The 106,158-nt window shown below is 39.4% G+C and overlaps 7 protein-coding genes, 1 long non-coding RNA gene and 1 other non-coding gene across 26 annotated transcripts; 4 read left to right on the plus strand and 5 right to left on the minus strand.

Moving 5' to 3' along the window:
- Positions 1-9,861: 9,861 nt before the first annotated feature.
- On the plus strand, positions 9,862-12,255 carry LOC120106663 (probable indole-3-acetic acid-amido synthetase GH3.1). Its single transcript, XM_039119688.1, has 3 exons — positions 9,862-10,310; positions 10,411-11,312; positions 11,402-12,255. The coding sequence occupies exons 1-3, from the start codon at positions 9,982-9,984 to the stop codon at positions 11,992-11,994; spliced, it is 1,824 nt and encodes a 607-aa protein (XP_038975616.1). The 5' UTR covers positions 9,862-9,981; the 3' UTR covers positions 11,995-12,255.
- Positions 12,256-29,633: 17,378 nt separating this feature from the next.
- On the minus strand, positions 29,634-30,588 carry LOC120106665. Of its 2 annotated transcripts, XR_005508748.1 has the most exons (4): positions 30,517-30,588; positions 30,300-30,408; positions 30,146-30,207; positions 29,634-29,681 (listed from the first exon to the last, which is right to left on the minus strand). It is a non-coding gene; the product is annotated as an uncharacterized LOC120106665 (long non-coding RNA). The 2 variants fall into 2 exon arrangements; XR_005508749.1 differs by lacking the exon at positions 29,634-29,681 and having other exon boundaries at positions 30,071-30,207.
- A 620-nt stretch (positions 30,589-31,208) lies between these two features.
- On the minus strand, positions 31,209-32,734 carry LOC120106664. Its single transcript, XM_039119690.1, has one exon. The coding sequence runs from the start codon at positions 32,641-32,643 to the stop codon at positions 32,068-32,070; it is 576 nt and encodes a 191-aa protein (XP_038975618.1). The 5' UTR covers positions 32,644-32,734; the 3' UTR covers positions 31,209-32,067.
- A 2,647-nt stretch (positions 32,735-35,381) lies between these two features.
- LOC103712622 (DAG protein, chloroplastic-like) lies at positions 35,382-44,437 on the plus strand. 2 transcript variants are annotated; one of them, XM_008799190.3, is made up of 5 exons: positions 35,382-35,823; positions 43,519-43,616; positions 43,691-43,777; positions 43,865-44,041; positions 44,132-44,437. In XM_008799190.3, exons 1-4 carry the CDS (start codon positions 35,465-35,467, stop codon positions 44,035-44,037), a joined length of 717 nt encoding a protein of 238 aa, XP_008797412.1. In that variant the 5' UTR covers positions 35,382-35,464; the 3' UTR covers positions 44,038-44,041; positions 44,132-44,437. The 2 variants fall into 2 exon arrangements, with proteins under 2 accessions (XP_008797412.1, XP_008797413.1); XM_008799191.3 differs by having other exon boundaries at positions 43,712-43,777.
- A 4,519-nt stretch (positions 44,438-48,956) lies between these two features.
- Positions 48,957-51,138, minus strand: LOC103712623 (unconventional myosin-VI-like). Of its 6 annotated transcripts, none has more exons than XR_604959.3 (6): positions 50,761-51,138; positions 50,492-50,670; positions 50,266-50,351; positions 49,932-49,999; positions 49,419-49,838; positions 48,957-49,274 (listed from the first exon to the last, which is right to left on the minus strand). XR_604959.3 is itself a non-coding variant. In XM_039119691.1 (3 exons), exons 2-3 carry the CDS (start codon positions 49,773-49,775, stop codon positions 49,248-49,250), a joined length of 384 nt encoding a protein of 127 aa, XP_038975619.1. In that variant the 5' UTR covers positions 49,776-49,838; positions 49,932-50,235; the 3' UTR covers positions 48,957-49,247. The 6 variants fall into 6 exon arrangements, 1 of the variants encoding a protein (XP_038975619.1); XR_604958.3 differs by having other exon boundaries at positions 49,932-50,036; XR_005508752.1 differs by having other exon boundaries at positions 49,928-49,999; positions 50,266-50,670.
- Positions 51,139-57,449: 6,311 nt separating this feature from the next.
- LOC120106666 lies at positions 57,450-59,643 on the plus strand. Its single transcript, XM_039119692.1, has 2 exons — positions 57,450-58,057; positions 59,218-59,643. The coding sequence occupies exons 1-2, from the start codon at positions 57,589-57,591 to the stop codon at positions 59,262-59,264; spliced, it is 516 nt and encodes a 171-aa protein (XP_038975620.1). The 5' UTR covers positions 57,450-57,588; the 3' UTR covers positions 59,265-59,643.
- A 7,414-nt stretch (positions 59,644-67,057) lies between these two features.
- Positions 67,058-70,545, minus strand: LOC103712626 (F-box/LRR-repeat protein At3g48880-like). Of its 7 annotated transcripts, XR_604963.4 has the most exons (4): positions 70,118-70,545; positions 68,955-69,527; positions 68,788-68,858; positions 67,058-67,256 (listed from the first exon to the last, which is right to left on the minus strand). XR_604963.4 is itself a non-coding variant. In XM_008799195.4 (3 exons), exons 1-2 carry the CDS (start codon positions 70,489-70,491, stop codon positions 68,999-69,001), a joined length of 903 nt encoding a protein of 300 aa, XP_008797417.1. In that variant the 5' UTR covers positions 70,492-70,545; the 3' UTR covers positions 67,058-67,249; positions 68,955-68,998. The 7 variants fall into 7 exon arrangements, 4 of the variants coding, with proteins under 4 accessions (XP_008797417.1, XP_008797416.1, XP_026662546.1 ...); XR_604962.4 differs by having other exon boundaries at positions 67,058-67,249; positions 68,788-69,527; XR_604961.4 differs by having other exon boundaries at positions 68,788-69,527.
- A 12,816-nt stretch (positions 70,546-83,361) lies between these two features.
- Positions 83,362-83,443, minus strand: TRNAS-AGA. The gene has a single exon. It is a non-coding gene; the product is annotated as a tRNA-Ser (tRNA).
- A 2,015-nt stretch (positions 83,444-85,458) lies between these two features.
- Positions 85,459-89,885, plus strand: LOC103712627 (pentatricopeptide repeat-containing protein At1g55890, mitochondrial-like). 5 transcript variants are annotated; one of them, XM_008799197.3, is made up of 2 exons: positions 85,459-86,688; positions 88,994-89,885. In XM_008799197.3, exon 1 carries the CDS (start codon positions 85,510-85,512, stop codon positions 86,677-86,679), a length of 1,170 nt encoding a protein of 389 aa, XP_008797419.2. In that variant the 5' UTR covers positions 85,459-85,509; the 3' UTR covers positions 86,680-86,688; positions 88,994-89,885. The 5 variants fall into 5 exon arrangements, with proteins under 5 accessions (XP_008797419.2, XP_008797418.2, XP_038975621.1 ...); XM_008799196.4 differs by having other exon boundaries at positions 88,909-89,883; XM_039119693.1 differs by lacking the exon at positions 88,994-89,885 and adding an exon at positions 88,829-88,920.
- Positions 89,886-106,158: the final 16,273 nt, after the last annotated feature.

Here is a 106,158-nt window from a genome sequence, read left to right on the forward strand (position 1 = left end):
ATCCTAAAAGATAGGAAGAAGGGCTAGACCAAGATGACCACAATCAACACCACACAATAATTTGACCCTATAAATTTTAGAGCCAAGTGAGGTTTAGTAGCTTCTTAAATCTAGTTGCATAGAGACTTATCAGGTTAAAAAAGTTCCTGAAATTCTCTCTAGATTAGACAGCTCCTAATCTCCCTTTCAGATTAAGCTTGAGCTTACCAGTTAAGTGATCCAGTAACCAGTGACCAGAAAAGTCCCGGGGTGTGCAGTGGTGCCAGAAGGGATACACCGATACCACAATACCCGTAACAGTTCTCACTGTTGTAAAACTTTCCTAGACATCACCAATTACTAAATTCTCACTGGAGTGGCTTTCAGCCGCTTCTTTCCAAGAGCCTAATTGAGCTCGAAAACCCTAAGGCCAACGTCTAATTTGATTTTAATTTAATTTGGCTTAGGATAAGTATGCAAGGTGGTGATTTTTGGGCTAAGGACAGGTAATGACTTCCCGACCTTATCTTTTTAGTGGGTTTTGCCCTTAATTACTTTATGCAAATGCTTAATACTAAATGCAGCAAATAATCAATATATTTTTTAAAGTTTATGCAATGTCATTAGGTTGTATTGATTAAATGAGCAAGCAATTTTTTTATTTTTCTTATTTTTTTTAAATTTTATGTTGTTTTTTTTTTTAATTTTTAATATAGGAATAACTTGAATGTAAACTAAAACTAATCCTTATGCGTCAGTCAATCTCCGAATGCCCGTTGAATAAGCTCTGGAGATTACTCCGTAAGGAGTCCCAATAGAGGTATGATCACCTCGGGGGATTGCACCCTATCAATTACTAGCAAAAATAATATTTTTTTTTTGAATTTAATTAATTTTTTTTTTACTTTTTTTTTAAAAATTTAAATTTCAAATTTCGAATCACAGAATTCAAATTTTGAATTTAAATTTTTGAATTCTTGAAATTTTTTTTAAAAAAATTTTTTTTTTAAATTTTTTTTTACTTTCTTTTTTAGAAAACTTTAATTACGAATTTCAAATTTCAGAATTTAATAACTACGAAATTACTAACTAAAATAATCAAAATAAGGAAAATTAATAAAAATAAAAACTTACTACCGGAGTGCGTTCACTCCGGGCATCCAAAATCCAATTTGATCTTCGTGATCGTTCTTGCTTCTCGATTTGCCTCTCCGGCAACGGCGCCAAAATTCTGTTCGTCCTTTTTCTGTCTACCTAAAAATATGCTAGACAGATCGTTGTTAGAACCGACGAACAAAAGTTAAATTTAATTCTACTCTTACCTTCCTTACTCGAAGAATAGTGGTTGTAAGAGGTCGATCCACAGGGAGGCGATTGGAGTTGCTTAAAAATTAGAACGTTCACTCGGATTTGAAATCGATTTTTGAATGATAGAAGAAAAACATTATTTTGGGGATGTTGAATAATTCTCTAGTTGAAACTAACTAAAAGACAGGTGCTTAGATTCGAAAAGCATTTATTTAATTAATCAAAGAAGAATTTTGGCATAAATTAAAATAGACAACACTAGGAAGATTGAAGCTTAGAATATAAATTTTATATATAAAAAAAAAGTTAAATATATTGCATCAAAGAAAAATTAAAAGATTGCATAATTTGAAGAACGTAGATTGAAAACAACAGAAATTACAACTTTAGCATGAATAAAACTAAAAATCCCAAAACACTTGCTCTCAAAATAAAACTCTTAATAAAACAAAAAAGAAAACTAAAAAAAAAAAAAAAAAAAAACAAACAGAACATGCTCTGTTTTCAAAAGAGAAAACAGAGCATTTCTCTTCTTCTTCCCCAAACCGAACTCTCCTCCCGAGCCGACTCCTTCTTCTCCCCCTGGCTCTGTTTCTTGGCCTCCACCGAGCACACCACATTACTTCTCCTCCCCTCTTCTTATAGCCCCTTGGAGATGCGGTGGAGGCTGGATCAGTCGGGCAGATCGCGGAAGGGAGGCTGGAACTTGCTTCTTTGGGCCACGGATGCGGGATCACCGGAAGGGGCGGGCTTCCTTCTTCGGGCGCTGCTGGGAGCTGAAGAGGAAGGTGGGGACGCGGGCTTCCTTCTTCGGTTGCTGGGAAGGATGCGGAATCACGGAAGAGCTGGGATCTTCCGTGATCGATGGGAGGAACGCACGGAGGGGCTGTGAGTCGGGCGTTGCTGGGATCACGGGCGAGCTGGCACGGACGCTTGGATGCGAGGGAATCGCCGCGGGATCGTCGAGATTGGAAGCGGAAGAGGGGGCTGGGGCTTCCTTCTTCGGGTGCTGATGTGGGATCACGGAAGAGGGAAGTCGTCCGGGATCTTTGCTGGGATTTGGACGCTGCTGGCACGGTGGCTGGCACGCGGTGGGAGAAGCGCGGACGGCTGGAGCGGAAATGGTGCTGGGATTTCGGGAGGTGGATCCATGGGTGCAGAGGCGGAGGCTGCCGTGGGACCACCGCTAGCATCACGGGATGGAAGTTGATGCTTGGATCTGGGAGGGAAAATGTTGGCGGCTTGATTTGGGAAGGAGCTGGGAGATACCAAGTTCCATTCAATTAGTCATATAGATAAAAAAAATGGGGTGATATGAAATTTGGCTTGTGGACGGACAGACTGAGTTCGTCACGGTTCATCTGTTCTGACTGGAGGTCTAGTGCAAGTCTTTCATGGGTCACCCAGCACCTTATAGTTATGGTATGGCCAAATTAGATTTGCCCAAAATTATTTCCCAAAAACACAAAAGAAATGGACCCGATTCGGATCTGAATCTGACTCGGACCCGACCCGATCTTCAACCGGGTCGGATCTGGGAAGGGATCCTTCTTTAGTCAAATTTGTACTCAATGTGCATTTTATCTCTAATTTATGAAAATCTGTGCCAAACCCAAATATAATATTAATCCAGTAAATTTATCATTATCGGTTAGCAATAATACTGATTTAGGTGACATATAGGTCGCACTTTTGTGCTCTCATCAGTGAGTCTATTAAATTATGTTACTCTAGCATTATTGTTTTAGCAGTTGTTGATGCAGAAGATTTCTTCTATTGTCAAAGTTTCAATGAAGTGATTTTTCCTTCTTAATTTATATGATATAAGAGTATTTTAATGATATAATAATTTTCTAATTTTATAAAAGCTATATTCTCCATTTTAGTGAAAGATTGCTCAACATATGTAAGAAAATTAACCACATTACTTTAGGAGTATATTCACTACTACAAGACAAAAGTTGCTTAAATCCAACATGTCATGTCTTAATTAATATTACAATATTTTAACGAAGTTGATTTATTTTCTAAATTTTCTAATGATTTTGAATAATGATGATTTGATTACTGTCACATTGATTCAAGAATTGTAACTTAAATGCTGAATTGATAAGCAATTTCTCCATTGCACAAGTGTCTTTATGATTAGGGATCGACATCTACAGTAGCTATTTCAGAAATGCATCTTCTTGTGTTATAAGTAGGTATCATGGCCGATGATTATTCATTTATGTGTTAAACTAGTACCAATAGATTGTAATAATATCCTTGGGCACTGCAATTAACTAGTTCCAAACAAGGTGTGCTCCAAAACTTTTTGTAAATTCATTGGTTAACATTGATTTTTCACTTAAATATGTATAATATAAAGATTTTCTTAATGGTGCTACACAGCCATCTTTGAAGGCTCTATTGATCTCCTATAGTGGAGAGAGAACTCTTGTTCTTTACATGTCATGAGAAGAACTCTAGCGATGCACATTGGAGCCATAACTCCAAAAAATAAGATTATAACAAGGTAAACTTTGACCTGATTTAGTGAGTGTGCACATTTTACTATTACACTTTAGAGACAGTAGTAGATAATATTATATGTACTAATAAACTTTTTTCTAACTCCTAGTTACAAATTAAGCCAAGGCAGTAGCTACACTAGCAAAATAATATCTTTAGATGTTGTTTAATTCATTGATATTGCATGTCAAATGGACCATGAATTTAATTTTGCACCCAAAAAATGGACTACAAATTTTTGTTAAGAAAAACAAGTGGATCGTGAAGTTGATCAAACAATTCCCACTAAGTTGCTAAGGTGCCATCATATGTTTGTAGGCTAATGTATTTATTCTACCTATTCAACCGCATATTATATGCATCACATGATATCTAAATTGCAAGTATCATCGAGGTAAAGACATACTTACACTACATATCTAGTTGTCAAATTAACATTTACAACTAAACTTAAATGATACAATAATAAAAAGGAGAAATGTGCACCCTCAAGAGCAACCTCTAAGAAATATGGGTAGCACTTTATTAATTATAGACAAAGGTGAAAGCCAGATGCTTAAGTAATATCTTGACTCTTTTGTTGCTCATTGGGATGATTCATTATTTTGGCATTATTCATTTACATTCTACCCGATTTATAAAAAAAATAAAAAAATGAAATTTACAATACCTTTAATAATAAGGCTGGAAACATATCATCTACAAATTGGATAGTAATATATCCACATGTATATCCATATTTTTTAGTGAAAACAAATATAGGTATTAAACAAATACCAAATATGTATATTTTATTCTAAATATATATAGATAAAAATCAAATATTAAGAATACCTATATTAGTTTCAGAAAGATATGGGTACATCTGTATCCATATTTTTTCGATATGAATATAGATATAAGATGGATATTATTTGGATATAAATCAGATAATAAGTAGATCTCAAAAGTTAAAACTGACACAATTAATATAATCATAAAGTATGGAAATAAAATTCTCTATCAAAATGGCATGCAATTCACTATAGCAAAGTAATGTTTAAGGCACAGTTATTAAACTTGCATGCAGACCGATTAAGCCAAAATTTAGATCACTGATCCAAACTAATTTAAAAAATTAAAAATTATTTAAATAAAACAAATAATATAAAGTTATTAAAAAAATTTACATTAAATTTCATTATTACTCCTTAACTATAGTATAATAAAAATAGTCATTGCTTATCTATTTTTATAGACCTTATAAGAAAACAAATATATGTATAAATAATTGATTTTTTTATTATTTTAAAGGAAAAGGCTTCATAAATATCATAAGGAATAAAATGAAGTTATTCATTTTTCATTTTTTATCAAATGAAAATGATTGAATTATTCTAAAAATAAATAATTAGTAAAATATGAAATATTACACTATATTTTAATTGACTAAATTTTAAAATATGAATAAATTTTAGATAAGTATAATAAAAAATGATTATATAACAATATTGAACACTGTCATGGTGATTGAGTGGCTATTAACTATCTTGGAGGTCATCGGTTTTCCTGTACATTTTGTAGTACATGATTTTTTTCCCTCATATAGGTGGTTTACAATATTTTTAACTTGATACCTAGGTCTAGATCTGAAAAATCTTTAAATATAGATCCAATATTTGGCAAAATTCATAAACATGTATCTTGATCCATATCTGTATTCGATCATCTATAGAGATTTCTATCTAATTCCCCTAATTTAGGTGATTTATAGTTATTTTTTGGTCGAATATCTAGATCTGATAGCTAGCAAAATTCATAAACATGTATTCAGTTTCCATAGTTTTTTAAATTAGATATTTAGATCCATGTCTTCAAAAACTTCAAAATCTAGATTGGATCCAATATCCAGCAAAATTTATAAGCATAATTTGTAAGTGTGTAATTGGATCTATATCCAAGTTCATTTGGATACAAGGATTTCTAACCAAATTTTATCTGAACTAGATACAAAATGGATATGGTCTGGAAATATCATATCCCTTTTGAGCCCTATTTTACAAGTGAAAGTTGGTAAATAAAAGCAACAAATATTATTTATGGCGAGCAATTACTTGTCTACGATGGTTCTTATGGCATGCAAAGTGTGCCAAACCATTAGAATCAGGTGTATGCATGTGTGGCTTATCCTCATGGCCTCCAAAATATGAAAATATTGTGATATATTTATGTTTAGAACATAATAATAGAATAAAGAGGGAAGTTTTATCAACATCAACCATCCAATGGGTTGAGCAACCATGCTTGACGAAAGAATATTCATCAGATGGCTCTAGAACCCACCAATTAACATCTCATTATCTAGCTACATTATATGTTGATAGTATCATTCCAGAAATTGAGGATTTTCAAATGGAAATTTATTTTACCGGCAAGAGAAAAGCTATCAATTCTTTAAGGAACGCCCGAGGTACAAGCATGCTTGCACCTAATGTATTTCCAGTTGGTTTATTGGGCACTGCCGCTTGCCGGTGGACATCCCCATACCCTTACTTTCTACTTTAGAACATCACCAGATGTGTTTGAATTCCAAACTTTTTCCTATTTTCCTTTTACGACAAGCAGATCTCAAGGTTTTTTTTCTTCTTTTTCAAAGCATAAAAAAGAGCTAACCATGAAAAACCTAACAAAGGATAAAGAAGGCAAAGTATGAAACAAGAAAACGAATATTAGAGAATATTAGTTAAGTATTTTTTTGCTATTCTTCCAAGGGCTACTGAAGAGATAATTACGTTTTGCTACGAACCTATATATTATTAGTTTTCTATAATTTTACACCTCTTGAAGTTTTTGTCTTGGTTGGGATCACATGTGTAGGTACGAGGCATCACCCAATACCAAATATATAAAAAGCTCTATCCATTATCTCATCGAAAATAAATAAAAAATCTAAGATATTGTAAAGAACTGAATTTAACCTAGGACTGGCGACAATAGAAGAAGTGGACTCCCTATGAGAGTCTGTCTCCCTTCCGACTACATCAGATAGAAGGAAATCTAGGGCTACCGAGATCGGATGAGGCCCCAGGGATTTTCTATAAAGGAAGGTCCCCTCTCCTCCTCTAGGTGTTCCTCCATCGAATCCGCCTCTATGCTCCACTAATTCCAAGCTTTTTGCAGAGATTTTCCTCTTAGGTCTCTACCCAAAAAAAAAGTCGCCAAGACCCCTTTAGGACTTCATCAGATTTAGGAAAGAAAATATTTGGGCAAAGAGATACTGAGCTGGGTACTCTATATATTGGTTTTTAGATGAAGGAGTGGGTTGGCCTTGGGGCATGGGCGGTATGTGGACTAGTTGGCCATGCAAGAATGTGATGTATTTGTAGTGTTGGCCTTGGGTTGAAATGCAAACATTGTGTTTTGCCTACCATGGGCTGGAGCATAGCTATAATTAGTCTAATATAAGAAAGTCGATTCCATATAATAAACCACACTTAATCATAGTTGTGACATAATTAAATTGAATTTTGCGTAATTTCAAGTGGAAAAAATGGGGGCCATCTAGACTAGCCGACTACATGTGAAATATGGTGTGCTAGCTGTGAATTTAGATATGATATTATGGTTGCTAGCCATGGGCGAAGGCATGGCATATGTTTGGCCTACTACATGTTGGAGCATAGGTGTAACTAGTCCAATGCCGAAATCAAATCATAACTATAAGATTAGAAAAAAGGAGGACATCTGGACTAGTCGGCATGTATGAAACATGGTACATGTGAAATCAATGGTGGGTTGGAATTTGTTATTATTATTGCTTGGTACAGATGGAAATGTGATGTGTATGTTTGGTCGGCCACAGGCTGGGGCATGGGCAGGACTAGTCCAATTTTGGAACCACAATATGTCAAGATCTGATTTGTGTTAACCAATTAATGATAGGTAACATCATTGAATTACTATTAAATGAAATTGCTGACTAGATGATATATGATGTATGTAACAAAACTGTGGTAATTTGTAACATACATATCGAGACTGCTACTATGGTGATATAGATAAATTGAGTTGTTATATATATATTTAAAACTTGATGTGTATGCTGGTATGGCTTATATGTATGTTATATAAATATATACATTGGATCCATTAAACATTTATTTAATTATTAGATTTTTGATGTATAAATCTTACTATTTTTCTATCAGCTATATATTTGCTAAAAATTATTTTCATCTTCATACTGATGTGCGTGCATGGAGAATTTTTATTGGGCTATAAAGCTCATATTTCTTGTTGTATTTTATTTTTCAAAGTTGCATAATGCTTAATATTGGATGGATTTGGGCGTAAAGTTCGAGCAATGGAGTCATTAGTTAGATGATTGATTTTTTGATACTAGATGAATATTTAAAATTTTGTAATTGAACATGCTTTGCTATTTGATAATGATGGATTTATTTAGTTGGATTATTATGACTAAATTTCATGATTTAATTTGATTGTTCTGGTATTATTGGAGATGTCATTCATCTCATAGGTCTTACATGATCTAGAGTATCGTTGTAGGGTTCATGTAGTCATATCACGTGGCCAACTCAGATGACTGATTCTCGATATGATAGATATCAACTGATGCATACCTATTGACCAATATTTTTTGTTTTTTACTAATAAATTTTAAAATCTACTTAAGTATAACTTGTATCATGGATTTACTATTTCAGACAAAATTTTGGTTTGAAAATATTAGTTGAAATAAAAAAAAAAAATCTTGGTTCATCTCAATCTTGGCTACTCACCAAGATAACTTAGATCAAAAAATCTTACTGGTTTAAACCATAAACAATTAAGAAAAATATAATAATATAGTAATTACTATATATTTTATTTTATTTGGTAACTTCTACCATACGAAAGTTGTTCATTATAGCAAGTACATATTAATATCCAAATGTAATGGCTTCTAAATTGATCAACATACGTCTTTTTGGTTATTCAGTTTTAACCCTATTAAAGATCAATATCCAAATTCTTATTAGTATAATCATAAAGCACATGACTTATATGGTATCGAATAAAAAAATAATTTAGAATTTTTTAAATAATTAAAAAAATGGAGTTATCTTACCTATGCATTATATTGGCATAAAATTGGGAATCAAGAAAAGTGGATGGCAAAAATTTAAGGTGGGAAGAAACTAATGAAATAAAAAACATACCGTTCTGCATTATTTTTGTGTCATAAAACATATATGTTTTTTTTGGGGGGGGTAAGACCTGAACTTATTTAGTAGCTCAATTTTCGCACGCAAAAGGTCATCACATTGACGTGCTGCTATCTTACTGTTCCCTTTTTTTGGCATCATGATATGTGCCACGTAATGGAGCAAAGTCAAAGCCGCGCAAGGTAGTTGAGCTACCTCTTTGCGTGATTTTTTTGAGTTACGAAGCGTTGTACGATAAATAAATTTAGTAGGCTAGGAATTTAGGATTATTTGTTTATAGGCATTTTATATATAATCTAATTATAAATAACAATGCTTGTTTAATATAAATCACTGTACATATAACCTGCCCCAGTTTGTTGCTTAACTCCATGTTTCCAACCTACTCTTAATCTGCAACTCTAGTCATCAAATACACAGCAAAACATCTCCGCATAGTGAATAATGGATGTACATCCAATATAAAGGGCGCTATGGACAAGGACTCTATGTTTTGGCCTAAATGATAGGTGCTCCTCCTCATATTTTGAGGTCATTTCAATTGTATGACATGTCCCATATAAACTGTACACGAAAAATATGGACAATATGTGAAGCTTGCGCACTGCTTAACCTTGTGGCTCTCGCTCAAGCTATATCTCATCCTGCTAAGTTAACCAAATCCAAAAAAAAAAAAAAAAACAGAAGAAGGTAAAGGTAAATAGGCAGCAAATAGAATTATCTAAAATGACCATCCACTTATACTGTATGGCTTGAAGCATGAGTGACACACAGACAATCTCCACACTCCACCCCCACCTCCCATTTCCTCCTATATATATCCCTTCCTACCCCTCTTTTTTTTCCCACACACAAGCCCCTCATCTCTTCTCCCCCCACGCCCTCCCTCCTATTCCTTCTCCAAATCCATTTCCATTCTCTCCATATCTCCCCTTCCTCCAAGTCTTGCTTCGCCGCCGCCGCCGCCACCACCATGCCAGAAGCTCCCAAACCCATGCAGACCTGGGCCTCTGCCGTGGCACCGGAGGAGCACCGCAAGGTTCTTGACTACGTCGAGGATGTGACTGTTAATGCCGACGAGGTCCAGCGCCGCGTGCTCTCGGAGATCCTTACCCAGAATGCACCTGCCGAGTATCTGCACCGCCATGGGCTGTCCGGCCACGCCACCGCCGACCCCGACGCCTTCAAACGCCTCATCCCTGTCATCACCTACGAAGATCTCCAGCCCGACGTCCTCCGCATCGCCCATGGCGACACCTCGCCCATCCTCTCCGGCCGCCCCATCTCTGAGTTCCTCACTAGGTTTGTTAATCGTCACTTTCCCATAAACCTTGCCACCGATTCGTGCACTAGCTAGCGGTGCACTACTAAACTTGTTACATGGTTTATTTATTGGTTGCAGCTCCGGGACATCGGGCGGCGAGCGCAAGCTCATGCCCACGATCCACGATGAGCTCGACCGTCGATCGCTTTTCTATAGCCTGATGACGCCGGTGATGAGCCAATTCGTGCCGGGCCTCGACAAAGGCAAAGCAATGTACCTCTACTTCGTGAAATCGGAGTCCCGGACCCCCGGCGGCCTCGTCGCCCGCCCGGTCCTCACCAGCTACTACAAGAGCCGCCACTTCCTCGAGCGGCCTTTCGACCCCTACAACATCCTCACCAGCCCCAACGAGGCCATCCTGTGCCCGGACTCGTACCAAAGCATGTACGCCCAACTGCTGTGCGGCCTGGTCCAGCGCGCCGACGTGGTCCGGGTGGGCGCTGTGTTCGCCTCCGGCTTCCTTCGGGCCATCAAATTCCTGGAGAAGCACTGGCCCCGCCTGTGCTGCGACATCCGGACCGGCATGCTGGACACCGAGATCACCGACCGGGCCGTGCGTGAGGCCGTCGAGCGCGTGCTCCGGCCGGACCCCGGGCTCGCAGGCGAGATCGAGACCGAGTGCAGCAAGGCCTCGTGGCAGGGCATCATCCGCCGGATATGGCCGAACACAAAGTACATCGACATCATCGTCACCGGCGCAATGGCGCAATATATTCCCACTCTCGAATTCTACGGCGGCGGACTCCCATTGGCATGCACGATGTACGGGTCGTCGGAGTGCTACTTCGGTATCAACCTTAATCCCATGTGCAAGCCTAGCGAGGTTGCCTACACCTTGATCCCCACCATGGCCTACTTTGAGTTCCTTCCGGTCCATCATATCAACCACGGCGCCAAGGACTATGATCAACGTGACCTGGTCGACCTCGTTGATGTGAAGCTCGGGCAGGAGTACGAGCTCGTCGTCACTACCTACTCTGGTACATGGCGATTCATTACCAAATAATTTCGTTTTGATACCTTGTTAGATTAGTATTAGTGGAGATATTTTGGACTTGTCATGGCACAGGGTTGTATCGATATAGAGTCGGCGACGTGCTTAGGGTCGCCGGATTTAAGGACAAGGCACCGCAGTTCAATTTTGTGCGGCGGAAGAATGTGGCCCTAAGCATTGATTCGGACAAAACGGACGAGGTGGAGCTCCATGCAGCGGTGAGGAATGCGGTGAACCACCTGGAGCCATTCGGGGCGTCGCTGGTGGAGTACACAAGCTATGCCGACACCTCGAGCATTCCCGGCCACTACGTGCTCTTCTGGGAGCTGAAGGCGGGTGGGACGGCCGTGCCGCCGTCGGTGTTTGAGGACTGCTGCCTGGCGGCGGAGGAGTCTCTGAATAGCGTGTACCGGCAAGGGCGGGCGTGCGACAAGTCGATCGGGCCGCTGGAGATCCGAGTGGTGGAGGAGGGGACGTTCGACAAGCTCATGGACTATGCGTTGAGCCAGGGAGCATCGATCAACCAGTACAAGGCACCGCGGTGCGTGCGATCGGGGCCCGCCGTCGAGCTGCTCGACGGCCGGGTACAGTCCCGGTTCTTCAGCCCAAAGTGCCCCAAATGGGTTGCCGGACACAAACAATGGATCATAGATAATGGTGGCGTCTAATAAGGAACCTTTGATAAAAAAAATTGAGATGTTAGCCTTCAATTAATCATGGCAGTCACCACCTTTAGAGCTAGATAGGCCTGCCTCCCATCTCCTTTTTTGCTTTTTGTTGTTTTTCTCCTTAGCTTTCTTTTGTCTTCCTTTTTGTATTAGGTGTCGATGAAGCTAGGAGGACTGAGGACTCCATCTCCATTTGTGTAAAAATTGTTCCAAGGAAGTTTTTATATCACTTTTCTGTTTTAACTAAAAATTTTTATATCACACTTTCTAATTTATGCCAAGAATCCTGCTCGGCAGAGCCTCATGGACTGTTCCCAGGAAAGCACCCTGAGAACAACCCCACCATACTTCCTAATTTCTGGCAAGCAGGAAATTATATTGATGTGCCTCAAGGCTTTTTAACAAAGTGTGGGCTCTGACCCAAGGTTCGATGAATTTTAGTTGTAGGATGGCTAACTTTCTCTACATGTTTTATGTCGGCACTCTTCTTCCAGCTTGGCTGGCATTAGTTCCGTGCTTGGAATCAACGACGTGTTCCATTAAATCTAGAAAGAAAGTCCGATACTCTAATGTAAGTTGGTGCTCAAAAATTAGGTAAATTCAGACATTTCTTTCTGAATGTTTGCTGCCGTGGTTGACATGGTTCACAGCATTGTTTTCTTTATTTTGTCACACTGTATGCAAGCCTTCCACGCATACATATATAGAAATTTCATACAGAGAAGCCATATTTGCCATATGAAAGCAACATATAGGAAGAAGGGACCAAAAGAGAGGGTCAAAAAGAGAATGCATGCAGTGGCAAACCAGAACAAGCTATAACATCATCTACCATAACATTTAAAATTCGAGACGGAGAAACTATAGTACTCTCTTACTAGTAGTGCCAGAATTATTTCTGAGATCTCACGTCAACAAGTAAATACCCGGCGACGACTCCATCATCCTCTGTACCAAAAGAAAAAGAGGTAACAGAAAATGATATCCTGAGGCTGCAATAGATGAGGGGGAAATATGACATCTGTTTCCTAGCAGCATCCAAGGTGTTCTTTAGCTTTTGACATGAAGGAAACAGATTCCTGACAAGCACCGCCGCATCTGGTTAGACGTTGTCAGAGTGTGTTGTGTTAACGGACAAATTTTTAGGGAATCGGTTCCTTACGTTCCTCTGCTTAAAAATGATTCCTGTTGGGGACCTGACACTCACAAACGGAGAGCTTATCCAAATCGCGAAGCCAAAGTAATAGAACAAAGAAAATTTGGATGAGTCTGCATGGATCGTTGGCGTCATTCAGGGTCCAACTAGGCACTTTTATATAGAACCAACAAGGTCATATTCTGTTGATGGGCCAAACGTGAACGACCAACATCTGTTTCTTTCCAGTTTATGCTCTTTGTTTGTTCTCTTTTTCATTTTCTTTCGTGTGTGTCAAGTAAGCAAATGTATTATAATATTATCATTGTCTGTTTCAAAACCATATATATCTCCATGCTCATATGTTGAAATATCAAAATTTCTTAACTATTGCTATTGTTGATATATTAGTCTGTAGGATGACATGCTATACAGTGTAGATCAAATATATGCTGGCTTATGATTCAGAACAAACATCAATTAAATCAATCAATAGTGGTGGGAAAAAAAAATTTTAAAAAAAATAAATTTATTCAAAAAAATAAAAGCTAAAATAGAGAGTTTGACTTTCACCGTCAAAGAGGCCTCACCCCATTGAAAAGAAATCTCTCTCAACTCTCTCTCTCTCGTAATAAAACTACATACTATCTCCTCCACTATAAGATAAAATAATCGCCATCTTCGACTAAAAGAGGAAAACATCAATAACCCAGTTTAACTAAAAAACAAACTTAAATGTATCATGGGCTCAACCTAACTCAAGTGAATTAGCACTAAAAAACAAATTATTTCAACTATAATTCAGATAAGAGACACGGATAAACTAGGAACAAAATTCTACTACAAGCATGACAAGTAATAGATTCCCAATACTCTCCCTCCTTGCAAAGTCCATATCGACAATGTTGGATTTGCTGATGTTGTGAAACACCATAGCAGCCATTGCTATTATTGCTATAGTAATAGCAATATGCAATGACGTCAAACTAATAATTATATAGCGCCTTTCGATGTATATTTTGGAGTTAGCGATATCTTTTAGTACTTCCTTTAGCATCGACATCATGGTCATGATGCTGAGATTTCATCGAGCATCTAGCCTAGATTGATAAGTGTTAAGTTATGAGATGCAATCATCGTAAGCACTAACCATTACCAGCAAATAAATGAAATCAATAACAAAAATTTGACCATATTCACATGCCTCTAGTTGAGCAGCTACTTGAATCTATAGACAATTACCTCCTAAATACAGAATTAGATTCTCATGTGTAAAGTCTTCAACTGTTCAAACTATATAATAGCTTCAAAATTAACAACAGCCCTAAAATCTTGTGGAAGACCAAGGCACAATATGAATCATCTATGCTAAGCATATCTTACTACTTGATCCCTAAAACTATTTCAAAATTAAATGGCTCTGCATTCGCATGGCTGACTAATTCTCCAAAAGAAACATCCATATCCTAGATAACGTCATCATAAGACTCTTTATATGATTTAGCTTCTCACTATGGATCTCTATGAATGGATCAACTACAATATCCTTTGATATTTTATGAGCACTTTCAAAATCAAATTGTCCTTTAATCATGACCTCTTCCAAACTTGTTACAATATCCATATGATCAAGATCTTGCTCCATACTTTCTTCAAGATAATTGATCCTTGAGTGATCGATTCTGTCATGCTCCGAGTCTTCCGATCTCTACCCAATTAGGCTCTTCTTGTTTCAAATCTTCATCTTTAAACTAATTCAACTCTTCTTTTAGATTTTCAGAAAAACCTAGCATCAAAATCCATCCTTCAAATAACTTTTGTTTGAAATGTCTCACCTCACTAGATATTGAGTAGATAGTTGTATGGATGTCCCATACTTTTTTCAGCTCTTTTATATCCTAAATATTGAGATAATTCTCTCCATCAGCTGAAACTTGGATTACCTACATCACCTTCCCAGATTTCAGGTTCCATTTTTTTATAATCTCATCATTAGGAGTATTTATTGGCATCATCTCTAATTCTTCTAATATATCCCATAAATCTTATCCTATCAAATAAAATATGACAATAGACTTTTAAATTGGATTACGGGTGTTGTTCAACTTATGAAAACAAGTGGTAGTAGAAAAGCAACTATGTTGATGTTGGTGAAGTTGGCAAGATAAGTGGTCGTGGAAAAAACAACCATATTGATGTTGGTGAAGTCAGCCACCACGATCTAAATATCGAATTATAATAGAGCTCATATGTTTGCCCATATATACAATAAATTACTAGAAGTTCTAGAACCACAACAAACAATCATCTTCAAAACAACCAACAATTAAGTCACCACTCTAAAGATTTCACTTCTGAGAAATCTAATGAAGCTGCACACCAGGTGGCCATATTCTAACCTCTCTTTGCTACCATGTAAAGCAACAAACATACGGACCATCAGTGTCAAAACCAATGGTTCTAATACAATGTAGAATGGCAAACATACGAACCACCAATCTCAAAATCTATAGCTCTAATGTTATGTAGAGCCACAAACATACAAACTACCTATCTCAAAATCTATGGCTTTGATACCATATCGAATAATCTCAAAGTCAATCTCTAATCCAAACTCTAGGTTTAAGGCCTATAAAATGCTAGAAAGTCACCAATATTGGGCTAGAGTACTACCATTTAAGGGTTGAAGGATTCAAAAGGAGTGAGATCACATTGACACAAATATTTAGGAATGTTGTGCTTTTCAAAAACCTGCATGTTAGGAAGACTTCGCATTTTTTGTAGATACAAAAATCGGCACTGGATTGGAAAGCCAAAGAAGAAGTTTATGTTGGCAAAGAGAAGGAAGAATGTTGCTTGTTGACCTTGAGTGAGCTGGAGATTTTTGGACTAGATGTCTCCCTACTACAACCAAATGGTAGTCACTTAGGCCCTGTTTGGGGGAGCTATTGGCAGTAGAGCTGTTGGAAGTAGAGCTGTTAGAAGTAGAGCTGTTGGAAGTAGAGCTTTTATAAAAAGCTATTTGCTGTTTGGTAACTACATTTCTAAAGTGCTGTGGCACTTTAACATTTGTTTGGTAAACAAACTGAGAAATTACTTTTGTATGACAAAATGACCATAAAGAACATTACTAGTATTATACAATAGTGCATAATAAAATATAATATATATTAATACATAAATATATGATATAGTATAATATTAATGTAATGTAACATAATATTATTATAATATAGTATTATAACATTGTATACTATAAGATAATAATTTAATATAATATTAAATTATTTACATAACATAATATTATATTATGTTATATTTATAGTATAATACAATAATAAATGTATAAAATATTATAATTATTAGTATAAATTAATTTTTTACTCTTTTGATGACCATTTATTTCTCTAATAAATTTTCTAGCTAGGTAAAAAAATTGGTTAAATAATTACTAATATTTTTCTTTATTTATTTATTTATTATTTTATTTCATTGAAATATATTTATTTATTATTTTATTTATTTATTTATTCGTTCATTTATATACATATTTATTTATTTATTTTCTTTTTTTTCTTTTTCTTTCCTTTTCTTTTTTTTCTTCTCTTTTTTTTCTTTCCTTTTCTTCTTTTTTTTTCTTTTCTTTTTTCTTCTCTTCTCCTCCTTCCTTCCTCTCTTTCCTTCTTCTCCTTTCTTCTTCTCCCGCGAAGCCGGCGGTGCTGGAAGGGGGGCCGGGCCGCGGCGGCCGCGGGAGGGGGGCCGGGATGGCGAGCCGTGGCGGCCGCGGGAGGAGGGGGGCTCGGGAGGGGGCCGGGACGGCGGGCCCCGACGGCCGCGGTGGGAGGGGGGTTCGGGAGGGGGTTAGGACGGCGGGCCCCGACGACCGCCGGAGGAGGGGGGCTCGGGAGGGGGCCGGGACGGCGGGCCCCGACGGCCGCGGTGGGAGGGGGGCTTGGGAGGGGGTCGGGACGGCGGGCCCCGACGACCGCGGGGGAGGGGGGCTCGGGAGGGGGCCAGGACGGCGTGCCGCAGCGACCGCTGGGAAGGGGGGGCTCGGGAGGGGGCCGGGACGGCAGGCCCCGACGACCGCGGGGGAGGGGGGCTTGGGAGGGGGTCGGGACGGCGTGCCGCGGCGACCGCGGGGGAGGGGGGCTCGGGAGGGGGCCGGGACGGCGTGCCGCGGCGACCGCAGGGGAGGGGGGCCTCGGGAGGGGGCCGAGACGGCAGGTCGGTCGGGGAGGCAGCGGCCATGGCGGCCCCTTCCTCCCCTTCCTTTTTTTTTTTTTTGCTGTGTGGTGGGTCGCAACGGCCGGGGCGACAGGCCGCAGCGGCGGCTGGGGAGCGCGGCCACGGGTGGCCGGCGTGGTGGCTGCCTCCCAAAAAAAAAAAAAAAGTAGGAGGGCCGGCGGCATTGAGGAGAAGGAGATAGAGAGGGAGAGAGAGAGGGGGGGATGGTGAGAGAGAAAGAGATGGTGGGATTGAGATTTTTGGGAGGAAAAAGAAACTTTTAAATGGGGGTATTTTGGTCAAAAATATAGCTTCCCGACAAAGCTGAAAACAGCGTTTTCGAAAAGCTCCAAAATTGAGCTTTTGCGAAAAAGCTGTTTTCAGCTTCCCACAAAAGCTGAAACAGCTTCCCGCAAAAGCTGAAACAGCTTTTTGGAAATTTTACCAAAAACACTTTTTTACCTAAAAGTACTTTTGGAGGGCCAGAAAGTGTTTTTTGGCCCTCCAAAAGCTCCCCCAAACAGGGCCTTAAGGTAGGAACAAGTTCTCACAAGCTAATAATTAGTTTACTAAACCTTACACAAATCGTAGCTAAGTGATCTGTGAACCGTAGCTAGGTGGTCATGTGATGAGTCCAAGGTGTAACAATTCATTTATCCTATAAGGATACATGTCACCTATAAATTAGTGGTGCCTATCAAATAATCCTCTAAATTTTAGGAGATAATGTTATTGATTGGAGTCAAGAAGGGAAGACATTTTAGTAACCAGAAGCATGATAATGTGATTCATGAAACCCTAAACAACTTTCCACTTAGCCTAGTATCTTGGTGAGCATGCCTGCTGCTGTGCTCTTTCTTACTTTTTAGCCTATTTTTGTAGATAGATGATAAATTTTTTATGAAGAAAAAGACTACAACAAAAAGAAATTTTTGATGCTAAGTAAATTAAAATAAATTAGTCATCTAGATCTGGCAATCACGGTACTTACGCTCTCGCTAGACATCCGCAGACATCATTTATCTTTCAATCTAGCATCACCAATCAACTTGCAAATATTTGTACTAGGAAAATTGGTAAATGTGAATGTCTCACAAATTTGAATCAAATGAAAGGTTTTCTGGAACACATATAAACATCAACTGTACCAACGGGTCTCGTTCTCCAGCACCACAGACGCTCTTATTCCGTGCCTACTATACGCTGCAAGTTCAAACAGGTCATTTGGGTCGAGCTAAGTGGTCTAGCCTAGCCGAGTTCTGAGTTCAGATCTTGCCTTTTGGACACAAACCCATATTTTGGTACCTTGTCACAAAATGAGCAGACTCGTACCTAACTACCCATCTCTCGAAGCTCATCGAACTGGCCCAGATATCACATCATGGGCCTGGGCCCTTCGACGAGGAGCTGGGAATGGGACAAGAGTCTCGCTGTCGTGACGCTTGCACTTGTGGACTTCGTGTATGGGAGAGAGGGGACGCAATGATGACGTGGACGGCCAATGGGATTGTTGAGTTGGGTCAGGTCAAAACGGGGATGAAGACGATCCACATGCAGCATGTCCGTCCCGAAGATCTTGCCGGCCATGCAATCCTTTCCGATCCTTTTGTCCCCTTTCCGTTTGCTTCCCTTTTAGTACTATTGTTATGGCATTATTCTTTCGACCTTTTTTTTTCCTTCTGATTTTCATAGTTAATTGATTATTTTGTTCTTCCTTCTAAGAGAGTTGGTTTCCAATCCAGCTACAAGTACTTGTTGGAATGCCATCATTACGCGACAAGAAAATAGTTGGAGGCCACAATTATTTTTGAGAGAGCACCATGGAGTTCAACTATAAGGCCACAACTAGGGGTAGCATGGCTGTTCAATCATAGATGGCACCATCAAGATATGGATAACGATCGAGCAATGCAGTCACCCACCATGTCATGCACGACTCACATTATTTAATGTCTGTCTATCTTTTGATGGCAGCCATCCAAAAAAAATATAGCACTTTACAAGCATGAGCCACTTAACAGAAGATCTTGGTTGAGATAGGTGAAGGATGGCTCTCAATGTAAAGCAAAAAACTTATCAAATTTGATTTGACATAGACCGCCAGCCTCATATTATAATCTAGTTTATGGCATTCCAATTTCTCTTAAATGAGAAGCAATTTAGAAAAAAAAAAAAAGGCTAATAAAAGCAAAAAATTTCGATGGACGCTTTGAGTATAATCAAGGAAGAAAATTGCAACTTTTACGTTCAACAAAGAACAAATACTGAAATTGGACTTTAAAAATAACAGAAAATTTTCTATAATTCAATAGAATATGTAACCTAAAGCAACTGACAAAATATGCTAATGTAAGCTAAGAAACTCTATCAAAGCCTTTGAGCACTATTCATGGAAGAAATCTGAACCTCAAACGATCCAGAAACTTCCATTTAAAGTTTCAATCCTTCCAGCAGGAATTTTTAACTATATAGAGTAGTGAACTCTCCCAGCTCCAAGTTGCACTAATTTTTATGGCTTGACCCAAAAACATCTGCATTGCATAAGATTATATGACAATTCAATACCAACCAATCCGGTGAATTGGATGAAACCCAGCTCTACACGCTCAAATTTTAATTACAGAAATACCTATAGCTTGGTTGGGAAAGGCTTATGGTGCAGACCTTAGTATCGGACTGATTGTTTTGCAGGATCACGGTCGTCGTAGGAGGACGGTCTAGCCACTTTCGTTATGGCTAGATTGATTTATGTTATTTTATTTTATGTTAGTTGGATTTATTTGCATATTGTCATTTAAGGATCCTTTTCGGATTGTTTTCTTTGTAGGGACCTATTTGTTATTTTGTGACCCTATATATATATATATATATATATATATATATATATATATATATATATATATATATATATATATATATATATATATATGGGGCATGCATTTGTTTAGGGTTAATGGACGATGAATGAAAATTAGCCTCCTTTTTTTCTACTTCCTTCTCTCTTCTCTTCTTCTTTCTCCTCTTCTTCTCCTCTTTCTCTCTATCTATCCTTCCCTACCTTCGTCCTGCATCAACATAAACTACCATACGGGAAGAACTGCAAGTCAAGCGCACAAAACCCTGATTCTTAATGTGGTTATTTCTTAAGAATTATTCCTTAATTCTTCTAATGGCACTTCGTCCTCTTAAAGATTTCAATTGAAGCATCACATTAATTACAAGCAAGCTCCACGTTAAAGAGGGGGACCCTTGATCCAAAGGCGGCCTTACCATGATCTCGAAACGTGGGTACAGGAAATCAAGCGACGCCGGCGCCGGATGTCCGCCAGCGATCACTTGAGACGGTCGTGGGGTTGTCGTGGCGCTGTTGACCAACCGCCGCGACACGTGCGATGGTGAAAGACCTCGGCCGGACCACGTGGGGACCGCCGCGAACGTGGGGAACATACCATACCTCTCGCCTCTCGGTAGGTGGCGGAGGTGGTGTTGGTGGTTACGGTTTGGATGCATCCCTTCGGGCCATGATGCCTCACTTGTATGAGGCATCCACTGCATGGCACACGTGTGAAAGGACTTCCAATTCCATAGTTTTATTTTCCCTCCTGTCTTTACATTTAGGTTCAGCCATGCGCACAGAAAAAGTTCCTAACGCGAGAAAAAAGTAATCCTTCAAAAAAAATTACTTGATACTGTGTCCATACAACAACAACAATTATGTTATTTTAATGTCACCCATATGTTTTAAGAAAGAACAATCAACCAGTGGTTAACTGATAAATAGATCAAGCTGTTGAGATTCATTGCCTAGTCCTAATTCTATTAGAATTTTGTTTAGTTGGTTATTAGTTTTAATAACTTTAGGATTTTACTCTTAGTTTTATGTTAGTTATTCCTTCCAAAATAGTTATCTTTATTCTTTAGTGGTTATTAAATCTTGTTTTTTAGTTGGTGTTGGTTTTTGAATTTGGGTAGGATCCAAACATCCTACCTATATGATGCTCTATTTAAGGGGGCCTTTAGCGTTTCCTTTAGTGTGATTTGAGAAGAGGGAGAGGGAGAGCAAAAGAGTTGTCCTTCTTAGTGAGTCGTGAGAGAGTGCTTTTTTGTGTGGCCCAATTGTTTAACAAAATATTTTTTTCCTCTCTCTTATTTTTTTCTTCTAGCATTTTTTTCTATTTTTTTGTTTGATGTTTGTTCTAGATCCTGGGTGGCACGATGGATCTACTCTGTATAGTGTGTTGTTCTACATGGTATCAGAGCGAGGTTGAAGTATAGACAAGTGATTTGTAGCTTTGATCAGATTTATTCAGAGCATAGTTTTTGGAGTGGCGACTTGATTGTTGGTAATTTGTGTATTCGTAGCCCGGTGTGGTTGAAGAACTTCTAATAATTCATTGTGCGGTAGTACAAGTGTGTAGACTATTATTTTAGTTATTCAAGAGGTAAATCATCATGGTTGATCCTACTACCTTGTATCTTAATGGGTTTAACATGCGTGATCTCCCCAACAACAGCTTGGCTCTTTTTTTGAACAACACCTGTTATCTAATTTGAAATGTATTATTTGATAGGGTAAGATTTATGGAATATTCTAGATGAGTCAAAGATGATGCCAACAGATACTCTTAACAATGAGGTTCCGAGAAAATAGTGGAATATCAAATCTAGGAAGATGGTATGGATTATTCAAGTTTTAGTTGATAAAAAAAATTATCTCAATTTAGAATAGGCTCTGAATAGATACGAGCCGAAGAAAGTGTGTGATATTCTTATGGTCATTCACTCAAATTCTATTAAGATGAGACATCTTAAACTAAAGTTGCCTGAAGAATAAATTTTAGTTCCAGGCTTTTCTAAAAATTCAGAAGAAGAATAGAATTAGTTTAAAGATGAAGATTTGAAGTGGGGGAGCTTGACCGGTTTAAGTTTGAAAGATTTAGGGTATAGCAAAATTGATCAGCTCCCCCCTACTTCAAGTCTTCATCTTTAAACTAATTCTATTCTTTTTTAGAATTTTTAGGAAACCCTAAAACCAAAATTCATTCTTTAGGAAAGTTTTGCTTAAGACGTCTCCTCGTGCTAGAACTTGAGTAGACGGTCACATGCATATCACACACTTTCTTCGGCTCTTGTACATTTGAAATATGGAGATAATTTTCTCTATCAAGTAAAATATGAATAACCCACATCGCCCTTCTAGATTTCATATTCCACTTTCTTCTTGTAACCTCATAATTGGGGTATCTGTTGGTATCGTTTTTGACTCATCGAGGATATCCCATAAATCTTATCCTTTCAAATAAGATTTGACAATAGTCTCCTAAATTAGATAACAGGTGCTCTTCAACTTATAAAGAGAAGCAGTAGTAACAAAAGCAACTATGTTGATGTTGGTCAGGTTAAATATGTTGAACCCATTGAGATAGAAGATAGTTGCATCAGCCATGATGATTCACCACTTGATTACTAAAAGAAGAGTCCATATGCTTGTACCACCATACAATGAATTACTGAAATCTCTTCAACCATGTTGAGCTACGAATATATGAATTACTAGACCTAGAAAAAAATTTAGAGTAGGAGGAGTTGATTCTGAAGTTGCCCAAGAAGAGTCAAAGGATGCTCCAGTTGATCCATTTGTAAAGATCTGTACTGAGGAATCAAATAATGCAAAAGAGTCTTGTGTTGAAGCTATCCAAAATACAGATATTTCTTATGGAGATTTAGCCAGCCATGAGATTGAAAAGTTGACTCATATTGAAGTAGTTTCAGTAATTAAGTAGGGAAAAGGTACTCTTGGTGGAGATGATTCATATTTCTCTTTGGTATTCGATAAGATTTTTAGTGTACTAGTTAATTTTTAAACTTATTCAAAGTTCGAGCTATTAGAAGATTCTATACATAAAGATTTGGTTCCGTATGTAGCAACAAGAAATATGTAGATACTTGAAGCTGCTCAAGTAGAGATAATGGCCGATGCTCACATTGATTGCAACTAGCAACTTGATGTTCGTTGGCGTAAGCTAAGCGTTTTATGAAATCTTAACATAATGACCATGGAGTCAATGCTAAGGAGAAGTGTTGGAGGATATCGTCAATTTTAATATATGCATAAAAAGGACAAGTCGGCAAAAAAATTATTGTTCGAGAAAATAAAAAAGTTTTGCTATTTAATTATAGGTTCAACAAGTTATTGTATGTTACCATTACTTTAGCAATAATGACAAAGTCTATTATGGTGTTTCACATATCAACAAGTTTAACGTTGTTGTAATGGACTTCGTAATGAGGAGGAGTATTGAGATTCATTACCAAGTCCTAATCCTATTAGAGTTTTTGTTTAGTTGGTCATTAGTTTTAATGACTTTAGGATTATATTCCTAGTTTTATTCTACTTAGTTATTCCTTCTAGAATAATTATTTTTATCCTTTAGTAGTTATCAAGTTTGATCTTTTAATGGGTGTTGGTTTTTGAATTTGGGTAGGAATCAAACATCCCACCTATATAATGCTCCATTTAAAGAGATCTTTGATGTCTTTAGTGTGATGTGAGAAAAGAGAAAAGGGTAGAGAGTGAGAATTATCCTTTTTGGTGAGGCATAGCTTTTCTATATGGCTCATTTTTTTAACAAAATATTTTTTTCTTTCTCCTTATTTTTTTTTCTTCTGTCATCTCTTTTCTGTTTGTTTGGCTTCTCCTATATCCTAGGCCAGTATAATCGATCTTAGCGTGCCGTTCTACACAAGCACTGTAAAGGAGCACAAGATTTAGACAGAAAACTGAGCTGTGCCAATAAGATCCCATGGTGTAAAGAAGAAAAAAAAATCACTTTCATCCTCTAACCAGCGCTTCCGTCCTGAGTCGACACAGAATATTAATTAAATTCTTAGGGCACAGTACAGATGAAGAATTTCTTAGATGGTATGAGAACATTTAATAACTCCAGCACATCGCGTTTTGGCCAACAGATTGGTACTCCTCTTCCAAACGCCTGTGCGGAGAGACTCAAATTGATTTGCAGTCTTTGCATTCCATTCTGCTTCCGGTCCAGCGGGTGCAAGTCTTGGACGTTGGTAGGTTCACCTCCTGAATCACCTCAACATTTAACCATCGTCCAGAAGAGCTTATTTTGTCACTTCTTATGTTTGGTTTATGTTTATATTGCAGGGAAGAAACATATATAGCAGTGCTAGTTATTTCTCTGCCAACTCTTGCGTAGCGTATTGCAGATCCTGCAGTCGTTATGTTGGCTCCGAATCCCTTTTTTAATTACTTTAGATAGGAGGTGTTAGGCTCAGTTGCCCTTCAAAATCAAAACTATAATATCCAGCAAAAGTTCAGGGCTTCCCATTAGATTGTCAATTTTTTACGCAAAGAATATCTATTATACTCTTTTAAGATATCATCAAATATAATAGTATTCCTAGGCAGCTACTTGTTTCTTTTACGGTCTGCTAATTAGATATTCCTTACAGGAATATTTATAAAAATCGGGCATGTTGGCCAATCTAGCCCGTATCTTCTAAGGACCCACCAAAGTTTCAGCCTAAATCTGAGCCTATAGGCATGTTGGTCTAGGAAGAATAGAAAAATTTATAGAGGTCTAATTATTTGCTATATGATTCAGGCTGAGTAGTGTTGGGTTGGTATCGACCATGCTCAAATAAACTTTTCAATCTACGAATCAAGCAGAAAATTTAGCTCAAATTCTACATAGTCTACCATGTCCCCACGTTATACCAAGATGTTCTTAATGACTTTTTTTAGGTGATGGGTAGAGAAAAATCTAGAGGAGAAGCCCTTGAAAGATTTAGTGATACTTTTTCAGAATAAGAAGAAGAGGTTTAGCAGCTTCGGGCTTCTACAACATAAATTTACATCAAGTTCAAGATGTTGATAAAGCTTCCCTTCCTGTTTCTTTTGTTCTTTTGAAATGAGTTGCTTGACTCCAAGGTCCACGATAGAATCTGAGAAAGCAATCATGGACGTCATACGTTGCACTTGCGGGGCATGTAATCACATCTTGTCGCAGCATCTTTGGAGACAACTATAAAGCAACAAAACCATGGCATCTCTTTCTCTGATGTTTCAAGTATGTATCAAAATTCTCCGCTAAAACTAAAATGTTGCTCATAGAAGAAATTTATTAATGTTTGGAGAGATCGGACTTCCATGATTCCATCTACATCTTGTAATGAAACATGCAATTTCAGATCTTTTTCAAATTATTCTCTGGACTTTTTATCAATATGAGGTGATCGTAATACTGTATATAAGACTCGTTGAAATGGAGTTAGTTTTCCACAAGCAGATAGGAAGGCTTTGGATTTAATAGAAACTCTTCTTGACTACATAGCAAAATTGCTACCCACAGGAGTAAGGTCACAACTTGCAGGACTCTTTGGCTGAAAGCTGCTCAGTGCCAGATCAAGAAGGCCACAAAGAGAGTAAGAGAGTAACTCTTTTTTTATTATATCTTATTATTTCATCTGCTTAATGAAATGTCGATAGGCGACTTTGGCCTTCCTTATTCTCTGAAAAAAGGCATGTATAGCAGCATATCTGTGCATTGTAGTCTAATGCCTTTCGGTTTTCACCTTTTTAGCATGATATCCCATATCTTGGGGATAATTTGAATTTATTTTACTGATTTAAAATTCTACAAATTTACCATCCCTGATTTCAAAGGCCTTAATCCAGAGGGTAAAATATAGATAGAAAAACAATAAAAAATCTAGCCAGCCCAAAAAGGAAATAATAGCACGGATAGTTCAAACCCACAGTTTGTAGTAGAATAGCCAGAGCAAGCACCTTGTAGCCCTTATGCAATTATCAGCTCATCTATGGAGCAAGTAGCTAGCGGCAGCAATATCCAAAGTGCCAAATTCTGCAAGCCATGACAGTCTGTCTTCTTTCAAATGTTGCTAGAAGCAGTTCAACCAATTCAGAATTCCTGATAGAGTTCTTTATGATCCTCATAACTCAAAACTAGAAGACAAGTTATAGATATAGTTTGCGCAAAATAGTTTCACAATATTGATGTACTTGATTCTTGTTGAAAGCCATCTCAGCGATATGCACTTTGCCTAAAGATGTTGAATTTTGATTTTTCAGTATAATTCATGTGAGAATGCATACAAGCCTGTGTTTATGTCTTGGTTATGTACTAGATAGATCTTAGGTGCTTATATAGAGCCAAGTAACCTTCCAGCTAGTCTTTTTGAGTGAGGTTCTAAGCTCTTATAAATAGTATCAAAGCAAACCCATGGCCTATGTAGACTACAAGACGCCGCAGCACAGGCCCAATTAGATCGATCAGGAGTTGGTCGTAGTGTTTTTAATTAGATTTTTGGTACTTGAGAATGAATTTGAATGGATTTGGATTCTTAGTCTGGTGAGAATGTCGAGGCCTAAATGAAGGGAGTATATGAAGACCCACATGAGTGTGTTTGGTCCCACATAACCTGTATGCTAGTTAGATCTTGAGTACTTATATAGGGCCAAAGATTCCAAATAATATATTCTAGCTAGCCTTTTGGAATGAGATCCTAGGTTATTACAATCTAACTATTACTAGTAACTCTATTTACCGCATCACATGACTTTAGGAAGGAAAAAAATTCTTGAGAACTGATTGTTCCTCACACAATTGTTGATCAGTGGCAATATTGATTAAGCCAAAAAGCGGCAATATTGATTATCTTGCGGTGGACAGACATGGTACTCGTCTCTAGGTCATGCTATGAAGGCTCGGCTAGCCAAATGGATCTCTTGGATTTGCGAACAATAATTAGTCATACAAGTTGCTTGCCAGTTGTATATGATGCCTTTCCAAGGGAAGTTCCAACTCTAAACTTCCACCATGAACTTGAGTTGATTAAGAATTCCCCAAAATTGTTATTTCTGTTTTAAACTAATTTAAACAACAGTGTCTTGCAACGATAAGCAGCCAAGTTTGGCCAAGTTAGGTCTTGATGTTTCCTGTTTGCTCAGGGTTCCATCGCTTGCAGTAAAATGTTTTCAACTGGCCAAAGTTGTCTATGTTTCCTTGATAAGATTTAATAAGATAACATAGAAGTTGGCTTCTGTTATAATGTGCTAATCGCAATTAACAAAATTTGTTTCAGTAATTTGCATCAACAGTGAATGCTCTATTAACCATCTCAATTCAGAGTCATATTTTCCAGCATAATGAGGATCATTGGAACCTACAATTATGATGTCCTCACAGATCTCATTTGCTTGTCCCTCTTCAAAGCCCTTCCCTGAACAGGATTTCTCAGTTCTAACAAGTCTTTCTCTGGCTTCCACTAGATATCGAGAAACCATAACAAAACAGTTTTGCTAACACTTTGTCTCAGCAAATATTCCTCATATCTTGTCCTCACTGCTGCATTCCTGGAGAATAGATGTCTCTTCCTCTGTTCGGCTATTTGACCTTAATCAATAGCCTAACCAGCTCCATTTGTCCCTCTCATTCAGTCCTAGAAGAAAGCTTAAAGAACTCCATTACACTTCTCATTAGTGGCCTATTGGTTGACTATATTGGATATAATAATCACTGCCTTTCCTAGTGTGATGCATATGAAGTTTTACATCCACATTGTCGAATCACTTATGCTCCAAAATCTCACTAATTGCACAATGCTCCAACATAACCAGCCTTAATATTGTCCTAAATTCCACCAGAGTTGCAGACATGCAGTAGACAAGTACTATCTACATTTCATTCACCTTGATTAAATTCTATTGACAAGTTCTCACAATCTCAATAGTGCAGTATTGTAGTCATCACTTTTGCCTCATCTCCATTAGCAGTCACACAAAACTTGCCACATAAAAGCCATGACTATGACCTCTATCCTCAGAATACCATCATAGCTTTTACTCATTAATTCTTATCTCTCATCAAACAGGACCAAATCTAGGAAAAATATGCATCAAGGAGTTTCTCTTAGTAATCAGTTTGTTTTCGATAGATGCAAAATGGATAAATATAGGAAGAAAAAACATCACTAATAACAGATTAATATCCCTTAAAAATTTTTCTAGGCCTTATACTGCATTCGAAATTATGATAATCTACGATAATGTTCAATTACCATATGAAAAGTTTGCCACCTGAACCACATAATAGTATTTCTGCCTGCAAAATATCCTTGTTTGATAAGACACCAACATCAACTTAGATCTGATTAATATATTTACTTTGATGCTTTTCTTTAAAGCACTTTTTATATGATCTAAACCAAGATTGAAAGCCTCAAGGAAAATCATGAGGTCGTGAAACATACAACACTAACCACCATTATGAATCTCATATCAATTCTACTCAGAATGAAATTAAACTAAACATAAGCTCTAGGATGGTTCCTTGATGCAAGAAGGGTTTTCAAAACTTTCAGATAGGTTTTTCATTTAGATATATATGCGCTAACAACCTTCTAAACAGATGCATGAGATCAGTTGGATCTACCAAGACCAAAGATAGTATTGAGGACTGAAAGTGGGTATAACCTGTATATGACGTAACCGCAACCAATAAACCTTATCTCAAAAATTCAAGGTTGCCTTCATGAGTCGCTCCTCTATTTGTCCCACTTAAGGGTTATGTTCCTTGACTTACAAATCAGACAACTCGTGTAAAATTCGAAGGACTTAAAAAAGTCTAATCAACTAACACTACAAGAAAATTGGGCATTAGCGACGCTTTTTTTGGCCATTAGCGACGCTTTTAAGCGTCGGTAAAAACCATCCCGACGCTATCCCAAGCGTCGGTAAAGCGTCGCCTATGCTACAGTGGATAAATAATTTTCCGACGCTTTTCAAAGCGTCGGTCATTAGCGACGCTTTTTAGCATCGGTAACGTACAATTTAGCGACGCTTAAAAGCGTCGCTAATTGCAATTTAGCGACCCTTTTTAGCGTCGGTAACTAGCGACGCTTTAAAGCGTCGTTAAAGTCAAACCTACCGACGCTTTAAAGCGTCGGTAATAGTTAAAACACCGGGATTTTAACGACGCTTTAAAGCGTCGTTAGAGTATAATTTTTTTTAAAAAAATTTAAATTTTTTTTTTAAAACTCTGTTTACAAAATCAAAGGCATTCACACTAAACGAGATTATACTCATAGCACAATCAAACATATTTATCAAAACATTCATTTTGTCAAATTACATTCATATTGTCAAATTACATTCATACTGTCAATTTACATTTGCAATGTACTTCAAAAAGCATAAAAAAATGCATATAAAACTCCAAAATAAAAGCTTCAGGGGATCAATGGAGTCACCATTTCTACGAGCAGATGAAGTATCAGGAACCTGTAATAAAAAAACCTTAAGAAGTTAAGAATACAAAATTTATTAAGCTCTTCAAAAAAATATGATACTTATTTATATGCATGTTGAAGGAAGGACTTAAGAAGGCTGGCCTTTGATGGATTTCATGCTGGGGCACTACATGGATGTTGATACAAATTGCATATTGTCTGTATATGCAGCCTACACATTGTATATGCACTATGGAGTCCTTGACTGCTTGCATGCCATAGCCATAGCCATAGCAAAAATAAGATTCCTGGTCTTCTAAGAAGAACTAGGAGGGAAATGTGAACGGCGATCTACTTGGAAAGAATATGCATATGATATACATAAATATGAATAATCCTAATATTGAAAGCAACAACAGCAGAATTATCATAAATTATCAGATACTCAACGTGACAAAATCAGTTAAATATCCAGCAATTGCTTATAAAACAAGATTACATGGTACTAAAGCCAACCTTTCCTCAGTAAAAGGTCGCTTGCTTCCCTTCTTCTCATGACCATTACCATTGGCAATCTCCTACAAGATATTATGAGAAACAAACATTAAAACTAATACCTGACTCAAAAAAATATCAATGATTACCGCATAAGATAATAACCTTACGATACCCTCCTTCCACTTGATAGTCGTACCGGTTATATTAGCCACTCCTTCCTCAGTGAAGGAATAAGTCTTCACAAGCTTTGTGTCTTCAAAATATGGGTTAGGAGAGAAGTTCTATACATTACAAACACCCAGTCAATTGATTAAAGGTAATAAATCACAAGAATATACTTATTCATAGCAACAGAATGGCTATTTCGTCAAAAACAAACAACATCTCACAAATATAATGGAGTAGCCTGACTTCAAATCTTGACAATCTTCAACGTCCAATGAAACCAAATACTTGAAAATGTGCATCAAAGGAACTTTATTAACACAAGCACCTGGAAATCTATAATGGGTTCCAAGTAATACCAGACATCAGATAAATCCAGAAGAAGCTGACAAAGGTCCTAGAATGATATCTCTAATTGATATAGTTAATATATTTATTCTGGATGGAGTAACAATTTCCACCACACTTAGTTTGAACACAGCATGTTTCAAAAATAACAGCATGCATACCTTTTGGTCTTCCTCTGTCAGAAGATCGCTAAGAGCAGGATGACTCAGGAACTAAAGAGTTAAGCATTACACACAGAAATACAAAAAAGAAAAACTATTAGATGAGAATGTTCCAAAAAAGAGGTTGTAGCTTAAATATATAATTACTAAAAAAAGAGAGATTACGAACCGCAGTTAACCAAAAGTCTGGAATGGATTGGATGATCTCATTCCGTTTAATGTAGACAGGTCTTCGAATCTCATTATATTTCTGTTCCACCTCCAAAACTTTATCACTTGCTTCCTCATTAACCTACAGTCATGAATGAGATGAGCATATGGCAGACACAGGCAACAGGCCGACAACTCTACAAGTAAAAATACTATGAGAGTAAAAAAGAAATACTATGAGAGTAAAAAAGAAATTTCTACTTAAATCGTGGTAGAGATTATGTTGGACAGAAACTCTACTACAGACAATTTTGGTGAGCCTTAAAATTCTACAAGTAAAAATTCAGAACACTTTGTGCGGTAGCTGGTTTGGCCATTCTCTTCTCCAACATTGAGAAAGACAAAAAACCACATGACATGCCTAAAACTTGACTGCAAGGCTCACATGTCAGTCAAAGGCCTAGCCATTGTTCACTCATGAAACTGATCTAGTTCTTAGATCACATGAAGAACATGTAAGCCACATTATTGGTGCAAACATAAGGATAAAAAGACACCATATGTGTAAAGCCCTGTCAACATACGAGTATGTGTTGGGCCAAAAATCTCCTACAAATCTCCATTCAATGTTCCATATCACCAGTGAGTTATCAAATCAGAGTTCAAAACATTCAGTAATGCTTTAAACAAGATAATAACGGGAGGCACAATTTCAGTGAAAAATAAGCAAAAAGAGCTCAGTCAGCTAAATAAAGAAGCAGAACAATAGATCGAGTAACACAAATGGTGGGAAGGAGGGAAATACAAGAGAACAATCTTGTTATCTATTAATCATGAGCTTGTAACACAATTTTTCCCACCCAAAATAATTAAACCTCAAAAGCACACCAAAAGAGCAGAGGAAAGACCTTCAAGCAATAACAATGCAATGGACCAATTTCGGTCAATCAAAAGCAACAAAAGAAAAGGTTAACTCCAAGAAAAAGAGAATTACATAGAATTAGATGAGAGACATCCAAGGCCATACTTTATCCTCGGATTCTAGTGACAACAGCAAGAAGTAAATGAAGAAAATCCCAGGAATTAAGGAAGAATATAGCTATCCACCAAAAAGCATTAACACAAAATAGACAAGGTACAGCTATAAATCCAAATTTTATAGATTATGAAAAAAAAAATGTAATGATTTAGACGAAATATTCTGAAAGACTCTGGAGATGCAATGATAGAACAAAAACCTTGGTCCTCAGCTCCGCCTCGTCTCCGTCGGAGGAGGAGGGCAACGAAGCTGAGGACGGCGCCGACGACGGCGACGAGGTTTCCCTCTCGGAGGAGGATCTTGAGCGCGAAACCGGCAATGTCGGCGGTGATCCGACGGCCGTCGGCGACGAGCGCCCGTCGGGGCTTCCCGGCGAAGGCGAGCAGCACGAGGATCGTGATCCAGGTGACCAACGTGGCCGGCACCGCCACGGCCAGCGCCACCCCCATGGAGAGCAGGCCGAAGACCCCTCCGTAGAGCACGGAGGCGTAGAGGGCCTTCCAGCCGGCGGCGGCGCGGGAGGAGGCGGAGGCGGCCGCCGAGTTGTACCAGGAGCGGATGGAGAGGAGGAGGTTCCAGGAGGAGGAGAGGAGGAGGGAGTAGACGACGAGGAAGAGGAAGACCCACGTCCACCGCTTGCTCAACGCCCGCATCAGCGGCGACTCCCCCCATCGCGACGACGGAGAGCGCTCGGCGGAGGAGAATGGATGAGATCGGTGAAAAGGGTTGAGAAGAGAGGGAGTCGGTCGGCGGATTTAGGGCTTTAGAGGGAGGGGGGTATGCGGGAGGAATGAAGTCCGACGACGCTTATAAGCGTCGTCGTGTTCTTCCGTTATGCCGACGCATAACAGCGTCGGTGTTTAAATATTCCGACGCTTATAAGCGTCGGTAATGCGCCCAGACGCCGACGCTTAAAAAAAGCGTCGCTGGAAGCTTTTTTACCGACGCTTCCCAGAAGCGTCGGTGGTTACTGTCCCAACAAAAAAAATCGCCGACGCTTTTAACTAGCGTCGGCAATACAAAGTCGGCAAAAATCTTTTTTGTTGTAGTGTAAGAAACAAACAATTCTAATTCATCAATATGTGATACTCTACCTCAGTGATCGGCCTAGGTGATGAGGCATATTGGCTAGCGAATTAGCAGTCTGTTTAAGAAAAAGACTAGAAAACATAAAAAGTCATAACATAACGCAATTAACTTCACTTTTCTTCAAATCAAGTGCATAAGAAATAACCAAGTCAAATATAAGGTGACAATTGATAACAGAAGGAAGCTCTTCAATGGGGAAGAAAAAGAAAATACACTCAACATAAACAAAAGAGAAAAGATAAAATATGGGGAAAGAAGATGAAAGCGAGAAGAAAAGGCAAGATAAAGTAAAAATGGCGAAACATAGAGAAAAAATGAGCTAACAAGAAGAGGAAAGAGAGGACTAAAGGAGAAGAAATAAGCAAAGAAAAGGGAAATTAAGAAGGGAAAGAATAAGGAAAAAAAAGAGAGAAATCATTCAAAAGAGAAGAGGGAAGAGGCATTGGACGTGTAAGATGAGGGAGTGTAAACTCGGAAAGTTATGACATAAATTATGTTATTTTCACTAACATGTAATCTTAAGTTGGAAACCTTCAAAACTAATAAATAGGAAGTATAACGTAAACAGAAAGGGTTACGATAGGTTAAGATAACATTTGTATATGAGTTGCCTAATGGGCCATTTCCTAAAGAATTCGGCATCTCTAGGCACATAGGAAATGATTTTGACAACCCTGGACGCAACTAACTAATATTAATTAAAATAGCACTTAGTAAGACTAGTAATTAAATTCTACATGTGAAAGATATAATGTTGTTATTAAAGGTTTATAGTAGCCTAAACTTCCTTTTGTACATCTTGAAGCCTTCAGGGTTGCTTTATAATTTTGGTAGAATGGATGATTACTGATGTTTCCTGCTAATGACTAACATTAAGGGCATATTTGGAAACTTCCTGTTGGATCCAATAGGATTGACTAGAGAGATGTGTGGAAGCGAAAAAATGAAGCGAGAGAGCAAGAGCTTTTTTATTTTTGATCCCGGAGGGAGCAAACAATGCAACCTCACGTTCATCCTCTCTCATTCTCCTACTTTATCCTTTCATTCTGTGGCACTTCGAAGATTCCTTCTCCCCAAACACACCCTAAATGCTTCAAGATTCCTTTATCCTTGGATATGTAAAATCCCTATTTAATTGAAATGTTGGATGGGTGGGCTTTCATACATAAAAAAAAAACAAAGAAAAGATAGTGAGATGTTGAGGAGAAAAGGAAAAAGTAAGAGAGAAGAAATTAAGGCAGTGGAGTTAAAAGAAGGGATGGTGTTATTTCATACTCCCTAGTGGTCATACTAACCCGGTTAAATGACTTTCCTAGTATTAACTATCTTCATTCGAAGAAGAAAAGGTGGGGGATGTAGGATAACTCATCTCTGATCTATAGAAAATATGCAGCCAAGTGCAATCGAAGGGATAAGTCTAACGTTAAAGCTTTTAACCATGAGATGATATGTAAAGTTAGTAAGAAATGATGAATAAAAGGTTATAGGAGAGTGATGTGTTGTATCATGGTATTTAGGTGGCATGGCTAGAAATAGGTATAGAAATATGTAAAGAAGTGTTAGTTATAATTAAATATAAAAGTAAACGAGTAGGAGCGTTAGGCTAGCACATAAAAGCTACTTATAAAAATTGAGCTTTCATTTGCTAGTGGGCCAAATGGCTCCTAAATAATTTTGATTTTTTTGACCTAAAGAACTATTATGGGCTTAGGATTATAGGATTATTTGGAAATATAGGAGCATAAATGAGATTGCCAATGGTTTGCTAAGGATAACTGGGCTTAGATGTACATTATAGTTTGGATTTAAATCTAAGTAAATATTTTATTAAAGAAAAAAATATTAGATTAAGGAGAAGCACAAGGGCACATAGAGATATCTACAATAGTAGCATAGATGGTATATTTGCATATTCTATGGATTAAAATTATACCTTCATATCTCCATATATATATATATATATATATATATATATATATAAGTTTATGAAATCTCATAAATATATTTCAACTTTGCCTTGTGTTTTTCTCTTGCTTCTCTCCCATTAGAGAGAGAAAGCAAATCCAATAGAAGTTCTTGAAGGTGTTGAAGGCTTCAGAGAAAAACGGTGGATGATCTATGAAAGAGATTTATTTATAATATTTGCATGGTATAGGGGTTTGTCCTGAAAACAGGTTTATTTTATATAAAGACAGGGTCTTCTGTGTAAAAACTGAGTTTAAAATAATGTCGGCCGATCTTTGCCGATATTAGTTCACCGGCTTTTCCAACTGCTTCTTCTAAACCCCCATCAACCCCGAAAGAAAGGTCCATTCCCCTCAAAAATAAAACCCAATACACCCAAACCCAACCTTATCTCCACTCTCTCTTCGCGCACCCCCTCCAATGGCGACCATGAACTCCTCCTCTCTCTCCTCCCTCAAAGCCCTAATGACCTCCTCGCCGAACCATAGAATCGCCCCACGCGGCGCCCACGTCCCCGCGCTCCGCCCCAATCCCCTTCTTCCCCCCTTTTCCTCCCGCCTCCGGCCGGCCTTCCTGCCGGGTGTGCCCCGGGCCATGGCAGTGGACGGGGAGTACTCGTCCAGGAGGAGCAGCAGCAGCGAGCCGAGGGAGACGATCCTGCTGCCCGGATGCGACTACAACCACTGGCTCATCGTCATGGAGTTCCCCAAGGACCCTGCCCCCACCCGGGAGCAGATGATCGAGACCTACCTCAACACCCTTGCCACGGTTCTCGGAAGGTAAACGGCTTGAAGATTTAAAAAGATCGGATCTTTATGGAATTGGGGCCTTCTTTCTAAAGATTTTTCGAGATTCTAGTGTCCACCATTTTGATACATGGTAATTTCAACATTTGTTATCTTATTTTCTTTTTAATGAACTAGGATTGTATGTCTGAATGTCTTTCTTGTAGTTATGGTGATTGATATCGGGTTTCTATCTGGGATGAACATGCTCGAGAGATTTTTTTTTCCTAAAGAAAGATTATGGTTTTTTTGTGGAGTTCTTAATATAATTCTCTTAGCAAATTTATAGAGAAGAAAATAGGACAAGTACTAGTGTGATGATTTTAGATTTCCTAGGCATGTTTCTGAGATATGTTATTATTGCGATCAAATTATTAGTTTTGACAACTGAAACTAGGATGAAACCATTATTCAGCTACTAATAATACTGTAGCCATTATCTTTGAATATTAGATTTTGTTTAAATCTTTTATGTGGTGGGGTGCCAACAGGCTGTAGAGTCAAGGTTGCAAGGGTCACATAAAATGTAGATAAGCATTGGCATATTTTAATGCCAAATTCATTTAAAGTGGCTTGACAAATTTGTGAAACATGACACGCAATTCAGTTATATGGAAAATACTTGTTAGATGACTCATGATCTGGTCATGGAAATTGATCTTTATTTATTTGGGTGGATTCAAAAATAAGTTAAAAAGATAAAAATGCATTGATGCACGCAAAGTTAAAATAAATGTCAAATTAACAAAAGTTGCCACATGTGGTAGCTATAATGTACACTGTTAATTTACCTCTCTTCCTTCATTTATGATAAAATGAAATACAAGGGTATTGTAGCAAGTGTTCATGCAAGTGCGCAACTTTGTGGATATTTGGGCATATGTCCTATCTGGATGATGGAAATTTTACTCATAGGGTGGAGGTAGCAACTCTTCACCCCAAACAGTGGATTAGGTAGGTGTTAGATGTGGTTTTGTGAGATTGCATGGACTTATTACTAATGATTCTATCTACCCAGGTCGGTGAAATTATTTGGCACTACATTGTAAGATATCACTAAAGAATTTTCTATGTTATATATTTCTTCTTATATGGCCACCTTTCAGGTTACATCAAAATGCTACTGGTTTAGAATTACCAATAACATAATAAGGCTTCATTTTTAGACTTCAGATAATAGTGTAAAACTAAAAATTTGTGGGAAAAGACAACATAGACTTTATATTTTAACCAATTTGTATATCAAAAGCTAGTCTTTGCAATTTGATTTCTTTGGAGAGGAAATATGGGATGCAAAAGAAAACTGATAAAGAAGAAAGACAAAAAGATGAATAAGGGGAAAATACAAGGGCAAGAAAGGGAAATAGTTGAGAAAGAAGAAAAAAGGAGGGAAATAAGCAAAGGTTAGAAGAGAAGCAATATTTTGATGGAATATTTTATGGTTCTTTCATTGCTTTGCATAGACCTGACTTACGGAAGCCTTTAGTTTTGGTGAATTGAAGATGAACAATTATTTAATGATCCAAACTCAAACTAGTGCTATGAAGTTGAGTATCAAATTCTACAAACTAGATGGTGATGCAAAATTAGAAGAGAACAGTGCTGGGCTTGCAAGGAAGGACATGATTGTGTGCGGGCCAATGAAGACATGTATCGTAACATAAGGTTGTTTCAGCTCTACTACATGACCCATGAATATTGGAGCATTTTGAACCATACCTAACCCTTGGATTGACGTTTGGAGTGAGTTTGAAGCTTGTAAGTTCATCTAAGGTTTCCTTGAAGATTTTAGAAATCCATTAGAGTTATGGGAAAGTATGTTAGGAATTGTGTGGATTGTTTAATTTTCTTGTTTTAGCATAGGGCAAGTAGTGAATGTTGCCTTTCCTCTCCTTCGTCTCGAAACTCCCACTTTCTTTACTGCCAATTTAATTTCCACTTTCTGCAAGATAGATCTAGGGGCCATTTGGGCAACTCAAATAGTCACATGGAGCATTAAGCTGAAAACAGTCTTTACTTTACACTAGATGTTTAGGGTGTTATGCTGGTTCAAAATTGATGGCTTGTAATATTGCCTTAATAATGTCTATTATAATTGTACAAGGAGGAACAATGATTCTTGCGTTCCTCTATTACGTTGTTAACAATAAAACTTATAGATTATGGCCTTAGAAGAAATAAGTGATGTTTTAGAGACGCTATATAAAGTAGCCATAAGAAATTGTTATTACAAACATATTTATCTACTAGTAATGGTTATCGTAGTAGAGTATGAACTTATTTAATTTCCATGTCTTCATATATCTGAATTTTCATAATTATCCTTTATAATGATTTTGCAATAGGGCACTTATTTCTAATATTATAATGCAAAAGCCTTCAACCTATATCAAAATTCAACTTATACAAAATATAAGAGGTTCCAAAGGGTCCCAACAATTAAATAAAAAACAAGTTGCTGGTATAGATCTTCTAAATTCACAAAATACAAATGTTCAAAATCCTAGAATCTTCAAATCCATAATTTATCAACTACAAGTCCATAATATCATTAATCAACTAATAAACTATAAATCTGCTGCAAAAGCCTCCAAGCTTGCTAGCACAAATCCTCAAGCTTGGATCACTTCCGTTGCTAGCTGCCCTACTAGTTTGAAAGGATAAAAATAAGAGTAAGCTACACAGTTCAATAAGCAAACCTCCAACTACTTACCTGATCAAGCATAGGTTTTACATTGCTTAATAAATCATTTAAAGATAATAACTTTCATTGAAAATAAAATATTTCATAGTAACAATATAATAAACAAAATCATAAAACCAGTTATGCTTTCACATAAGCATAAATCATGTAAAGTTCATAACTATGATTTCAAGTGTAAAACATAACTAAAGTCATAAAACATGTCATCTAGCCTCATCATAGCACAAAACAATGCTCTTAGATATTTAATGTAAGATCATTTTATACCAGTGATGGAGCCGTAATTGACTAAGTATCACAAATCATAATACATGGTTCATATGCCAACTTTATACTTGTTGGCAAGGTTGTATGGAACTAACTTTGGGTGTCAATGTACCCTACTTCTAGGAACTGTAGATAACTATCTGAGAACCTCCAAAACAATCATATTTTCTTAAAACATACATAAATAAGGAGGTTTAAAGACATTGAATGACATTATAGAATTCATAGACAATAAAGCATTAATGGAACCATTCTTTTTATGAAAAAATACAAGTTTCATAATATCATATGCTCGATCCTTATTTAAGAAAAATATAGAATCATCAATGTCAAAAATCATTTTATAACTTTTACAAAGCCTTAAGCATTGAAAATGATCGATAGTTCAAAAACTAGCAAGGAATGTAAAGATTACTTATCTCTTTTCATCTTAAGATCTTGAAATTCAGCTAGGCGAGCCAACCAAACCAATTCAAAGCAGTTCAAAGCTTAAGTAATTCATAATCAACAACTTTGAAACTTAGATACGCGATAGAAAATCTAAGAGACCCGAAAATAGGTCAAAATTGCTCAAAACAATGCAAGTTGGGGTGCTGCAGGGGGCGGCCTCATGCTTAGACTGGGATGAAGGAAAGTCAGCACCAGCAGCAATAAGCTCCTACTAGAGGTCCAACCTTTGGTGAAGGTTGTGACAATGGTGGTTGGCGAGCAAGCAGAGGCGTGATGATATCAGTCCCTTATTCATGCTAGACTCCTGTTGCTCGATATTATTTTTCTCTTCTCCTTCCACTGCCAGTCATCGTTGTCATAACCTTCATTGGAGGTCAGATCTCTGGTAGGTGCTTACCGCTGCAGGTGACAGCCTTCCTTCACCCCAGTCCGAGCATGAGGCCGCCCCTTGTAGCATCCCAAATTGTGTTGTTTTGTGTAATGTTGATCCGTTTTCAGTTCTCTTTGGTTTCCTATCATGTATCTGGGTTTCAAAGTTGAATTTGGATTACTTGGGCATTGAATAGCTTTAAATAGATTTAGTTGGCTTGCTTAGCTACATTTCAAGATCTTAGGGTGAAAAGAGATAACCCTTACACTCCTTACTGGTTTCGAACTAGTGGTCATTTTTAATGCTGAAGACTTTTAAAAGTTATAAATGATATTAGACATTGATTATTCTATATTTTTTCTTTAATGAAGAATTGATCATGTGATTTTATGAAAATTATTTTTTATCATAAAAGATTGGTTCTATGAATGTTGTATTGTTAGTGACATGTTTATGAAACGTGAACTCTATAATGCCATTTAGTATCTTTCAACTTATTTGTTTATGTATGTTTTTAAAAAATACAGTTATTTCGTAGCTAACTCTATATGGCCTCACTAGCGGGTATAAAGTTGGTATATGAACCCTGAACTATGATTTGTGATACGTAGTCCATTACCACCCTGCCACGGATATCAAATGACTTTAGCATTAAATATCTGAGAGCTTTGTTTTGCGCTAGGATGTGGCTAAATGACAAATATTTTATGACTTCAGTTATGTGTTACACTTGGAACCACATTTATAGTGAAAGCATGATTGATTTTATAACTTCGTTTATGATATTGTTACTATAAAATATTTTATTTCCAATAACAGTTATTATCTTTAAATGATTTATTGAGCTATGTAAAATCTATGTTTGATCCGGTGAGGTAGTGTGATGTTGGCTTACTGAGTTGTGTAGCTTACTCTTCTTTTTATCTTTTCAGACGAGCAAGGTAGTTAGGAGCGGGGAGGGATCCAGGTTTAGGGGTTTGTGCGAGCAAGCTTGGAGGCTTTTGTAGCAGATTTATAGTTTATTTATTGATTAATGATATTATGGACTTATATTTGATTTGTGGATTTAAGATTCTAGGATGTTGAACATTTGTATGTTGTGGATTTAGAAGTTCTATACCAGCAACTTGTTTCTTTATTTAATTGTTAGAAGATTTTGGATTCTGTTTGTATTTTGTATGCGTTGGATTTTTATACAGGTTACTATAGTTGGCTTCGTGTTATCATAGGCAGTACCTCACAGAAGCATGGGCGTGCCATGTTTCAGAGTTGGGGCGTGACATTTAGTGGTATTAAAGCCAAGCCCATTGTACGTCACAACCTTTATTAATCATGTGAGCCTTTCATTAAGGGATACCAAAGTCACTGAGGACCAAGTAGGTTCGAGTAGGATTCGAGCCATGGGTGGGCTTTCCTCTTTCAAGTAAGAGCCAACAATGACAAGGGTGTCACGAGATTGGGCAGGGGAGATTGTCATAGCCCTGCATTGGCCAATAAATAGGGTACCACTTAGGTTTATTAGCCTGGGCCAGTCCTTCCAACTCAAACTTTTGGGATGTGAGTCCATGAGTAGTGGAATTAGAGCATAAGCTTGATTGTGAGTAAAACTTAAGCCTAGCCCAACTTCAGTAGTTCTATGGCCACTACATGATTGAATTTAGGCTCTAGTAGGACAAGTTAAGGTTCCCACTGCAATGGGGGAGACCTCCCAGCTCCTGGGTAGTTTGGACATCGTTCGATTGAGTAAGAGCAGATAAGTTTTCGTAACCCTATTGTTGCTTATTTGTGGAGCTAATTGTTGTTGGTGTTTACGATAAATGATCATAAGCAACAAGGAAGAGGAAACTTTGGGGAACATGGTTGCTATGGAAAGAGGAGTAGTTATGGGTAGACCAGCAGAGACTCGGGTAGCTCAAAATGCTAGGGGAGCAAGAGCCACAAGGGGGGAGCTAATCAACCAGTTGAGCAGGCTCCTAATGCTCTAGTCACTCAAGCAGATATGGCTGGGGTATGTCAGGTGGTCAATAGTAGCAGTAGATGCTGGCAGTTCCTTGACCTACACATTTTTCGAACTCTTACTAGAAGAGATTTAGAAAGCTCAACCCGCCACAGTTTGAGGGTGAAGCTAATTCTCTAGTTGCTAAGACATGGATTAAGTAGATGGAAAAGTTATTTGATGCATTCCAGTATTTTGAGGATATGAAAGTGAGGTTGGCTATACCAATGCTAAAGAAAAATGCAGAATATTGGTGCACCGCAACTAAAGACCATTTATGAGGATGCTAGGAGCAGTTGACATGGGAGAAATTCAAGAAGATATTTAATCAATGTTTTTCTGAGTCAGGGAGACTGGAGGAGGAGAATGAGTTTTTGACCTTGTGATAAATACAGAACATGATGATGTTGGAGTATACTGACAAATTCAATGAGCTAGGATGCTTTTTTCCTCATCTTATTGAATCAGATAGGAATAAAGCAAACCGGTTTGAGCATGGATTGAAGTTTGGTATCGATTTCACTTGTCATCGCATCTCCTGATGGTTATAAGTATGTGCTTGAGAGACTTTTGAAGGTTGAGTCTTATATGAAGAGATCTGAACAGTAGCAGGGTGACAAGACGAGGCCTAGACCTATGTGAACTCAGGATAATCGACATAAGAATTCAGGAAACAATTCTAACAAGAAGGGAGCCGTGTGTGATTGGTATGTTTGTCCATTTGGAACTGAACTCAATACTTGATTAGGCCACAATGGAAAGCCAATTTTTGTCTAGATTCTATATAAGACGAAGGATAATCAATATCTCTCCTATTCAGATCTCTTCATATCGAACTCGACCTTCAAAAGTCTCTTAAGCATATCCTTATAACAGTTAAAGAGGTGGGATGACAAGCGATATTGAATGCCATACTCAACCCATGGTCAAACCAGTTTAAAGAGGTGGGATGAGAAGCATCCTACTCCATTGAATTTGTTAGCATACTCCAATACTATCAGATTATTTGTCTGCTGCAAGGCTAGAAACTCATTCGCCTTTTCTAGTCTCACTAACCCAGGAAAATATTAATCATTAAATATCTTCTTGAATTCTTCCCATGTCAATTGTTCTCAAGCATCCTTATTACTGGTCTTAGTTGCAGTCCACCAATATTCTGCATTTTTCTTTGGCATTTGGATATAGCCAACCTCACCTTCACATCCTTGCAGTACTACAATGCATCAAATAGCTTTTCCTTCTCCATGATCCATAGCTTAGCAGCCAAAGGATCAGCTCTACCTCAAGCAGCAGTGGGTTGAGCTTTCTAAATCTCTCATAGTAAGACTCTGAAAAATATGCAGGTTGAGGCCGCGATGCCACTAAATGTCACTCACAGAACCTTTGGCCAAACATTGCAGTGGTCATCATTGCGGGTGTTCAATATCCTTTTACAATTTCACCCTTATTTTAATAGATAATTCCCTTCATATTCAGTTTCTTGTAACTGACCAAGAAAGATAAAGAAGAGGACATAAAATAAGTGTGTGTTATCAAATATATCTGACAAATGTTCTTTTCTCTTGAATAAATCGTTGGCATCACATGTGCCGGGATCCATCATGCATGTAGTGATATTATTGGAATTAATGAATTATAGTGACGAGACACTATTTTAACCTTGCATATACATATAGATGTCCTGGAGGCAAAACATGTCTTGATTTAATATGATTCAACTTAGTAGTCAAGCATTCATGATGCAGATGCTTGTCATTTTGCTGATGTATTTGAGGACAGTGTTTATTGACTCATTGACATCTAAAATCTTAGTGGATGGGAAGGGAAACCAGGCTGTAATCCCTATTCTCGGAGTTCTTATAGGAAAATCTGATCTCTTTCTAACAAGGTGGCATTTTGCAGCATGGAGGAAGCGAAAAAGAACATGTATGCTTTTAGCACTACTACTTATACTGGCTTTCAATGCACTGTATCTGAAGAGACTGCAGAGAAATTCAAGGGTGAGCTAGTATCTTGGCAAAGATCATACTTTCTTTCTGAAGTTACAAAACTATCCATCTTAATCTGTCTATAGATCGATTTCCATCTTGTGTAGGATTGCCTGGTGTTCTCTGGGTACTACCAGATTCCTATATTGATGTGAAAAACAAGGACTATGGAGGTAAGTTTAAGCAGTGCACGTATGTTATTGTCATTAATCTGTACTGTTTTCAGTACTTTTAACTCCATGGTTTGTTCATCCCTTTAGGTGATAAATATATAAACGGGGAGATAATTCCATGTACATACCCAACCTACCAACCAAAACAGCGAAGTGGTTCAAAATACCAGAGCAGAAGGTACGAGAGACGGAGGGACGGTCCTCCATCTGAACGCAGAAGACCAACACAAGAAGCTCCTCGGCCTGAGGCAGCATCATAATGAGGTAAGTGTGACATGATTATCCATTACGCCATTGTCATCAATTGTTACTTCCCAGGAATCCAAAGCAATTTGCTTCAATTTTGTTTCGCAGGTAGGTCATTTAATGTATGCACCAATGACAGGATGGTATATCATGAAATCCTGCTATCTGTCCCTACCTTATCTGAATTCTACTTTGAGAAATATCTTTCTGATGATAGAAGCAGAATTTGCTGATGTTGGATGAGTTAGTCATGTACTAATTCCACTGAACCAAGTCCACTGTTATGTCATGTACTAATTGCAGAACTGAGGATATGTCGGTTAACCACGTACTGTCATATATGCTACTCTAAATTGTATCAATTATTTACATTGGTAAATTGAGAGGAATCTGGAAATATGGTGGTGATTAAAAGGTGAACATATAGAACAAATAGATTAACTTATCAAAAACATTCCACTGAATAAGAGAATTCAGAAAAAGTCTCAGAATAATTTTGAAACGTTGGTAAATATTCCAAGCTGTTCATTGAAAAAAAAAATCAGTAATGCAAAAACCATGATTCTTTTCATATTAAGTTAACAGGGGGAACATTTGATGGGATGGATGCTAGTTATACATAAAACAAATTGCTGATATATGCATCAGTTGTATGTGCTCTAACTTTGGCTTCTCTGCTGTCACTTGTTTCTATTTCTTGTTGCACTCATGTGGCTGCTTTTGGAGGCTATGATGTTGAGCCCCTGTGTATACTTTGTCTTGTTTTACTGATGTGCAAACAAAGCGTGCTGATGTGAAAACTGAAAAGAGGCAGCAAAGCATGCTGATGTGAGGTCAAGCACTAAAAGATACTTCGGTTTCACCCGCCCGTGATGGCGGTGACTTTTCTTTTAAACGATCTTTAAGGCATTGGTAGATAAATACTTAAATATCTCATAGGCTAAAACCGCAGGGACTGGGATTTATTTGAATGCCAAAGTTTATATATTTTAAAAAAATGCCGAAGTTTAATCAGTTTATTTGGGGCCCTCTGTGATGAATAAGGAATCAAAAAGGTTCAATTATAGGAGGTCGCTGCAGATTGAATTGATATGTAAAGTTACCATAAAGTTTGAACAATATGAGAATGTATTGTAAAGTAGAAGTTCTATGTTACAACAAGATTTAGAGTGGAAGAAATGTTGGTTTCAGGTGAAGAGTGTTGGCAAGAAATCAAAATGGTTAAAATATCAGGGTTGTGCGTGCGTGCGTGCGTGCGTTGGATGAGATGGTTTTTTTTTCGGGTAAATCGAAAAGGGGAAGGGGGGAGAAAGGGACAAGCCCACCCCCGCGTAACAGCCTCTATCAGGAGAATATTCAATGCGGACAGAAACGACCGTATGTTGGGCACCCTGGCTGATTTTACTCATACCCTCCCCATCCATGGGCCCAGTTCGGTTATCCCTCTAGGCTCCGGCACGAACATCATGTGTGAGTACGTCACACCTGGCACTATCGAGGCTATCAGCAGAGCGATATGCCTTTTCAGATCCCGTGTCCGAACAGAAAGCATTCGGTCTCCACAATTTAATCGACGCCCATGCGTTTCGAGCATGGATTCTGCCCTTTGTCTATGACCCTACCATGCCCATACAATTTCTTTGTACCAAATAATGTTAGTGGTGACATTGAAGGTTGATTTTTATCTCAGTCTATACTTGAGTTTTCCAGATTGGAAGTAACTGACAAATGAATGCATGACTAGTTAAAAATCTAGCTAAGCATAAGACATAGACTTCTAATATTTAATTTTTAAAAATAAGTTAGTAAAATGTAATTAATTAATCATGGGGAAATTTTTGTTATGGGATAATATGCTTGATATCATAAAAAGAATCCTATAGCTAAATCCGGACAACATTATATATTTCCAGCCCTGTCGATTCCGGATCAACTTGATCTTATTCATACCTAGGGCAGTCTATTTTTTTAACAGCCTTGCTTTTACAACTTCTCAATCATGGAAAGCCTTAGTCCTTACTTAGCAGACAGTAACGTAATCATTCACCGAAGGCATCCCACCCACAAGGTTGCATCAGTGCTTTCTTGTAAAGATCTTATTAATCATACAATTTGTTTCCATAACAGCCCCACTTATCATATCTTCGAACCCCTTTTAACATTTAAATAGCTGCATAAGTTTACCCTTTGCAATTTCCCACTCTTCTAAGCAGCCAATCTACATCTCATACCATGCAATTTTTAATAGTAACTTTTGCTTTATGTGGGGCTCGGATGACCCCAAATCTTGGATACAGGCTGAACAGAGCTTGTACTCAACTATAACCAAATGGCTGGCTTTAGTCGGCCTTTTCCCTTTCAATTTGAAGGCTTGTTGGGTAAAGTTTGGTGAGAGCACACCCTCAGAACCCAGCTGCAGCTGATAGAGGCTCTACTTGTTTCTGTCATGGTGATGTCCTCTCGGACCTGCCATAAACTCCTTGCATGTGGATGTTGCTCTGAAGATGCTCAAAGATTATGAAGGACTTTACTTTTTTAAGTAAGTTTAAAACTCATTTTAGCTAATGTGGTTAGCTTTTTTTTTTTTTGAAAAAAATTCAGATCGACTTGATTTAGTTTCGTAATATGTTTATTGATTGAGGATGTAGAATTTGAAAAAAGAAAAAAGATATTTGGAGATCATAACTAATATATAGATTTTAGGATATTAAAGTATCAAAAATAATTTTGGGCCAACCTAGAAATTGCACCAATCCTCAGTTATGAAGGACTTTCTCTTGTTTAGCAAGTTTGGTCCCTGTGGCAGCACTCTCAGTGATCCTAGCATATATCATTTATGACTTGATTTTTAAAAAAGAGATAAAATATATTTCCCCGCTCCATTAAGCTATTGAAGGAGAGACAAAATGAGGCTTTAAAGCAAGAAGCCTCATAAAAAATTAATAGGAAAAATACATAGCAAGATTGAAGATTAAGCTAGATACAGTATCAAAGGAGAGTAAGATCAAATGCCATGACTTCTCAACCATACGATCAAATACCCTTGAGTTTGGTGGTCTTATTTAACTCACCCTGTCCTTGCCGTCACATGAGGTCTCCCTAAGCTTGGCTTAGGCCTACGTGCCTCGACCGGGGAAAGGACTATGCACCAAAAAAAAAAAAAGCCTGAGAAAGGACGAGGGGAATTGAGAAGAAATATGGGACAAAGGGCCATGGAGAAAAGCCATGGCTAACCTGTGAAGGGGATTAAAGAAATTAAGGATTCAATCACTGATGTCTAAGACGTATCATTAGGGAAGCTTGAGCCAAAAAGAAGACCTGTTCCTGCATGAGAAGTGGCACGTAAGCGAATGTCCCCCCTCGGCTCCGAAGCAGATTAAACTAATAAGATGGGGTCGGCTATCTTTGCTCATGTTTCAGAGTGGTTGCCTTTCTCGAGGTCTCCTAGCCTAAAAAGCCCTTGCTTTCCTGTTGAAACGACCTCTGAAAGAAAGTTTATGTTGGATTTATATATTGGACTAGGTCGTTTGCTCATCAATAATAGGTATATTAGACCGGACAAGTGAGAAAAAAATATCAGAGGTTTAGATGATCACTCATTCATCAACTACTCCTCTCTATTAAATCTATCGTGTTAATTGCTCATACTTTTTACTATTAATTAAAGTATAACTAAATTAAGAATAAATGTTAGATTGAACTTACATAATTAATTAATATTTTGGAAAAATCTTTAGGGTGCCCTTAATTGCACATGAAGAGTTACTTGAGCCTCATTAATGTTGTTAACTCAACAATCAACTACCCCTGCCCGTTCTCTCTCCTTTTATTGACCATCTGTGCTACATGGCTTAGTTGAATTTTTCATGCCCACATAATAGGCGGCACTATAGGTAGAAGTGTCAAAGGAGCAAGCTATTCGCATTATATATTGATAATAAGTAAAGATTGATCTTGAAACTTTAAGCCAATGGTTAAAAACTCTGTTGATAAATAATTGATTTTGCTACTAGATGAAAATCCAATAGCATATCTCAGAAGCCCTAAAGGTGACGCTCCCACTTCACCTCTACTTCATTTCACTCCCTCAAATTTGTAATACATATATATTAATAAATGATATATATTATATGCTGATAATAAGTTAAAATTGATCATTGAAATTTAATCCAATGGTTGATAACTTTCTTGATAAATAATTGATTTTGCTACCGGATTAAGATCCAACAGCTTATCCGAGAAGCTCTAAAGGTGAGGCCTCCACTTCACCACCTCTACTTCATTCCGCTATCTCATTTCCCTCTTTTTGCTCTTCACCCTCTCCCGGTCTCTCAATCCCTCCTCCTCCCCTTTCATCTCTCTTCACATTTTAGATCTTTTGAAGAAAAGCCCATTGATGGTACTTCTGATCTTTCTCTCACTACAAGAAAATACATATTCAGCAACTAAGATTCTAGTCGCCGAATAACCTTATTTGGTCGCTGAAATCTTTTCGCGATTAGCATACTCTTCGTCGCCAAACCCTAGTCACTGAAAAGTTTTGGCGACCAATATTGTATGGTCACCTAAGGTACACCAACAACGACCAACGTTTGGTTGCCGAAGAAAATTATCAGCGACCAAAGCTGTTGTCGCTAATTTCAACGCCGACCAAATAGTTGGTCGTGGAAGGTTTGTCTTCTGCTACCAAAACAATGGTCACTGAATGTCTATCTTCCCCCACTAATAGTTTGGTCGTAGAATGTATTGGAATGCATTGGCAACAAACATTTTTTGGTGGCAGAAAGTATTAACCTGTATATAATTAACAATTCAAATTATAAGCTTAATATTTATTTTTGGGCTCGTTCCAAATTCTGTACAACCAACACAACTTATCCAATATCCATATTGCACAATACATTTGCTCATAAAAATAAAAGTATACACAATGTTGGAGAATCCATAATCATTCATTATAAATATCATCATCTATAAGTCTAACGTTAAGCATACCTATTAACCATGCATCACAATGTTTCATCCATACCATATGTTAAGGTGATAATCATCACCAAACACATCAAAATGTAAATTAAAAATCCCAAAATATCTGATCTTGCTATTCATCCAAACAACCATCATGTAGATAAAAATATTCTTATACTAAAAACTGGATTCTGCTTGCAGACAACTCCACCATGATCATCTGAACAAAAGCTATTCATGTACCAGAAACTAGATTTCACATGCTCATAACTCCACCATGTATCTGAGAAAGCAAAAAAGAATACACAATCAATAACCACATGTGAAAAATAATAAACTAAAATTCAAGTATAAGTTCACAATGACATTTCGCTTAATTTGGTCAAAATCTCTAAATAACCTACGTAATATAAATGAGAATACATACCAACGAGTATTTGTACCACCAGTTGAATACATGGCCCATTATGATGGATAGATGACTTGTGTGTTTGGTCTTTTTCTTTAAGAACTCTGTCACCAAACTTGTAAGATGTGCAATTTGCTTCTGTTCTTCCTCTCGCTCTTTCTTTTCCTCCTCATGCTCTCTCCTCTCCTGCTCCAATTGCCTCCGCAGCTCCTCATGCTCCATCTTTATCTCCTCCATCTCAGCTTTAAGTTTCTGCAACTCCCCAACATGGTCTTGTGACACACGACTAGGTATGGAAGAAGATGAAGAGGGCTTCAGCCCAACCCTAAATCTAAGAATGTATCTCTTTCTTTTTCCAAGTGTCTGTCTAGACATCTCCTCTTATGTTAATTGCACACCGGATTGGAAAGATTCTTCTCGCAAGCTCAACATCTTTGACTATCAATGCAAAGGTAACAACAGAATTAAATGTATATAACCTTGCAAAAGTATAAACTAATTTAAATGATTATTGAGATTTCAGATACCTACATGTTTCACGACGCAAATAGGATCAATCCACTCTTTGTTCTTCTTGGTATGAGTTTTCTTATAGAATTCTGAAAATTCAAGGTTTTCAGAATCATTAAACTCCGGCTGCAAAGTGTAATTTAGATTAGCATATAGCCACTACATAATAAGAAAACTAGAATAACTGTCAGATCTACTTGCATAAAAGAATTCCAAAAATATATTTGCAGCAAACTAGAATAAAAAATCTACTTGCAGCAAATTGTTTATTTTACAATAGCCAAAATTATCCCATAGACTGTTTCACAGGCAATTCACTAAAAATATAGCCAGTACATACTCAAAAATGTATTACCGGTATAGTCATTGTTGCAACAAATGACCGAGATCCTGAACAATGATTGTACTCAAACCCAGCTGAGGCTTCTCCAAGTCTAATGGCTATAACCACAAAGACAAAATAAACAGAACAACATCATCTTTACATGAAAACCCAGTATAACTTATAGCAGATATAAACTACTCAATCAGGTGACAAAAATCCAATCTTCAAGTCTTTAATGAACCTATCAAAGTGCAACCTGACACCATGAAGGAGCTCGAGAGAACTCATTGCTCTGGCAAGGAATCTTGGTCACTTCAAAGATCTGAGACCCAACCTTGGGCTCTGCAACGCCGAGGCTGAACTTAGCCTTCTTCCCCTCTTTTGGTTTCGGGAGGTTGATTTCCAAGAAGTTCCTCAACGCATCGGTCATGAGCCCTAGAAGCCCGCAACAAAATAGAATAAATTTGTAACTTCGAACCCCAAATGGGTAGCAGATGGGGGGAAAAGGTAGGGTTCGAAGCTCACCTTCGGAGATGGCGTTGCATTGGTTCAGGGCATCGAGGGCGGAGGAGAAAGGGTGGAAGGCGACGAGCTTGACCACCTTGCCAAAGGCGCATGAGGTCGAGGACCGAGTTCCGGACGGCCTCGGTGTTCTGGCCGATCTCGTCGAGGCCGTACGCGTGGAAGAGGATGTAGCCGGAGGCGGATTCAAAGGGGAGGTAGAGTGCCATCGCCCGACGGAGCGAGGCTTTGACGAGGAGAAGGTTGGAATTCTAGGGTTTCTCCTCCCTCTCCCCTCTGGTTTTCAGATAGGGTTTTGGAGGCGCGAGGAAGGAGAAGTGGAGGTAGGGTTTTGAGGAGAAAGGGGAAGGGAGCTAGGTTTTTACGGGCCTCAGTTCTCCTCCCAGTGTTCCGCCAGGATTAATCTTTAACTTGATCAGGACCGTCCGATGGATTTGACCACCTCCGGCCAGGGAGATTAAAAAGATGAGGGTTTGGGTTGGGTCCTGTCTTAAAGGGACAGACCTAATTCCAGCTTGCCTCAGCCATCTACCAGTAGTTGTTTAGGTGGTATTTGGTAACGGCATAAGACCTGAAATAAAATCATGCACAAGGATATTTCTTCTATGATATAAGTCTCAACAATGGAACCTTCAATCGATGCTCGATTCTTTACCTTTTGCTTTAGATCACGCATAAGCCTATAAATAAGATTAATATATTAATTTCTCGAATTTAATGGATTTAAAGAAACTATTTAATGGATTTAAAGAAATTGTTATGGTTACAGATTTTACCTTTCAAAGGGTATATCCATCTGTACTGCACGGGGCCCCCGACCTTAGCTTTATAAGCTAGGCTCATGGACTCATAGATAGGATTACTCATGGACCCATCATCTGGGTTCTAAATCCTAAAGGACCTGATTTGATCAATTATTTAATCAGATATCCGAATTCGAATCCGAAAAAATAGATCTATCCGTATCTGTATCCATATCCATATCCGGAATATTTTTAAACTAACTATCCGGATCCGTATTTGAATCCGATCGGATGAACAAAACAGCATCCGAATCTAACCCAAATCAAATACGGAAACGGATACGGTCGGATAAAATCTGACCCGTTTTCAGCCTTAGGCGGAGCATTCCAAATAGTTTACTGCCGTTAATCACTAGGGGTGCAAATGGGTCATCGTTTATGGTCGGCGCCATAGGATTTGGGAATGAGAAGAGGGGATTTGGATTTTCTGGAGAGCGATTGGGATTTGGGCTATCAAAGAGATTTGGGCGAGGCGGCGGGCACACTTAGTTTCATTTTGGATTTCTCTCTTTTTACCTTTTTTTAATTTATAATTACTCAAAAATAATATTTTTAATATTTTTGAAATTAAAAATTAAATTTGGTGATGGAAATTTTTGTCAATAATCCATCACTACCAAAAATAATATTTTAAAAATTTATAAATACTTGGGTTACGATTTTTGTAATGACTGAATTTGTCACTGCCTGGTTGCAATTTCAGTTACCAGTTTTGTGACAGATACTCCGTCACTACGATGGTCACTAAGTTTTGGCGCCCACCCTATCCGTGTATTCTGTAACCTGTCTGTCACTAAGTTCACACCATAGTGACCAAATTTCTGTCTGTCACTAATCCGTCACAAATAGTGACTGATAACGGGCCGTCACTAGTTTTCCGTCACTATACGCTTGTTTTCTGGTAGTGAGAAGCCCTCCGCGGTGGCTGCGGTGGCAGCGAAGGAGGAGAAGCCCTCCATAGTGGCTGCAGTGGCTGCGGCGTCGGCGAAGGAGGAGAAGCCCTCCTGGGTTTCTTCTTCTCCCGCCTCGCCTCCAAATCTCCCGACAACCCGGCCCCGACGACCCCCACCTCTCCGCGGTGGCTGCGGCGGCGACGAAGGAGGAGAAGCCCTCCTGGGTTTCTTCTTCTTCCGCCTCGCCTCCAAATCTTCTGACAACCCGGCCTGACGACCACCACCTCTCCCTCTCCCTCTCCCTCTCTCTCTCGGCCTCTGCTAAATCAAATTCCGGAGGAAATATACCTTGGGACGCCGACGCCGAAGAGACTCGCGAACGGACAAAGGACGCGACGGGTGAAGGCAAGGAGATAAAGCCGAATAGAGGAATAGGGAATTAGCTAGGGTTTGTTTGGTTTCTCACACGTCCCCTACATGCATACGTTTCTCGACTGCATTTTTTTTAGTCAATGGAGGTGAACCTTTAGGGACCAAAATTTAGTCACCAAAAATTTTACCTCCAGCCCGCGCGAAATACTGGACTTGTGCCAACTTGGTTTTGATTTTCCGCGATCAAATATGCATTTAGTTGGTGTAGGACAATCATTCAGTAACTAACAAGGATGCGTGCAAATTTATTTCTAAGCGGATTTTCGATCCTGCCCGTAGGATGTCCAAGAATATTATATATTTCTAAGTGGATTTCCGTTCCCACGTCTGCATGCTGCGTATCCTATCGATCCGTATATTTATTTGACAAGGAGTCAAGCACCGAGCTCGAGCTTTTAAAATTATATTATAATATTAAAAATAAAAAAGAATTTAAGTATGAAGAAAAGTTGTGGATTGAATTACTAGTGATTCCAAAGAAGTCTATTTATAAACTCTATTCGGAAATTGAAGAGACGCAATAGCTTCGAAGATATATAATGTTTCGACACCCTTTTTTTTTGGGGGGGGGGGAGCAGCATTCTCTTTCGAAGAGTACAAATTCATCTAAAAAAGGCGCCTAACAAAAAATATTTTAAAAATATTTAAAATAACTAAAATTTAAAAAATAAAATAATATTTTTTAATTAAAACTCCAACAAATTATGCCTAAATTTAGGTCAGTTTGTTATTGTTTCTCATCCCTATATCCTTGCTAAGTACAAGCATGCCGGCTCTCTGACACCAAGAGGATTAAGTTGCCTACTAGGACTTTGACCGCCCAGCTCCTTTTCTTTTTCTTTTTTTTTGCTAAAAAAAGAGGAAAGGGGGAGGAAGGGACGAGCCCACCCCCGCATAGCAGCCCCCACCTTGCCAGGAGAATGTTCGATGCAAGCAGAAATGACCATGTGTTGGACACCCCGACCGGTTTTACTCATACTCTCCCTACCTATAGGCCTGGCTCGGATACCCCTCTGGGCTCCGGCACGAATTCTTTGTGTGAGTACATCACACTTGGCACCACCGAGGCTACCAGCGGACTAGTAGCCCTTCCAAACCCCGTGTCCGAGCAAGAAGCATCCGGTCTCTATAATTTAATCGTCGCCCGTGGGTTTCGAACTCGGAACTACTTGGTTGTAAGTAAGGCTCCGTTCCATTGAGCTACCACCTCAGTGGCACCACCTAGCTCCTTCATCGATGGCTAAAGATCCCAAGTTTGACCATACTCTCTTTCTATATTTCTCTCTCTTATTTCAATTAGGGTTAGGGTTGATATAAGTTCGAGCTTAAATTCCGAACAAAACTTGAATAAGAGATTAGCTCACTCATGTACTCCTTTACACCCCCTATCCATATCATCTCTAATATTTATATTTACATCATTCATTTTTAACACGAGATGTTAATGTTAGTGAAGCGGAAGGAAAGGACAAGGATTATCTATATTAAAAGGGTAAATGAAAAAAATAAAAGTAAAATAAAAGGGATTCTCTTACAACTACTAAGTAGCATGTATTACATATTTTTCCCCAAAAAAATTAAAGGAATAAATCCTAAATAGTTGTCCTACTTATTTTCCAAGCTCTATGATTGGCAAAAATAGATAGACATTTTTACACCATATAAAGTACTGCAAATTATTAAAACAGGATACATATATGCAGTGGATGTTCATAACAAAAACCTTCCTAAGAATAAGATTTCAATTCGTTTTGCACTGTAACATTACATGTGAGGACTAAAATTCTCGAGCACTTCATGTTTTTAGAAAAACATAATTTATACACAACAGAGCTGCATTAAGTGGGGTTAAAGCAGCGTCATCTTGGTGCATGAATGGGTCCAATATGCCATCAAACTAGTCTGTATAATAGACGGTCTCTTGGTTAATAGAGAATTAATCTGTTGTCCACATCTAATTTATTCATCTGTCGATTAAGATTATTCTAAAAAATAATATTCTTTCAACATTAATATTTCATATCATGAAGCTCCTGTCTATCATCACAATGGTCATGCTTATATCCAATCATTTTTAATTTATATAGAAAAGCCCGAGTGCCTACAGAGACAGACAGAGAGAGAGAGAGAGAGATGGTTCTGCCACTCTGGTTTCCTCGACGGGATTGCTTTCCAACTCTTCTCCATTCAATGCCAAACGAGCCAAAACAGAAGGCTCCCTCGTAAGTTCACGGATGCTGCCAATTAATTAGAAACAATGGGACCCATGGATACCTTCTAGTGACCAAAACACCCTTTATATTTATTATATATAAGAGAATTGATATGGCAAAGTGGCATGCATCATCAGTTTTTTGACGCCTGAAGTAGAGCAATATTAGAAGCTGTGTTGTTCTGTAAGCAGGAGGTGATACGGCCAAGTAGGATTTTTTAGGTCTTCCTTTGAGTGACAAAAAAAAAAAAAAATCCCCAAATAGATGTGGATGCCCCTCTTGGAGAAGATACACTCAAAATTGGCCTTTGTGAAAAGGAATGTTTCTCTCCTTGGGAGGTAGACTCACATTGATAAACTCTTTTCACACTGCTCTGCCTTCCTATTACATATCGGTTTAAATTGCCAAAATGGTTTCTGAATAGAATTGATAAAATCATGCATGCTTTTCTTTGGAAAGTAAAGGATATGGTTAGTGGATTTCAGTGCTTGCTTGATAGAAATGTTGTCTGTAGATCTAAAAAACAAGAAAGGTTGAGGATTAAAAATATTGAGCAAATGAATCTTGCACTCCTCGCCAAATAGGCTTGAAAATTCACTTTGGGATCTGAGTCTCCACGGTGGAAATAGATCAAAAGAGCTTACTATATTAGAAAGAAATCTGGAATGAGAGTCGAAAAAATCGCAAAAAGTTTTGGAAGGATATAAGTAAACATCCGTAAGCTTCTTACAAAAAGTTATTTTAGTTTTTTGAAAAAGTTAAAATAGCTTTTCAAAAATTTAATCAAACGTTTTTAATTTATGTAAAAATACTTTTAGAAAGTCAGAAAGTACTTTTTCGCCCTTCAAAAATCTTTTTCAAATGAAGTCTTATTCTTTCTATGTGCATTAAAAATACAACCCTAACCCGAAAAGAAAAGACCTCCATAACTGCCACAGGATGAGGCATCGTGTGTGTCGAGATTGAAATAAAAAGCCCACTTAAATATCATCGCTACGGATATTATGTTACTTCCATGGGGCTCACCGGATTGTTACCAGAGTCTAATGGCGGAGGATGTTTTAGTACGTGGCTAGAAACAATCGAGTGTAGAGGTGGCTTGGGGAAACCTCCTTCCCTTATTCACCCAACACCAAATGCACCGGCTCTCATGATACGCCAAAATGACGCCCCTCTATGAATTTGTGAGGTCTATGGTGAAACCTAGAAAGAGACAAGAAAGAGCGTAGAATTGGATGTGTTATTGGTCTGGGTGTGTGAAGTAATTTCATGTCCCACTTTGGCTTTTGGCTCCAGTCGAAAAATGTGAAATTAAATGCTCTCTTGAATTAAAATATTATTCCCGCATGGAATTACATGCTAGTCGGATATGTGGTGGATAGAAGGAAGGATTATTTGGACGTGTGGCAGATGAAGAGCCTCTATTTCAGTCTACAGTAGAATAAAATAAAAAATATAGAATTGGACTTTTTTTTATAAATATTTTTTTATAAATATCTTTTTAAAAATTTAAATTTATGTGAATACCTTCTTAAAATTTATATTTATTTCTATATTTTTACAAAATATTGTTTTTACACAAATATTCCTAATATAACGGTTCTTCTAATACGATTAATAAAAATATATTTATTTTAATAAAAAATAAAATAAAATTTTAAAATTAGTATTTTATCTTCTATCTCAATCATTTTATATAGGTTTTTTTTTTTTACACATCCACCTATTAAGGATATTTCAGTTATTTTATTTTGAATCTGCTAATATGCGGTGTCAGATGGCGTGAGACTCACATGGGCAAAAATAAAAATTAAAAAAAATAAAATAAAAATATTAATTTTGTGATGATATTTATGTAAAATTTAATATTTAGAAAGATATTCGTAAAAAAAATATTGACGTGGGCAGATTTACCTTCCATGGGCCCCGCCAAATGGTTACTGGTTTACATGACGAGGGAGGGTGAAAACCGGGCGCAGAGGTGACTTCCTGAAACCTCCTTGTCCTGTTCACCCCGTGCGACACCAAACGCACCGATCTCCTAGATGCCAAAATGATGAGTTTGTGGGGCCCACGGTGGCATAAAGAAAGAGTGTAGATTTTTTCTTTTTTTTTTTTTTGCGGGCGTGTGAAGTATTTTGTGATCCCGATTCCGCTACCGCTTCCGGTTTCACGTTTCAGAAAAAGGTGGGATTAAACGCTCCCTTGAATTAAGTACTGTTTCCTTGTGGAATTAAATACTGTTTGGATATATCGTTGATGGAGAGAGAGTATATGGACATACGGCCGATGAAGAGTTCTGCTAATAAAGAGCATCTCTTTATATATAAATATATATATAGACTCAAGCTGCCTGCAAGTGAAGTCGGTCCCACCGGCCAAACCATCTGCCTTCTTTTCTGCCCTCAAATCCGCTTCCAATCCTTCTCTCTCAAAAACCCCTTCCTAAACCCTTCTCTTCGGCTCCTCGTCCTCCTCGTGGAATCATCCATGGCAAAGATCTCGCCTTTCTCTATCCTTCTGATGTTTCTACTCTTGATAGGTCTTATGGGCGTGGCGGAGCTCGCGGCGACCGGGGGCGGATCGATCCACGAGCTCCTCCGGGAGCACGGCCTTCCGGCCGGCCTCCTTCCGAAGGCGGTCGAGTCGTTCGACCTGGACCGGGACTCCGGTCTCCTTGAGGTCCGGCTCGAGCGGCCCTGCTATGCGGTTTACGACGGGCTGGCCTACTTCGACCGGGTGGTCCGGGGGAACCTCAGCCACGGCGCGCTCCGGGGAGTGGAGGGCTTCTCCCAGGAGGAGCTCTTCCTCTGGCTCCCCGTCAAGGGGATTCTCGTCTCCGATCCGTCGTCCGGCATCATCCTCATCGACATCGTCCTCGCCCACAAACAGTTGTCCCTCTCGCTCTTCGAGGAGCCGCCGGACTGCCAGCCGGCGGTGCGGCAGGTCATCGGGGAAGGTGAGGGGCCAAAAAAGATGCGATTTTGATGGTTCTTCCGTTTCAAATCTGTCTCATTTGCGTTTCGACTGTGTTTATTGCTTTGTCTTTCTGACTCCCCGGGTAGATTGCATTTACTTTGGGCTCTGTATGATTTTAATGTCTTTAATTAGGATTTCTGGCTCATTTTACATTTAAATTACTATTGGATCTGTGTGTTTTATTGTTTCAATTTTTGTCCTTCTACCATTGGAGGGATCTTTTGTTGTCTTCAAACATTAGTAGATCTACTACCACCATGATCTGTTGTATGTAGTGTTAGCTCTGTTTGTTTCTTGTCGATTTAACATCAACACTACAGCCTTCATGCTTTCTTCCTTTTTGCCCCTAAGAGAGGTTTCTGCCCTCTTAAATTCGTGTTTATTGGTATAAATAATTCTATTGAATCTAAATTTGAAGTTTGATTAAATTTTCTTTAGATTCTATGTTGTTTCTCTACGATTTCTATCAACAGTCTGATTACTTTTCCTTAATGTTGGCTCATTTTTTTTCAACAGTTTTTTCCAGTTTAATTTTTCGAATAACAAAAATCTATTTATTTCAACTTAGGAGCTTTTCTTTTAACAAATTACACTCTAATGTTTTGGAGAAGAATTATAGTTTTTCAGTCTTTGCCCAGTTGAAACTGGGGTACAATTCTGTCTGTAGACGATGACTTGTTTTTTTCTCTTAGGCATTATTCTCCGTCTTTTATGTGCAATAACACTACTACCCTGCAATTCTCTGTTCAAACTAATTTGGCTTTTGTTGAATTTGACTAACCATTTTTTCTTTCTTTTTTCCTTTATTCTAGTGCTCTCCACTTGAAATTGGCTACGCCATGGAAGTTCCTTTCACATATATTTTCTTTCCTCCAAGTAAATTACAACATAGATTCTTCTGCTTTGGTTCCCAGTTGAGTTTTATTTGGGCATGCTCTTAGAGACCTTTTTATCTTGGTTGCTTCACCTTTACCCTTTATTTCTTTTCAGCTGAAATAGTGATCTAGTCTTTTTCTCTGGATCAATGTCTTCTGTTTCACCCTTTTTTTTATTGTAGCTATGTACTACATTAGCAAGCTGTTCCGCGCTTGCTGTCTCTCTGTTTTAACTAACTCGAGATGATCTGTGTCTATTTTGCAGGGCTTTTTGGCAGAAAGGTCGGATTGCAAGGTCGGAGAGAGATATAGAAGAGAAGCACCTGAGTTTTCTTTCTTGCCTCTACCCTACTTCTCCCTATAACTGAAGTTAATGGAGTGATGTGAAAATGGGAATGGTGGAATGGAATGTCTGATAGACTGCGTCTCTCCTTCACCTCCATAGTCCATAGTCGTCATATGTGGCATGCTACATGTGTGTCATGGTGTCTAATATGCTTTGGGACTATATTAGACCAATGAAGTTTTGAGATGAATGGTGTGGTGTGTTAAGCTTAGTTCCTTGTATATATACACCTCTACATTTACATTTGTCATGGTTTTGTGATGGCTGGTGATGGGATAATTTGAGTCGGTTTTGGATGGTCTCTTAGTGCGCTGACATTCATTTATGATGCATTTGTTATTGTTTATTGAATTTTGTCATGTCGGTGAGGAGGCATTAGAACCATCCGCCATGTATTTGAGGGTATAGGTCTCTTACTTCTTCCATGGGCAGTAACAAGGGATTAGTTCATATCAATTACAATTGGACATAATTTTTTAATTTTTTCATACTATGTATGTTCTTATTATCTCCAGTCATAAGTACTAGTAGATGTGACTAAACAATGATATCATTTTGTTCAATGCCTTATAAACTTATCAGCATAGCATCTTCAAGGCAATTTTGATATGCAGGTCTGATCATCTGAGCTATTATATGTAATTTGTTACTTCTAGACGGTGAAGTGTCATACATTGTTTCTTAATATTTTAATTGTGCAATTTTTGATCAGATGGGGCTTTTGCAATTATATAATTTTTTATATGTAAATAGTTTAGAAATGGTAGATCATATTGATATCTATTATGTAATTTAAAAAAGATGTATTTATATAAGAGTTACACTATTGTAGTCTGAATATACGCGCACGTTCTTCATTTCTTCTCTTAGGAGCAAACATTTTTTGAAACAATATCTTTTCAGGTAAAGAATCTTCTTTTTTTTCATGACTAAGGTAACATATCTGTTGGCCTTACCAAACTCTTTCCTTTTTAATAGTACTCTCTTATAAGATGATCAATTAATACTTTCTTATGAAATAATCACCTGAAAACTGAAAGAAAAAGCTTTCTTCTGAAGAAAATTCCAACTCTCTAACTTGTTCTTGAAATCGGCAGCCCCCCTCTTTTTATTTCTCATCTCTAGTCCTTGTTAGATCTTCCTCAACGATTCCAACATAGCTATTCTGTATTTTTCTCTTGCTTTTAAGAACCCAAGCATATCCTTGAAAGAGCTGATCAAGAAAGGATAAAGTTCATCTATCAATTAAAAACATACTTACAAACTAAACTAAATATGTATTTATATTTTATTTTATTCTTTTATATTAGCATATTGAAATGGCTATTTCTTGTAAGACTTTTCCCATTGTAAAAGAGAAAATGTTTAAAGTTTTTTAAGTTGCCGCTATCAGCTAACAGTGCCACAATTCACATTATGCGGCAAGCATGGCTTTCTTTTTCTTTTTGTTTGTTGTTTATTTTGTATGTATGTGTATAATGACATGAGACAAACTACTATTACCTTAGAACTGCAGATGATGATGATGCATGTTGAATTTTCATTTGAATTTCTTCCTATGTGATGTGAGTGGCTGCGACCAATTGCAGGAAAAAGGAAAAAGTAGATCTGAAATTTCCACATTAACATTACGTCTTTGGAGTAAAATAATTACTTGCTGCACCCAGCCACATTTGATTTGATAAGGCTGTGCAGACCGATTTCATTTCTGCAGAGTTGTGCCTACAAGGGAAGCAAAGTAGACCTCACACATTAAACCTTTTTGAGACAGGCCACATTGAACTTTTTTTGATGTCTTTGATATCTGATACTACTTCTACTGTCATGCATACATGATGCTCAAGTGGTGCATATGCACATTTCACATAGTACAATGCATGATGCAGCTAATGTCGCATAATCCAATGAGCATGTACGCAATTAAGCACCAGCCTTCAAACCGGTCGAATTGACCGGTCCGAATTCCACCCGAACTGGTTCAGCATTGAACCAGGGCCCCAGGCCCATGCCAACCCTTAAACAAGACGTTGGACGGTTATCGATCAAGTTTCGGTTCAAGATGCCCGGGGATTCCGTATGCGACCACAACCCCCTCGGTGGCGTACACCTCTGGCTCGGCGATCGCCGCCGTTCCAGTGCTCCCGCCGACGATGATCCTAATCTCCCCGTCGTTGGCTACCGTCCGCACGTCCTGCCCCACGCACATAGCAGACCAGTCCGTGCACGCGGACCAACTTCAACTGCCACGTGGCGCTTTCGCTCGTACCAACAGCGCGGGCGACACGACGTGATCGAGGCCCCGTGCGAACACCGTAACGTGGTCCTGCACCAGCGACGTGCGGGGCACCGTGTCGGAACCGCGCGAACCCCACGGGGAAGGGCAGGTATCCAAGGGCAGGTAACGTCCCTCGCCCGTCGCCTTCCTATGTTGGATGGATTCATTGTTGCGTATATTTTCCTTGCGGCATTTTTTTTTTTTTCTTTTTTTGGGGGGGGGGGGGGGGGAATACAATCAACAAAATTAAAAAAAAAATTAGAACGACACAGTGGTGAATGAACAATAGTATGTCGAGTCCAGAGAATCTATTCAAAATTATTGGCAGCATAAGAGGCGATCCAGTCAGCAGTCATGTTTGTTTCTTGGTATACATGCACGATATGAAAGACATCACACTTCCTCTTCTAACATCTGTCTCGCATAGGAGATTTTCTCTTATGCTACCTTAAGCTCTGCCCAACAACGCATAGGAGATTCCTAGGGATATGAATACACATTCGGACAATTACATCTCATATCGTCGCCAAAGCAACGGGAGATCTTAGTATTCTCAACCTTTGGAGCATTATAATTAGGTAGAAATATAGTTTGCAAGTAAGTTGGCGTGCTTACATGCTCACACGACGGTGTTCACCAATTTGGTGAGCCATATGTTATCTATAAAGGATCGATTGCAGTGGATGCTTGTCTCTGGAGATAGTGCGACGTTATTGAACATGGATATGGTGAGAAATAAGCTAAAAATGAACTGATTGATTACTATTTCAGTTGGCTAGGACGTGACTAAAGTACATCAACTTTTCCTTCCAGAGGTGGTATTGATGCACTCGAGACGGAAGGACGCGCAGTGTTGAGGTACTGGTCTCTGTCTTAGAGCCAAAGTTCAAAGTATCTACAGGTCACTTCTAATAGATAAAGTCAACATTGAAAATGATTACACTTGGATTTGGCATTTGGATGCCCATCGTATAGAGATAGGAGTCGGGGAAAGTTGCCATGTAATGCCGTGCTTATAGTAGGGGGGGGCTTAGGCCAAGCCTGTCGTAGCCGAAGCATAAGTGCCATGGATGCCATCAACCTGCTACTGTATGGCACTTGTCTTGTTTGAGCCATGAATTAGCCTCATTGGGTAACTACAACTCTTAGTTAGCCAGAGTGTTAAGATGATAAGTTGAGATGTTGTATGCAGTCATTTATTGCCTATATTTTACAGCTACTATGGGATGCAAGGAACAGTCAACTATTTCCAGGTGAAGTGGTGAGCCCAGCTAGTATCATTACGAAAGTTCAACATTTGGTTGACGAACATGACAGTTTCCTTGAGCTACAACAAATAAATGCATTATACCATCATCCTCTTCCATTATTTGTTGGTCTTTCCCTCAACTGGATTAAATTGAATTCTAATAGCTCTTATAAGGTAGGTGGTGTGTTGGTATTGGTTTCGGTCATCCAAGATAGCAATGGACCTGTAATGGTTGATGAGGCTGTACCCATATTCTCGGAGAATTCGGTGCCTTAAATGAGTTGTAGGGGGCATGGGAAGGATTGAAGTACATAGAACGAAAGAGGCTAATATATGGGTAGAAGGTGACCACTCGGCAACAGCTATTTTATACCTTAATCAAAGGCCTGATCATGACCATCCATGTATCTTAGGCTCTGTTTGGGGGAGCTTTTGGAGGGCCAGAAAGCACTTTCTGGCCCTCCAAAAGTATTTTTAGATGAAAAACTGTGTTTGGTAAATTTTTCAAAAAGCTGTTTCAGCTTTTGCGGGAAGCTGAAAACAGCTTTTGGGAGGAAGCTCCAATTTGGAGCTTTTGGGAGGAAGCTGTTTCAGCTTTTTCGGAAAGCTGTGTTTTTGACAAAAATACCCATATTAAAATAACATAATTACATAGTTTGTCCCTTTATAAACCTAAAAATCTGTTGGAGCCAAAAACCCTAGCCGTCAGACTCCCTTCCGTATGAAAAGGTATTTTTCTTTTCAATTTTTGTATGCATCTCTTAAACCATATTTTAGAAGAAAAAAAATTTAATCATTTTCCATACCTTCCAAAATCAATCTATTGTTTTTTTTTATCATCAACCTCGCGGCCCACGCTGAGGTCCTCCTCGACCGTGGACCACGAAGAAGAGCCCCTGGACCGCGGAAAATTATTTTATGGAAAATTATTTTATACTAATAATTATAATATTTTATACCTTTATTTTTGTATTATACTATAAATATAATATCATATTATATTATATCATAATACATTAATATATTATGTTAAATAATTTATTATTATGTTATATTATGGAAAATTAATTTATACTAATAATTATAATATTTTATACCTTTATTTTTGTATTATACTATAAATATAATATCATATTATATTATATCATAATACATTAATATGTTATGTTAAATAATTTAATATTATGTTATATTATGGAAAATTAATTTATACTAATAATTATAATATTTTATACCTTTATTATTGTATTATACTATAAATATTATATTATATTACATTACATTATAATACATTAATATGTTATTTTAAATAATTGAATATTATGTTATATTATGGAAAATTAATTTATAATAATAATTATAATATTTTATACTTTTATTATTGTATTATACTATAAATATTGTATTATATTACATTACAGTATAATACATTAATATGTTATTTTAAATAATTTAATATTATGTTATATTATGAGAAATTAATTTATACTAATAATTATAATATTTTATACTTTTATTATTGTATTGTACTATAAATATAATATATATTACATTATATCATAATACATTAATATGTTATGTTAAATAATTTAATATTATGTTATATTACCAAATATTAATTTACTCTAATAATTATATTACTATTATGCTATATTAACATAATATTATTTTATATTACAATAATATTATACTATATCGTATATTTATGTATTAATTTATGTTATGTTTTATTATGTTCTGTTGTATAATACTATGCAATGTCCTTTATGGTAATTTTGTCATATAAAAATACTTTCTCAGTTTGTTTACCAAACACAAAACAAAGTACCACAGCACTTTACGAATGTAGTTACCAAACAGTAAACAGCTCTACTTCAGACAGCTTACTTCCAACAGCTCTACTTCCAACAGCTCTACTGCCAACAGCTCTCCCAAACAGGGCCTTAGCCATAGCTGCTTGTAGAAAAGAGTTTCCAGATTCTTAAACAGTGCACTTAAAGTGAGAGGCAAATCATGTAACTGGTTACTTGGCTAATATTGCTACTGATTTAGAGTAGATGTGAGTTTGGTCCAACGAATATCCTACCTATGCCATAGTTGATGTTCACAGCATTGCTTATACTATACTTTCATCCAAAAAAAAAAATCTCTGTGCCCAGTGCCTGCACCACACGGCCAAAAGTACCAAGCATCAATGGCCATCTTTGGGTCGCAGATCGCATAGGGACATGATTTCAACCCTTGAATTGGTGGAACACATTGCTAGCACCATGTATCATGATGGTGACTGTGGAGGAAAGCATCATGGTGGGAGATCGGGATGCTTAATGTTGATGGAGCAATGGTCTATCTCAGTGTTCTTGATATTCTAATATATGAGAATGTAGTATGGAGATGTAAGACCTAGTTTATTGGCTATTTGAGTATCTTAATAGAAGGACATAATAACTAGATTATTACTTTATTTCTCTCATCCTAGTTGAATTCTGATTTAAACATATCTATATAAGTTAGAGAGTTGTTTGCCCCATCGTCGGACGATAAAAAGTAGGAGAGAAAGGTGAAGAGCCTGCCTAGGGTTTTTCACTGCATAAAGACTGTTTTTGATGAGAAGTTACCTATAGGCATGGTGGGATTAGAAGGTATGCACTTATTTTTTTTCCTCTCTAGATTAGTAAATGTTGTATGGTGTTTTAGTTTCTAATATGTCGATCCAATAATTTTACATGTGTACTCAAAGCAAGATAATACTAGGAAGATTAAAATCGAATTTTATTCAAAATGTTTTAATAGATGAAACTTAATTTCACCACTCGATCTCTTCATGATTGATGAAACTCTGAAACAATTTAGAGCTTTTATTGTTCTCAGAGCTCATAGGATATTGGAAATCATCGAAAAGGTGACTATTGATATCTAAAAATGTTAAACTGATCACGCTACTTTTAAATTTTTTGCTCCTATTTCAGATCTTAATGGAGGCCACATGTCTCCATATCAATAATTCCAGGGGACCAATGCGAAGGTGCTTCAATAAATAAACTCCAATGGACAATAAAGAACTGTAAGAGTGATATTATTAACAATGGAGCCTACATGGTGAACCAAGTTTACTGGTGCTTTTGGAAGCAGGGCTACCTCCTGTTCACCGGTCCTCCCCCTTTTCTCGCCATGACTCCTCTCCCTCCTCTCAACTACTGCATATCCACCCATATTTTTCAGATCTGGGAAGTCGATCGCTTGCACTTGCCGTAATGGTTCAATGTGCTTCTCCTGTAAGGGGGTGGGTTTGGCTGGGTCTTGACCCAGCTTGAATCCGATACCCAATTACTTTCAGCTCTACGACTCGATTTACACGTAGGGTGCATTTGAATGTTGTACAGAATTATGATTTTTCCCATAGTTTCTTAAAGTTAAGCTCAGGTTACAAAGTTCAAACACTATGAATTGTAATTCGAAACCTCCAAGCCCAGTGAAAACATTATTAAGCCTGAAATTGATGTGCCAAACTGAAGGTAACGAGTCTCTTATAGCCAACTCCTGGCTAAATAACCTGAATCCCAGAAATCATTGAAACGACTATTTCTTAATTTTTATAATGTCATAGATGTTGGTATAAAGCTTTCTTATATTCAAGCATCAAAACCTGATCGATGTGAGAGGAGCTACTAGAAAAGGAGACCCAACTGTGCAATAAATTCAGTCCAGATTTTGGATATGCACCATACAAATCTAGATCTGCTGCTTGCAAACCAGAGGTGTGACAAATGGGATAATCCTCAGTTCACAAATCCAAACATGGGAGCTCTGTATTACTGAATTTATCCATCTAACGTAGCTGTCTAAAAATCCTTTGATGGACTGACAGAATCAATTTTGTTCTTAGGGGGAAACAAAGAATAAATTAAGAGATGAGATATCTAGTGCATTTGGGCTTCCTGAATTGGCCAATCATTACTTTGAAGTTTAATTTCCCAGCTCCCTGTGACTGCACCCAAACAGGTTCTTAAAGTCTCAACACAATTCAAACTCATCAGCGCAAAACTTGGACATAGAATATGAAATTATTGAACGTGGGCCAATATTTCAGCTATACAGCACCTGATGCTTTTATTGCTGTGCCAGCTTCCAATTCATGCTCCATTGCTTGATACCCAGTAGGGTATGGATCAATCTGACAAATATTAAGAAAATGAAGGAGGGGGTGGGGGGGGGGGGGGGGGGGGGGGTGGATGTGGAGGAGAAAAAGACACTGCTCTTATTTTTGAGAAGAAACATTCATGTATAAAAGACTCTAGTGCAAATATTTATATGCTCAGGTTTTTCATTGATCAGCAGTTTCCATCAACGCTTCGTTTGCAAGGTAATGATAGTTTGGTGAAGAATCATCAGTAGGTCCCTGTGCCTTTAAAGCAAATTCAGCTCGACTGTTTCCTGATTCATAATAGTTCAGATTATTGTGCCATGATTCATTCTGGCTACAGATAACTCAGCAGCAAAAAAAAATCTCTCAATGGTAAAACTATTAAGGCAAGGGAAAAAACATTCATATATAAAGAGACTGGCGCAAATATTAATATGCTAGGGTTTGTCATTAATCAGCAGTAACATTCATGTATAAAGAGTCTCCACATATAAGCAAAGGGAAAGGAACAGTGAATATGATATCAGAACAGGAAGAGTAGGTAGATGCAAGCTCTCAGTGAAAACCTTCAGTTATGTCAAACTCCTAAAGAGAAGGGGAATTCATAATCAATTCTACAAAGATCTCAGGCTTCCAATTAACAAAGTGATTGGGCATCCACCCAAGCCACCTTCATAGATATCAGTAACATAGTGAATTCTAAAACCATTTCAAGAACCATTGCTTCTCACTGATAGAATACCTTCCTAATTGTTGTGGCCAGGAAAGACCAATCAAAAATCTCATTCTTAATGAGAAGAGGGACCTTGGACACAATCAAAGTTCTGGATAGCACAACTTGACAAACAAATTTCCATGGAGGAACTCTGCTTGTTGGGATTATTCACAAAACAAACAATGTTATTTAGCAATCATGTAAATAATTATATATCTGAAACATTTATCTATTTATTCCTCAGATCACCAATGCATCAAGCTAACCCACAACAACTCATGCAATACTGTCGCTTCCATAACCTGCCAATGTCGAAGAAAAGAAATGGGTAATTACCCACCATCAAAACAATATGTACATTCACAATGATTAACTTTATCTGATGAGCAGCCACAACTCAATTTCATAAATAAGCATAAGAGCCTTCCACCATAGAGGGTTGAGCCCTTAATGTTGAACTTCTCATTGTAGAGTTCCTTCACCTCATTTAAACTATTTGTGTTACGACGAATTCATTGTCCCGACCATTCTCCCTTGCAGTTCTACCTCTTCGTTTTGGTTCTACAACCCAGAAAGACTACTCATCTACTTCTGATCCTAGAATTTGAATCTATAAACTGCTTTGAATTTGAATTACCATTACATCTCTTATCAAACAAATTTACTCAAATCATTTCTTGCATGTCTTTTCAGTTTAGACATTCTTTTCTAACTGCTGAAAGAATTAGAAGGGTTAAAAAACACGAGCAGCAAATGATATAAGCCAATCCAACAACATTGTACAGAACTACCTCCCACAAAATAATTTGAATCCAAAGCACAGGACCAGGCCCCACCAAGAACTAATATCGAGTGATATATCTTTGAAGTGTTTCCCTTATTCCTAATTACAATCTTCACGTCCTATTGGTTCACCTCCTCAGCAGAGGGGCATTTCTCATAGAAACAACAAGCAAAAGTCCATAAAAATATTGCAAGATTTATTAAAAAAACGAACAATCTAATGATTTGCAAATTGAGAAGCAATAACAATCAGGTTAAGCATACAAGCAGCAAAGTGTCTAGAAAGTACAAGGATATTGATTGAACTATAATCCAAAACTTACAAATTTTACTGGAGAAAAACCTTCCAACCACCCCTAAAGTTTTGCTCCTCAAAGAAGCTAGAGGTTAAATCCTGAGTATTGCTAAAAATAAAAAAGGAAAACCTTCCAAGCAAAATATATACATCAAAACACAACAAAATGTGCCAGGCAATTTCATCAATTCGTACCTGCAATCTACAAAGAATCAATTTGCAACTTGCTTAAACACGTCTCAAGAAAGCTCTGCCAACCACTCCATGACCTTCGAATCCAGCATGCACTCACAAGACCTCTGAAGTAGCCAGTCATCCTCCTCATTATTTGAACAGGCCATAAACTCACCCAACTCAAATCTTGAGTCCCACAGGAAAACCTTCAGGCGTGAAGCCTTCTCCAGGACCAAATCTGTGATACCAGAATTCTCATACCCAGAAATGTCAAGGTGCTCCAAATCCTTCAACTCATCTAGAAAAGTAATTATGGCCTGCCTTGAGATGGCAGAATTCGTTATCTCAAGTTTCCGGAGGTCTGGGAGAGATTTGCAGATGATGGATGCTTTCTCTTCATCCACATTCTCAGCAAACACGTTCAGCTCAGTGAAGTATTTACAGCACTTGTTGACATGTTGAAGCACTTCGCGGTTGATGACACTCTCGTCCACTGCCATGCCCTTGAGAAACTCAAGTTTGCTGACAGCCTCACAGAATCTATGCTCCATTACATGCGGATTTGGGAGGCTGAAATAAGTCAACTCTGGACACCTGAAAATTCCAAAAAACACATACAGAATATATGTTGAATTCCAAACATCTATGCTTCCCAAACAAGATATACCAACATTTCCCATATTCCATAATAAGTGAAAAAAATGGCAGGTTCCGAAAAAACCTACACAGAAACCAAACAAATTGGCATTTTGTTTTTACAATGTAAAGAAAGAAAACATATTCTTATTCAATCTCACCTTTAGGCAAAATTCCCGGGATCTCATGGTTACAAAGAATGGTCCAATGGAAGAGAAGAGAAACAAAGGCCTAGATGCTATCCGGAGATAAGACCATAAAATCCAAGTCTAGTTTTAATCCTCATAAAAATATTCCACAACCCCTAAAGACAGATTAAGTCATTCAACAACAATAAAATTCAAAGCAAGATAAAATGATGGCTTTCCAAATCTCATCACAGGAAGAAAACAAAACCCTAGGAAAATCCCAAAAATTACCACGAAGAACCATAAAAGCGATTTTTTCCCAAGAACACCAGCGGCAAAACGGCAAGCCCAAACAAAATTGGGCAAAAATCGAAGAGAATGCAGAAACCCTAACTGCAAATTACACGATAAATGGATCACCTTTCGGAGACGTCGAGGAGATCGATATCGTCAGCGAAGTCAGGGAAATAGATGGAGTCGAGGTGCTCGTGGGCGCGGGTGATGGAGAAATCGAGGAGGTCGGCGAAGTCGAGGATCTCGTTGCGGCGGAAGAAGAGGCGGAGGCAGATGGACTCCCAGTCGCGGAAGTCGAGGTTCCGCCAGCAGAGGGGGTCAAGTGAGGCGACGCGCCAAGATGAACAGACGAAGGGGACGCCGGCGATGAGGTCCGCCACCCCCATCCTCTCGAAGATCGCCACCAGAAGGTCACGGTTCAGGTCCTCCCACCTTCCGCCGATGCCAGCGGCGGAGGCGGTGCTGCTCTCTCCGGCGGCTCCGCCGTAAGCGGCTGCCATGCATCCTAGGGTGTTCGGGATTGTGAAAGAAAAGGTCGGTTTCGCTGGCCGTCAGTGTTACATAACGGTGGGTGAACAAAAAGAGTTCGGGTTGTATCTTTCAAGCAAAAGAATGATTGATCCTTGTTCGAAACGTAGACCGTAGGATTGTGTTATACACAGATCGCAAAGCATTTGAACTCCCTATTTCTCCCTCTGCACAACGGTGGATCCGCTCGAAGGAAGGTGAATTCTTATTTCGCTCGAAATATACAACCTGGTTCCGAACCCAAATCTACGGATGACAATTGGTCGGGTGAGGTCAGATTAAACATGGTCTAAATAACAGCCCGATATAGCAGTCGTTATATACCCCATACGATTGTTTTTGTCAATAAAATACTTTTTTTCAATTTCATTTTTTTAAAAAAGATTTTTCAATCTAAAAATAAATTTGTAATTTATTGAACAATGACTAGATGATCGTTCGTCATCTAAATCTGCCGATCACTCTTTTCCATTATCGCACCGTGATAATGTTTTTAATAAGAAATATTTCAAATCATGCCAAATGAGGTAAATATCAACTGCTATTAGCCAGTTAATCAAAGGAGAGTCATCACAATTCTTATATTTAAAATTCACATATTTTAATAGAGAGTAATAGAAGATCATATCTAGGGTTAAGGTGCATAGATCTTTTATATATATATATATATATATATATATATATATATACTTGAATCAAACCCTAACTAACCTATCGCTCACTAAATTATTATTAGTTTAGAAAGTTGGTTTGGATTTTAAGAACTTGCCTAACTTGCTCCCTCGTGCGAACAAAGAATGTGGATTCCTTCGCACCCATCAAGCATCAAATCATCTATACTTTACTTTGAGACCTGTGTAAGTGAGTAAATGATGAAATTTAGAGTGTGAAGAAAAGTGTAACTTTCCCATCCAAACTCATCCATTACAAGTAAGTTCAAAGAAAATGGTTAGCTTAGATCAAATACGTAACCCCTAATCAATGGTAAGGAAATAACAACCATTATAGTAGCTTAAAAGGCCTCAAATACATTATATTGCATTATATTCAATATGGTGATAGATATTGCAGTATTACAATATATATACAATATGATAATAGTCTACGAATAATAAAATAATATTTTATTATAATCATAAAATATGTTTTGTAAACTATTTTATAATATATTATATTTTACTAGATTACAATTGCTATAATTTACAATATTGTAATATATCCAAACATACGAAGAGAATGACTGCAATTATTGCTTGGCATAGCACTATAGTTTTCCAAACAAATATATATATATATATATATATATATATATATATATATATATATATATATATATATATATATATATATATATATATATGATCTATACCTGTTTATCCCGGTTCGAATTAATATTTCTTGTGAAATTAAGTAGGTTTTAAAGCAGTAGTTATGGTCTCAAGATGCTCACCTATACAAAGGTGATCCTATCATATAGCAACGTGTGGCAAACTGAGGTTTGGGAAGGTGCATAAAAGAGTTTGCAATTTAGTTGAGCACTAATGGAAGATTGAGTTGCTGACTATTATTTGGGTTTGTTTGTGTCACGCCCCGGACCCGAATCCGTGACACGGCCGTGCTATTGTCGACTATCGCCCACAGTAGCACGCAGCCTCACACAGGGGTAACAGGTAGCCAAAAGGATTCAAACTTATATAAATTAAAAGTTTTGCAGTACAACCTTCAAGTTTGAAACCAAAAATACAGAACTTCTATGCTATTCAAATGTACAAAAAGTATATAAGCTTCTCCAAAAATACGAAGCTCTGTAACAAAATAAAAACATATCTGATGGCGATCACTGGTGAGGATCTGAAAGAAAACGAAGCATAAACAGATGTGAGCTACACGGCTCAGTAAGTAATCCTGCATAATCCTATCGGATCAACCAGTATGCTAAACATGTAAATCAGGGTTTGAGAAGCTGACATGCATGTTTATCTAATAATCCTCATGGCATAACATGGAAGCAATTTAAACAAAGCAGTAGTGCAAATCACAAAAATTTTCATAATATATGCATATGAAATCGTGCCCCCGGCATGCCGTGGTCCTTTTTCTCTCGGATGCTACTGCGAAGTCAGACTCGACCACTGGCGGGGCCAGCTCAGTTACTATTCAGCCACTGGCGGGGCAGCGCAGTTACTATTCAGCCACTGGCGGGGCAGCGCAGTTACTATTCAGCCACTAGCGGGGCAGGCCCAATTCCAATTCAGCCACTGGCGGGGCAGGCTCAGTTACTATTCAGCCACTGGCGGGGCAGCTCAGTTACTATTCAGCCACTGGCGGGGCAAGCTCAGTTACTATTCAGCCACTGGCGGCTCGGCCATTCTCAGTAGCATCTTTGAGCCCATTATAGTGCCTCTGGGCTAGCTAAGACTTTATAAACTTACATGCATGATTAAAATATCAGTATCATCATATCGCATACATAGCCATAGCTTCTGGGTTCATGCAAGTTACTTAAGCATTGTAACATATCAAGCATGAAACATATATACTTAAAAGAAATGCTGAGGAAACATTAATAACATGACATGATCCAAAACAGGATTAGAACAGGTTACTTACAGCAATTCGTTATCCAAAGTCTTGGTGGCAAATCGTTGATTCCTAAAACCACATTATAGGAATCATATTATTCTCTATTTATTATAGAATTTGGTTCATCTTATCATGGACTTGCTTGGGTCCCAACCAAGGATCTTGGCCCATTTTAATTTAGCCAATTTGAAGCCTTTGGTGTTCATTTAAAGACATTTGGGTACATATGGTTAATTGGGCTTTTTAATGACAGGGTTGGGCCTGATTTAAACTAAGTCCAGCCTCTTTCAGCCAATTAGGCCCCCTCTGCCAATTTAATTAGCTTGGACTGGGCCTGATTTACAATTAATTGGGCCTGCTGGGATTACTATTGCATAAATGGGGGTTCAGCCTCAGCCCAATTGGGTTTAATTTAACCCATTTAACTCGATTGGGCTTGAATCAATCCTTCATCGGACTCACCCAAATCGAATTAAAGGATTTAGGCCTAACGGGTTTCGGATCCGGACTCGGATCCGACCCGCTGGGCAGACCCGTTAAGGGCCCTTTCCAGGTGGTTCCAGAGGCTTCCGCCTCTTTTCGTGCGGCCCTCTCTCTTCTTCGGCTTCTCCATCTCCCATCCGCCCGGCCCCCTCCTCCTTCCGCCTTCACCGAACCCTCCCCGGCCTCCTCCTCTCCCGGTGCCTTTCTCCTTTTTCCCTCGCCGCCTTCCGGTTCTTCCCCTCCTCTCGCAGGCGGCCGGGGAGGCGAGGCTCCCGATCCACCAGCCCGGAGAGGTGCAACTCTTTCGGGGCGGCGGCGGTGGGAGGCCGGCTCTTCCCTCTTCTCCGAAGTGGTGCCGGAGGAGAGGAGAAGAGCTGGGAGGTGGGTTCGAGGCCGATCTCCTCCGGGAGGACTTCACCGGCTCCGACCACGGCGAGGTAAGGCCGTGGTCCGAGGTAAGTACCCCCCCCCTTTTTTTTGTCTTTCTTCTTCTTCTGTTTCCTTCTTCCCCCTTTTTCCTTTTTCTTGTGGGAGTCTCGCCACCACCTCTCGCCGGCGGAGAGGCGGGGGCGGAGGCTGGCGGCCTTGGGGGCCGCATTGGTCGCCGGCGTGGCCAGAACCGGCGGCCCCCCTGGCTGCCCCTCTGCCCTAGGGCGGCAGCGGCCAGGGACTGTCACCCCGTAGGCCGAGTCCGGTTGGGCTCGGCCCGGGTGGCAGCCGGGCCTGGGCTTGGGTTTCCTTGGTCCGGCCCGCGGCCCGTGGGTCCAGCCCGCGGCCCGTGGGTTTGGCCTAGGGTTTCGTTGTTTTCTTCTTCTTGCCCGATCTTCCTCCTTGTGCCGGTGTGCTCCCCTCTGTTCCATGAATGGAACAGAGAGGAGAACACCCCCACCGAGGGGTTTCCTCCCCTCTTCTCTCGCTTTAGTCTACTGGCAGTGTGCTTACCTTGACTTGGCTGGGTGGAGTCGGGCAGTGACCCTTTCTCGGCAAGTTCCCTCCTTCTTCCCTTGGGGCTGCGGGGCACCTTCCACCTCCAGCTCCAGGATCTAGCTCTCTGGTACCGAATATCAGAGGGTTAGAAGCTTAAGAGGGTATATCCAAGATTAGGGTTAGCAGGGCTTAGGTCTATAAAAACTAAGCTTGTGATTTGACCCCAAGGAGAGGTGGCATCCTCTCCTTGCTCAGGGCTTCGGGAGCCACCAGCTACCCCCCCCTCTTCAGGCCAGCTTGAGGCCCAGCTGCCGAGGAGGAGGGAGGTGGCGGGCTCCGGTTGTGCATGCCTGTAGGGGTCTCTCCGTTGGCCATCTGTGATCCTGTCTTTTCAGCCCTCAGGCGGGAGATTATGGCCATCTTGGGCCAGCTAACCCATCCCTGGCCCAATACTATTCAACTGGGCCCTACAGTATTGGGCCCGGTCTGTATTGGGCCCGGACATTACATCCTTCCCCCCTTAAATAAATTTCGTCCCCGAAATTAAGCATACCTTGGTTCTCGAAGAGCTGAGGGTAACACTGTCGCATCTCTTCTTCCAACTCCCAGGTGGCTTCCCTTTCAGTGTGATTGGTCCACTGGACCTTAACGTAGGGAATGGTGCGCCTTCGAAGGATCTGCTCTTTTCTGTCGACGATGCGCAGGGGAGCCTCCTCATAGGTTAAATCTCTATTTAATTGCAGGGGCTCATGTGGCACCACATGGCTGGGATCCGGGATGTACCTCCGCAGTAGTGAGACATGGAAGACGTCGTGTACGCCCGATAGCTCCGGGGGTAGGGCCAATTTGTAGGCAACCTTGCCTATCCTGGCAAGAATCTCGAATGGGCCGATGTAGCGGGGACTTAGCTTGCCGTGTCTTCCGAATCGGGTGATACCCTTCGATGGAGAAATTTTTAGAAAGACAAAGTTCCCCTCCAAAAATTCCAAGGCCCTTCTTCCTCTATCAGCCCATCTTTTCTGTCTGTCTTGGGCAGCCTGAAGCCTTTGCTTAATTAGTAGTACCTTGTCTCTGGTGTGCTGGACCAGTTCGGGGCCTAGCATTTTCCGCTCCCCGACATCATCCCAGTGTAAGGGGGACCGGCATTTTCTCCCATAGAGGGCTTCGTAGGGGGCCATCTGGATACTGGAATGGTAACTATTGTTATAAGCAAATTCCACCAGTGGTATATGACTATCCCAATTTCCACATAGGTCCACAGTGCAAGCCCTCAACATGTCTTCCAGAGTTTGGATTGTCCGCTCTGACTGGCCGTCAGTCTGGGGGTGGTATGCTGTACTGAGCCTCAGTCCGGTACCCATGGCCTTTTGAAAGCTTCCCCAGAATCTGGACACGAATCGGGGGTCACGATCAGAAATATACTCACTGGTACTCCGTGCAGGCGTACAATCTCGTCGATGTATAATTGGGCCAGCTTGTCTAAAGGAGTACCAATTCTGAATGGTAGAAAGTGGGCCGATTTTGTGAGACGGTCAACTATCACCCATACCGCATCATTCTTCCTTACTGTTCTAGGAAGTCCTGTAACAAAATCCATCGTGATGTGCTCCCACTTCCATTCAGGAATTTCTATTGGTTCCAGCAACCCTGCCGGCCTCTGGTGCTCTGCTTTTACCAGCTGACAGGTCAAACATCGGGCCACAAACTCAGCTATTTCTCTCTTCATCCCCTTCCACCAGTAATGTTCCCGAAGGTCCCGGTACATCTTAGTACTGCCTGGGTGAATAGAGAAACGGGATTGGTGGGCCTCTTCCATGATTTCCCTTCTTAGGTCAACATTTGCCGGTACACACAGTCGATGGCCAAACCTTAGAGTGCCATCTGGGTGCATTTGGAGCTCGGGTCGCAACCCTTTCTCCACTTCATCCTTGAGCTGGCAGATGTGCTCATCAGACTGCTGGGCGACCTTTATCCTGTCGATCAAGGTTGGTTGTATGCTCAAAGCGGCCAGCAAACTTTTTGTAGTTCGGGTAACCACCTCAACCTGCAGTTTATTGAGATCCCCCTGAATCTGTGGTTGAGTGGTGAGTAACGCTGCGGAGCCCACTACTGATTTCCTGCTTAGGGCATCAGCCACCACGTTGGCCTTCCCTGGGTGGTACTTAATGCTCAGGTCATAATCCTTCAGGAGTTCTAACCACCTTCTTTGCCTCATATTCAATTCCTTCTGGGTGAATATATACTTTAGGCTCTTGTGGTCGGTGTACACTTCACAGTGTTCGCCATACAAATAATGTCTCCAAAGTTTCAAGGCGAACACTACTGCGGCCAACTCCAGGTCATGTGTCGGGTAGTTCTGTTCATAGGGTTTCAGCTGTCTCGAGGCATAGGCTACCACCTTGCCATCTTGCATCAGCACACAGCCTAGCCCGTTCTTGGAAGCATCACTGTAAATGGTAAATTCTCCAGTTAAGGACGGCAATGTTAAAATTGGGGCAGAAACTAACCTTTGTTTAAGCTCCTGGAAGCTCCTCTCACACTTGCCGTCCCAGATAAACTTGGCCCGTTTCTTAGTCAACTGGGTCAAGGGGGTAGCTATTTTGGAGAACCCTTCCACAAATCGCCGGTAATACCCGGCTAATCCCAAAAAGCTTCTTATTTCCTTGGCGTTGGTAGGACGAGGCCAATCTACCACCGCTTCTATCTTCTTGGGGTCCACTGACACTCCTTCCTTGGAGATTATATGGCCGAGAAACGCCACACTGTCCAGCCAGAACTCACATTTGTTCAGCTTGGCGTACAGCCTCTTCTCTCGAAGGATTCGTAGCACCATCCTCAAATGGTCTTCATGTTCCTTCCGGCTCTTTGAGTATATCAAAATGTCATCGATGAAAACTATCACGAACTGATCCAAATATTGTTTAAAGACTCTGTTCATCAAGTCCATAAATGCAGCCGGGGCATTGGTCAGTCCAAAAGGCATAACCAGAAATTCATAATGCCCATACCTGGTTCGAAATGCAGTTTTTGGCACATCCTCAGATTTGATCTTCAGCTGATGGTAACCCGACCTCAAATCTATCTTGGAGAAGACTTGGGCGCCTTGCAGCTGATCAAACAGGTCATCGATCCGGGGTAGGGGATATTTGTTCTTTATGGTTATCTTGTTCAATTCCCGGTAATCGATGCATAGCCGCATACTCCCGTCTTTCTTTTTCACAAACAGGACAGGAGCTCCCCATGGCGACGCACTAGGCTGGATGAACTTTTTATCCAGGAGTTCTTGTAGTTGTACCTTCAATTCCCTTAACTCAGCAGGGGCCATCCGATAAGGAGCCTTGGAGACTGGCCCCTCTCCTGGTGCGAGGTCGATAGTGAATTCGATCTCTCGGTCTGGGGGTAATCCTGGTAATTCCTCCGGGAAGACATCCGGATATTCTCTAACTACTGGAATATCTTTCAGTTTGGTCTCTTTCTGGGTATCCACTACACAGGCCAAATAGGCCATACACCCTTTTCTCAAAGCCTTTCCAGCTTTCAAGGCAGAAATAAAGTGTAGTGTAGGAGCATCTTGAAGGGGTATATCGCCCTGAAAGAAAAATTCTTGCTCCCCAGGTATCCGAAATACCACCCTCTTGTGGTAACAATCAATGTGGGCGTGATACTGTGACATCCAGTCCATGCCCAAGATAATATCAAAGTCTTGCATGTCAAGCTGTAAAAGATTTGTCTCTAATTCTTTTTCCCCTATCTGAATTATGCAATCTTTATATTTAGTGTCAACAATTGCGGTTTTCTGAAGGGGTGTAGCAACATGCCATGGTTCCACTAATTTCTCAGATGTGCTATGTAATTGTCTGGAAAAGCTAACTGACACGAAAGAATGCGTAGAACCAGTATCAAATAGAATGAGGGCAGGAACCAAGTTGACCAGAAGTGTACCTGTCACCACTTGATCGCTAGCACTGGCATCCTGTCGAGTCAGTGCGAAAACTCGAGGGTTACCCCTCGATCTCTGGTCCTCTGGTGCAGTATGTCTGGGCTCGTCCTTCTTTCGGCTAGGGCAGTTGCGAGCGATGTGTCCTGTCTGCCCGCAAGAATAACAAGCTCCGGTCTTCTTCATGCAGGTACCCTTGTGGTTTCCGCCACAAGTGGGGCAGCCTCTGCTCTGTCTCTTCTTGGGCACAGACCCCTTGCTGCCTCCAGACCCACTACTCGGTGCTCCCGATGACCGGGTCCTCTTCAGGTCCTCCCTCTCTCTCCCGGACCGTGTCAGGTCAGCCTCAACCTTCAAGGCTCGGTCCAGTACATCTTTGTAGCTTGAGAATAGATGGGAGGATATTCGGGACCGAATCCCGTACCTCAATCCCTGCTCAAACCGGTTCACCTTACTTCTCTCATCCTCCATGAACTGGGGGCAAAATCGTCCCAGTTCGTTAAATTTATTGGCGTACTCCAGAATGGACATCTGGTCAGTCTGGGTCAGCGTCAAAAACTCATTCTGCTTCGCCAGGTGAACTGAGTCCGGAAAGTATTGATTGTAAAACATCCTCTTAAAGTCCCTCCAGGTGAGTCCGTCAACGGCATAAGCCGTCTCCATGGCCGTCCACCAGTATTCGGCGTTTCCTGTCAGCATAGAGGTCGCCAGTCGGACTGTCACCTCATCAGGAAAGTGGAGGGCTCGGAACATCTTTTCCATCTCCCGGATCCATGTTTCTGCCGCCATAGGGTCAGACCCACCCTCAAAGGTCGGGGGGTTCAGTCGGCGGAACCTCTCATAGCAGGAGTCTGCTGATGGCATAGCGGCCAGCTGCATCATCTGCTACTGTTGCAGCACTTGTGCCATGAGCTGATACACTCCGGCTAGGCCTGCCTGACCCGCTGCAGACCGTGGAGTATCCGGGGAAGCTGACCGCTCGCTGGGCTCCGGGGAGGGTGGTCTCCGATCGTCGTCCATATCTTCCTAATGATCGCCTAGCAGTCAAAAATTTTTTACAGTGAGATTATGTTAAACTAGCATATTATAACATTTTCTATGACAGTGACATTCCTAACTACCCCTTTCCTTAGGCATGGTTATCTTATTGTTTAACCTAAGGCTCTGATACCACTAGATGTCACGCCCCGGACCCGGATCCGTGACACGGCCGTGCTATTGCCGACTATCGCCCACAGTAGCACGCAGCCTCACACAGGGGTAACAGGTAGCCAAAAGGATTCAAACTTATATAAATTAAAAGTTTTGCAGTACAATCTTCAAGTTTGAAACCAAAAATACAGAACTTCTATGCTATTCAAATGTACAAAAAGTATATAAGCTTCTCCAAAAATACGAAGCTCTGTAACAAAATAAAAACATATCTGATGGCGATCACTGGTGAGGATCTGAAAGAAAACGAAGCATAAACAGATGTGAGCTACACGGCTCAGTAAGTAATCCTGCATAATCCTATCGGATCAACCAGTATGCTAAACATGTAAATCAGGGTTTGAGAAGCTGACATGCATGTTTATCTAATAATCCTCATGGCATAACATGGAAGCAATTTAAACAAAGCAGTAGTGCAAATCACAAAAATTTTCATAATATATGCATATGAAATCGTGCCCCCGGCATGCCGTGGTCCTTTTTCTCTCGGATGCTACTGCGAAGTCAGACTCGACCACTGGCGGGGCCAGCTCAGTTACTATTCAGCCACTGGCGGGGCAGCGCAGTTACTATTCAGCCACTGGCGGGGCAGGCCCAATTCCAATTCAGCCACTGGCGGGGCAGGCTCAGTTACTATTCAGCCACTGGCGGGGCAGCTCAGTTACTATTCAGCCACTGACGGGGCAAGCTCAGTTACTATTCAGCCACTGGCGGCTCGGCCATTCTCAGTAGCATCTTTGAGCCCATTATAGTGCCTCTGGGCTAGCTAAGACTTTATAAACTTACATGCATGATTAAAATATCAGTATCATCATATCGCATACATAGCCATAGCTTCTGGGTTCATGCAAGTTACTTAAGCATTGTAACATATCAAGCATGAAACATATATACTTAAAAGAAATGCTGAGGAAACATTAATAACATGACATGATCCAAAACAGGATTAGAACAGGTTACTTACAGCAATTCGTTATCCAAAGTCTTGGTGGCAAATCGTTGATTCCTAAAACCACATTATAGGAATCATATTATTCTCTATTTATTATAGAATTTGGTTCATCTTATCATGGACTTGCTTGGGTCCCAACCAAGGATCTTGGCCCATTTTAATTTAGCCAATTTGAAGCCTTTGGTGTTCATTTAAAGACATTTGGGTCCATATGGTTAATTGGGCTTTTTAATGACAGGGTTGGGCCTGATTTAAACTAAGTCCAGCCTCTTTCAGCCAATTAGGCCCCCTCTGCCAATTTAATTAGCTTGGACTGGGCCTGATTTACAATTAATTGGGCCTGCTGGGATTACTATTGCATAAATGGGGGTTCAGCCTCAGCCCAATTGGGTTTAATTTAACCCATTTAACTCGATTGGGCTTGAATCAATCCTTCATCGGACTCACCCAAATCGAATTAAAGGATTTAGGCCTAACGGGTTTCGGATCCGGACTCGGATCCGACCCGCTGGGCAGACCCGTTAAGGGCCCTTTCCAGGTGGTTCCAGAGGCTTCCGCCTCTTTTCGTGCGGCCCTCTCTCTTCTTCGGCTTCTCCATCTCCCATCCGCCCGGCCCCCTCCTCCTTCCGCCTTCACCGAACCCTCCCCGGCCTCCTCCTCTCCCGGTGCCTTTCTCCTTTTTCCCTCGCCGCCTTCCGGTTCTTCCCCTCCTCTCGCAGGCGGCCGGGGAGGCGAGGCTCCCGATCCACCAGCCCGGAGAGGTGCAACTCTTTCGGGGCGGCGGCGGTGGGAGGCCGGCTCTTCCCTCTTCTCCGAAGTGGTGCCGGAGGAGAGGAGAAGAGCTGGGAGGTGGGTTCGAGGCCGATCTCCTCCGGGAGGACTTCACCGGCTCCGACCACGGCGAGGTAAGGCCGTGGTCCGAGGTAAGTACCCCCCCTTTTTTTTTTTGTCTTTCTTCTTCTTCTGTTTCCTTCTTCCCCCTTTTTTCTTTTTCTTGTGGGAGTCTCGCCACCACCTCTCGCCGGCGGAGAGGCGGGGGCGGAGGCTGGCGGCCTTGGGGGCCGCATTGGTCGCCGGCGTGGCCAGAACCGGCGGCCCCCCTGGCTGCCCCTCTGCCCTAGGGCGGCAGCGGCCAGGGACTGTCACCCCGTAGGCCGAGTCCGGTTGGGCTCGGCCCGGGTGGCAGCCGGGCCTGGGCTTGGGTTTCCTTGGTCCGGCCCGCGGCCCGTGGGTCCAGCCCGCGGCCCGTGGGTCTGGCCTAGGGTTTCGTTGTTTTCTTCTTCTTGCCCGATCTTCCTCCTTGTGCCGGTGTGCTCCCCTCTGTTCCATGAATGGAACAGAGAGGAGAACACCCCCACCGAGGGGTTTCCTCCCCTCTTCTCTCGCTTTAGTCTACTGGCAGTGTGCTTACCTTGACTTGGCTGGGTGGAGTCGGGCAGTGACCCTTTCTCGGCAAGTTCCCTCCTTCTTCCCTTGGGGCTGCGGGGCACCTTCCACCTCCAGCTCCAGGATCTAGCTCTCTGGTACCGAATATCAGAGGGTTAGAAGCTTAAGAGGGTATATCCAAGATTAGGGTTAGCAGGGCTTAGGTCTATAAAAACTAAGCTTGTGATTTGACCCCAAGGAGAGGTGGCATCCTCTCCTTGCTCAGGGCTTCGGGAGCCACCAGCTACCCCCCCCTCTTCAGGCCAGCTCGAGGCCCAGCTGCCGAGGAGGAGGGAGGTGGCGGGCTCCGGTTGTGCATGCCTGTAGGGGTCTCTCCGTTGGCCATCTGTGATCCTGTCTTTTCAGCCCTCAGGCGGGAGATTATGGCCATCTTGGGCCAGCTAACCCATCCCTGGCCCAATACTATTCAACTGGGCCCTACAGTATTGGGCCCGGTCTGTATTGGGCCCGGACATTACAGTTTGAAGAGTTCGACGAATATGATGGTAGCTACTACAATGAGTATGGATACTATTGTAGCTATGAAAGATATTTTGATTGAGATTATTGTGACACTCTGGCCGACTAGCTTAAGCACACTCATATATCCAATGACAATACTGAGCATTTTAAATTCTATAATTGGACCAACCACTTCACTGAGAAAGATTGCAGTGTCATTGCATGTTGCTCTGATGTTGATACTGCTATTAGGTGCGTAGAAGAAGTGTTTGTGCTCTTAAGATATTTTGAAGCATAGTTTTATTTTGGGTTTTGGTGCAGCCAACTTGTTGAGCTTTTCTATCTATGTTTATTAATACGTTTTTTCTGGTCATGTCTGGATAGTTAGTTGCTTTCTGTAATTAACTCTGCCATCACTTTTTTGCCATACCATCATACTTCTTTATGCATGTCAACTTCCTTTGGGTCATAATGCAAATTACAGTCGTATATATCATTTTTGGCTGAACGGATTGCAGCATAAATCAATAAAAAAAAAAGAGGCAAAGAATCAACTTAGAATCAAATTTGAATTATTGGTGGCAATGGTATATTTCTATTGCCTCCTCTTTCTCAAAAACAAAAAAAAAGTCAGATTTGAATTTCCTAATTGAAAAACAAAAATATAGAAATTATAATCTTATATGTCATTTTTTGATGAACAGATTGCAGCATAAATAAATAAAATAGATAAAAAAAATTAACCGATAATCAGATTTAAGTTGGTATATTTTTATTGTCTCCACTTTCCCAACAAAAAAAATAAAAGAACAGAAGTCAGATTTGAATTCCCTAAATGAAAAACCTAACTGGTAATTATTGCGTGGGCGGCAGGATTCGAACCTGCGCGGGCAAAGCCCACATGATTTCTAGTCATGCCCGATAACCACTCCGGCACGCCCACGGTGGTAGCATTCTTGTACATACGTCTCTAATCTCCATTTTTAATAAGCCTGAACATTCTCCCCCACACTCATAAAATGCTACATAAAAATATAATAACTAACGATAGGACCTTGGATACTTATATATAACTAATAAATCTAAAAAATATCTTCTATCTAGTATTTTAAGATAAAGTTATGGATTGTTCCATATGTGATGTTCTTCCAAGGGTTTTTCTACTAATGAAAAAATTAATTTTGCAATAAGTCATATACTTTGTAGTGCCTAATTCCACCCTCCAGTTGTTATCAACACCACATTCAGCTAGTATAGCATCTAAGACCATGAATATCAATTTTTTATTTTGTTCACATGACTTATGATGTCTTAGATATTTATTTTGGAAAAGATATTTTGTTATTAGTACTAACTTTTGTGTATAGTCAATAATTTTGTCGCCTTTAGACATACGTAGCCCCCATTAAATAGATCCATCAATAATTGTATTTGGTTTCAGAAATAGGCCCGTACTCGATCCCGAAGGCTTCCAAAATTTCTTATATATATATATATATATATATATATATATATATATATATATATATATATATATATATGCTACGGTAACTTACGTCAATCTGGCATCAGAGGCTAAAGAATAAGAGTACATAAAGGTAGGAGAGCGAAATCAATCTCCGTCTATAAAATCTCTTCCGAGTAGTGAGCAACAAAAGAGACGACCCAGTCTGCTGCCGAGTTTGCCTTCCGATATACATAGGCCATCTGGAACGACCTCCAGCCGGCCACCAAGCTCTGGATATCCCTGAGTAAGGCATGCCCATTACCCTGTCGCCCAGCATTGCGAATTCCATAGAGGAATGAGTTGGTTTGCTAGCAGGACTACCAAGATCCTCCCGCTATTCTTTTAATTTAATGGTCTCAATATCTTTATCATTGGTTGGTGCAGGCTTTGGGGTGACAGTGACAAACAAGATCTTACTATACGTCAAAGTATGGATGATTTTTCTTTTCCAAATATGATAATTATTACCGCGAAGTTTGTCTACCTTAAATCTATCAAAACTATCATTTTATGCTCCACAAGAAAATAACACAAGAATATAGTATGACACGCATTATTAGTATAATTTTTCAATTAGATCACATGTATGGCTGCTTTTTTTGCTTCTATCTTATGGAAAATGAGAAAATTTAGTATGTGTCATGCTTATATGTGTAGGCCTCCAGACTTCTTTTCATCAATTTCCTGCTGCGACGCGGGTTTTGATGGCATTCTCCACTCAAGGCTTTGTAAAACTTGATATTGATAGTTCTTTTGTACATAATGAACGAGTATGCTAGGGCTGGGTTTGTCCTTTGAAATGTTGGTGCTCGCATTGCCTATGCAAAGGCTGGAATTTTTAAAAACCTGTGTCTAAATAATTAATTATGTTTAGGTCAGCCTTTCTTATGCAACTAGTCAAGAGTAAAAATTATTCGTGAGTAATTGACTTTTTTTTTTTTTAAGCCCATCGGTCTCTCTAGAAGATCATGGGCGAAAGCGAATAGGATTAATATCCGTTTGTATTCGTTTCTGTATTTGAACCAATTCAAATATGGGTAGAAATTTAAAACTAATATTCGTATTCTTATTTATATTTATAAAAAAAAATATAAATATGGATAAACAACTATCCGATTCGTATATGAATATTCGATTCTATTTGTAAATCTTATTCAATTATATATATATATTTATTTTTTTTAAAAAATAAATAATCATATTAGCATGTTATTAACTTTGTTTATTATTGTCTTAGTGATATCTTTGCTTCGGTTTATAGATTAATTATTTGCTTTATACCTATATTTATATCTATACTATTGGTATCTATTTTATATCTATATTTATTTAAAATAAATATAAATATAAATTTTTACATCAAATTAATATTAATATTTATATTTATATTAAAAAATAAATATAAATATAAATATACTAATATCCGATCCATTGCAGCCCTAAGCCCTACTGCAAGCTCTTAAACCCTTCCCCTCGCTCTCTCCGGCCGGAAGGCCAAAAAAATGTCCTCTCGCCTCGTTCGCGTTCCCCAATGTCTCTCCCGCCTCTTCTCCTCCTCCGGAAACCCTAACCCTAATCCCTACCCGAAGCGCCTGAAGACCACCGTCAATTACCTCTTCCGGGAGCACAACCCCGACAAGCTCGTCGCCGCCTTCAAGAAGTCCTCCGAGTCCTACCGCTTCCGCTGCAAGCACCGCATCTACGAGATCACCGTCCGCCGCCTCGCCGCCGCCGGCCGCCCCGACGCCGTCGAGGCCATCCTCGAGGAACAGAAGCGCTATCCCGACGATATCGCCCGCGAGGGCTTCGCCGTCCGCCTTATCTCCCTCTACGGCAAGGCCGGCATGCCCGCCAACGCCGCTGCCACCTTCGACCAGCTCCCCGCCCTTGGCTGCCCCCGCTCCGTCATGTCCTTCAACGCCCTCCTCAGCGCCTGCGCCGACGCCGGCGACTCCGACCGAATGGCCGCAGCCTTCCGGGAGATCCCTGCTGCCGACCCCTCCATCGTCCCCAATGTCTTCTCCTACAACATCCTCATCCGCGTCCTCTGTGAAAAGGGCGATCTCGATGCGGCCTTCGATGTATTGAGCCTCATGGAGAACAATGAGGTCGCCCCTGATTTGATCTCCTTCAATACTCTCTTGAATGGTTTCTATTCAAACAGGAGATTCTCCGACACTGAAAAAATTTGGACTTTAATGGGTGAGAAAAATATCGAGCCGGATATCAAGAGCTTCAATGCAAAGCTGAGAGCACTGGTTTCAGAAGGGAACACTTCGGAGGCAGTGGAGCTTGTCGATGAATTGAGTCGGGTTGGACCAAAGCCCGACACTTTCTCTTTCAATGCTCTGATCAAAGGGCACTGCCAAGACGGGAACTTGGAAGAGGCCAAGAGGTTGTACCTGGATTTGACGAACAATGGCTGTGCTCCCAACAGGGGGACCTTCGAGACACTGATCCCTAGTCTTTGTGAGGCTGGGGACCTCGACCTGGCTCTCAAATGTTGTAACGAGAGCATGAGCCGCCGCTGTGTTGTGGATGCGTCAATGTTGCAGGAGGTGGTGGAACGGCTGGTTAAGTTGTCGAGAGTGGAGGAGGCTAAGAAGCTTGTGGAGCTTGGGCGGAGGAATTATTATTCACGAAAGGACCTGAGAATGCCTTCCCCATCTTGAGTCTCCCAGGTAAATACAATTTCCTATTGTTGCAATTCATGTTCTATGAATTATGAGGCAGTTGGTTTCTCGCTGTTTTGATGCTCTGCAAGGAACAATCCACTCAGATATTGTTTTATAGAAAAAAAAAACTTTCTTCCTTTTAACGAACATATGATGCTCTCTGTTCAGGAACGATACTTGCACTAATTAGTGTTGCTATGCATTTGGCGTTCTCCAAGGTTATTGTTGTTGCTTGCAACTTGATGTAAATCTTTGATCGACTTAGGTCCGTCTTTAGTCCATCTATCTGTTGTCTTTTTTCTTTCATTTAAAGCTCTCTATTTTGTAGTCATTATGAATTTCTGTGTCCTTGCTTATTCTTATTTAGGAAAAAGAATAAGAAACACTGTTGGAAGTCTGTGACTTTAGGAAAAAGTTGCAAGAAACACTGTTGGAAGTCTGTGACTTTTCTATCAATCAGTTGATTAGCATGTAACCCATAGGCCATCTAATCTAGAAATTAGAGCTCTTTTATCTTTCCCACTAGGAAAAGGTCACTTATATCCACTTAACTCATGCATTGTGACATGAGGACCAAACCCGGACATTTCTCTGAAAAGCACCATGCAAGCAATTGCCTTCTTGTATGCCTAAGAGGAGTGCTATCTTCAATCTGATGCTAGTTGTCCCTGTTAAAAATATAAGATGGAAAAAAAAGCAAGAAGAACTTATTCTTATTCAATGCCAGACTACTTGAAAAATGTAAAAAGTGCTTCAATTGCAAATTATGCTGTTCCATGTATCTTAGAGTTTAAAACTAAGATTGATCCAACTCCCAACTTTATTGCCAAAAGAAGAACAGAATTGTTTAAGGAGTGAATGATCAAGTATCTCTTTGGTCACTTAAGTGAACTTTTGGATTAACTTACAAATTATGCATGTGACTCTGACCCGGTGGTCACTGCCTTCTGGGAGACCCCCTCTGCTGACCCCTCTATAGTCCCCAGGCTCATCTTCTACAACATCCTCATCCACGCCCTCTGCGAAAAAAGCAATCTTGATGCAGCATTTGATGTATTCAGCCTCATGGAGAAGATGGGGTTGCCCTTGATTGGATCTCCCCCCCCCCCCCGGGACAGGTTCTATTCAACAAGAGATTCTCCAATGCTGAAATGATTTGGGGACTTTAATGGGTGAGAAAAATATCTTGCCGGATATAAAGAGCTTCAGGTTTCGGAAGGGTAGACTTCAGATGCGGTGGAGATCATCGATGAATTGAGGTGGGTCGGACCAAAGCCCGACATGTTCTCCTTCAATGCTCTGGCCAAAGGGTCCTGCCAAGTTGGGAACTTGGAGGAAGCCAAGGGGTTGTGGGACCTTTAAAACCATGATCCCCAGCTTTTGTAAGGCTACAAAGTTCGACATGGCTCTCAGTTGTAGTAATGATAGTCATAGTATGAGCCACCAGCTTGTTGTGGATGTGGCAGTATTGCAGGGGGTGGTGGATGGGCTGGTTAAGGTGTCTAAATTGGAGGAGCCTAAGAAGCTCTTGCGCAGCTTGGGCGAATGATTATTAGTCATGAAAGGACCTGAGGATGCCTTTGTCATCGTGAGTCTCATATGTATATCCATCTTCTCATTGTTGTAATTCATGTTATGTGAATTATGAGGCATTAGATTTGCAGTTTTGATGCTTGGGACCTAATCAGATATTGTTCTATTAAAAAAACAATTTTTTCCATTTTAACAAGCATACGATGTTCCTTTTCTAGCAATCTTACTTGCATTAGTTAGCATTGGTGTTTAATTGGTGATCATTGAGGTTTGCTTTAACTGCATTTTAGTTTAGAACTTTGATCGACTTAGGTCTGTTTTTAATTATCTCTGTATCTTTACCATCTATTTCCCTTTTAAGTAAAAGCTCTTTATTTGTAGTACTATAAACATTTTTGACATTGTTTGAGATCTCAACTAAAGGAAGGAATTCCAAGATGCCCGGTTGGGAATCTGTAGCAGTTCTATCAATGCCTAAACTATCTTAGGTCAACTTTTGATTTAATTTGCTGACATAATCCACTGACCTGTTGATCCATTGACTGATCATGACAATAAGATAGAAATGGATGTTAATACTCTGCTGTTCTGCTTGATTATACCACAAGTTCAGCTTCTTTGCTGGATTTTCGATGAAGAGTAATGGCACGTCCAGTAAAGGACCTTCGCTTTACTGATCCCTAGCCTTTGCAGGCTCAATTATCTGCTATTCTGCTTGATTATACCACAAGATCAGCTTGTTGGCTGGATTTTTGATGAAGAGTAATTGCACTTCCAGTAAAGGGCCTTCGGTGCGTTGTTCTGCAGCCTCTACGGGCTTGGGGAGCTCGACCTGGCTCTCAAGTGTTGCAGGGGGGTGGTGGATGGGCTGTTTAATATTTTGTAGTGAAGGCTCAGAAACTCATGGATTTACAAAAGGAAAGGACCTGAGGATGCCTTCCTTATCTTTAGTCTCATAGGTAAATCCATTTCCTCATCGTGATAGTTCATGTACTATGAACTATGTGCTGTTAGCATCTTGTTGTTTTGATGCTTTGGAATCTAATCAGACATTGTTCTACAGAAAAGGAAATGACTTTCTTCATTTTTTGTTTTTTTACATATACATGATGCTCCTTCTGTAGGAACCCTTGCTGCATAAGTTAGTGTAGGCATGTAGTTGGTGATCTCTGAGATTATTGGCGGGTCCATTCTATAGTCAAATTTAGATGTTCGCCTGCAGCATTTCTTCTTAATATCTGTTCTTTCTAAATGAAAGCTCTTTAATTTTACTTTCTATGAACATCTGTCACATTTTTTGAGAACAATCGTCCAACAGTTCCAGGATGCCGTAGATGTTGTATTGTCATTTGGTTATCTAATATGGGATATGGCTCAGGGAAATATGGTTTTGTTAGAAGAGATTTAAGGAAGTGACACCTGCTTCTCTACAAAATGACAAAAGTTTACAGCTTATTAGTTTTACTTGAGATGAGCAACTGGACCTCTGTTCTGAATGGAGGGAAAATTCTGGGAAGGTGAAAGTTTGGCAAAAGCGGCTAATTTAGCCAGGGAGCGAGACAGCTCGATATCCTTTGAATAGGAAATGCTGAGCTTCATTTACTTCAATTGCAGAGATCATACCTCATCATTATTGTTATCAAAATTCATTCCCACTCACGAAGATCTAAATTATGCAATCATTAGTTGCCATTCCAGAAATTTTCCGGAGAACAATGTGCAAGGTCTCTCCATGCCTTAGTAAAAACCATAACCTTGTGTGATCCATTTATCCATATCTAGTTTACATTTTTCAACATCCAAGAATCTCAGATTCTCTTTGTTCAAAAAAGAAATAATCTTTTAGATTCATGGAAGAACATGCAATCAGTCTAAGTGTCTGTTCTTTCTGCCTTCGAATCCAAAAGGTACCATTTGTTCAATGTAATCGGTTAGAAAGTGGCGTCACATGACCGAATTGGTGAAGTGGATTTTCCTGGAACTCAGAGAACTTCACCACGATCTGTCCCAGTATTAGTCTCCATCAACATGGTCTTGAGATCCTTCTCCGTGCACAAGCCATTCGTTGTTTCCTAGTGTGACTTTGTGATCTAAAACAACTCTTCATGAGCTTTCACTGAATTCTCAATGAACTTCTAATAGGCCAATCCTGTCAGGGCAATCCCCACTTTTACAAAATGCAACATTTGTTCCAATGATTCAAAATTTGGTTTATTGTCATTTAAAAGATGTTCGTGACAAAGCTTGAACAATATAACTTTCTCTCCATCTTTTTGTTCTGTTATATGTATGCAACAACCAATGCGTGCATGCGCTTAGTTTACATCGATTGTGCATTATTAAGATCTTGTGTGATTATATAAAACAAAGGAATTCAAGATATCAGATGGTTATGTAGGGCCAAAGGACCCAAAATATAATTTTTGATTAGCCTTTTGGATGATATCCTAGATTATTACAAATGGTAATAAAGTAGACTCAGTCCACAATCTATATGTGACTAGGAGAGATAGGTTCTTTTGGAGCTGATCATGAGCTAATTAGATTTAGAGCGTTAGCTTGGTGAGGATGTTATAGCTTAAATGAGTATGTGAGGACCTTGCAGATTATATTTAATCCCACATCTTAAATCTATGAGGAAACATACATTGGTTCTTCTCCCCAATACTCTCACCATGAATCTTCATAGAGACTTTGTTCTCAACAATTTCATCAGTCCTTCATACGAGTTGAAATTTGAGTGCAGCAGCCCTTGATCCTATCTCCTTACTATTACATTGCCTTGATTGTTGTTCTTAGGTTTATCTCGTTACTGCCATCTTAAGTCGCTTAGAGTGATATTAAATAGCCAACAGAAGTAGTCTTCTCAGAATTATACACTTGACTAACCATCTAATTGACAGTCATTTTTTGCGGCCAAGAAGCCATTAGAGTGACATAAAATAAACAAAAGAAGTTAAGAGACTAAATTAAGGGCTTAGGTTTCTGTTCTGTAAAATATCAATTACCTGTCATCTTATCCTTTTTGAACCCCAAAGAATTGGATATTTTAAAGATTATGAATCTTCCATGCAAATCATGGTCGTTGCGTGCAACTTTCTCTTTCAGAACAACGAATCATTCAAATCACTCTCTGGATGTAGCTCATGAAGCTCTTAGCAAACCCATAGGCGATCAAGTTGCATTCGCTCACGTGAGTCAGCTTTTTGCTAGGTCTTCTTACTATTAGTCGGGTAAATGACAGGAGAAATCTTGACAGCAATCATAAGATTTTATCTATATTGGTTGGTACTCTATTGGTCTGATAAATTCTAAATAAGTATTGAGTCTGGTTATAATAGATCGGGTTGGATAGAGCCACGTCATCTAGGTTGGGTTGGATTGAGTTTCTGTCAAGTCCGGTTGGAAGTAAGTTGCACTTCGTTGAGTCAAGTGTGGTCTATTGATGAGGTGTGGATCTGCCGTGTGACCCAAGTTTCAATTGGATGTTGTTTTGTCTCTTTCATTAGCTTCTGGACTAAGAAGCTTTTTTTTAATCAAAAGAGAAAGAAATGGACTAGATCAAGCAAGATGTATGATGGAATCTTTTTGTCCTCTGAAATTGTTTCTAAAACTGTAGAATTTTTGGTAGTAAAGATTTATTACCTTCAAAAATAGCGAAAACAAAAGCAACAAATAGCATATATTTTGTGCAAATGCTATATCTAATATCAATCTCCATATTGTATTTCACTAATTTATAGAAAAATAAAAAACACAAAGACAGCAACGAGACCCAAAATTACAAACCAAATCCAAAATAAATTACCCCAAGATTTTGTACAAATATTACTAGTCTAAACAATTCTAAAGCTAGAAGCACAAAGCTCTGTTAATTTTCTTTCGCAAGAACAGAGGAAAGAAGAGTTTATTCGCGAAGGAAGACGCGGGACAACCTGCGATCGCATCCTCCACATCCATGAGTGCTGGAAATTCCACCGAAGGGCGGACAGCAGTAGGGAAAGGCTGCAGTATCAGCACCGCAACCGAGGCCGAGACGGCCACCGATTTCAAAAATTGGACGTAGACCGGCGGCAGGGGGACGCCGGCGACGGCGGCGCACATGAGCAAGAGGCCGGCTTTGAAGGCGACGAGACTGAGAAGGACGCACGCCACCGATGCCAGGTCATGGTCGCCGGACAGCGGATCGGCGATCATGAATCCGCCCACGGCGATGGAGAGGGCGGGGACGACGACGGAGGTGAGATCGCAGCGGCCAACGGCGGCCGCCATGAGCTAGTTACGGAAGAGAATAAGGGGAAGAGAAATGAGACCCAGGAGCGAAGGGTGAGGTCGCCGAGATTGCGGAGGCGTTGCCTAAGTTTATACCCGCTGGTGTCGTCATGCGCGTGCGAGAACGACGTTCAGGCGTGACGGCACGAACGGGTCAAGCACGTGCGGTGCACTTCAAAGTGTTGACGACTCAATGGGTGCAATCAGGGCCGGTTTTATCAAGCTAATGTCTGATCAAATTTAGTTTGAAATTTCTTAAGTCAAGCTTGATTTATTTTTTATTATTTTAAGCTTAATTCATGCTTAATTTCAAATCGAACCAAATATGCGTTCAATCGATTAACTCGGCAATTCTAAATTGAGATAAAATGAATTTAAACTCAAATGTAGCTTAATTAAAATTTTTAGTACTATTTTAATAAATTGAAAAGAAAAAAAATATATAAATTAAAACTTTAATTTAACAATATATTATTGATGTAGTATATAATACAAATGTATTTGATCAATATCTGGCTGAGCTTGATGTTGATTTGAAATTAATTTGAAGTTTGTTTTGCTGGTTCAAGCTTAACTCATTCAGCTTACTTCGATTCTAAGTTTCTAGAAGCCGAGCCCGTGAAAGCTTAAGTTGCTTGGGCCAAGCTTTCAGTTCAGCGATTGATGGTAGATTTTCACTTACTTCTGAGAGAAGTATGTGCAGATTGACCATGGACGGAGTTGGTGGTCCGTGGTGTACTAAATTGAGAATATTCTTTGGCTTTTACCAAAAAAACAAATGATGAATCATAAATTTGATTTATGACTTCTCCCTCGCAATCTGGAGGAGGGACGCGACCAGCAACCACCAGTGGCAGAGCTGGACCGGCCAGCTGCAGCCGTGGCGTTGAACAGGTCTTCGGTTGGATTCGGAAAATCCAATATGCACCGACATCGGGAAATCGTCTTTTGACCGAATCTTTCTAAATAAAATAATGGACTCCACGACAGATATTTTACCAACTACCGAAACAGAAAATGATGGTTTAAATAGAAGGCCTGATAGCTCGCATGGCTGGCTCTGTTGATGAAATCCGGAATTGCTGTTTTTACAACTTACAAAGTTAAATATCAAAATATTACTTTGGTTGGATAAATACATAAAATATTAAATAACAGCGGTCTCTCTTGTTCTTATTAAGATAATGTCTGCGTCTGAGGGTCGTGCTTTCGGCGATGAGCTCGTGGGATATAGGCTAGGATGGCGCAGGAGGTGACGTGGGATGGGCTACCGTTCCTTCGTGCATGGTCAAGTCCACCCTTGGACCAACCATCGCGCAAGTCTGAAAGCACTCCTAAGTCCATCATTCATCCATTGGCAGCTCACAAAGCGGCAAGTGGATATCCAACGGTGAATTTACATGAAGAAAAAAAAAAAAAGAGAGCTTAGGTTATTGTTTATAAAATAAAAGATATCTTTGCATTAGTATGAAATCATTGAAAAATAGGATTTCGAAAAAAAATATTTTAATCTTATAAATAGTTTTAAAAAAATTCTAACAGCGATGATTGTGACATGATGATGAATAATTTTATAACTTTTTAGGCCTATAAACGCGGGAAAAGGTAAGGTGATCGACCGCATCGAAGGTGGCCAGAAAGCAATTAGGGTGTGAGGTTAGCTTAGTGTAATAAAACATCCAACGACCAATTAAGAAAATCAAGTAAAATATAAAGGCAGGTCAAGTGATAAAATGGTGAGTCATCAGACCTTGCAAGCTGGAAGCACGAAATTCCTGTCCGTGCCAACGGTGATTATGCTGGTCGGGCGATAAGGACTTGCTTGGCTGGGTTATGGACCATGAATCTGGTCAGAAAAAAAAAAAAGGGAAGGGAGACTAAGGACTTTGAAAGAAAAAGAAAATAGGAGAGAAGAGGGTTGAAGCAATCACTGAAATGAGGGAGAAACGCAGCGTAAGGTTTGGTACTGCCGAGCAAGGACAAAGTCAAACAAGAGTTTTGAGGCATAAATTAATAATGTTATATAAATTAAAAAATGTTAAAAATATTACACAACAATGATAGGCATTATTAGGTGGACTAGGTCCACCGTGGATCGAGGATAAAATAAATCTTTTTTCCTCCTTTTTTTTTTAATTTTATGTATAATAGTAATATGTGCTAGGATGATTTGATCAGTGAGAAGAAAAAAATTTCTCAATTCGCTCAACTCAAATCTCTTATAAGAAAATTAAGAAAGAATTGGGAGATATGCTTGATCAAAGTTTTTCTGTTTTTTTTTTTTTTTTAATTTGACTAGCCTATTTCAAAGCCCAAACGATAGAATTTCATCCTGCTTAGCTCCGTAGAAGGTTAACCCTAAGTTATAGATTTCAAAAAATTACCGGAACGTTATATGACCAAATTATGGCCTCCGAAAGTCTGGTTCCTGACTCAGCTTTTCGATGTGGAGGATTTTACTCTTGGACCCTATCCAACCCTACTCATAGTGGCTAAAGTGGTCCACATCAAGTCTAGTGATCCTCCTGATTCAGGACTCTTCTTGTTTAGGGGATTTAACTCCTACTAAATTAAAACTAAAGATGGAAAATTGCTAAATTCTTTGCCTTACGGCTGAACCGCTTTGGGCCTTGGTCCACTAGGATTTAGTATTCACCTAGTAATTGTGTGATTCCAAGAGTGGACCAGAATCTTGTTCTCATACAAATGCGGTTTAATTTTAGGAATTTTAACTGAAGTCCAGTTCTTCAGATTTTGGTTGCGTGGGCTTGGAGACTATGGAATGCTGAACCGTTTTGACTTACGTTGGAACCAAATTGAGGGGCATAAGATGTGCACTGTAAGCACTCTGATATAAGGTGCTCTTTTTTAAGATTTATATTAAAGATCGAGTCCTTAGGGTTGAAGCTTTCATTCAGCAAGCACTCAGTTGCCATTTTTCCCCTTTCTTTCTTTCTCTGCTTCTTTTTTTCATGGAGTTTCAACAGCTACACCCAGATTTCCCCCAAGTGTAAAATTGGAGAAGATTGAAGACTGCAAAATTGAAGCTTTCCAATGTGAGATGGAGTAAATTAACCTTCTTTTACACCTTACTAAATGATATCATTTATAAAGAACTTTTCTCATACTTATTTTGATGTAATTTTCTAATTTTTTTCTTTTTATTGGAATTTTTGATTTTTTTGAGTTGAACATGAATAGGGATTTTGCTGAAGTCATACTTTTGCCCTTAGATCTTGAAAAGTTTAGGTTTGCCTTGGGAACAAGTTTTTTTCTTCATATTTGATTTTTTATTTCGTAATTTGACAAAATGAAACATTCTTGCTTTGTGAGATTTGGCATTAATCGGTTACATTATGCCATATTCAAATTTGTCATATTTCTCCTTTTTGTCATAAGAGATGAATAATAACTTGGCCAACATTATGTTTTTCCTTAGGATACTGAGCAAATTGAGTTGCTTTCACTTTTTTTCTTTTTTTTCTTTTTTAAGAAGAGCCTTGATAGCATGTTTAATGGCACATCTCCTAACAACCAGTGTTTTTAGGTTATCGATTGTTTGCTATATTTATTTCGATTAATAACTCATTTACAAGTTAGAATATGCCTTAAAGATAGTGTGCAAGGCAACTCAACGTGACATTCATTTCTCTTAGATTTAGCAGGCTCCTCTGTCTGAACTAAAAGAAGGACTTTTGTAAATAAATCACAAGAAACAGTTTAGTTGACAATACATAATAATTGCAAAATTTTATTTTTGGTGATGAAGAGTACGGGGAGCATCAAGTGAGATCTTAAGCCTGTCATGCATTGCATGGTAATCCAAAACACACTCAGGAAGGTTGCTTGTAAACGTTGTGACAAGCAAGCTCAAATCCTCTACAACTTCATCTGGCCATATTTCATTAATTAACTTTAGAACATTATAGTGGGTCGCTCTAGCTAATGATGGGATGATCTCAAGACTATCTTCAACAATATCATATTTCGTCTGTTCGGTAATTTGCCATTAATCTTTCTTAAAAAATCACACATTGTTGATTAATGGATTTACTTGACTGGGTCCTCACGTGCAACATAAAAGGTTATTACTAAGAGATCTAAATTTTGACATGCAGAGGTTTCAGTGACTCATATTTCACCAAATTAAAAACCTGTCTAAAATCATTATTCACCATTTTAATGAAAGCTAGTGTGATCTGTCCATCAAACTAATTTTACAACCCTTGTTGATGTCTCCAATGTTGGCATCCAAATAATTTTAAGATTATTTCAAATGAAATAATAATAATCCTTACAAGTCACTTCTTTCAAAGAGAGAGAAATGCACTAGTATTATAATTATCTAGATCCAGTTTTTGATAGAGGTGGCCATGTTTAACCCAATTAATTTGATTCAACTTGTTTAAGGTTGAGTTAGGTTAGCTATTTAATAAATGGCCAAGTTCGGATTTGGATTTATGGCCTGCTTAACAAAAAAAGTTGGATTTGGATTGATAAAATTTTGTCCTATTCTATATTCAACCCGATCCGCTTGTGCAATCCGGCCCAATTGCCACCCCAAGCGTTTGGGGATATAACCTCTAGTTGCTGAGTAGAGATCTGTGACTATTTGGACATGTCCTAAGTCACCAAGTTGTTATTCATCTTTATAAATATTTTTTTCATAAAATTATATTTAATAAATAAAATTAATAATACTATTTGTCCGAACCACTATTCTTTTGCAAGAAAGGAAGGGAGACTTGGTTCATACTTTAATAATCCAGGATTGATATCCAAGACCTCTGATTGCTAAGCAGAAGTGATGTTACTATCGGAACAAAACCCCAATCTACTATTTACACAAAATACTAAAAATGTAGTAAATAAATAAAAATTCAGCTGGCAGAAATATAATTTTTACAATTATCACTTTATTCATGATAAAGGACTAAAAATATCATATTGCTAGTACTTATTCGTTTACATAATGGCCATCTTTAGGACAATATAATAGTAATATATTTTTTTTTTGGTACACTGCCTCCTCGGCCCTCGTAAAGGAGAGCCCCTCCCACGCCTTCCGCAGCTTCGCTCTAATGATAGAGGTGTCGAAGATCCATCAACCGCCAGCCGCCATAATCTAGAGTGGTGATCTCTGATGATAAAGCCCTCATCTTTCTCTCGCCTCACTTAACAATACTGCTATCAAAATTCATCTTGAGAAAACAAGGAGGTGGAGGTTCTTAAAAAACATAGACAAATCTGGTCGCTGACTCAACTGAATGAGAGATCCAGATATCCCTAGCTGCTTCAGGGGAATATGATAGTGCACTGCTGATGAACTCTGACGCATGAAGCAAGGCTCTGATTGCCACCACCCTCGGATGTAGCCACATGTCATCGAAGACCCGCGAGTTCCTATCCAGCCAAGTATGGTAGGCCAGATAGGCACATCGGACCCCCACACCATCGTGTTAGGCCGCCTCGCAAATGCCTGTAGCCGTAGTAGAAAAGCCTTCGTCAGGGACCTACCCCGTTCGACGTCTAGGACAAGCCCCGCGCACCACCAAATCTAGACAGCCTGCGGACAGTAGAAGATGGCATGATAAATAGTCTCCTCCGTCACTGGGCAAGCCCCGCAGGCAGGAGAAATCCTTAACTCTCTGCTCGTGAGCACACCTCTGGTCGATAGGTACCTTTAGCCTACCTTCCAAATGAATAAAGCAATCCGAGAGTGAATACGCAGCCACCAAATCCAAACTTCATCGATCTACCGTGTCGAGGCAACCTGAGGGTAAAATAGTAACTATAACAAAATTTTCGTTATTTACATGGCAAGTGAGGCCTCCAATTCCCTTATATATAACAACAGTTGATTCAAAACATGAGCCACGCATGTGGGTTATTTTTTTAACTCTTCAAAGAAAATTAGTAAAGAATTAAGAAGAATCCTATCACGTCCAACGAAGTGGTGACCTAGCAAAAATCCAGGTGGGTAAATCTATCCATCCAAACATTCCAATGAGCAGCAAAATATTATAAAATCTCGAGGATTTCCAACGAACGTTGTGGCGCGGTCTGCGGGGGAGACGTTAATAAAAAGCGAAGGTCCACCGGCGGCCTCGCCTGGCTTCCGTGGAGATGAATCCAACCCTCGACGGCTCGACCGCACGGCAGGATCGAAGTTATCGGAAGAGTTGGGCGTGAGAAACACGAGGCTGTGCGACCAGACTCGACTCTACACGTGCCAATGTTACTTCATTTGCACGTGTGAGAATCTCGAGGCCTTTTGCCCATACCGCCTCTTCCCGAAACCCCATATCATGTTTTCTCCCTTCCCAAGATATTTGTTTGTTTTTACGCCCTTCAACCCACAGCATGCAGCATGAAATTTTTATGACTTAGCTATGGATATCCCTCTTAGCCAGGCATATACTTGCAATACACTTATTTTTTTTGGGAGAACGACACCTTCTCCTTCGTAGTAACATATGCCGTTATGAGATGCGAATGTATTATTTTGATTTGTTATGACATGTTGATACTTGATGGTGACCATTTATGGAGGCATATAATCTTGGATTTTTTTTTTTTTTTTTGGATATGTGGGTGTGTCAACTGTCATGAAGCATTAGTCGATTGTTTTTGTTGGATTGCTCTAGGTGTCTATGGAACACCATTGGTTGGTCATTTTAAAGGTTATGATTTAGAGACATTATTTTGGGCTTGGTTAGTGCAACTCTATCCTTCAACCGATGATTTTATTATTAGTACGTAATTGTTTTGGCTGAATCTAGGTTTTGAATATGAGTGGCGTTGAAGATATCTTTTGCTGCCGTATAGCTTGAGATTTCATGCATTGTTCAGGGTTCCTTTATGATTCAAAGAGGTTTCTCTTTGCAAGTTTGTTTCTAAAACAAGTGACTTTATGTGTAAATCTGTAGTTTCTCGAGATGCAAATTGATTAAGCCCTAACATCTGGTCAAATGCTATATAGAAAGGAAGAAAAGAAGGTGAAGTCAAATGCAAGAAATCTGTGAATATGTTGATGCTTATAAATTATGTTGGAATGCATGCTGCGAATTAACTGATGAGGCCGACTAAAATTTTGGAAATCAACGAGAGGCCGGTCATCAGTGTGACATGGTGGGCTCCCACATCATGTTGTTATTATCTAATCATAAGGTCTCGGTCTGAGGTACAATGGAAGCTACTTGCAATTAATAGTTCCTCGACTTTTGAGTTGTTTAATTTAGATTATGAATGATGGACGCAATCATGTCATGCCATTATCGAGTTTATTATACCAAGTTAATAAAAACCGAGGCTTTTGGACCGGCATCGGCCTTCTCTTGTCTCGGTCGGATTCTGTTTTGCTCTTCTAGATGCAAGAATTCTAGCTTTGAAGATAATTTAAAGATTGTACTTTACAGTCAGATAAGGTTCTTACCTTATCTAAAACCATAGTGGATGCACCAGCTTTCTTTCTTTCATTCGTTTGGCTCCACAAATTTTTGGTGCTATCCACTAATAACTTGCAAATTGCAACTGGAGATGTATATTTTATAAATCACGTACTTCTTTTGAACTTGTGCATGGCACCTGTGAGGCCCAATAGTTCCATATCGGAAAGATTTGTTTCAGAATTTGCGCATATGAGGCGGGTGTCTCCAAATCCTGAAGACGCGTTTTGGGAGAAAAATAAAACCGGAGATGGGTGAATGACGCTTGCGTGAAGCTCCAGAACCGGACAATATTTGGCAGGGAAGCTCCGTGTTTCTCCCCATGTGACCCCCACGTGTGCACTAGGTGCCTCACGGGCCCCGCACAGGCGGAAGGCGTGACATTTGGTATCAGAGGCGAGGACGGCTCTTGTCCGAGGTGGGAAGGGTGTGAGGCTCAATAGTTCCACATCGAAAAAACTCGTTTTAGAGCCTAGACATATGAGGCTGGTGTCTCCAAATCCTGCAGATGTATATGGGAGGAAAACAAAATCGGGAAGGAGTGAAAGATGCTTGCATGAAGCCCCATGTTTTGCTCCTCATCTGGCAAGGGAGCTCCATGTTTCTCCCCTCATGTGGTCCCTACATGGGCACTGGGTGCCTCACGTGCCCCGCATAGGCGAGGGACGTGAGAGCACCATGGCTTGATTAAGACATAATAAAATTTTATTATTATTATTATTATTTAATAAAGGGAGGCTAACCACCCAATTTTATTAGAAAGAGATACTTACAATAACAGAGAGAAGGGAGAGGACATAAATGAATTAAATGGATTAAAATGTCCAGCCACTTAAATTGTTTAATTTCTTTCAAATTTATTTCACAATTAGTGCACCACCAATACCAAATTTGTTTGTGATCGTATTTGATTTTTTTCATCCCACACATCATGTGAGAGGTTTAACGACAAGCCATGTTGAAGGGGCTGGGGAGTGGACCAAAGTCCCTTGTTACCAATCCCCACGCAAATAAGGGACCCAAGGGATGTTAGGATACTTGGGTGCGCGCGCGCATTCAAGTTATAATCGAGTGAAACTCACGAAAATAACATAAACGAGGACCACGTCCATTTACTTTTTGACTATAATACAGAAACACATTTCTTTTACCATATATTCATGTCAGGAAACACAGTTTCAGAGTGAATTCTAATATATTTGCACTCAATTTGGGTGGTCCCGGCTACAGAGAGCATCCAAAGAAGCTTCTCATGTCGAAGAATATGCCTGCTTCCTTGTTGCTGGTGTGGTCCCTCCTCATGTGGATCACCTCATTTGAATTTTAAAATAAAAGAAAATAAGAAGGAAACCTCCAGCTTGGGTGAGTTAATCGAGAAGAAAGAGTGGGGTGTGGGGCTCTATGGAAAAACGAAAGAGAAAAAAGAGAGTAAAAACTAAGGAGAAAAAGAGGAAGAAAAAATACTACTTGTCGAATGAACTGATAGTTGATTTTATTCATATTTGGCCGAAATTTTAGTATGTCCGGCATTAAGAGCTCAAGATTGAACGATTTGGATCTTTAAAAAGCTTTCTCTATTGATGGTTTCAAAAATCAATACTTAGTGAAATTTATTCTCTATTTTGTTGTTTATTGTTGAAATCTGCCTTATTAGTGATGAATGTTCTTATTTTGAAAGCCAAGATTAAATTTTGTTGATGTTTGTGCAACCTCTAGTTGATCTAGAGAGAATCATTGTAATCTCATTATTCTAAATAGTTGAAGTTTTTGGCTGGACTAGGTTCCGTGAGTTTTTTTCTTCACATCAAAGAGTTTTCCACATTAAAAATTGTATCATCTCTTGTTTGTAGATTGCTTGATTATTTTGCTTATTAATTGCTTGAGTAGATTGTAGAGATTATTGTTGCTTGGGAAGTGATATCTCATTTAATAACATAAAGAAAAAAAAATTTTGTAGCATCATTATTTCTTAATTGCATTTTTTCAACAAAGTGGTATCAAGCAAGTTGCTAGTGGTTGAACTTTTCTTGTGTTAATTAAATGGAAGAGCATTTATGTTGCAATTTGATTAAACTCACATATTTTAATTATTCAATTTGGAAGCTGCGATGGAAAGATTTACTATATTGCAAAAATTTGTATGATCCTATGAGATAGTGTCAAACCAAGTGACAAAACTTGACAAGAGTGGGAGAAAATGAATAGAAAGATGGTTGGATTGATTATGCAGTGGATAGATAATAGTGTTTTTCATCATGTTGCTATAGAAATTAATGCTCATAGTTTATGGAAGATATTAGAGAGTCTCTATGAGCGAAAGATTGTACAGAATAAGGCATTCATGATCAGAAAGCTTGTGAATATGAAGTATAAGAAGAAAAGTTCAACGACCGAGCATTTAAGTAGATTTCAAGATGTGGTAAATTAGCTAAATACTATGAAAATGATGTTAAATGGTGAGTTGCAAGCATTTTTATTGCTCGGCTTCTTGGCTGATAGTTGGAAAACTCTAGTTGTGTCACTTAGTAATTTAGCTTTTAATGGTGTGGTAATGTTGGGAATGGTTAAAAATAGTATCCTTAATGAGAAGGTTAGAAAAAGAGAACATGGTGTAACTCTACAGTTAGAGGCATTGGTTATAGAAAAGTAGGGGAGGAGTAAAACTAGAATCTTGCAAAATTCTAACAATCATGATAAGTCAAAGATAAGGTCCAGATTCAGAAATGAGATCAAATGTTTTTATTATGGTAGGCTAGGGCACATGAAAAGAGAGTGCACAAAATTTAAAAGAGAGCAATCAAGGGGAAGAGGTGAAGAAAAAAAGGAAGAAAATGATACGACAATAGTTGAATCTGATGGTGATGTCGGTATTATTTGTAGGATGCTTGTGTAAATCTTACATGCGAGGATTGTATTTGGGTTGTTGACTCAGGTGCCTCTTTACTTCTCGACGAAATTTCTTTCCATCTTATGCTAGTGGTGATATTAGTAGTGTTAAGATGGAAAATGATGGAGTAACTAAGATTATGGGCATAGAAGATATTTGCTTGGAAGCCGACATTGAGTGTTAACTATTATTAAATTAAATTGGCGAGAGATGTTCCACATATCTGTTGAGTTACGCCCCGCGCGATGTGACGATCACAACGGAATATCGCACGGGACGTTGTTCATCGTATGAACGCGCCATAGATCATAGAGTTCAAAAATTTTTCTGGATCCAAATCTAGAAGACCTTTGCTCATGAGGGAGGGAAGATTAGGATCTGAAAAAGGTTGATTAAATATCACAAAATTGAAAAAAAATCAGAAACAAAGATTTGAAGATCCCATTTTCAAACTTTTGTGCGGGTGGAAAAATACCGCAGCTTGATGATCATAGGAGGTTCCTATTGGAGCCGCATAAGCGTCTGGCCTCTACAGGTATCCACATGAGGACTTGAATATCTGAGATCAGATCTCACCGGAGTGCTAGCTCCTTGCAGAGACCTTTCATGACTATCAATAATGATTAGAAGAAGATCAACAACATACCTCCTTGAAGAAGAATTCTTTCTTCTTCAACCTTGTTCACGATGAAGGAAGGAAAGGAGGAAGCTTTGCACTGTGGATCTTCCTTGCCTTGCTATCGTGGAGAAAGAGGATGAAGAAGACCTCTTGCTGCCATGGAGAAGGGAGGAAGAAGGCTTGGGCATGGAAGGAAAGAACCCTTCTTTCCTTGGGCGTGTAGGCTCTCCCCTTAGGTTCTCTTCTCACGCTTCCAACACACCTTTGGAAGAGGAAGAAGGCTTGCTCCTTGCTGCCATGGGAGAAGAGAAGAAGAGGGAGAGGGAGGAGGCATGGAGAAGGAGGAAGAAACTCCAATAAATTGCCCTCACAGGCCTCCAATAAACTTTTTTTATAATTGGTGGCTTAGGGTTTTTCCAAGGCTTATCAAACCAAGAGATAAACTCTACCTTGCCGCCCACCACTGGATCAATGCCAAGTGTCCATGGCGCCATGATCAAGTGGATTAGAATCCATTTAGGTGGCGCCTCAAATCAATGCATGACATGTGTCCTTGGATCAAGAGATTGGAGCCTAATCACATTGGGCTTGAACCTCTTTCATGGCGCCTTGGATGGGTCCTAATCACATTAGGACTTGTCCCTTAATTAGGCTAACTCCTAATCACATTAGAAAAATTAGATGGGGCGCCATGCATCCTACGACGCCATGCGGACTTTAGAGTCCTTATGGTATGAACACGACTTAATGCATTTTCATCCTACGATGCCATGTGGACTTTAAAATTCGTATGGTGTGAACACGACTTAAGGCATATTCCAAGAATATACCTTGATCTAATCAGGGTTAAACCAATCATGAGCCCAACTCAATTTGGGTCGAACCCAATTTGATTTGGCTCATCAAATCAGCCTAATTGCAATCCAATTGCAATCAATTCCACTTAATTCTTCTTCCATTAACTCATTAATACTTAATAGGTTAATTCAATCACCAATTATATTAATCATTGACATCAATTGTGATTCTAAATCATAATTACTATAATTTGACTAATCAAATTCTCTATGTGTGTGACCTCGTAGGTTTTATTCTGTCTGGTAGTGAGACATATTGAGATCCCCATCTCAATATCACTGAAACTCCTTTTAGTGGACTGAAACAATTTCAATTCTGCTCTTAGGGTTCACTGATCATCAAGTGAATGCCTTCGAATCTCACAATCCACTAGTGACACCTAGCAGTATGTGGTGGCAACCCAGCAGAATGGAATGTCTGAACCTCTAGGTGCAGTTAGCGTATGATACAGTCCCTCTATCATGGATCAGGACGGAGATTATAGATAACTTGCCAAACCTCATCGTCCGTCATATGTCAAATTTATTCGACTTCTAATTCGAGATATGGAAAACTCTTTTTCCAAAATACCTGGCCAGAAATTTATCGAACTTAGTCTCATAAATCACATAGGATCACTCCAATCTATCAAGGTCGATAGATCCCATCTAGATGCAACCCTATATTCCAAAATGAATCTATTGCAGTAATCTGCACCACAAGAACCCGAATGGCTAGGGCCCAAGTTCACATGCTCGTCAAACTATAGCAATCTCACGGTGAATAGCTGAGGCATCGCAGATTAAAGGACTAGTCATACAACTGCAGCATAAATAGTCGCTGACGAGTGGATAGACATATATGTGACTACTTTCTTTGGTCATGCTCAGTATCTTGTTCTCTAACAAGTACTTGCACAATCACTCTAGAGCTTCTACACTGTAGACTCGAGACTCATCCATCTGACTAAGTGATCTGTGCACTAATCTTATCGAATCGATCACCGTCCCTCGTGATGGTTCTATTGATCAGGAGCATTTAGAAATTAATTCATAATAACACATGCCTCAAATTCTCAACTCCTTGAGAATATGTGTCACCATCTTATTAATTTCTTGGACGATTCATGGACACATACAAATATGAATGAATAATAAATTGCCCAATCTTATTAATCAATAAGAGTCCAATTACAAATTTATGCCCAGATTATAAATATGTGTCAGCTATATTGGTTTCTAGTGCATACTTCTAACAATATCCGCCTCCACTTGATCTCTACTGGAGTACTTGATGATGAAACAGGAGCAACTCCATGCATTTGGGGGCCTAAGGTGAACTCAAAGGCCCCAACATAAATGCATTTGGGTGCTTTAATGCATAAATAAGGAAAGAGATAATAAATTTCTTTAGGTAAGAGATACGTCCCAACATAAATGTATTTGGGGACCTCAATGCATTTATAGCTATAAAAATATGTAGCATTTGAAGCTCCCAAATGCATTGGGGGCCTCAATGCATTTGGACGCTCACCTTAGAACTCATTATAATAAATGTATTTGGGGGTCGGGGCCTAAGGGTTGAGCCAACCCTGTGATGAAGATTACCATAACTACTTTGGTGAAGGAATGTGGAAGCTTACCAAGGATTCTCTCTTGGTAGTAAGAGGAAAGAAATCAAGCATACTTTACATGATGCAAGCAAAATTGTACAAGAAGGAGGTGAATGCAGTTCAAGATTCCTCCATTAAATTATTGCATAAGCGGCTTGACACATTAGTTAGAATGGACTTCTGGCAAAAAAAGAAAAAACTTCTTGCCATAAAAGATATGCTCTTAAAAATTTATACTCAATTGTTTAACTAGCAAACAACATTATTA

This window comes from Phoenix dactylifera, unplaced genomic scaffold, assembly GCF_009389715.1.
Source record: "Phoenix dactylifera cultivar Barhee BC4 unplaced genomic scaffold, palm_55x_up_171113_PBpolish2nd_filt_p 000599F, whole genome shotgun sequence".
NCBI classification, from domain to species: Eukaryota; Viridiplantae; Streptophyta; class Magnoliopsida; order Arecales; family Arecaceae; genus Phoenix; species Phoenix dactylifera.

Bases quoted from the DNA above. Each gene is read 5' to 3' on its own strand.
- LOC120106663 (XM_039119688.1), top strand. From the start codon at position 9,982: ATGCCAGAAGCTCCCAAACCCATGCAGACCTGGGCCTCTGCCGTGGCA. The intron at 10,311-10,410 runs GTTTGTTAATCG...TATTGGTTGCAG, and splicing joins ATCTCTGAGTTCCTCACTAG to CTCCGGGACATCGGGCGGCG. The intron at 11,313-11,401 runs GTACATGGCGAT...GTCATGGCACAG, and splicing joins CGTCGTCACTACCTACTCTG to GGTTGTATCGATATAGAGTC.
- LOC120106664 (XM_039119690.1), bottom strand. From the start codon at position 32,643: ATGCGGGCGTTGAGCAAGCGGTGGACGTGGGTCTTCCTCTTCCTCGTC.
- LOC103712622 (XM_008799190.3), top strand. From the start codon at position 35,465: ATGGCGACCATGAACTCCTCCTCTCTCTCCTCCCTCAAAGCCCTAATG. The intron at 35,824-43,518 runs GTAAACGGCTTG...GGCATTTTGCAG, and splicing joins CTTGCCACGGTTCTCGGAAG to CATGGAGGAAGCGAAAAAGA. The intron at 43,778-43,864 runs GTAAGTTTAAGC...TCATCCCTTTAG, and splicing joins GAAAAACAAGGACTATGGAG to GTGATAAATATATAAACGGG.
- LOC103712623 (XM_039119691.1), bottom strand. From the start codon at position 49,775: ATGTCTAGACAGACACTTGGAAAAAGAAAGAGATACATTCTTAGATTT. The intron at 49,275-49,418 runs GTATGTATTCTC...TTGCTTTCTCAG, and splicing joins GGTGGTACAAATACTCGTTG to ATACATGGTGGAGTTATGAG.
- LOC120106666 (XM_039119692.1), top strand. From the start codon at position 57,589: ATGGCAAAGATCTCGCCTTTCTCTATCCTTCTGATGTTTCTACTCTTG. The intron at 58,058-59,217 runs GTGAGGGGCCAA...TCTATTTTGCAG, and splicing joins GCGGCAGGTCATCGGGGAAG to GGCTTTTTGGCAGAAAGGTC.
- LOC103712626 (XM_008799195.4), bottom strand. From the start codon at position 70,491: ATGGCAGCCGCTTACGGCGGAGCCGCCGGAGAGAGCAGCACCGCCTCC. The intron at 69,528-70,117 runs GTGATCCATTTA...TGGAATTTTCAG, and splicing joins CTCCTCGACGTCTCCGAAAG to GTGTCCAGAGTTGACTTATT.
- LOC103712627 (XM_008799197.3), top strand. From the start codon at position 85,510: ATGTCCTCTCGCCTCGTTCGCGTTCCCCAATGTCTCTCCCGCCTCTTC.